This window comes from Macaca thibetana, chromosome X (genome assembly GCF_024542745.1).
Source record: "Macaca thibetana thibetana isolate TM-01 chromosome X, ASM2454274v1, whole genome shotgun sequence".
Classification (NCBI taxonomy): Eukaryota; Metazoa; Chordata; class Mammalia; order Primates; family Cercopithecidae; genus Macaca; species Macaca thibetana.
Window position 1 is genome coordinate 12,407,525 of NC_065598.1, and position 144,179 is coordinate 12,551,703.

A 144,179-nucleotide genomic window follows, 5' to 3' on the forward strand; every position below is an offset into this window, starting at 1 on the left:
GAGACTGCGTCTCAATAAATAAATAAATAGACAAATGAGGTTGGACAATAGCTTGATTTTTTTAAAACTCCAAGCCAGTTGCCCAATAATCCATTTTGCCATTGATGTGACTTTATAAACACCCATATGTGCTTTTACTTATTTCTGCTCTCTTCTCTGTTTCATTGATGCACTGGTATTATGCCATTGGAGGCAATACAGCATTATAATGCATTTACAGATATGGAAGAGAAATCCTCCCCTTTTATTTTCATTCAGAAATTATCTGGCTATCCTCACATGTGGTCTTACCCCAGTCAGACCCAACACCTCACTTTTATAACAAATATTTGGTAATGTGCCCTTTGTTATATGAAAGGAGATGATATTTGTTGATAATGTAACCCCAATCTTTGTGATAAACAAAAAGGCCCAGCTGATTTCCAAAATGCACCCCGGTTTAGAATCAGTCTGGCAAGTATCGCATGAAATCCTATTGGTATTTGATTGGGATCACACATCATTTGCAAATCAATTTAAGCAACATTTCTATTTTTACAATGTTGTGGCCTGTAGCCCCAACAACAATTATTTGTCTTCATTTATTTATGTCTTTGTGTCTGGGCAGGGTCCTGCCAGGAAACAGACGGCGTGTTAAAATGAGAAATTGATGAGTTCAGCAAAGTGACTATTTATATATTTGGACAGGATTTAAGGAAGTAAGAACGGATGATGCAGCACTTCAGAGGGGAGTCTTTCCGACCTCAAGCTGAAGGAGAAGGAACAATTACTGGAATTCAGGGAGGAGAGCATCACCGAACAAGAGCTTCATTAGAGGATTGCAGCCAACACAGGGCCAGGCGGAGGGAGCCAGAGGGAGGCAGCTCTGCTCTCCTTCCTCCTGCCCTTCAGTTTCCAACCACCGCCTCCCATTGGCCAAACCCAACCAGAAGTCAGTGAGCAAGGGGCTACTGATGAAGCACATATAGCTCAGCCTCCAGGGACACAGAACAGGATAAAAGGCTGGGACAGTGGGTCTGGTGGGGGCAAAGAGAAAGCTTGCATCTGCCAGGTGAAGCATTATAGTCCCCATCCTCCCCCCACCACCTTAGTTCTTGTGCATTTCCCATCAGTTTTCTTCCAAAGCATTTCAGATTTCACTGATTTGAATGGAATCTCTTCTTCTATTACCAATTTGGATCAGTAATTATTTATGTATGAGAAAACTATTGATTTTTACAGATCATTTGCATAGCAGAGTGGTTTAATAAGGAGACATTTGGTTTTTACTGCCTGCGTGGGTATAACTTGCTATGTGACTTGAGGCAAATCCAATATTTCTTCTGTTATGAATTCCAGTATTTGTAAAAAATGGGTAATAAGATCTCTATGTTATATAGTTTTAGTATTTAATGAGATAATACATATAAAGTCATAACAGTGTCTGGCTCATAACAAACCCTCAATAAATGTCATTTATTACTGTATCTGGTTTTTGAGCTGCTCTATCGCACCATTGACTTTTCAGCCCAGTATATGTTAACCCTGATCATTATCCTCAGATGTCCCCATGCCACACTCTACATCATCCAAATTCTCTCCATGTGGACTATGTAGATTAAAGAACTTTAAACATAACTACCGTATTTTGGCTCTACCTACAAAATGTCCAATAATCAGTTAAGAAGGGAACAATTCTCTTGGGGCCCACACTGTGAGAAGCGAATGCAGCTGAACTTTTTTAAAGGAAAATGAATGAACCAACTGGTAGCTTTGCCAGTGCTTAAAAACCAGCATCCTCTCCAGCTGGGTCTAAGACAGGATAAGGTAAATTTAGATATGTCTGCAATATATCTATAGAACAGTGGTTCTCAATCTGAGGTGTTTTTGCCCCTTAGGGGATAGTTTGCAATGTCTAGAGACATCTGTGATTCTCACAACTGGAAGGGGGCAGTGCTATTGGCATCTAGTGGGTATAGAGCAAGGATGCTACCAAACATCCTACGGTGCAACAGAGAATTATCTGGTCAAAAATGTAAATAGTGCTGAGGGCGAGAAACCCTGCTATAAAAATGAAAGAAGTTTGGTCTATAGGGTTGTTTGGATTTAGACAAGACATTGCCCCAGTAGTGGTGGTAGAAATAAGAGGAACCCGGTGCTTTTGCAAAGCCCATATCTGGGGTGGCTTAAATAATCTCTCCTCTCCCCGCCCCCCGACCTGATCTTTGTAGTTGGAAACTCCAGGGCTGGCTGCCTGGAGTCTTTGTGACTCTATACTTCCTGCCACCCATCACTTCATCTCAGAAGACTCGAGATTAGGATCACTCCATACCATCAAGAAAGGTATTTTAAACATTGGAACACATATAGATAATTTAAGTAGGTAGATGTATGTGCTGTTATAAGGAAGTGGGGAGGAGAGGAGAGGGAACTGAAATCATATGCACAAAATTTTTTTTAGAATATAAATAAAAAATGTGGTAGTCTAAAATGTCAATTCTTCAAAGATAAAGTTAGACTTTTAGTAACGTTAGAAATGGTTTTCTGGAATATGTCTCCAGTCTACCTAACTTCGAGGAAGTAAATACTGTAAATAGATGTTTCAAGTGCATTTTAAAGCAATGATCGCAGCATGTCTTTAAGCTACAGTATTTTGCTGTCTTTGAAATGTAAAGTTTGATATCTTCTCTTTCTCTTAGTTGATGCTATTGGGTCCATCTCAAGCTGATCTTGGCACCTCTCATGCTCTGCTCTCTTCAACCAGACCTCTACATTCCATTCTGGAAGAAGACTAAAAATGGTAAGAACAGCTCAGAGAACCTTAAAAAGTGTTATCTGTAATCTTTGTGGAAACAACTGAAACCAGCTGGCAAGAGCAATGTTGAAGAATCTGTACTTAGGTTATTTGCTGGGGGAAAGTGCTTCCTGATATTTCATAATTGGCATTAATGAAGGGGGCATTTCACAATTTCAGATTAATCAATGCTTGCTCTGTCCAACTTCCTACAAGAATTAAATATGTGCTGTGGGGAGGAGCAGCAGATGTTTGAATTGGGGGCATGGTTTCTATGGATCTCATTTCTTCAGCTTACATTTTTGGCTTTAAAGCCATAACAAATCACTGAATTACTGAAGTTACTTTGTGCTTTTTCCAGCATATGGTGTTGTCTGAATGACTGTGTGGATGAAAGTGTGTAGACAGGCTCATAGCAATAAAATACGGGAAATCCCCGGGCTTGAGTGCTGTCAAAGAAAACTAAATTCGAACAGTAGATAAAGATACTCTCAGGACTATTGCAATCGGTGGAAAGAGACCTCAGTATAGAAAGGGGCTCAATTCTGAATACAGCCAAAGACCAGTAAAGATTTCTGGCCAAGGAGTAGAGTGTGGGTCAGTGGATGGAAAATTACTAAGAGGAAACATCAAGGGTAAAAGGGATTCTGGCTAAACCGACCTGACAGGATTCTTGCTGAAGACAGGCCAGGGTGATCAGACCTCACCTGGGGATGGTGGGGGATGAGGAATTTGATCAGATATTGAGGGTGATCACATACCAAGAGGAGTGGATTATCAATAAAATGACTTAGCAGGATTTCTGCTTAAACTGGGCAATGCAAAGATGGACATGAAGCCCAAAGGCTGAAGCTTAGGGGTGTAGTGGAGCCTGATTAAGTTGAATTAAGGAGAGTCTGTCAGCGCTGGCTCTTCCAGTCACTAGTTGAGGGGTCTTGTGCCTGTCATCAAAGTCCTCTGAAACTCAATTTCTCTGACTACAAAATAGGCATTAGAATCCCTCCCCAGTTGCCTTCCAGGGCCACTGTGAGGCTCAAATAATAGACTATTTTTCAAGTCATTTGCAAGTGGTATGATGCAAGTATGAGTTATTAGGTATGCCAAAACTTACTCGGAAAAAGATATCAATGGCCTTTTTCTGAAATTATTTTGTCACTTAAATCAGACACATTGTAGATCTGAATGTTGGCTCCTAGGCTCATTTTGTGTCAAAGATCTAATGAAGCATTAACCATGGGGCTACTGTTACAAAGGAAACAACTGCTTATGGTTTCATTTCCTAGAAACCCAGATGTCTATTTTAATGCAAACCTATGCCCACATCTGTCTTTGCCCTTTGAGGGGTGGCATAATGGGAATGATAGTAATACAGAGAGCCCACATTTCTTGATCACTCAAGTATCATGCTGAGGGCTAGATACACATGATTCTATTTTGGTCTCAAAGTAGCCCTATGAGGTAGAAATAAAGAAACTGGGGCTTTGAGAGGTTAAGGAGCTTGGGTGGCTCTGAAAGCTGTGCTGAAGACTCTTCTGTTCTTCCTAGACCAAGCCCAGCACACACACAATAAAGGTGAGGCTGGATATGATGGCTTCCTACTCAAGTACAAAGGGGAAATAGTATATCTCTTCTAAGAAAAGACATGAAAATAATTTTCAATATAAGAAATTCAAAAGGCAAAAAAGCACAGGAAAAATATTCAACTGTATTGAGTCATATGTCAGATCCTTTGATCTAAAGATTACACTTTTAGGAACTCTTCTTAAAGAAGCGACCATGAGACTGGATAAAGAAAATGTGGTACACATACACCATGGAATACTATGCAGCCATAAAAAGGAATGAGATCCTGTCCTTTGCAGGGACATTGATGAAGCTGGAAACCATTATCCTCAGCAAACTAACACAGAAACAGAAAACCAAACATTGCATGTTCTCACTTATAAGCGGGAGCCAAACAATGAGAATACATGGACACAGGGAGGGGAGTAACACTGAGGCCTGTTGGGGGAGGGTGGGGCAGGAGAGAGCATTAGGGAAAAAAGCTAATGCATGCTGGGCTTAATACCTAGGTGATGGGTTGATCTGTGCAGCAAACCACCATGACACACGTTTACCTATGTAACAAACCAGCACATCCTGCACATGTACCCCAGAACTTAAAACAAACAAACAATAAAATAATTAAAAAAAAAAAAGAAGTGATCATGTACATGGGAAACTATTTACGAAGATAGTCTGTGCAACCAGGCAAAAAAAAAAAAAAAAAAATCTCATGTCCCATGTTGGGAAGGGGTGAATTAATTGTAGTACACTCATTAAATGGAATATTATGTAATCATCAAATCATGTTTTTAAAAATAATACTGAATGACCTAAGAAAGCACTCATGGTATAATGTTAAATTAAAAAAGCAAACTACAAATTGATAAGTGCCATGTATTCCTGATGTTTTTACTTACCTGCTAGACAAATACTAGATGCTTACTAAATGTTGGATAATCTGTGATGATGGTTTACATAAACACATGTGTTGCATATTCTAATTTCACTCAACATCCCTACTTTATAACCATTTTACAGTTAGCAAATCAGAGGTTCATGAGGCCAAGTGATTTATGAAAGAGAGCTCTTACATGACAGAACAAGGATTTAAAACCAAATTTTTGTATTGACAAAGCCTTGGATATTACTACAATGCTTCTCACCATATGAAATAGATGCAGGGATGGGAAATTACTATCAGAAGGGAACATCTCCCAAAATGTCAATAGTAGTTCAGCAAATTTAAAAGTAAAAACATTATTCTGCTCTTAACCTATAGGAAATTTCTTTATGGCTAAAAAAACAGTTATTAAATAATCTATTTATTAAATTAATACAATCTGATTATTTAAAAATTTGGAATGCTGTACTAAAATTAAAAATCATAATTACAGATTAACCAGCCAGTACCTTTGCACTCCAAGAATAAATAATGTATATCCCCGAAACTCACCAAAGTTTAGGGCTGGGGTTGGCAAACTATAGCCCATGGGCTATATCCTACCTGCTGTACAGCTCATGAGCTAAGATTGTTTTGTTTTTTAAATTGTTTTTAAAAGACTGAAAAATATCAAAGCAAAGTTACTATTTTGTGACATGTAAAAGTTATATTCAATTCAAGTTTCAGTGTTTACAAATAGCTTTATTGTTTGAATATTTGTTTACGTATTGTTGATAAGTGCTTTTGCACTACGATGGGAAACTATTCAAGGAGTTGAGTAGTGTGACAGAGACCCCGATGGCCTGCAAAGCTTAAACCATTTGCTAACTGGCCCTTTACAGAAAAAGTATGTCAGTCTGTGGCTTACAGAAAACAAGAGGATAAGGTATAAGGTCAAATAAGTTGGAGAGTCCTATGGTCTTTGGTGACTGTTGTGATGCATAATAGCTGTTGAGTTCCTAATTTATGTAAGACAACTTTATATCCTTTTATTCTTTTAATTTGAAAACTAAGTCTGTTGGGCTAAAATGATAGGAAGCAAATGATAATTCTCTCCTTTTTTTAAAAAAAGCAAGTGGTTTACATCTTAGTACTTAAATGTTTTGGTGACATAATGAAACTGATATTCATGGCATTTGTACTTTACAGAGATTAAACTAAAATTAACAATATTTCAAAATTCACAAATAGGGGATATTTGTTAATAAATCTATTTGGGAAATTCCTAGCAGAGGCTCTGTCTATAAAATGAATAGCGTTTCAGCAGCTTCTCTTATTCACAGTGCTTGGTTATTCTCTAGGGAGACATACACAACACATCTCTAGTTACCAAACAGTTCAGTGTGATATAAACATGGCAAAAAGTCAATGAATTTGAGGGCAAGGGTTTCCAGCAATCGCCCCCCCACTGCTTACTTCTTCCGTGCCCTTTCTCAGTTTTCTTCAGCCAGGCAGCCATCCCCTCTGGTTTCTCCCAGACCCCGGCTGCAGGCTCCCAGCCATCACAGAAAGCCCCTCGCTCACACATTTTGGCTCAAGCAACTCTTTCTCTTAGAAATGCAGATCCCAACATTTCCTTTTAAACTCAGGCAACTTGGCTTTTTCCTGCCCTGTGATCTTGAAAGTTGCTTGGAGGAACAGCTGAGTGTATGGGGCTGTGGTCCTCTCAGGGCTGGCATGTTGTAGCCCAGGGGGTGCCCAGGGACCTTTCTGACTGGTTGGTTAGTTGGGTAAAAGAGTGAAGTCAGGAGAGCAGCAAATCCTTCTTAACTTACTATAAAAACGCAAGTGTTCCCCAGGCCTCAAATGGTCTCATATGAAGATAAATTTCCTTTTGCCAAGAATTCTGCTGAAAATAATCTATCGTAGCCAGATAACAGCTATGCAAAGAATATATAATAGACTGTTAGGGGCATGTATGCCGATTCATACAGAAAGGTGAGGGTTTCTTTTGCTGGGGTGTGGTGGGTGGGGGAATTCCTTATTGCAATCATACTCTACTTCTCCATCCAGAAAACTCTCCAACCCTCTTGGGGGACTCTCTATTTTCTACTCTTTCTCCCCCTTATGTACCTACCTAGACCATCTGCTCCCATATGTCCTGCCTGACTCCTGCTCCAGTTACCTATCACTGCATAAGAGATCACCTCAAAATGCAATGGTTTCAAACAACAACAATCATATACTGCTTTCTGTCATGGGTCCAGGAGTTGACTGGACTCACTAGGCAGCTCTCCCACAGGGTCTCTCTTGAGGTGGCAATTAGGCGGTGACTGCGACTAGAGTCACCTGAAGACTCACTCTCCAGATCTGATGCCTGGGCTGGGAGACGCAACAGCTAGGTGCCGGAGCAGCTTCAGCTCCTCAGGTGTCTCTGTCTCCATGTGGTCTCCCTGATATGGTGGTTGTTGTATAGCCAGGCGTCTTACAAGGGTGATGACTCAGGACTCCAAAGCAAGTGGGGGAGAGGAAGGGAGAGAGGGAGAAACAGAGAGAGAGAGAGAGAGTGTGTGTGTGCCAGTACGCGCAAGGTGAAATCTGTATTGCCTGTGAACTACCCACCATGTCTTTGGTCCTCTTGACAGGAAACCTCCTAGAAATGTTTGCTGTCTCTAATCCCTCTCTTTACATTCTTCCAAGAACTTTGAAGTCATATTTTATTTAGCTACGCCTTCAAAACATATCTGGTGTTCGGCCGGTTCTTGCCCCTCCAGCACTGCCACCTGGGACTTCTGCTTGAATGACTGTAATAGCCTCTCGACTAGTCTCCCTGCTTTCACCCTTGCCCCTCACTGTCTATTCTCAACACAGCAGCCAGCAGCATCCTTCTCAAATGTAAGTCAGACCAACTGACTATCAGCTCAAAAATTTGCAATGCATCTGCATTCTACCCAGAGCAGAGACCACCTTCCATGGAATGGTAGAGAAAGCCCAACATGCTTGGGGACACTCCCTCTCTGACTTCATCTCCTATTGTTCTCCTACTCCCCCAGCTTCAGCAATATTGGCCTCGTTGCCATTTTTGTGAATATTCCAGCATGTTTTCACCTTGGGGCCTTTGCTCTAGGCTAATTCATCTGTCTGGAATGCATTTCCCCTAGATGTCTATATGGATGACTTTCTCCTTTCCTTGAGGTCTTTGTTTAGATATCAACTTCTTAATGATGCCTATCCAAGCCGCCCTATTTATCATCACATTCCTACTCCACATTCCTGATCCTTTTCACTCTGCCCTGTTTTCTTTTTCAGTAACACTTATCACTTGACATGCAATATCACTTCTGACAGTTATATATTGTTGTGCTTATTATTTAGAGAACATAAGCTACAGATGAGTGGAAATCTTTTCTATTTTGTCTGCTGATGTCCCAAACACCTAGAAGAGTACCTGGCATGTTGCAGACATCAATAAGTACTTGTTGAATTTTTCCTTTTTCACAATTTCCTTCTACATTGTTATGATGAGGTTTTATTTCCTCTGTAATTTGATTTTAAAAGTTTTAATTAAAAAATATATTCTTGGCCGGGCGCGGTGGCTCAAGCCTGTAATCCCAGCACTTTGGGAGGCCGAGACGGGCGGATCAGGAGGTCAGGAGATCGAGACCATCCTGGCTAACACGGTGAAACCCCGTCTCTACTAAAAAAATACAAAAAACTAGCCGGGCGAGGTGGCGGGCGCCTGTAGTCCCAGCTACTCGGGAGGCTGAGGCAGGAGAATGGCGGGAACCCGGGAGGCGGAGCTTGCAGTGAGCTGAGATCCGGCCACAGCACTCCAGCCTGGGCGACAGAGCGAGACTCTGTCTCAAAAAAAAAAAAAAAAAAATATATATATATATATATATATTCTTATGTTAAAAAGTCAAAGAGTAGAGAAGGGTATAACATAAAAATAGAAGTCCCTGTGTCCCCAGGGAAGGTCCCTTCATACCACTGCCCAGAAGAAATTGCTGTTAAAGGTTTCTTGTGTATTCTTTCCTACTTTTCTCTCCAAATACAAATATATGCATATATATTTATAATAAAGGCATTATATGCTATATGTTATTTCAATGCTGCTTTTAAAATCCCCTTTAGTTTTTGTAACTTAATAGTAGATCATGCATAGCTTTTTATGTCAATACCCACAGCTCTACCACATTCTTTTTAAGGGACATTTGATATTTTACTATTGGTAACTTCCCATTTTTAACCATTCTCTCAAATCAATGGATTGTCATGTAATTCTTCCCATTCTTAGTATTTCAGAGAGCTGAATCAAACTAATACAATAGTTTTATATAAAGACATATAAGGCCAGGCATAGTGGCTCTTGCCTGTAATCCCAGCACTTTGGGAGGCCGAGGCAAGCAGACCACCTGAAGTCAGGAGTTCGAGACCAGCCTGGCCAACATGGTGAAACCCTGTCTCTGCTAAAAATACAAAAATTAGCTGGGAGTGGTGGCGGGTGTCTGTAATCCCAGATATTCAGAAGGCTGAGGCAGGAGAATCACTTGAACCAGGTAGGCCGAGATTGCAGTGATCCAAGATCCGGCCAGTGTACTCCAGTCTGGGCAACAGAGTGAGACTCTGTCCAAAATAAATAAATAAATAAATAATAAATAAATAAATAAGACATATAATGCTTACTTTAAAGAAAAACAAAACATGTACTAGTTGTTTTTTTCCTCCCTCTGTGGAATTCTTAGAAGGTTTATGGTGGTTTGAAGTTTTGCATGGACCATTTTGAAACAGTAGCAGCCTGAGGTTCCGGGGGTTATGAAGACTCCCAGCTGAGGACAGACCCTGGCAGATAAGTTTCAGGGGGCTCTACACCAACCATTAGAGCCATAGAATAAGCACAATAGAAAAGGACCATTAAGGTCAGTTAGCTAAACTCCAGTGTTTGTAGATGAGAAAGTCAAGGTTCAGGATAATTCAGTTGGTAGCCCTGTAGCAGACAGAGAGACTGAAAACAAATCTGACTTTCAGTTCATATGGTACTAACCCCGAAAATAAATAAACACGAGGAGAAATCAGACTAATCCCAGTCTTCTAACTTGTCGCAAGACACAAACCGCTTACCTTCACTTCCTCATTTTTGCTATCTAATAGTTCCCAGTTATACACATGTCCTTCTCACTCCTCTGATTGCAACCAGACATCTCTTGCAAGTTTACAAAGTTTTGAAGATAAAAATGCTATTTGGAAAGCGTGAAGTTAAAAACAGCTTGATAAATTTTTTTCCTGTTAGTAATCAGATTTCTACAACTGTAAACATTATGGTAGGAATCTAATACAGATCTAAAATCAGTAAAATTCAATCTTGAATCTGGTCTTCAGTCTTGCCATCAAAATAGTGCATCCAGGTGGATAGGTTTTGCCACCTTGAAGAGTTGTTTATTCAAACTTTTGTTTGAAGAGTGGGAAAGCAGTGTCACCTTTAGGCTTGATTTAGCCCTTGCCCCACAATATATTGTTTTTTCTCACCATAGATTTCCCTGACAGCAGAGAGAGAGTTCTGTACTCAAGAGATACACACAACTTCTGATGATAGAGCAGCAGATGTATTTGGTTCCTAATTGAGCAGCAATGGTGTTTGACTCATCATGATTTCCCTACTTTATCTAGCACAGTACCTTGCACAGAGTAGATTCTCAATAATGTTTGTTGAATGACTGTGTGAGCATATAATTCATTATGGAGGTAAAGCTCAATGTGCCTTTAAATTTCTAAATTTACAAACTGCCCTAACGTAACATTGCTGGATAATATGGTTTGGCTGTGTCCCCACCCAAATCTCACCTTGAATTGTAGCTCCCATAATCCCCACATGTCATGGGAGGGACCTGGTGGGAGGTAATTGAATCATGGGGGCAGGTTTTTCCCATGCTGTTCTCATGATAGTGGATAAATCTCATGAGATCTGATGGTTTAATAAAGGGCAGTTCCCCTGCCCACGCTCTCTTGCCTGACGCCATGTAAGACATACCTTTGTTCCTCCTTTACCTTCCACCATGATTGTGAGGCCTCCTCAGTCATGTGGAACTGTGAGTCCATTACATCTCTTTTTCTTTATAAATTACCCAAACTCGGATATGTCTTTATTAGTAGCATGAGAACAGACTAATACAATGGACATTGGATGCAATTCATTAAGAAAAATCTTAAAAATATCTTTCTTTTTTCTCCCTCAAGTTGGTCCCACTCAAAACATAAATACGCCTTTTTTGGGCGGGGGAGACAGAGTCTTGCTCTGTCACCCAGGCTGGAGTGCAGTGGTGTGATCTCAGCTCACTGCAACCTCTGCCTCCCGAGTTCAAGCAATTCTCCTGCCTCAGCCTCCCGGGTAGCTGGGATTACAGGTGCAAGCCACCATGCCCGGCTAATTTTGTATTTTTAGTAGAAATGGGGTTTCACAATGTTGGCCATGCTGGTCTCAAACTCCTGACCTCAGGTGATCCTCCTGCCTTGGCCTCCCAAAGTGCTGGGATTTCACGTGTGAGCCAGTATGCCCAGCCACCATTTTTTAATACTTGCAAATTTTTCTTATAAAAACAAACCAATTTATCTATCTCCCAAAACCCCTAAGTGGCACAAAATAGAAGCATTAGAGTACCAAGAATCCTTGAACTGAAAAGGAAATTAATCAAAATGCAGACACACATTATACCAAGTGCATTTGCTGTAACTGTGTGAGGCAACTTGAATAGAATTGGTCAACAATGAGTCTGAATCTTGGTTTGAAATTGCCTGTCTGATCTCTGCTTCCACATCAATAAAATGAGAATATTTGTATGGCCTTTCAACTTCAGTATGAGGGATCAATGATGTAATATAAACAAGTCTGCCTTAGAACCTGGCACACCATAAGTAATAAAAGGCAGCCATTATTTTAAAAAACACACAAATCATGGTCTGATGGCTGTTCAATATAAATTCTATATTTTCCATTTTAACTAAAGAGATGATATATTGAGAAAATAGAAACACCTGTGTGTATAAAATCACCCATTCCCATTTTTATAATAATTAGTTTGCTAATTGAGCATCCAAATTTACCCAGCGTATTTGCATGTGTAATTAGCTATGATTCATTACCAAAGTCAGGCCTATATCATGGTACACTATGCTATTTTACAAATCAAATTACTAAAAGATGTGTGTCTTTAGGCAATCATTACAAAGAAAAAAAAAACCCCAAAGCAAAATAAAATAAGATAGATTACTTGTATCAGATGGAAAAACAGACTTGGCTTGTTGCTGAACCCTTAAATCTCAAAATAACGATAGTTGAAGCTAAGGTTCCAGCTTAAGTCTGAAGCAGGTCCTTTCCAATGGCTTGAAAGGAGAAATTTCTACACTGAAGGAAATTTCCATTGGAATAAAGGAATATTTCACACTTTTAAGTCATCTTCTCTAGATGATCTTTTAGGTATACTTTCTCTTTAAATAAATCTAGAAATGCTTTGTTCATTTGTTTAGAATTAACTCCGTTCACAAGTTTAACACAGCCTAAGGGTTGGTCTAGACCAGAGGTTTGCCAGCTATGACCTGTGGGCTAAATCTGTCCCATCACCTGTTTTTTTTTTTCAACCTGTGAGCTAAGAATGGGTTTTACTACTCTAATAAATAGTGAGTTCATTTTTTTCCCTCACCTGCTTGATCAGAGCCCAACTTTCTCATTGCAGTTAATCTTCCTTCTGGCATGGATCTTGGAATGCAAACTTGCTGGTATCTCCGAGTTCCAGATTTCCTGTGCAGCCGGTGTGGAGAGCCAAAAGATGTTTTGTTTGGCATAAAGCATTCCAAGGGTCAGTGAGCTTGGGCTCAACTATTGAGCATAGGACAAGGGCAGCCCCATCCTGACTGTGTCTCTTCCTACAAGAGACAAATGAGCTCTGTGCTTTCACTGGGGTTTCAGGTTCAAAGGGACAGAGCGTCTGAGAAAAAGGATTATGAAAGAGTCCATCTGCAGCTCCACTTTCCGTGCCCTTCCAATGATACCATCCTCGTTTCTTCTGTGGGATGCTCCCCACTTCAATCCTTCCTTCAGAGGCCCCAAACCCTCCTGGTCTCTCCTTGTCACCTAGTGAAAATCTGATCTTCAGGGAAAAAGCCTTACTATTTATACTAGTATAATGTGAGTCTTCTATGGGATTTTAAGAAAGTTCAAAGCCTTGGTTTACTCAGCAAATATTTAGCTTGCACTCACTATGTGGTGGGCATCCTAATGATGGAGTACATGTAAAGACAAACAAGGCTTCTGGACCTCAAAGTGTTCTCCATCTATAGGGACAATGACTGAGTTGACATCTCGAGAAGTAGAATAGCAGAGTGGCTAAGAGTGCCAGCTCTGTCTCAATCACCTAGGTCTCACCTCAGCATTCATTTCACTTTCCTCATTGTAAATGAGCATATCTCTTAGAATTGGGATAAGCATTAAATAATATAGACTTGGAATGAATTTGCTTAGAATTAATTCCATGCACAAGTTTATCACAGCCTAAGGTTTGGTCTAGACCAGGGGTCTGCCAAGTATGACCCATGGGCTAAATCTGTTCCACTACCTGTTGTTGTTGTTGTTGTTGTTGTTGTTGTTGTTGTTGTTGTTGAATGACCTGTGAGCTAAGAACAGGTTTTACTATTCTAATTAGTTACATTCTAAATGGTTATTTAAGTACCTCTATAATATCCTCAATTTTGCCTAAAATATTTACCATCTGGCCCTTTACAGAATAAGTTTGCTGACTTATTGGTCTGGACCAATGCTATCTAATAAAACTTCTTGCAATGATGAAAATGTCCTCTATCTGTACCCTTGAATACAGCAGCCACTAGCCTAATGTGGCTTTTTGAGCCTTTGAAATATAGTTATGTGACTAAGAGATTGAATTTTAATTAATTTAAATTTAAGGATCCACATGTGACTATGACATTAGAGTAGTTCTAGACAGTCTGAAGTCTAAAGACTCTATGCTTTGTCAGTGCTCCCCTCTCTCAATTGAATCAACTACCCTGAGGCTGCATGAGTCAAGGGGAAGGCCACACTCTTCAATCAAATTTTTTGCCCTGGACTGGCTTTCACTGTCTACTAGAAAATGCTTAATGGGAAGTGCTTAGAAAATGCCCATGGGCACACACTTAATTCATCTAAGTTGCTACTTTGTCTGTATCCATTAAATCTGCTTTATTTTGGGGTAAACTACAGTAGAAGTTGGCTTTTTCCACCCTGCAAAGCCTTAAAATTCAGGATATCTTACTCAACTTAAAGTGTAGAGTTGCAGCCAGGGCAAAACTGTATTTCCTTCTAGCCGTGCTTGCGGACTGGCTAACTTCAGTCCTATTTCATTTCTTTTGTAAGACTGCTAAAAACAGTAAGAAGCCACCAACACACATCATCATTATGAATATTGCCAAATCATTTCCCCTAAGAGTAAAGTCACAGTTGGCATGTGTTCTGCCTTCCAAGATAGCATAGGTGACAGTTTTATCAGATACCTTGCGATGGCATAACATGGGCCACCCAGCTTTCCAGCCTCTGATATCTGAGTCTTGCTAATAGCCTAATGACATCCGCATCCCATATTTTAGGTTCACTCATGGACAGTAACTTATTTCCAAATTCTATACTGGTTAAAATTAGGTTTGCATTTGTGCAATAGAAAATCCAATTGACATTGGCTTAGCATAACAATATTTTTATTTCTCATAAACTCTTGGCAGTCAGCAGTTCCAAGCCATTATTTCTGCTCTGCTCTCTGAGGTCATATAAGGAAGGATCTGGATGCTCTGGGTCATCTACCTGGTTGCTGTACCATCCCTAGCTCATTTTTCTCATGTGCATTGCCCAAGATGGCTGGCTACAACATCCATATTACAAGAAGCCAGGTCGAAGTAGACAGGAGAAAGGGGAACAGCCCCACCATTTAAGGACATGTCCCAGAAATTGTACACCTCACTTCCATCCAAATTTCATTGGGTGTCACTTAGTCATATAGCCACACTTACCTGCAAGTGTGTCTGGGAGATATAATTATTTTTCAGAGTGATATATGCCCAACTACAAATGGAGGTTCTGTCATTATGAGATGAGAGAAAGGCAGAAAACATGTTGAGATATGTGTAGCAATCTTTGGACTCTATGGAGAGAAAAAAGAATTGAGAGTATCAAAATTCAGGCTCAAAACCAAAATTAAGGACCAAAAAATATCAATAACTATCACCTGGAATAAGAACAACATACAGTTCAGCTACACATATACAAGTGGCAGCATCTTGTCTGGAAGGAACTAATGGTCTTTCTGCATTGTATTTTAGACGTGTATTTTTTTTTTCTCCCTTCCACAGGATTTTGAGCTCCTTAAGGGCAGAGACTTTGCATCTCCTGTTCCTAGTAGGTATCCAATATGTATCTGTCAAATGAAAGAATGAATATGAGTCAGTAGAATTCTAACATGTATTATAAACTTTTTTCACAAGATAGTTGGAACAATTACTAGCTAAGGAATTGTTGGGGCACTGTCTGGTCCAGATCCACTGGCTAGGTCCTTAGTGTGTCCCATATTGTTGTTTCTGTGTCCATCATTCTTTTGCAGGGAATCTTCTACTGGGCACAGAACCTGCCTCAGAGGGGCATATGGGTAATGAACTACCAAGAGAGGACTAGAACCCAGTTCTTCCAACCCTCCATCCAGAGTGCTTTTCACAACCTCACATGTAATAAGTGCAGTAGGGGTGAGAGGAGGGAGTGATTACTTCTGTCTGGTTTGATCCCAGAAGGTTTTTTGAAGAAAGTGTTTTTGAATGAGACATTATAAAAACAGAGCTTCTTAAACCTTTTCCCCCAAGAAATCCCTGGGCAGATAGAAGAGACAGAAATCTGACCTGTGCTTGGTCTGGGGGTATAGACTGAAGGAAACTACTCCAAGGAGAATTTTTTTTTCATTTTTCTTTACTTCACGATTCATTTATGCAGGCATTCATTCTTTCATTCATGTATCTAACAAACATAACAAAGTCCTAATTAAGTGCCAGGCATTGTTTTACATGAGACCACAAAAGGCTGTACCCTCTTGCAGCTTACATTCTTGTACAGAATATACATCATACGAATAAGCAACATAAATCATCAAGATAATTTCTGACTGCGGTAAGGGCTATGACTGAAATCAAACAGGGTAGTCAATTACAGAGTGCATATACCTCTCTGTGCCTCAGTTGACTCATCTGTAAAATGGAGATAATAATAGAGGTCTAGGCTAGGTGCGGTGGCTCATGCCTGTAATCCCAGCACTTTGGGAGGCCGAGGTGGGTGGTTCACTTGAGGTCAGGTGTTCCAGACCAGCCTAACCAACATGGTGAAACCCCGTCTCTACTAAAAATACAAAAATTAGCCAGACGTGGTGGCACGTACCTGCAATCCCAGCTACTTGGGAGGCTGAGACAGGAGAATCGCTTGAACTCGGGAGGTGGAGGTTGCAATGAACCATGATCATGCCATTGCACTCCAGCCTGGGCAATAAGAGTGAAACTCAGTCTCTAATAATAATAATAATAATAATAATAATGATAATAGTCTATAATTCCAAAACTCTAAACCAAAAGCTTTGTCCTAACTCAGTTGATTGCAAACATAATATGATCTGAATGCATTTGAGGGTAGATCTTGACCTGAACTGAATTTTTTCTTTATTCTTTTTAACAAAGAATAAATGAGTTTTTTTTTTTTAAATAATTCCACTTAGAGTGGACAATCTTATGTGTCACTGTGGAAATTTTGTGTGTTTCATTATGGAATGCTGCCCCAGGACTCAATAGGTATTACATAATCTAGGGTACATGTAGCATATTACCTTCTAAAATTTGAAAAATTCTGAATTCCAAAACACATGTAGCACCAAAGTTTTTGGATAAGGGATTGAAGACCTGTGGTATCCATTACTGTGAGGATTAAATGAATTAATATATGGAAAACACTTAAAATGATGCCTGGCATATGGTAAGTGCTACCTAAGTTAACTACTATTACTATTATTATCACTATTCTTACATGGGAAGGTATTTAGATAAGTTGGTCAGGGAAAGCCTCTCTGAGGATGTGTCACTTGAATAGGCAACTAAGGGGTGGTAATGACCGGGCTGTGGGAAAAGGAGGAGAAAGATGATTTCAGGAAGAGGAAACAGCAAGTGCCAAGACTGTGGTGGTTACAAGGCTGGCTTGAATGCAGAACAGAAAACAGACCAGATGGCTGATATGTGGTAAAGGAGGGGAAGGATGACTCAAGGTCAGAGAGGTAGGCTGAAGTCAGAACACCCTTGATATAAGCAGTGGTAAAGACTTTGGATTTCATTTAAAGTGTAATAGGAAGACATTGTAGTAGATCTGATTCAGGTTTATAAAGAACACTCTGATGCTGTTTGATGAATGAATTGTAGAGGAGAAGGGGGAGCAGAGAGAACAATTGGGAGTCTAGCATAGTGGTCCAGATGAGACCTAATGACTAATTGGAGTTGGGAGGTGGTAATAGTCAAAGAGAAAAGTGGACAGGTGCGAGAAAAAAGTTTAGAAATAAGTGGTGGTGGGGGGGAAGGTTTTCTGATTAATTTGCATTCTAATTTATAATATGTCAGTGTGTAGAGACTAAAAATTTCACAGTCATTATCTCAGGTGTGTTAAGGCCAGTGGTGTGCTGGACCCTACTTGAAATTGGCCATGGAGGGAATATTTACCACTATAGAAACTGACAAATGCTACAAATCAAGACAACAAATCAGGGAAAGCTGATTGTTAAGCATTTATCATCACACCACTGGTGAAGGTGACTTTATTTTTCTACAACTAAACTTCCTTCATTTTACAGCCTCCATTTTCCCTGATCACGAAAACACTCAAACTAGGCACATCCTGGGAAATGTGGTATGAGGACTATTGTCTCAATCACTTCATGTTTTCAACTCAACTCAGCGATCCTCCCACTTCTTCCCAGGGTCTCATTTAGGTACATGAGAATGGGATGGGAAGAGGGACCTGGTTCATGATTGTCACTTATCCATGTTGGCCCCCTCTGAAGTACAACTCCCCTCTCTGCTTTACAGTATCACTCTGGGCAGCATTACCAATTGCCTCCTAATAGTGGGATCTATGAACCCATTATGTCTTTGGACAAAAGCATAGCAGGGGTTGGGTCCAGGGCCTGGGATCCTATAACTATACAAATATTATTATCAGGGACTATAAAATCCTATTATGAGGGACGATAGCCATCCCCCTATCTTGACTCAACCCCTCCTCCCTGAGTAGTGAACATTTTTCCTAAATCTCTGAGAAAGACTGGTGCTCTAGAAAGATGTACCATATTTATTTAAGGGCTTCCTGTACCCACTGGCATATTGCCATATATTCTGAGGTATCTGAGTGCTCCTTTTGAGAAACATAGCCTTAAAGGATAATTAGAATTCTGGTGGGTGAAAATGGTAAGGAAGAGGACTTCAAACAGAGGGACTTGCAAGTCAGGGAACTTGGGTGTATCGACTAGTGAGGCTAGTAGAGGAGTTCAATCAGGTAAGCCAGACAAGTAGACAGGGGACAAATTATGGAAGACTTTGGATGCCATGATAAAAAGCTTCAGCTCATACTGTAAAAAATAAAATAAAATAAAATAAGAAGTTCGGGTGCAGTGCCTCATGACTGTAATTTCAGCACTTTGGGAGGCTGAGGTGGGAGGATCACTTGAGCCTGGGAAACAATTTCAAGGAGTTCAGAGCAAGAAACTGATTGATTAAGGTTTGGGAAGCTTGATAGATAGGGTGGACTGGGAAAGTGAGAGAGGAGGCTTTGGAGTAGACCAAGGGTAGAGGGATCTCAGTTGATATTATGTCAGCTAAAACCACACACCAAGGAGGATGTTAAGAACAATGAAGGAGGTCAACTGGACTCTCAATGGTTTTAATGATGGGGAGGAAAAGATAGGGTGGTGAGAAGAAGAAGAGACAATTTTGTACATCTAACTCCAACAAACTTTAGACATGAAAAAGCCCTTCTGAGCCATCTTGCATTGGAGGAAAAAAATTGCTTATTTACCTCCAATTAGAGGAATTAAGGGAAGTAGGCTTTTTTTGTTTTTCTTTTGAGACAGAGTCTTGCTCTGTCACCCTGGCTGGGGTACAGTGGTGTGATCACGGCTCACTGCAACCTCAAACTCTTGGGCTTAAGAGGTCCTCCCAACTCAGCCTCCTGAGTAGCTGAACTACAGGTGTGTGCCACCATGCCCAGCTAATTTTTTTTTTTTTTTCTGTAGAGAGAGGGTCTCACGCTTTGTTGCCCAGGCTAGTCTTGAACTCTGGCTTCAAGCGATCCACCTGCTTTGTCCTCCCAAAGCGTTGGTATTAGAGGCATGAGCCACCACATCTGGTGGAAGTAGGCATTTGGTTTCTTAGATATCAACATGATTGGTTGATTCAGTCACTTGGGAAGATAAAAGCATTAACTGAGCTAGATCCCTATGGTAGAGACACAGGCTGGACCACTCCATGTGTAAGTACTAAACTAAAACCAGTGTTCTGGAGTAGACGTTGCTAGAAATCCTGAAACTTGAGAGCAAGTCCACGGTTAAAGTATTCTGTAAGGCAGAGTCAGTTGAAGGTAATAAGGTGATTATTAAAGTTCTTCTGCACTTCCCATATTCCCTTTTAGGGCCTTTCTCCCTAGGGTCCCAGTGTCTGTCATGCTAAACCTGGATGCACAAGAACCACCTTTATGGGTAGGTTCCCATATGTCGCAGTTTGCCTGACAGACTTGGTTTATGCCTATAGTCTTGGTGTAATTATTAACAGCCCCACTTCACTCTTATAAGTATACTAATGGATCAATTATATGGTTCCTCTGATTATGCATCACCCAGTCAGTGCCCTGACTCTATTACTGTCTCCTCTCCAAATTTATGTAATGTAAACTCAATGTGTAGGGAAAATGCTCATCCTAAAATCCCCTTGGAGGGGATAATTTGCAAGATTATTTCCAAAAACAATCCAAGATGAGAGCCAGATTATAGAATGTCAGTGCCAGAATGGCATGAATCTATGTTTTATAATCAAATGCCACTTACTAGTTGGGTAACCTTGGGCCAATCAGTTAATATTGCTGAGTGATGTCTTCATTTGTAAAATGGGAATCTTAGAATATTCTGAGACTCAAATATTTTGAAAGACTCAAGTAATGTGTACCTGGGCAGGTTTAGCGGGTCAACATCAATTGCACTGAAGTCTTCATGTGTTATTTTTCCTGGGTGTATCCATATTCTAACATTTCTTCACCTTCCAAATTTCAGACTTTGGCAGTGAATCGATGGCTCTGTCATTTTAGTGTTCCATGTAACAACGAATAGGAAAATGCTGCTTCTACCATCTTGAAAGCTATTTTGCTAAAAAGCTAAGATGCTAAAAGCTAACTATGTAACTAAATAATTGCAAATCTCAGTAATTGACAAATACAGTCATGGGGTTGGGGCTACTGTTTAGACAGTTGGAAACAAGGCCTGAATTATTTGTTTTTAAAATGTTGCAAAAGAGAGGCAGCAAATGGGAAATTTTAATTCTGATTCTTCGTATGTTTTAGAGCAATGATTTGTTCTTTCTTATACTTTCAGATGTTTCCAGTGTGGACACTGAAGAGACAAATTCTTATCCTTTTTAACATAATCCTAATTTCCAAACTCCTTGGGGCTAGATGGTTTCCTAAAACTCTGCCCTGTGATGTCACTCTGGATGTTTCAAAGAACCATGTGATCGTGGACTGCACAGACAAGCATTTGACAGAAATTCCTGGAGGTATTCCCACCAACACTACGAACCTCACCCTCACCATTAACCACATACCAGACATCTCCCCAGCGTCCTTTCACAGACTGGTCCATCTGGTAGAGATCGATTTCAGATGCAACTGTGTACCTATTCGATTGGGGTCAAAAAGCAACATGTGCCCCAGGAGGCTGCAGATTAAACCCAGAAGCTTTAGTGGACTCACTTATTTAAAATCCCTTTACCTGGATGGAAACCAGCTTCTAGAGATACCGCAGGGCCTTCCACCCAGCTTACAGCTTCTCAGCCTTGAGGCCAACAACATCTTTTCCATCAGAAAAGAGAATCTAACAGAACTGGCCAACATAGAAATACTCTACCTGGGCCAAAACTGTTATTATCGAAATCCTTGTTATGTTTCATATTCAATAGAAAAAGATGCCTTCCTAAACTTGACAAAGTTAAAAGTGCTCTCCCTGAAAGATAACAATGTCACAACCGTCCCTACTGTTTTGCCATCTACTTTAACAGAACTATATCTCTACAACAACATGATTGCAGAAATCCAAGAAGATGATTTTAATAACCTCAACCAATTACAAATTCTTGACCTAAGTGGAAATTGCCCTCGTTGTTATAATGCCCCATTTCCTTGTACGCCATGTAAAAATAATTCTCCCCTACAGATCCCTGTAAATGCTTTTGATGCGCTGACAGAATTAAAAGTTTTACGTCTACACAGTAACTCTCTTCAGCATGTGCCCCCAAGATGGTTTAAGAACATCAACAATCTCCAGGAACTAGATCTGTCCCAAAACTTCTTGGCCAAAGAAATTGGGGATGCCAAATTTCTGCATTTTCTCCCCAACCTCATCCAATTGGATCTGTCTTTCAATTTTGAACTTCAGGTCTATCGTGCATCTATGAATCTATCACAAGCATTTTCTTCACTGAAAAGCCTGAAAATTCTGCGGATCAGAGGATATGTCTTCAAAGAGCTGAAAAGCTTTAACCTCTCTCCATTACATAATCTTCAAAATCTTGAAGTTCTTGATCTTGGTACTAACTTTATAAAAATTGCTAACCTCAGCATGTTTAAACAATTTAAAAGATTGAAAGTCATAGATCTTTCAGTGAATAAAATATCACCTTCAGGAGATTCAAGTGAAGTTGGCTTCTGCTCAAATGCCAGAACTTCTGTAGAAAGTTATGAACCCCAGGTCCTGGAACAATTATATTATTTCAGATATGATAAGTATGCAAGGAGTTGCAGGTTCAAAAACAAAGAGGCTTCTTTCACGTCTGTTAATGAAAGCTGCTACAAGTATGGGCAGACCTTGGATCTAAGTAAAAATAGTATATTTTTTATCAAGTCCTCTGATTTTCAGCATCTTTCTTTCCTCAAATGCCTGAATTTGTCAGGAAATCTCATTAGCCAAACTCTTAATGGCAGTGAATTCCAACCTTTAGCAGAGCTGAGATATTTGGACTTCTCCAACAACCGGCTTGATTTACTCCATTCAACAGCATTTGAAGAGCTTCGCAAATTGGAAGTTCTGGATATAAGCAGTAATAGCCATTATTTTCAATCAGAAGGAATTACTCATATGCTAAACTTTACCAAGAACCTAAAGGTTCTGCAGAAACTGATGATGAACGACAATGACATCTCTTCCTCCACCAGCAGGACCATGGAGAGTGAGTCTCTTAGAACTCTGGAATTCAGAGGAAATCACTTAGATGTTTTATGGAGAGATGGTGATAACAGATACTTACAATTATTCAAGAATCTGCTAAAATTAGAGGAATTAGACATCTCTAAAAATTCCCTAAGTTTCTTGCCTTCTGGAGTTTTTGATGGTATGCCTCCAAATCTAAAGAATCTCTCTTTGGCCAAAAATGGGCTCAAATCTTTCATTTGGGAAAAACTCCGTTATCTAAAGAACCTGGAAACTTTGGACCTCAGCCACAACCAACTGACGACTGTCCCTGAGAGATTATCCAACTGTTCCAGAAGCCTCAAGAATCTGATTCTTAAGAATAATCAAATCAGGAGTCTGACGAAGTATTTTCTACAAGATGCCTTCCAGTTGCGATATCTGGATCTCAGCTCAAATAAAATCCAGATGATCCAAAAGACCAGCTTCCCAGAAAATGTCCTCAACAATCTGAAGATGTTGCTTTTGCATCATAATCGGTTTTTGTGCACCTGTGATGCTGTGTGGTTTGTCTGGTGGGTTAACCATACGGAGGTGACTATTCCTTACCTGGCCACAGACGTGACTTGCGTGGGGCCAGGAGCACACAAGGGCCAGAGTGTGATCTCCCTGGATCTGTATACCTGTGAGTTAGATCTGACTAACCTGATTCTGTTCTCACTTTCCATATCTGTATCTCTCTTTCTCATGGTGATGATGACAGCAAGTCACCTCTATTTCTGGGATGTGTGGTATATTTACCATTTCTGTAAGGCCAAGATAAAGGGGTATCAGCGTCTAATATCACCAGACTGTTGCTATGATGCTTTCATTGTGTATGACACTAAAGACCTAGCTGTGACAGAGTGGGTTTTGGCTGAGCTGGTGGCCAAACTGGAAGACCCAAGAGAGAAACATTTTAATTTATGTCTCGAGGAAAGGGACTGGTTACCAGGGCAGCCAGTTCTGGAAAACCTTTCCCAGAGCATACAGCTTAGCAAAAAGACAGTGTTTGTGATGACAGACAAGTATGCAAAGACCGAAAATTTTAAGATAGCATTTTACTTGTCCCATCAGAGGCTCATGGATGAAAAAGTTGATGTGATTATCTTGATATTTCTTGAGAAGCCCTTTCAGAAGTCCAAGTTCCTCCAGCTCCGGAAAAGACTCTGTGGGAGTTCTGTCCTTGAGTGGCCAACAAACCCGCAGGCTCACCCATACTTCTGGCAGTGTCTAAAGAACGCCCTGGCCACAGACAATCACGTGGCCTATAGTCAGGTGTTCAAGGAAATGGTCTAGCCCTTCTTTGCAAAACACGACTGCCTAGCTTACCAAGGAGATGCCTGGTGGTTTAAATTGTTTTCATGTATGTCACACCAAAAGCGTGTTTTGAAATTCTTCAAGAAATGAGATTGCCCATATTTCGGGGGAGTCACCAACATCTGTCACAGGAGTTGGAAAGATGGAATTTATATAATGCATTGAGTCTTCTTTCCTATGTCTCTGTGTCTCTATTTGCACTTGAGTCTCTCCCCTCAGCTCTTGTATAAAATACTGTTGGGAAAGGAGTGCCAAGTAAAAAACACAGGGCTCTGATGCTCCTGTAATTGTGATGATTAAATATACACACAATCATGACATTGAGAAGAACTGCATTTCTACCCTTAAAAAGTACTGGTATATACAGAAATAGGGTTTAAAAAAAGCTCAAGCTCTGTCTATATGAGACCAAAATGTACTAGAGTTAGTTTAGTGAAATAAAAACCCAGTCAACTGGCTGGGCACGGTGGCTCATGCTTGTAATCCCAGCACTTTGGGAGGCCGAGGCGGGTGGATCACGAGATCAGGAGTTCAAGACCAGTCTGGCCAACACGGTGAAACCCTGTCTCTGCTAAAAATACAAAAATTAGCTGCGCGTGGTGGCAGGTGCCTATAATCCCAGCTACTTGGGAGGCTGAGGCAGGAGAATTGCTTGAACCTGGGAGGCGGAGGTGGCAGTGAGCCAAGATTGTGCCACTGCACTCCAGCCTGGGCGACAGAGCTAGACTCTGTCTCAAAAAACAAACAAACAAACAAAACCCAGTCAACTTCTTAACCAATTGCTTCTGTGTCATCCAGGGCCCCGTTCTGTGCAGATCGAGTGTGGGCACCACACAGGTGGTTGCTGCTTCAGTGCTTCCTGCTCTTTTCCCTTGGGCCTGCTCCTGGCTTCCATAGGGAAACAGTGAGAAAGAAAGACACATCCTTACCATAAACGGATATGGTCCACCTACAAATGGAAAAATATTTAAATGATCTGCCTTTATACAAAGTGATATTCTCTACCTTTGATAATTTACCTGCTTAAATGTTTTTATCTGCACTGCAAAGTACTGTATCCAAAGTAAAATTTCCTCATCCAATATCTTTCAAACTGTTTTGTTAACTAATGCCATATATTTGTAAATACCTGCACGCTTGATACAGCAATGTTAGATGGTTTTGACGGTAAGCCCTAAAGGAGGACTCCGAGAGTGTGTATTTATCTATACTTTTATCAGAGATGACAATTATTTGAATGCCAATTATATGGATTCCTTTCATTTTTTGCTGGGGGATGGGAGAAGAAACCAAAGTTTATAGACCTTCACATTGAGAAAGCTTCAGTTTTGAACTTCAACTATCAGATTCAAAAACAACAGAAAACAACAGAAAGAACCAAGACATTCTTAAGACACATGTACTTTCAACTGGGTATAAATTCATGAGTTCAAAGATTGAAACCTGACCAATTTGCTTTATTTCATGGAAGAAGTGATCTACAATGGTGTTTGTGCCATTTGGAAAACAGCGTGCATGTGTTCAAGCCTTTGATTGAAGACATCATATTTTCCTCATATGTGGCAGTGCCAAAGGCTTTACTTTACCTGTGAGTACACACTAAATGAATTATTTCCAAAGGACATTTAATCAGTAAGGGTCACAAATTCCCAAATTAATCTCTGGAATAAATAGAGAGGTAATTGAATTGCTGGAGTCAACTGTTTCACAACTTCTGTAAGCTTTATTGTGTTTCATAGTTTCTGTTCTTCTTCCGTGAGAACAAGGATAATGGCATTAAAAAATCAGCTTTTCGCCATTATAAATTGTCTTCTATTGAAACACATAAATACCTAAAATCACTTGAAGACAACTTAAACACTTTCTGAAATGGATCAAGAGGAAGGGAAAATGAAAATAATGCAACTCAGAAACCACAGAGTATTTTGACATGAGGTTAAGTACGGTGGTTTGTTATAGGAAAATAACAGCACACTAACAGATGGTTTTTATCAGAATTCTTTGGTAATCTTGACATGTCATACTTTTAACTTTCTGAGGGCCCTCAGTGCAGCTTTGTAGGACTGGAGCTGTTCATAGATGGTCCCCACAAAGCTCTGAATGTGGGGCTTCTCTGCTGACTGGCCTCTGGTTGGTTCCACCCCAGAAGGGACTCTCAGATTTTCCATGAATTCTGCTTCCACCATCAAGTGTTGGTTCAAGCCCCTTTCAACCTTGACTTGGCCAGGGAGTGTCCTTTCTCTTCAGATAGATACTACACCTTAGCAAGACTTGGTATTTTTAGAATCCAAGCCAAGAGAGGCACTTGGCAGGGCAAATGTTATGGATGAGAAAAAGGCAAAACATGTATCTGCAGTTTGTAGAGGAGAGAGAGGATGAGTCTGATTGTAGCCCCGACCCTGAGTCAGGATCTCTCGGCCCCATTTGCAGGTCTACTTCCAGCTCCATCTGTCTGGACACTCTTTTAGGTCCAGATCATCTCTTACATGTGACCAAGGAATATAGAGTATGCAAGGGGATGTGGCGACCTGAGAGTGTGGGTAACTTGTGCCCATCTCCAAGGAAGCTGTGATGGGGATAGCAAGGACACACACTCTTCTTATTTATAATGCCTTTCCACCTCCCATAAGATATGCTTTTTATTTACTTCCTGCTTCTCATCCTAACTCGGGTGAACAAGAGGACCAGGTTGTACATCCTGCTAGTTATTTATGGCCCAATTTTAACATGGGGGTGGAGTTGAGGTTGGAATTGTTCCTCCGCCTCTGCTGCACATGCTCAGTAAGCAGGAACACTATTCATGGGAAAGGCTTAGTCACAGATAGTGGGAGCACATCCCTCCTTGGAGCTTCAGGTCGCTGTGCTCTAGAAGCAGTTAGTTATAGCACATGCTGCTCCTGGCATCTACTGGAAGGTGAAGCCCTTGACCCTAAGAAACACTGGGAATGATTTGTACCCTCCAAAGTCCAATAGCTATGTGGGAGGGAAACGATCAAAGAACGTGATTGAGGGGACTCAAACAGAGATGTGCTTCAGACAACACCAAGACAAAGATTAATCCATTTCACCAAGTTAACAATATACTGAAGGCAAACAAGAGAACAACCCACCTGCCAACCAACGCTATGAAGAAGGAGGGTTAAAAAGAAAATAAGTCCCAGACTCATAAGATGGTGTGGAAAGGGCCCTGGTAACATAGGGGCCACCCACGCCAGTGAGAATGAAATCACAATAGGTCAGTTTCACACTGTTTCAGGTTTTTCTTTTTCTTCTTCTTCTTTCCTTCCTTTCTTCTTTTGCCTCCCCCTCCCTCTCAGTTTCCTTTTTGGCTCTAGACACCCACGGCAAGTGTCAAGCAATGTACAAGAATGAAAAGAAGACAGCCGTTGTTGCAGGTGGATGCTTCTGTTTGGAAGGTGTGGTTTTGTGTGCACTTTTGGTTGGAAACCTATGTCTCTCTCACACACATGTCCCCCACCTGCTTCAGTGAGCATGATCTTCTAAAATTGGCTCCGTGGAATCTTCCCTAGGTGACACTGACTGGACTCTCTGCCACATTCAAATTCACTCTTTCTACTTATCTCAACTTTCAAGCACTAATTCAGTCTTTAAGATTCCCCTAATCTCAGGTTGTAATTCATTTCTAACATGTTTGTCATGACGTCAGTGGTTGCATGTCTTCATATGTTTATCACTGCCCCCTCTTGGGGATTTATATTAATTAAACGTTTTGGAAAAGCTCAGACTTAAAATGACTGAGAGGGTTCTCGTTACAGTGTCTCACACTGAACACTCACTAAAAATAGTCTGGTAAAATCCAGAAGGAAATGGGAAGTCCTGGGGACCTCATGACAGTTTTCAGACATCCCTAGAGCAAAGATGAGCCAGACAGCGGCTCCCACAGACAGAAAATGGCTCTCAATATTCTTCTGGCCAGTGGCAACTACTGAGGCTAAGACTAGACAGAGACGGCTAACTAGGAAGCCATATTGCTCTTGTATGACACATGGCTGCTTTACTTCTCACTGGCCAAGACAACACCGTGAGGCATAGATTCCAGGGGATTTCATAACAGTGAATTGCATGAGTTGACTTGAGCAAAAGAAGTTTGTAGTAACATATCCATGAACCCATATCTGAGGCCCATTGTCCAGGTGGACCACACTGCTGAGAAGATTGTTTGGGCTGTTTTGGGAGCCAGAACTAGGTTGTTGTCCTGCTATCACCCCGGGATGGTGGTAACATCCCTGCACCAGGTCCAGATGGAGGCCCACCAAACAGAACTTAGTAACAGGTGACATGCATTAAATAAAACAGTTTATAACTCCCATCTCTCTTCTGGGCCTACATTTCTCATGATTGATTTCTTTGCCTTTGGATTGAGGCATCGTAACTAAAATTCCCAGTTAATTTACAAACTTTCAAGGGTTGTTTTAACACATCATTCCTGCCCTTTAACACATCACTCCTGTCCATTAACACATCGTGATGGATTAATCTGTGAGATGATCAACTCTCCAGAACAGGCCACCGAAGAAAACAGAACACAAGAAGCATGTTCTGAATGGAGAAGATGCATTTTAAAGTAATCACAACTTTGGCTCCTACTCATGAGGGCAGGCCCACAAAGGGAATGACAGGCAAGGAGGGAGTGAGGAGGATCTTAGGAAGAAGGGTTCAAGATGAAGTCACTGGTATCCCGACAATGTCATTGAGTAAGGGGTGGAAGGGAAGGAGGAAGGGGGTCACATCTATTAAGCAGAAAATGCAAATTAAATGCTTCATTTATTCCCTTGAATGTTCACATCACCTCTGTGAGGCTAGTATTAGCAGCTCCGTCTTAAAGATGATGGGTTAACTCAGAGATAAAGGTAAGATCAGAGAGGTAAAGTCAACTGCTCAATCTCTGGGACCCAGAAGTCCGCATCCCTGCAATACTTTTGAAGCAACTGGCTTGCAGAGCAGTTTGGGAAGCACCACATCTTCCTTTGGGACACCAGGGACTGTTATTACAGGGATCACTTTAGCAAGGAAAGCCCAGAGCCCCCAGCTGTGCTCAGTTTCCCTCCTTTTGTGTATAAACTTTGGTGCTCTCAGCCTGCTTCCCGGGAGTGGAGCTGCACTTAAACTCAAATTGCTTCCCACTGGGCACTGTTTTTGGACAGATGTAATTTAACTATATAGGACTGGCAGTTCTGTTTAGGGCCCAAAGGTGAAGACAATTTGAACAAGAACACTAGGGCAGAATTAGATAGACAGGAGCAAGTGGTTAAAGGAATTGAAGTCCCGTAAGTCCTGATAGAGTTGCTGATTACATTTGTGGGTAAAAGGATGTCTTTACCGTAATTTCCCTAACATCTTACAGATAGACGCTGTGGTTTTACTTATATGGTGCCAAGCGCCACCTAGTGGGGTAGGAAATCCCTCCTGGATGCTGATATTCTGCTTCTGAGACCCTTACATGGGCTTCCAAAGGGGGATGTAGGAAGAAAATGTAAGAACAGATATAGTCATGTTTTTAAAAGTATGTCTGTGGCTATTTTTATCATATACCCAGTGTATTAATATAGAAATATGTAGGACTGTGTGTTAAATGTTTACTGATGTGAGGGCAGTTTAAAAATAAGTTGAAGGCCAAAAATAAAAAATAAAAATGAAAATGAAAAATAAGTTGAAGGCCACAGACTAGTGAATATTTGTTTCTGTCATTTATTTCCATTGCTTTTGCTTTAAGTCTCAAAATGGGGCCAGTCATGAATTTCCTTTTGCCGGTGCACATGTAGATGTATAGCCTTGAGTTAACTGGGTGACCGATCCTCCTTTTGCTACATTTCCATTTTTTATAGACTGTGGCCCCCATTTTAAAACTGTATTTGAGTATCAGTATCTTTCTTGCACATTCTAGCTGAACATTCTCTCTCTCTCATATTTCCAAGCAATCCAAACGCTAACCATTCCCTTCTGTCACCACCCCCCACCCTATAAACGGCATTTTGAAGCCTGCAGTAACTTGACAGTTTGAGGGTTTAGGTCATTTTCATCCTATTTGCCTACTTGACTGTCAGTTCATGAAGACAGTTGCTGAACGGGCATGATGGTTGGGTGTTTCATGCCCATTAATTAAGTCAAAGATGATGGAGTGCTTACTTGCTAAGATATATATACACGTACATACCTACCTATATATTCTGTATACACACATATATAGCTGTCCATATATATATGCAAGCATGTATACATTTGTGTGTATTAGAATTACTGATAATTAGAATTACAGAATTACTGATGGCCATGTTTTGCATAGATTAATTGTAAACCTAAGATAAGCCATAGAAAGTACTCAGCACAGGGTCTGACATCTATCAAACACTCCATAAACAATAACTTTTTAAATTCTTTTTATTACTTTGGATATCTAATCAATCATATAATCTCTCTCTCTCTCTTTTTTTTTTTTTTTTTTTTTTTTGAGTGCAATGGCACAATCTCAGCTCACTACAACCTCCACCTCCGAGTCCAAGAGATTCTCCTGCCTCAGCCTCCCCAGTAGCTGGGACTACAGGCATGCACCACCACACCTGGCTAATTTTTGTATTTTTAGTAGAGATGGGGTTTTGCCACATTGGCCAGGCTGTTCTCGAACTCCCGACCTCAGGTGATCCGCCTGCCTCAGCCTCCCAAAGTGCTGGGATTACAGGCGTGAGCCACTGCGCCTGGCTAATCAATTACATAATCTCAAGAGGCTAATACAGTGAAAATCTTTAACATTTTTCTTTTAGTATACAGTATCTGTGAAATTTGTTGCTACTTATCACTTATCCTGTACATAAAGTTTATGTTCAACATTTCATGTACTACATTCATACATTATTTAACAATTTTTTAATTTAAAGGGTGACACTCAAGTTATTGCTCTTCCATTTGTTACATATTCTCAATCAAAACTCCTGTTTTCTCTAGATTTAAATTCATCAAAGTTTCCAGAAATGTCCCAGATTCCCAGAGGTCATCTCTGTAGGCTTTTTTAAATACAAGTTTTCATTTTCCATAACCTTCTCTCTACCATAAGAACGCTGACCACTTCCTGCTTGTAGCTTATCCGAGGAAAGTCCCTTTTAGTTGATCCAAGTTCCCAGATTTCCCCAATTCTGCTTTTTCCTGTGATCCCACAAGAAGCTCCACAAGTATGAAGTAGCGCCAAATGTTAACTTACATAAAACCCTGCGAATGTACTTGCAAGCATCAGCATTGAGTTCTTCCTCTTCCTACCCACCCCCTACTCCTGATTTCCCCCGACTCTGGGTATAACTGGTGTTCTCCATGGTCACATGTGAGTTTAAATTCTTCCAGATGTTTTCATAAAACTTCATTTTAAAAGCCATGTTGAAGGAGACAATAGCAGAGTTTGTACACAAAGGTATGAAGTGGTTTCTTCTGAGAATGGGCCCGGCAGGGCTTACCTGCCTATAAGCGGCACTGGTCTCCAAAGTTGTGCCAAGTCTAACCTTTGTGAAATTCACCTGGGAATTTAGAATTCCACTTGGAATGCTTGATGCTTGGGTGTTTCACGCCTGTTAGTTAAGTCAAAGACATTGGGGTGCTTACTTGCTGAGATATATATACGCACGTACACATCCACATATATATTCTGTATACCCACATATATACCTGTCCATATATGTTTGTGTGTATATGCATGCATATACATGCAAGCGTGTATATATTTGTGTGTGTGTGTTAGAATTACTGATAAGCTCATAGCCATGTTTTGTATAGATTAGTTATAAACCTAAAGTGTTCAGAATTGTTGAGGCTTGAGGCAGCTAGTTACTCACACCCTCTCCAGCTGAGCAATTCACACTGCAGACAGTGTGGCTGAGAGTGAGCAGGTGCATGAATTCCATAGGCCATAGCTTGGACTTGCAATCTTGCAACTCTCCAGTGCCTCCACTCAATCACAGGTAGCAAAGGAGAAGCAAGCCATCAATCCAGAACAAAGGATTCCTGTCACAGAGAGCTCACCTTAGGGCAGCAGAAACAAAGAGAGGGTGCACTCCGCCTATAGGCAGGCTGTCCTGACAGAACAAGAGCCAGGAGACTTGAGGCAGCAGCAGCAGGGACAGTTTCCCCACTGTCACCAATCCCACAAGTCGCTCTGTCTCTCGTGAGAAGCATAGCAAAGAGTAAAGAGGAAGAGGGACAAGTCCCCACCCTTCCGTATTTCAGGGGTTGATTTCGAAATGTAGGGAGAAGAGAAAAGTTCCTCTAAAGTACCATCCTGAAGCAACAATAAATGAATAAATTCTCAACCAGGTTGTCTACACTGAGATGCCAAGTCTGTAAAACATGGTGCTGTGCTTGGACTCATGACATGAAAAAGACTCTTTCCTGCAGGACAGAGACCAAAGCTTACAGGTTTCCCCTCATTATGAATCTACTGTACAGAAGATAGACAAAGTCCCTACCTTCATGGGGCTAAAGATAAAATTTCCAAGACTTGGCTGGGTGCGGTGGCTCACGCCTGTAATCCCAGCACTTTGGGAGGCTGAGGCAGGTGGATCACCTAAGGTCACGAGTTCGAGGCCAGCCTGGCCAATATGGTGAAACCCCCCCCCCAAAAATACAAAACATTAGCCAGACATGGTGGCTCATGCCTGTAGTCCCAGCTACTCGGGAGGCTGAGGCACGAGAATCACTTGAACCCGGGAGATGGAGGTTGCAGTGAGCCGAGATTGTGCCACTCGGCTCTTGTGCACTCTTGTACACTCCAGCCTGGGCGACAGAGCAAGACTTCATCTCAAAAAAAAAAAAAAAAGAATTTCCAAGACTCATTATTATTGATTGGGTTCTACAATTTCCCCTAGGCATTTCTGAAATGGTATAGAATATAGCTATGAAATTTGTATTCTGCATCACATAGATGTAATATTCAGAAACTGTTGATTGCATTCATCCATCCATCCATCCATCCATCCATCCATTCATTCAGTCAGTCAATAAATATTTATGGTGTGCCCACCATGGGCCTGGCATGATGCTTAGGGTGAGAAGATGCTGGTGAGCCAAAATAGAAATAGTCCCTGTTCTCCTGGAGCTTATTCAGAAATCCATTAATCAGATTATTGCGCTGAAGGAGATTCAAGTGTGATGAAGGAAAGGAAGAGTTTTCTATAAGAGTGTATAATTCTCATGTGATGACTTGGAAAAGGGAGCGAAACCAGGGAGCAGGAGGGGCAGGCTGCCCTGAGGAAGGCCACCCAAGGTGAGATGTGAAAAATGAGTTAATTGAACCAGGCAACACTGAAAGATGACCATATTTGGGGGCAGGAGACAAAGAGTGTGTCTTAGTCGTATGGCATTTGGGAGCCTTCGAATCACCAAGTGGATAGAGATGCTGAGTCAGTAGGTGTCCATAGTCTACGGAGCTCAAATAATAGAACTGAGCTGGAAAGATGCAGTTGAACGCTCTTGTGGCAATGGGACAAATGGACACCTTGGGCAGGGTCTTGCTACTCAAACCATGGTCCCTGGACCAGCAACATGGACATCCCCTGGGAGTTCATTAGACATGCAGACTCTCAGGCTCCACCTCAGACCTGCTAAATCAGGCACTCAGGCAGAAGATGACCCTGTCCCATCAATGACAAGGTTTACAACCACAGAGATTTTCAGGGTGAGGATAACACCACGTTATCCCAGCAGTGAGTATATATTTATTCTGAGACAGTCTCAGTGATTTATTTATTTATTTTTTGAAGACGGTGTCTCACTCTGTCGCCTAGGTTGGACTGCAGTTGTGAGGTCTCGGCTCACTGCAGCCTTTGCCTCCTGAGGACAAGCAATCCTCCACCTCAGCCTCTTGAGTAGCTGGGACTACAGCCGTGTGCCCCTACACTTGGCTAGTTGTTTTACTTTTTTCGTAGAGACAAGGTCCAGGCTGGCCTCAAACTCCTGGGCTCAAGCAATCCTTTTTCATCTTGGCTTCCCAAAGTGTTAGGATTACAGGTGTGAGCCTCTACACCTGGCCAGTCCTAGTCATTTAGGTATCAACTCCTCCACCTGTTACAGTGGCCCTTAACTTTGCCTGCACCTTCCAATTACCTGGGCGGCTTTTAAAAAAGACTACGTCTGGGTTCTACCATAAAGATTGTGATTTAATTGGTTTGGGCTACAGACTGAGCTTTGGGATTTTAAAGCTGGAGGGCGATTCCAACATACTGGCAAAGTTAAGAACCATTGCTTCAGAATCATTGCTTGATTGCAACAGATCCTCAAGCATTAGCAGGCATCAAAATCACCTGAGGGGCTTGTTAAACCAGATTGCTGGGCCCTACTTCTGAGCTTCTGATTCAGTAGGTATGGAGCTGGAACCCGAGATTTTGCATCTCTTACAAGCTGGGCCCAAGTGATGCTGGTCTTGCTCTACTGAGCGGTTGTCAAACTTGACTGACTAATAGAGTCACATATGGGTGCCTGGGCCTTATGCTAGAGCCCCTGGATTAACAGATCTGAAGGCAAAGTCCTGAGATCTATGTATTAAATAAAAACCCACCCAGATGATCCTGATGTAGATGACCTAAAGATGAACTTTTGCAAAACCCTGCTCTAGACACAATTTATATTTATAACCTTAAGCACTGAGATGACACTGGGAATGCCATCTCTTCTCTTTTCCTTCATCCCCATTCAAGCTGATCCTAAACTCTGTACGCATTGCCTCAGGGGGGCATGTGCAGGGGAAGCAAGCTAGTTGGCTTTTGTCTTCTACAGGAAGGCCTAAAGGCCTTAGGGGATCACAGAAGAGCCCATGGAACAAAGCAACTCTAAGGCATCAACCAGGTGTCCAGGAAGGGAAGGAACAGGGCTGCTTCTCTGCCCCTTCTGGAGAAAGATGTGAAAAGGGAAGGGGAGGAAGGTAATATTAATAGATCAGGGGAGGTCTGTCAGACCTGAGAAAAGTGGGACCCTGCCAACTCTATGTGAGAAATGATCAATCTTCCACAGAGTTGGGATGAAGGAATTGAATTAAAAAAATCAATTGTGTACTCCGCTTCCACACACCCCACTCTGGTTTGCCACTACATCAGACTCAGAAGCTGTACCCAATCCTGGGAGTCAAGGATTCCTGTGAAAGGAAAATATCTTGGGCCCCCAACATCACTAAGCTAAAAAGTCAAGCTGGAAACTGCTCAGGCCAAACCTAGCTCTCATTCTATTCAAAGTCATCCCTCTGCTCACTGAGATAGATGCATATTCTGATTGTCTCCTTTGGAAAGGCTAATCAGAAACTCAAAGAATGCAACCGTTTGTTTTTCACCTACCTGTGACCTGGAAGCCCCCTCCCTGCTTCGAGTCGTCCCCCCCCTTTCTGGAAGAACCAATGTACTTCTTACATATATTGACTGATGTCTCATGTCTCCCAAAAATGTGTAAAACCACGCTGTGCCCCAATCACCCTGGGCACAAGTTGTCAGAACTTCTTGAGCTGTGTCACAAGCACGCATCCTTAACTTTGTCAAATTAAACTTTCTAAGTTAACTGAGACCTGTCTCAAATTTTCGGGGTTCACACTCCCCACTCCTCTGAGGGTCTGAGTTGATCTTCTGGAGAGTCAGGCAGGATGAAAGCTCAGAGACAGACACAGCATGGAGTCATAAAAAACAAACATCTCTGCACATTTCAGTGGGTGGACTAAGTCACAGCAGATACATCAGACATATGTTTAACTATTTGAACATTTTTCACCTGGGTATATTTCTTGCATAATTGTATTTGTTTTGTTTTCAAAATTTAACTCAGTAAGTAGATTTAGAAGATATATTGGGAATCCTGAGCTTGATTTTATACGATTCATCAATTATAAAATTGATCCCTCCCTAGCATAGAACATAGTTAAAATCCTCTGTCCCAAAATGGGACGAGCAAAAGATCGTTTCATGGTGTTTCCTTTTCTTACATCTTAAGCACTTTGGTGCCTATAGGGCAAACTATGCATCAAAGTTGTTTTTATTTAGAAACTTGGATTTCCTTAACTGAAGATGCTCAAAAGCCTGCCGGGCGCCGTGGCACACGCCTGTAATCCCAGCACTTTGAGGGGGCCAAGGCGGGCGGATCACGAGGTCAGGAAATCCGGAGCACGGTGAAACCCGTCCCTACTAAAAATACAAAAAAAAAAAAAAAAAGAAAATTAGCCGGCCACGGTGGCAGGCGCCTGTAGTCCCCAGCTACTCGGGAGGCTGGGGCAGGAGAATGGCGTAAACCCGGGAGGCGGAGCTTGCGGTGAGCCGAGATTGCGCCACTGCACACTCTGTCTCAAAAAAAAAAAACCAAAAAACAAACAAAAAACCTGAAGCAAACCTTTTAGACATATGCACATTTCATAAACTTAATCTCAGCACTTTGGGAGGCTGAGGCAGGAGAATCGCTTGAGCCCAGGAGTTTGAGATCAGCCTGGGCAACATAGCAAGACCCCGTCTCTACAAAAAATAAAAACTTAGCTGGGCATGGTGGCGTGTGCCAGTAGTCTCAGCTATTTGGGAAGCTGAGGCAGGAAGGTCACTTGAGCTAAGAAGTTTGAGGCTGCAGTGAGTCGTGACTGCACCACTGCACTCCAGCCCGGGTGAAAGAGCGACACCCTGTTTAAAATATAAAATAAAATAAAATAAAATGACAAAATAAAATAAAATAATACAATTTTATACTGTACGTTGCCACACAAAAATTAGTACCTACCTGTTTGATCAGGAAGTCCGAGATATTGGGTGGTGGGCGCCATCTTGTGGCAGCATGGTTATTAACATCTTAGCCATTGGCCGGATCTTCAAGTCATTGCTGACTCGTGAAGGCGTTTCTGAAGTCCCTGAAAAAAGGTGCGGGTGCAGAAAGGAAGAAACGAAAATGCCTTTCTCGAATGCTAAAAGCACTGATTCTGGTGATACGAAGACTTGCAAAAGAGAACTAGAAAAAAAAAGGAAATAAAACATATTGGGGGGGAAGGGCAGAGGGGTCCTGAGACTGTGAGGAATCAAATGACGATCCCGTGGAGAAGTAGCCTATATAACAGGAATGGCCCTTCTCAAATCTTCTCCACGCCAAGCCTTGGGCCTCAAATCTAGCAAGTTGTTCTTGTGCTTTTCAAACAGCCCTCATATATTTGAATCAAGTGTCCCCAAAACCTTCCCACATATTTTCAGCATTTGGTATTGATCCCTCTACCAGATGCTCTGTCCCCAGCAAACAGCCTTGCCTCCTATATCTGTCCACCAATGGATGTGTCCTCAAATTCTGTCCTCTCTACATCAAACATGTTTTATGTCACCGACCTCATCATCATCTCACAAAACCCAGATTCTTTCCTCACAGAGCCTATCTGCATTCGTTCTCATTCCAAGGAGAGGTGACCCTTCCCTTCCTAAATTGCAAGCCCACTCACTACTGTCCCTGGTTCATTCACTTTCCCTACTTGGGAAAGTGGCTCCAGGAGGTTGACTCTGTCCGTTGCACACGTGATCACTCTTCTCCATCCTGCTGGTTTTTCCTCCTCACCTGAACACACTCCTTTTAAAATTATCTTCCCTCCAAAGATGTTTGTTGCAGCATTGTTTGTTATTTCAAAACATTAGGACAAGCATAAATGCCAATCAATAGGGGATTCGTTAAGTAAAATGCTACATGCATAACCATCTATAGAGCATAGCCATTTAAAAAAAAAAGAACAAGACAGATCTGCATATTCAAACCAGAATGCTAGCTGGAAAAAAAAGATGCAGAATAGCATGTATCGTGTGAACTAAGTTTTCAAAAAGAATTCTGTATGCCATTATATATCAGTATATACGTAGGAAAAATTTTGAAGAACATATACCAAACCATTAATAATGGTTAACTCTGAGGAGTGGAATTTGGAGAGCGTTCATCTGATGTGTTCTACGTTCCTTTATTTGGATGTTTAGGACCATGTAATAATATTATAATCAGAAAAAATTTATATACAAAAGAAACTTCCCTTAATTCTATCCATTCGTCCTCTGTGTTTCCCTTTAATTTTCCCAACATCCATCCATCCATCCATCCCCATCCATTTTCACCAACATCCATGTGTGACACCAGGCTGGATGGATAGAACAGCCCTTGGGCTCAAAAGGTGTACAGCCTGGTAGAGAATGTAACACGGAGCCACCAAAATGTCATCCAGCAGAGGAAGTGGCAAGTACGACAGAGCTTTCCGTTCAGATCCAAGCTTTGCTGTTGAATTTGGGTAAATGACTGAGCCTTCATGAGCCTGTTTCCTCCTCTGAAAATGGGGATTATAGTAACAAGCAGAGAGAATGGGAGTGGTGGGTGGGTAGAGCCTTAAGTAAGTGCTGGTGCAGAGGACTCCATCCCATCTGGGCCACACACCATCAGGAGGGACATGGGGACCTGAGGACAAAGAAGACAAGCAGCCCATATCCGCCAGCAGGACCTGGCAAAGTGGGCATGACACCAACAAGTTGCATCCCAGAGATGCCCACAAAGCGCTCAGGATTTGCAAAGCTAAGGTCAAGCGGAAGCAGGAGCAGACAGTTTCAGGAAGCACCTGTGCCTATCTCACCTGTGTCTTCCCTGGCCAGGGAATGGCAGCCACTTAAAGGGGCCAAAGGAAGCCACAGTGTGGCTCCCAAACGCGGACGCACAGTAGCTGTCCTCTCAGGAACTCTGCACCCCCATTTAAAACCAGGATCACATGAGATTTGTGTAAAGGAAGCCTCTTGTGCATTTCTTCATCCAAATCGTTGACTTAAAAGTTTCTTCCACATAAGTCCTTTCACTTTAGCTTTTTATATATTTAGCATCGATTTCACAACAAACAACTGATTCCAGGCACTTGGTGTTTTCCCAGACCTTGAGCTTTTTCCAGGGTTGCACGTTATTTTCATATGTGGTACTTCGAAGTGGCCCCAGTGTGGGAAAGCCATTTGCCGCCTTATGAATTGTCTGGTCATCACTGACTTGAGAGGAAAGGGCTGTGTCCAGGGCTGGGGAAGGCCCCAAGAGTGGTTCTTCAGGCCTGCTGTTGCCAACAGTCCAGGAATGTGTGAAGTCTGTAACAACAAGCGTAGTAATAATAATTCTAGCTCTACTAGTTGAACACTGACTTTGTGCCAGCTACTTTTCTAAGAGTTCCACAATATGAGCAATTTAATCCTCGAAGCCAGCATCTGAAAAAGATACTAGTATTCTTATCCCAATTTGACAGACGAGAAAACTAAGGCTCAGAGAGGCTTATCTGCTGGTGATTTGTGTGTCTGGGAAGTGCACGTTGTCTGGCAGGCTTGCCTGGCAGAAGCGGTTCATGACAGGTCTTCTCCATTTTGGAATCAAGATCTGTGTCAGCATGGATGGCAAGGGGAAGAGCAAGGAAAGACTGGTCTAGGAGATGCCCAGGAGCTTTCAGCCGCACAGTGTAAGGTGGGGAGAGCAGACCTGGCCACCAAGGACCAGTTTCTGGGCTTGGGCAGAAGCCAATCATCTGGCTACTTTACAAGCAGATGGAACTTCTGCTTCTCAGTAACCTTCCTGCCCTGGTGTCAATTCCATTTTCATTTTCATCTTTTAAGGTACTGGCTGTATGGAGAAAACTGAAGGCTTATTTGGTATAAGTAAGTTACTCATTTTTATGAGTTTGCTTGATGTAGATACTAGACTGTATGTGTGTATATATACATATAAACATGCATATGTACATAAAAAATATGTCATATATACATTTTATATATACACACACACACATATATATATATATATGCATGCTTTATAAGGTCAATTGACTGGTCTACAATTGGCTGACACTTGGTGGCCTAGAAGCCAGAGTATGTGAGTCCCCCTTTTCTAGAAAGCTGACAAACTCTCCAGTTCTGAGGATCCTTGCTCAGTCAACCGCTGGAAGTCATTTTTAATTCTTTTTTTTTTTTTTTTTTTGAGACAAAGTCTCATTCTGTCACCCAAGCTAGAGTGCAGTGGCACTATCATGGCCCACTGCAATCTCTGCCTCCCAGGCTCGGGCGATCCTCCTCCCTCAGCCACCTGAGTAACTGGGACTACAGGTGCACACCACCATGCTTGGCTAATTTTTGTATTTTTTTAGAGACAAGGTTTTGCCATGTTGCCCAGGTTGGTCTCAAACCCCTGAGCACAAGTCATCCTCCTGCCTCGGCCTCCACAAAGTGCTGGAATTACAGGTGTGAGCCACTGCACTCGGTCCATTCTTACTTACTTTCTTTACTTTATTTCCGAGCAAATGTTTGGAGGGAAACCAAAAGACTGGGATGCGGCCAGCCGAGGTCTTTGGGTTCACAATCACAAACGTTTTTGGTTTGCCCACAAAGGCCCAGGCTGCACACTCTGATGTCATAGGAATCACTTCTCAAACCGTGCACCAGGTCTTGAATTCCCTTAGGGTGTGATCTTTAGAGGTCCATCTAGGCATACCCACCCAAGCCATTCTTTGACTGCTGACAGGCCTTCCTTCATAACAAGGTGTTCCACAGTCCATTTATATATGGATGTCATCTCTGCCCACTCTGCTGCCAATTTGGTTTTCTCCCACTCCTGGGGTGTAAGGCAAGATGAAACATATCACATCCCATTCTAAACTTTATTCTTGTGGCCAGGGGTCAGCAAACTTTTTCAGTAAAGGGCCATATCACAAATATCTTAGGCTTTACAGGCCAAGAAGCAAATTTGGAATATTATGTAGGTACTTATAGAGTAAAATAAAAATTTCCACAATTATTTAATTGATGAAACTCAAAATGTAATAATAATAATCGAAGGCAGGTTTTTTTGTAGCATAGGTTTAATAATGAGAAGAATGGAATCATTTTTGGAGGTGATAACATTCTGCTTAGTTGGAATTTAAAGTTAGTGTTCTTTATCATCAAATCCATTGCCAATGTTCATCTAAAAATATTTTCACTTCTGGGCCGGATTTGGTTCAAAGGCTGCAGTTTGCTGACCTCTGCTCTAGGTTAAACCTTTTGAGGCCCTTGCTCTGCGAGCATAAAATTGAATCCATTTATCAGACTAAATCAGGAAGATTAAATTTTCCAGCCTCATGAATGCTCAGCCATTGACTCACTCGTTCATACAATGAACACTCATTTAGCTTATACTATACGCCAGGTGCTGGGGGAGGCATGGGGCACCCAGGAGAAAGATGCTCGCTTTGCGGCCACTGCCTGGTGGGAGGGAGACCCACACCTACTGGTGCTATCTCAGAAACATGTGGAACAAAGATGAAGCAGTGTTCACGTTATTCGCCTACATCTGTGAATTATACAAGGAAGATGAGCTTGAGAAATCCTAAGTTCAGTACAAATTTATGGTAACTTTTTTAAAAAAAGAATACACTGAAGTTTTCTTAGTGAATGGAATAATGTTCCCTTTTTCTCCCCTGTACACACAAATACACAAAAACTAAAAAAAATACACTGTATGTGTCTCATTTGGGTTGTATTTACATCATTTTATAAACAACTTTTTCCTGCAACTTCAGCTTCAAAGTTTTAAAGCACAGTCAATTAATGATTTGGCAACAGCTAAGCAATCACAAGTTCCCTTCTTTTCATGTAAACTTCTGTAAAACACATGCGCTAGGTTCTGCTGATGGTAAATAGACCCACATCAGGAAGTTAGCCATTTTCTCTTCTCGGCCACCTCCTGCATAGAGGGTACCATCCTGCACTGCTGCAAGTTACGGAATGAAAAATTAGAACAACAGAAACACGGTAAGCCACTTCTATTTCTTTAGCAAAGCTTTCCAATAGAACATGGGATTTCTGACCCAGAAATCTGGGTTGGTGGCAAATAGTGTGAGCCAAGAAAGTAATAAATGGGCAAATAAGGATAAAAATTAAAGATCAAAACAACTGTAAATGCAGGTAAAGCGGCTTTTGCTGTGATCTTTAATTTGTGCATATGTTAGTATAAAAGAACTAGAGAGTAAATTTTGAAAATCAAATGCAGTGATGATCTTACTAATGTGAACAGGAAAATAAAGAAAATTCCAAGTTAGAAATTGAACTGGAAATATTACTTACCCGCCCCACCAGAGACAATATCCTCTTCCAGAACAACAGGTTGGAGGAGAAGGTGAGGGAAATATTTTTCCTTTGCTATTTCTGTAGGAAAGGACAAACTCTCTTCCTTCACATACATAGGTCAATTGCTAAAGCCTAGTGAAGCCTGAGCTTAATCTACTGTTGAAGGCTTACAATTCAACATTAATTGCTACTTTTCTTGGTCAGAGTTTTAAAGAATTAGGTTGGTGCAAAAAACCGTGATTACTTTTGCACCAACTTAATAACATGCTACAATTTCTGTAGTTATTATTTTACACTGTCTAGATATAGCAGGTGGTCCGTTTTTGTTATTGTCAAGAACTGTCAGACTAAAAACAAACTTTACACTTGTTTTTAAATGATACGTTTTCTAGAAAATTCAATGAGGTTTAAGAGTAATTGAAAAGTCTGATTTCAAGAGTCTCATCCAAAATTACCATATATTTTCCCCCAAAGTCCTTGGAGTTAATTTTGACAATTTAATGTACACTTAAGTCTTTTGACGTTAATGTTTTGTTTTGTTTTGTTTTGAGATGGAGTCTCGCTCTGTCACCCAGACTGGAGTGCAGTGGTGAGATCTCGGCTCACTGCAATCTCCACCTCCCAGGTTCAGGTGATTCTCATGCCTCAGTCTCCCAAGTAGCTGGGATTACAGGTGTGTGTCACCAAGTCCAGCTAATTTTTGTATTTTTAGTAGAGACCGGGTTTCGCCATGTAGGCCAGGATGGTCTCGAACTCTTGACCTCAGATGATCCGCCTGCCTCGGCCTCCCAAAGTGTTGGGATTACAGGCATGAGCCACCGTGCCCAGCCTGAAGTTAATTTTTATACCCACCTAATGTTCATTATGGATCTTGAAGGTAAATTAATTCTGCACTAAAATTTTATGATGCTTTACAAAATGACTGTAGGTGGCCCATATGCAATTGGGTCAACTGGGCCAATGACACATATGGGATTGCAGTTGAAATTATCCAATTTCTACTTGATATTTGTAAGCTACTGCGATAGCCAGTATAATTGTATTATAAGAAAGTGGTAAATAGTCAGGGCCCGGTGGCTCACTGCTATAATCCCAGCACTTTGGGAGACCGAGGTGGGCGGATCACTTAGGTAGAAACCAGCCCGGTCAACATGGCAAAACCTTGTCTCTACTAAAAAATACAAAAATTAGCCATGTGTGGTGGTGCGCACCTGTAGTCTCAGGGACTCAGGAGGCTGAGGCAGGAGAATTGCTTGAACCCAGGAGGTGGAGGTTGCAGTGAGCAAAGATTGTGCCACTGCACTCCAGCCTGGGCAACAGAGTGAGACTCTGTTTCAAAACAACAACAACAACAACAACAAAACCAAAAAAACAAAAACACAAACCTGGTAAATAGAGTAATAATAAAATCAAATTAAACTTGCAAAAATGGCCACTTTGCTCCCACTGTTGGCCAATGGAGGTCAAGGACCTGGCTGACCTGCCTAAAGGCAGAGGTTGTTAGCCTTGGCAATGGACTCAAATCAGAGGGGGAGCTTTCAAAACTCCTGCTGCCCAGACTGAACCCCAGATCAATGAAACCAAAATCTCTGGATATGGGGCTTGGCATTTGTAGCTTTTAGAATTCCTAAGTATCTCTACTGTGCAGCCAAAGTTAAGAATCAGTGCCTTAGAGCATCAACAGTTGTTTGGTCTTTCTTAAAAAGCACAGTCCCTTTTTTTAGGTGGCTAGAAATGCTCCAGTAAAAGCTGAAATGTATTTTGATTTGGTTTGATTTTAGAAAGCAAAATAGAAGTTCTAAGTATGCTTTCTCTGAGAAACTGAGACTTTAGATAAGGGTGAAGGCAGTTGATGGAGTTCATTCTCCTCCTTCAGTCACTGCTTCTCATCTTTTCATTATAATAACCTAAGAACCTCAGAGTTTATGAAAGAGAGAGCAGTCTTATGGAAGACCCCAGACTTACAGAATATTAGGGCGTGTTTCACAGGGAAGGATGTCATTTCCCAAGCTTAGTCTTTGAAACTAACCATGGACATTGTTGAACATTAATGTTGGACATCATTTGTAAGTGCATCTTAGTGTCACCTCCAGGATCCATTGGGGGGAACGTCATTCCAATGGAACATCTCTGAGTTCAACTGGGTTATTAAATGGAGTTGAAGGATTTGTTATTTTTAAATTAGTAGCCCCAATTTATGACTATTCAAGACCATAGGACAAGCCTGCCCAACCCTCAGCCCACAGGCTGCATATGGCCAAGGACAGCTTTGAATGCAGCCCAAGACAAATTCATAAACTTTCTTAAAATATTATGCGATTGTTTTTTAGCCCATCAGCTATTGTTAGTGTTAGTGTGTTTTATGTGTGGCCCAAGACAATTCTTCTTCTTCCAGTGTGGCCCAGAGAAGCCGAAAGATTGGACACCCTGCTATAAGACATAGTAATTTAAATGCATAACCTGTGGTTCTGGATTGGCATTAGCAGATACAGGCTGTGTTGATTTTGCAGACAGTTACAAAGAGCTGCTAGTTGGTGTGTATGTCTAAAATCAGTAGATTTCCTGTGGTTCTAAGGAATGACAGAGAATCTGGAAGTTCTCTGTGGTAGCCTGCTCAGTGCAGAAAGGGAACATGGAAAATCTGCCACTAGCATTTGAGTCTTGGAGGTTCCACATAGGGCTGTCAGGTCTCTGCTGATCATTGAAACCAGATCATGGCCAACTAGCCCCTTGGTTTCAGCCCTCCTAATTCATTAACTACTCAGGTAAATCTAGGGTCACTTTCAACTCTACCACCTACCATCTGAGTGACCTTGAAGACATTCATCTCTCTGAGCCTCAGGTCCCATGTCTGTAAAGCAGGGGCCTCATGGACTTCATTTATTTATTTATTTATTTTTGAGGATTAAACAAATGTTCCCTACGCTATTTCCCAGCATCCAATAACACGATTTTTCATATTTTTGTGTATGTTAAGTCAGGACCCATCTCATTACTGATAAGTGTACTTAATGTGGTCATGTTTTCTTTTGTCTTCCAAAGTTGTTAGTGAATCCATTGAATTTGGCATGGGTAAAATAAAGTATCTATTATTAATTGTAAATTTCATCTAAAGTGACAAATCCTACCTGCATAACCATTTCTTAATTTCCTTTCATCCTGTATCAGTGGTCAACATTGTTAACTGCAAATGAATCAGAATCCATTAAAAATTAGAATTATTTCCAATCTGGCAAAAATTCAACTCTGGTTGAATCCAAACACTGTGCTGAAGCAGCTAAGTAATTCAGTTGAGGAGATTAATTACACGTTATAATCAATAGGTTCTCTTGACACTTCAGTGTTAGGGAACATCAGCAGGACCCATCCCAGGAGACCTTGAAGGAAGCCTTTGAAAGGGAGAATGAAGGAGTCATCTTTGCAAAATAGCTCCTGCAGCCTGGGAAAGGAGTCTAAAAAGGTAAAAAGCTGTTAATTCCAGGAAGGCAGCTTTAGGCCCCTCCCAGACCACCTGCACTGCACACTACGTGGGATTTATTCTAGCCTCACATGGCAGCATCCCTACCTTTGTGCCCATACATCTGGTCTCCGCCCTGGCTGCAGCCCTCCCCTTCAGGCAAATTCTGGGTGTGGCCTGTCTGCTCATTGCAATTCCCAGGGAATGAGTTTTCCGTGAAGGCAGACTTTCTGAGCTGTTCTTCAAACTGCGCTGGTCTTTTAAAAATGTGTTTAGTGGCCATCAGCATCCAATTTCAGAAGAAAGATTTGGGTGAGGACTGAGAGAGTTGTTGTTGTGCTGTCTGTTTCCTTCAGAATCTGCAGAAGAAAATTGGCAGGTCATGTACTGTGGACCTAACCAAAGAACAGATGATGTACAGAAAGCAGAAAAACTGTTGTGAAATTGCTTCCTCAGTAGCAATAGCTGTATTTGGCAGGGAGAGGAGAAGTTGGGCAGACTTTTTTTTCTTTTTTTCTTTTTCATGATTCATATGTTTTCTTTAAAGAAGTGGGTTTTGCTTTTCTCTGGGTGCTCCAAGACAACCCCAGTGAAAGATCTGGACCACAAAGACCCAGTCATCCTCATCATCAGGGTGTTCATTGCAGCAAGCTCAAGGGCATGCCAGGCAAAGGGCTTTTTTCTGGCAGCATGAACTTGTCTCAGCAGAGGGTTTCACAGAACGACTGTCATTTACCTGTTCTCTACTCTTACTTGATTCGTTTCCCAGGACTGCTGAAACAAAGTACCACAAACTTGGTGGATCAAAACAGCAGAAATATATTCTCTCACAGTTCTGGAAACCACAAGTCAGAAACCAATGTGTTGTTGGCAGAGTTGGTTCCTTCTTAAGGGGTTAGAGGGAAAATCTGTTTCATGCCCCTCTCCCAACTTCTGGTGGTAGCCAGCAACCCATGATGTTCTCTGGCTTGCTGCTGCATCTCTCTAGCCTTCACCTCTCTCCTCATGCGGGTGGCCTTCTTTCCCGTGTGTCTATTTCCAAATTCCCCTTTTCTTATAAAGAGACCAGTTATTGGATCAGGGCCCACCTTAATTCAGTAGGATTCCATTTTACCTTGATGACATCGGCAAAGTTCAAATAAGGTTGTATTCACAGGTACCAGGGGTTAGAACTTCAAATTATCTATTACGGGCACAATTCAACCTAAACACTCCCCTTTTTTGATTCTCTATTCTTCCACTTCTGCTCAATCCAGGTTCTTCACTTTATCAGCTCCCAATCTAATACTTATCTTATTTCTAGTAAGCACCCTCTTCCTTATCTTAACTGGTCCCTGGGGCCTGGCCTGAGCCCCATTATACCATCAGCTGTTGACATCAAGGGTGGACTTCTCTTTCAGCACAGAAGGCACAGGGCTGTAGGCTTCAGCCTTCTCTGCTTTTCTCTGCCCCATCTACTGTTCATCCACCTGCTTTCCATTTTCCTAAACTTTGTAGACAATTCTTGTCAACTGTTGTCTTCTCCTACACTTTCTTTGATCTTATAGGATTCTATTATTTTACTATTGCTTTCATGGGAGCACCCAACTGTTAGGTTCAACCAACAGAAGTTGGTTGTGCTCTCTCGCTCTCTCTTTCTTTCTGTCTCTCTCTTTCTCTCTATTTGCATAGTGGTATTTTTTTTTCTCTATTTTATTTGCAGAGTTGCCATTTCTCTAAGTTATTGTAGAGTTGCTGTTTCTCTATTCTATTTGCATATTTCTCTTCTACCAAGCTGGATTATTTCTATTGATTGGTTCTGCTGTAATGAGGGTGACTTCTCCTTAGTACCTTTCTCACTTCATCTGGGACCAGATGCCCTTTGATATCTTTTTGGAGCCACAACTTTTGGTAGTCACAGGCATGGGTGTGGCTGAAAGGAAGAACTTGGCTCAGAAGGTACAGCTCTTGCTGGGCCTTTGGTCTCTGCTCTGTCTTCTGAGATCAGTGGCTGCTAGGACCTGGGGTTCCCCCATGCCAGGTATGGTTACACAGCACTCCTATGGACTTGAGCAGAGCACCCTGTAAGGTGAGCATTAGTATTCCATTCAAACTCTGTGCAGTCCCACACGGAATATAGAAGGTGGAGCAATGAAGTTCTCCCCAACTTCTCTGCAAGCAACCTGTTCACCATTTCTTGCCCTTCCCATTGATGTACTTTTCAAAATCAGATTATTTGGAATTTGTCAACTCATGTTTCTTACTTTAGTACTTTTTTGGGAGGACAGCATTAGAAACTTCAAGCTCTTAACTAAAAAATGTCTTTTGGAATCTTCTGGCCATTTCCATGGCCCATAATTTGCTTTTAAGCTGCTTTAGACTCCCGGAGGCTATTTTCATCCAGAAAGAACAGAGCAGAGCTCAAAAGACTCCAGTTTTTGGTCTCTAGCAGCCTCTAGAGGATTTTCCCCTCAATTGCTCTCTGCCCCGTATGAAATAGAGTTGGATTTGAAACAGGATGTTGAGGCCTTACCTCCAGGCTAGTGAGGCCACACAAGATGGATCCTGCCCTCTGGACCCGCCCAAGTGTCCACCTAAACATGAGTTACCTAACAACAATGTTTTGTTTAGCACGTAAAGGGAATGGTCTGGAATCTGGCCTTGCCCTGACGTATTCTCCTTGGACCTTTTTAAAAAAATAATTTGTGTTAATCTGTAGTTAAAAATTGTAATAAGGACCTGACAAACACTACCTCAGTCAGATGATCAAGGTACACATAAACAGTGAAAGTCATGTTGATAGCATGCACCCTTCATATGATATGGCTAGAATGGCCCTGGACTTCCGTGATCTTCCTCCCCTAGACCCATCGGCTCGGTATCATCATGACAAAAGCATTAGACAAGTCCCCGTTGAGAAACATTCTACGTAACCATTTCCCTTCCCAGTTATATTTTTCTCCACAGTACTTTCCACTGTCTAATACTCTATCTTTCAAAATGGGCAAGTATTTTAATCTGGTTTGTTCATCGTTTTATCTGCAACTCAAATACAGTTCTTGAAATAAAATACCTGCCTAATAAATATTTAATGAATGAATGAATATAGAACTGCCTTATCCATTTAATTGCCACATGGTATTCCATTGTGTGAACATAACATCATTTATTTACCCAGACTACTACTCATAGGCATTTAGATTATTTCCAGTCTTTTGCTATTGCTAACAGCCCTTGCAGTGAACATCGCTGTATATAAACATTTGCATATATGAGGGTGTGTCTTTAGGATCTACTTTTAGAATTGAAATTGCTGACTCCAAGTATATGTTTCCAATTGTGATAGATATTACACATTACCCTACATCTTAGAGGTGGTGTTAATTTAGACTCCTACCAGCAAAATTTAAGAGTATTTGTTTCCCCATATCCTCAACTGCATAACAGAATAAGTGAAAAATGGTATGACGGTGTAATTTTTGAGTGAGGTTGAGTGTCTTTTCGTATGCTTTAAGAGCAATTTATGTTTCCTTTTTATGTGAACTGTCTGTTAATATATTTTTTCAATTTTTCTATTGGGTTATTTGTCTTTTCATTAATGCATATACCTATTACATATTTATACCAAGTATGTATTAAATACTAACACATTGATGAAACAGAGCAGAAAGCCTAGAAATAGATCCAAATAGCAGAAGAGTTAGTATGTGATACAGGAAGCTTATCAAATCAGTGAGCAAAAGATCATCCAATTAATAACGTTAGGGTAAATGGGTCTCCATTTAGAAAAAAATAATGTGGGTCTACACCTCACATTTCATACCTAAACAATTCCAGTGGGATAAGAAAATGAAATCATAAAAAATTACTAGGAAAAAGATGAGAAAATTGTTCCTAAAACTGAAGTGTGGAAGATCCTTTATGCCTTACACTGCCCTGAGTGATCTCATTCACACCCATGGCTTCAATTGTCATGACTTCCAAATTCATTCCTCTGTCAGAACTCTCCTCTGAGCTTCAGACCCACATGCTCAGCTGCCTACTGGACATCTCTACTTGAATATTACAAACTCAACTCAAAAGCAACCTGTTAAACTTAATTAATAGTAGCCCTCCCCCAAACAATCTTCCTTCTCAGTGAATGACACTCATCCATCCAGGTGCACAGACCAGGAACCTAGAAGTCACTCTGAAGTCACCCTCTCCCTCACAACCTCTACCTCCCTTAATTCATCCATTGCTATGTCTCTCAAATGTACCTCCTAAATATCTCTTGAATGCATTTTTTTCTATCTCTATTGCCACTACCCTAGTTCAAACTCCCATCATCTTATGACTGAAGTTCTGTGCCCTCTTGCCAGTGACCACTACAGAATCAATATAAGCATGGTGCCATCCTGCTTAAAAACCTTCAAAGGCTCGCATCACTTCTCAGATGAAGATCAAAATCCATTCTTGGGGATAGGGGACTTGGAGAGATGTTGGTCATAGGACACAAAATTTCAGTTAGGCAGGAGGAAAAAGTTCTATTGAAGAGCTCTATTGTGCAATATGGTGACTATAGTTAATAACAACATATTATACACTTGAAAATCACTAAGAGAGTCCATTTTAAGTGTTTTCACCACCAAAAAATGATAAATATATGAGGTAATGCATATGTGAATTAGCTTGACTGAGCCATTCCACATGTATACATATTTCAAAACATCATGTTGTACATCATAAATGCATACACTTTTTAGTTGTCAATTTAATTAATATTTTTAAAACCCACTCTGGTCTTTTTTTTCCTTTTTTGGAGATGGGTGGTCTCTGTCCCCCATGCTAGAGTGCAGTGCACGATCATGGCTCACTGCAGCCTCCACCTCCCAGGCTCAGGCGATCCTCCAGCCTCAGCCTCCCAAGTAGCTGGGACCACAAGCATGCACCACCATGCCCCACTATTTGTTTTTGTATTTTTTGTAGAGATGGGATCTTGCCACATGACCCAGTCTGGTCTCTAACTCCTGAGCTCCAGTGATCCACCCGCCTCAGCTTTCCAAACTGCTGGGATTACAGGCGTGAGCCACTGTGCCTGGCCCACTCCGGTTTTTACACAAGTCCCTGGCTTTCTCTCAGTCTCTTAAACTTATGTTCTCAGTAAGATGAGGACTGAAAAATGTCCACTGAACTTGGTGACATGGAGATACTGAGAATCTCAACGACATCTCCATTAGCCACTTCCTCTGTGCCATTCCAGTCCTCTGGGCCCTACTGTGGCAAGCAGTCGTACCATGGCAAACATGAAAGCTGATGTGCCTTGTCTCAGACCCACACCACGTCTCTCTGGATTCCTGTCCCAGGGCTTCTCTGGAGGCACAGCCTGGGAAACTCACGGGAATAGACACAGGGCCTTTGCACATGCTGCTCCCTTTTCCTGAAAAATTCCATTGACACCTTCGTTGTGCCTTACACATGCCTACTCAACCTTAGGATTGCAGTTCAGGTTTCACTTCTTTTTTTTCTTTTTTTCTTTTTCTTTTTCTTTTTTTTTTTTTTGAGACGGAGTTTCACTCTTGTTGCCCAGGCTGGAGTGCAATGGTGCGATCTTGGCTCACCACAACCTCTGCCTCCTGGGTTCAAGCGATTCTCCTGCCTCAGCCTCCTGAGTAGCTGGGATTACAGGCATGCGCCACCACGCCCAGCTAATTTTGTATTTTTAGTAGAGACAGTGTTTCTCCATGTTGGCCAGGCTGGTCTCGAACTCCCGACCTCAGGTGATCGGCCCACCTCGGCCTAGGTTTCACTTCTTTATGGAAATCTTCCCCAGTTGCCATGACTAGGCCAAAGTCCCCTCTTGTTAGGCTCTTACAGTGCCATGCACTTCTTTTTCATCACAGTGGAAACCTTGTAATGCGTTTAAGTCATATCTGTTGTACCCATGAGACTAGGAGCCAATTCATATATTGTGAGTGTAATCAAATAGACTCCCCAGGTCACCCACTAGCTAATCAAGGCAGGGATGAGTCCGGAAGTGACTTTGAAATCTAGCAATGTTGGGACTTGGAAATCACACAGGCTGAGATCTGCTCAGGTGCCTGAGCAAATATAGCATTGCCTGCGGTGTCTCCCACAAAGTGCCTCGCATGTCTGAGCCCCATTGCCCCTCCTTTTGGTGTGCCTGTGTCTTCCAGTACAGATGTGAAGCCTGGAGACCCATGGCTGCCTCTGCAGGAGCTCCATGTTTTCAAGCCATAAATCATCTTAGAATCCATAGCATCTAGATATATTAGTTTTCTATTATTGCAGAACAAATCGCTCCCAAATGTAGAGGCTTCAAAGAATACCCATTCATTGGCCTAAATTTCTGTGAGTTAGAATCTGGGCAGGTTTGCCTGAGTTCTCCACTCCAAGCCTCACAAAGCCAAGCTGGGCTCTCATCTGGAGGCTCTGAGTAAAAAATTGTTTCCAGGTTCATCCAGATTGTCAGGTGATTTCAGTTCCTTGCAGTTGTTGTTCGACTCACCACCCCACCACCACCCCGAAAACCTCATTTCCTTGCTAGCTGCCTGCAGAGAGCCACTCTCAGCTTCCGCAGGCGCCGGCATTCCTTGTTGTGGGGCTCCTGCATCCTCAAGCCAGAAATACTGCATCCAATTCTTCTCATGCGTCTTACCCCTCTGACTTTTCCTTCTGCCGCTAACCAGAAAAAACGTTCCATCTTCAAACGCTCGTATGGTTAGATTAAGCCCATCCAGATAAATTCCCATGTGCCATATAATATAATGTCATCACAGCAGTAACACCCAGGACAAAATTCATGGGGGCCATCTTAAAATTCTGCCTACCACACCAGGTATAGTAGAGCCTTGTTTTAGAGCAAGTTAAACATTAAGCAGCAACAACACAATAGTGTTGCATTTGAAAATAACTGCTAGCAACTGAACATGTCTGGGAGTTCTGCTCCACTTTAATTTCCATCTCAAAAGGAGCTGGCTTTTCCTTGGCTGTTACAAAGGGAAATAATTATTGACCCTCAGAATAATCAGTGTCCACATAAAAATCTTTTATAACATAATGAAGGTGTGACATATAAAGGTGTTAGCTCACCGGCCCTAAATTTTAGGAGTATTTTTAAAAAGGCACTTATGGCTGGGTGCAGTGGCTCAAGCCTGTCATCCCAGTACTTTGGGAAGCTGAGGTGGGTGGATCACGAGGTCAGGAGTTCAAGACCAGCCTGGCCAAGATGGTGAAACCCCATCTCTACTAAAAAAAAAAAAAATACAAAAAATTAGCCAGGTGTGGTGGCATGCACCTGTAATTCCAGCTACTCCGGAGGCTGAGGCAGAGAATTGCTTAAATCTGGAGGGACGGAGGTTGCAGTGAGCCGAGATCGTGCCACTGTACTCCAGCCTGGGTGACAGAGCGAGACTCCGTCGCAAAAAAAAAAAAAAAAAAAAAAAAAAAAGGCACTTATCTGGTTTAACCCGTAATAAAGACATGAGTTGGGCTTTAGCAAAAAATCTAGGCTGGTTTCTGTGTTCAGTGAAATAAGATTTTTGAGAGTTCTGTTAATTACTACCCTTAATCAAACCAATCACATTAATCTGTTTATTGCATTGTATGGTTACCAAAAGTGACATATTCAGCCCTCTGTTTATTAAGAAACAGTAACAGAAAGTGAGGCACTCTCCTGTGTTACTGAGGGTGCATAAAAATATAAAGCACCATGTGTCTTCCCTAGAGAAGTTTCCAAATTAGCAAGCAAATAGCTATTAATGCTAATGTTTGTGTGATAAGGAACATATGAGTAGTAGTTATTCCACAAACAATTTTTTGAGTGCTGTTTACATTTGAGGCACTGTTCAGGCACAAGGATTTCAAAAGGAGATTGTGTAGCATGATGGCTTAGTTGTTAAAACTATGATTTTGGAATCAGATTGGCTCAAGTCCCCGTGCTACAACATACCATCCTTCAGAAAGGTACTTAAGTCTGTTTGTTTTTTCATCTGCAAAATATAAATAATAATAGGACCTACTGCACTGTGTTCCTGTGAGCATTAATGCGGGTGATCAAATGTTTATGAAGCACTTAGCACAATACCTGACATTTTGCTTGTTATTATTATCAACATAAGGTGCCCGCTTTCCAGTCATGCAAGAAGAAAACATAATATATGTCACCATAGAAGTATAGAATAATTGTGGGAAATACCAGTAAGAGAGATACAGTTGTATAAATAAGGTAAAGATGACTGCCTTGAAAATCTAGGATGATACCGTATTAGAAGTGCATCTGAACTCTCCATGGGGGCTGGCCAAAGTTTCATCAAGTGTCATGTCAGTAGGTTGATGCTATCAATATATAGCTTGCTAAGCTATAGACTTACTATAAACCATAGCTGTGGTCCAGCTTAGACACATTATGGTGGTGGAGTATCTTGATTAATGGCCTCTGCAGAAGCTTCCCAGGTCTTCTCATCATCATAATCTCAGAGAGCTTCATCTTCAACTTCCTTTTTTTGTTGTTTTTGAGACAGGGTCTCACTCTGTCATCCAGGATGGAGTGCAGTGGCACAATCATGACTCACTGCAGCCTCAACCTCAGGGGCTCAAGCCATCCTCCCACTTCAGCCTCCTGAGTAGTTGGGACTACAGGCATGCACCACTATGCCCGGCTAATTTTTAAAATTTTTGTAGAGACAGGGTCTCCCTATGTTGCCCAGTCTGGTCTCAAACTCCTGGGCTCAAATCATCTTTCCACCTCGGCCTCCCAAAATGTTGGGATTACAGGTGTGAGCCACCACACCCAGCCCATCTTCAACTTCTTTTAGCACCATGAAGCTGAACATAGTAAAAAGTAAAATCATTCTCGACCTAATCTGATGCAATTTATTTAATTGTTAAGTGAATGCACACATCAAAACTCATACAAGTATGGTGTAGCACTGCTAATTTATTTACAAAACACCTGGCAAATACCGTTACTCTAATACTGTGCTTCTGCTTTTGATTTTCCTTAGGAAAACATGTTCCTTCAGTCGTCAATGCTGACTTGCCTTTTCCTGCTAATACCTGGTTCCTGTGAGTTATGCCCTGAAGAAAATTTTTCTAGAAGCTATCCTTGTGAAGAGAAAAAGCAAAATAACTGTGTTATTGCAGAGTGCAGCAATCGTCGACTACGGGAAGTTCCCCAAACGGTGGGCAAATATGTGACAGAACTAGACTTGTCTGATAATTTCATCACACACATAACGAATGAATCATTTCAAGGGCTGCAAAATCTCACTAAAATAAATCTAAACCACAACCCCAATGTACAGCACCAGAACGGAAATCCTGGCATGCAATCAAATGGCTTGAATATCACAGACGGGGCATTCCTCAACCTAAAAAACCTAAGGGAGTTACTGCTTGAAGACAACCAGTTACCCCAAATACCCTCTGGTTTGCCAGAGTCTTTGACAGAACTGAGTCTAATTCAAAACAATATATACAACATAACTAAAGAGGGCATTTCAAGACTTATAAACTTGAAATATCTCTATTTGGCCTGGAACTGCTATTTTAACAAAGTTTGTGAGAAAACTAACATAGAAGATGGGGTATTTGAAACACTGACAAATTTGGAGTTGCTATCACTATCTTTCAATTCTCTTTCACATGTGCCACCCAAACTGCCAAGTTCCCTACGCAAACTTTTTCTGAGCAACACCCAGATCAAATACATTGGTGAAGAAGATTTCAAGGGTTTGATAAATTTAACATTACTAGATTTAAGCGGGAATTGTCCGAGGTGCTTCAATGCCCCATTTCCATGCGTGCCTTGTGATGGGGGTGCTTCAATTAATATAGATCGTTTTGCTTTTCAAAACTTGACCCAACTTCAATACCTAAACCTCTCTAGCACTTCCCTCAGGAAGATTAATGCTGCCTGGTTTAAAAATATGCCTCATCTGAAGGTGCTGGATCTTGAATTCAACTATTTAGTGGGAGAAATCGCCTCTGGGGAATTTTTAACGATGCTGCCCCGCTTAGAAATACTTGACTTGTCTTTTAACTATATAAAGGGGAGTTATCCACAGCATATTAATATTTCCAAAAACTTCTCTAAACTTTTGTCTCTACGGGCATTGCATTTAAGAGGTTATGTGTTCCAGGAACTCAGAAAAGACGATTTCCAGCCCCTGATGCAGCTTCCAAACTTATCAACTATCAACTTGGGTATTAATTTTATTAAGCAAATCGATTTCAACCTTTTCCAAAATTTCCCCAACCTGGAAATCATTTACTTGTCAGAAAACAGAATATCACCGTTGGTAAAAGATACCAGGCAGAGTTATGCAAATAGTTCCTCTTTTCAACGTCATATCCTGAAACGTCGCTCAACAGATTTTGAGTTTGACCCACATTCGAACTTTTATCATTTCACCCGTCCTTTAATAAAGCCACAATGTGCTGCTTATGGAAAAGCCTTAGATTTAAGCCTCAACAATATTTTCTTCATTGGGCCAAACCAATTTGAAAATCTTCCTGACATTGCCTGTTTAAATCTGTCTGCAAATAGCAATGCTCAAGTGTTAAGTGGAACTGAATTTTCAGCCATTCCTCATGTCAAATATTTGGATTTGACAAACAATAGACTAGATTTCGATAATGCTAGTGCTCTTACTGAATTGTCCGACTTGGAAGTTCTAGATCTCAGCTATAATTCACACTATTTCAGAATAGCAGGGGTAACACATCATCTAGAATTTATTCAAAATTTTACAAATCTAAAAGTTTTAAACTTGAGCCACAACAACATTTATACTTTAACAGATAAGTATAATCTGGAAAGCAAGTCCCTGGTAGAATTAGTTTTCAGTGGCAATCGCCTTGACATTTTGTGGAATGATGATGATAACAGGTATATCTCCATTTTCAAAGGTCTCACGAATCTGACAAAGCTGGATTTATCCCTTAATAAGCTCAAGCATATCCCAAATGAAGCATTCCTTAATTTGCCAGCGAGTCTCACTGAACTACATATAAATGATAATATGTTAAAGTTTTTTAACTGGACATTACTCCAGCAGTTTCCTCATCTCCAGTTGCTTGACTTACGTGGAAACAAACTATTCTTTTTAACTGATAGCCTATCTGACTTTACATCTTCCCTTCAGACACTGCTGCTGAGTCATAACAGGATTTCCCACCTACCCTCTGGCTTTCTTTCTGAAGTCAGTAGTCTGATGCGCCTCGATTTAAGTTCCAACCTGCTAAAAACGATCAACAAATCCACACTTGAAACTAAGACCACCACCAATTTATGTGTTTTGGAACTACACGGAAACCCCTTCGAATGCACCTGTGACATTGGAGATTTCCGAAGATGGATGGATGAACATCTGAACGTCACAATTCCCAGACTGGTAGATGTCATTTGTGCCAGTCCTGGGGATCAAAGAGGGAAGAGTATTGTGAGTCTGGAGCTAACAACTTGTGTTTCAGATGTCACTGCAGTGATATTATTTTTCTTCACCTTCTTTATCACCACCATGGTTATGTTGACTGCCCTGGCTCACCATTTGTTTTACTGGGATGTTTGGTTTATATATAATGTGTGTTTAGCTAAGGTAAAAGGCTACAGGTCTCTTTCCACATCCCAAACTTTCTATGATGCTTACATTTCTTATGACACCAAAGATGCCTCTGTTACTGACTGGGTGATAAATGAGCTGCGCTACCACCTTGAAGAGAGCCAAGACAAAAACGTTCTCCTTTGTCTAGAGGAGAGGGATTGGGACCCGGGATTGGCCATCATCGACAACCTCATGCAGAGCATCAACCAAAGCAAGAAAACAGTATTTGTTTTAACCAAAAAATATGCAAAAAGCTGGAACTTTAAAACAGCTTTTTACTTGGCTTTGCAGAGGCTAATGGATGAGAACATGGATGTGATTATATTTATCCTGCTGGAGCCTGTGTTACAGCATTCTCAGTATTTGAGGCTACGACAGCGGATCTGTAAGAGCTCCATCCTCCAGTGGCCTGACAATCCGAAGGCAGAAGGCTTGTTTTGGCAAACTCTGAGAAATGTGGTCTTAACTGAAAATGATTCACGGTATAACAATATGTATGTTGATTCCATTAAGCAATACTAACTGACATTAAGTCATGGTTTTGCGCCATAATAAAGATGCAAAGGAATGACATTTCTGTCTATATGGCTATGTACCAAATTACCCCAAAACTTAGTGGTTTAAAACAACACATTTGCTAGCCCACAGTTTTTGAGGGTCAGGAGTCCAGGCACAGTGTAACTGGGTCCTCTGCTCAGGGTGTCTCAGAGGTTGCAATGTAGGTGTTCACCAGAGACATAGGCATCTCATGTGGTTGCTTTCTGGATTCAATTCCTCCTGGGCTATTGGCCAAAGGCTATACTCATGTGAGCCATGTGAACCTCTCCCACAAGGCAGCTTACTTCATCAGAGCTAGCAAAAAAGAGAGGTTGCTAGCAAGATGAAGTAACAATCTTGTAATTGAATCAAAAAAGCGATATCCCATCACTTCGGCCATATTCTATTTGTTAGAAGTAAACCACAGGTCCTGCCAGCTCCATGGGAGTGACCAACTCAGTCCAGGGAAAACAACTGAAGACCAAGACGGTGAGCTCTGATTGCCTCAGTTGGTCATCAACTATTTTCCCTTGACTGCTGTCCTGGGATGGCCTGCTATCTTGATCATAGATTGTGAATATCAGGAGGCAGGGATCACTGTGAACCATCTTAGCAGTTGACCTAATACACCTTCTTTTCAATATCTAAGAACTTTTGCCACTGTGACTAATGGTCCTAATATTAAGCTGCTGTTTAGATTTATCGTATATCTATGGCTACATGGTTATATTATGCTGCGGTTGCATTCGGTTTTATTTACAGTTGCTTTTAAAAATATTTGCTATAACATTTGACTTCTAAGGTTTAGATGCCATTTAAGAACTGAGATGGATAGCTTTTAAAGCATCTTTTACTTCTTAACCATTTTTTAAAAGTATGCAGCTAAATTTGAAGCTTTTGGTCTATATTGTTAATTGCCATAGCTGTAAATCTTAAAATGAATGAATAAAAATGTTTCATTTTATAAGAGGAGTGTATAATAAATATATGATAGAGAAATTGGTCTTTAATATTAAAAGAAATTGCCATATACACTGAATTTTTTGAGAACTCTTTTTAAAAAACTATTTGGTAGAAATCAAAGGGGAAGAAGTTTTCATGAAGCTTTTACATTAAGATACTTATTAATAGAGAAATTCTATCTTGATTCCCTACTCAGAAGACATAAATTCTATCTTGATTCCCTACTCAGAAGACATAAAGTCAGAATGCCTGGCTGTTGGTAGCCTTTGTGCAATTCCCCCAAATGAAACAACTTTGGCAACCCTTTCCACTTCTACTGATCCCTTGGTTCCTCTGCATCAGTCCATAGCATCCTCTATCCAGTATGAATCTTGAGATATCTAATGAAATTTACCCAAGAATAACTAGAAATTATCCGAGCATAAGAAAAGGAAGTCCCTTGGCTGGGTGTGGTGGCTCGTGCCTGTAATCCCAGCACTTTGGGAGGCTGAGGCGGGTGGATCATGAGGTCAGGAGATCGAGACAATTCTGGCTAACACGGTGAAACCCCATCTCTACTAAAAATACAAAAACTTAGCCGGGCATGGTGGTGGGTGCCTGTAGTCCCAGCTACTCGGGAGGCTGAGGCAGGAGAATGGGGTGAACCGGGAGGCGGAGCTTGCAGCAAGCCGAGATTGCACCACTACACTCCAGCCTGGGCGACAGAGCGAGACTCCGTCTCAAAAAAAAGAAAAGAAAAGAAAGAAAAGGAAGTCCCTTCAGAATGAAAAGAAGAGAAACCTCCAAGGTACCATCTTACCTTTTTAGTTAAATCTTACAGCATGAGTTACCTTTTAATACATGCTTCTAATAAACTGACCAAAATAATGTGTCATAGTGTTATTTAATATGGACAAAATGGAAAACAGTGCAAATTTGCCAAGGACAATTTAATTTTGTCACATTGCATCCTGTTTTGTGACCATGATGAGTTTATACAAAGATGTTTATGCTTGTGGTTGTTGAGGTATAGGGACAAATATCTAAAAGCAAGATCAGAATGGTGTGGTATCTCACACCTATAATCCTTGCATTAAAATCTACCTCAATTGTAGGACTACCAGTTGAACCACATGCTTCCCACTGTCCTCAGCAAAGGGCACCTTAGTTAGAGGAAAGATAGAGTCTTTCTTTGGAGGAGGAATCTATGAGGATTGAGTTTTATCAGCTACCTGGGAGTCAGACCCCGATAGATTCTCCTCCACACTCCCTGGACCTTTTCCTGCCAAGTGGAGATGCTCACTCAGAGGATATCTCCATTCTTTTGATGCAGGTCATTCATACTCAGATATTCTGCACTGTTCAAGCAATAAAAATTGAATGAGCACCTATTATGTGCACCAGTTGGCACTGTGTCAAAATGTACTTGTGGGGAGTCCTTGGATCATTGGTGACAGGTCTTCTCCTCTGCATTTTTCTCAAGACCAGGCCTCAGGGTAACATGTTTTCATGGAGTGAAAGAAGGGAAGGAAGAGTGGGCTTTGGAAAGTGGCAGCTCTGTCATAGCAGTCAGCCTCTGTGTATGCGAAGGACTTTCCAGAGGTCCCCCAAGCCTCCATGCTCCTCCTGGGATTGCCACAGTTCTTGAAACCATCCATACATTCTTCATTTCTATGTGCTAATGGAGCTGATAATTAAGTCATCAACACTTTAGTTATCATTATATAGCTGAGTATCCCTATTTTTCTAAGAGAAAGAGAATGAGTTATTTTTTAAATTATTATTTTCTTCTTTTCTCTTTCCTCCTTTTCCCCTTTTCCCCACTCCCTAGTTAGCTCTTTAAAAATGCAATTATAACCTTTATCTTCCCTTCACCATACACTCCCTACAGGGCAAGCTTATCTATGTGCTTACTTAAAAGCTCCAGAGCCAGAAATCTCTCCCACTAGGGGACTGCCTCAAGAGAGAGGAGTCAATTTACAACCTAAAGCATGCCCACAACAAAACTCTCTCCCACCTGGAGGATATCTTGAGACAATGGTCACTTTACAACTTAGTTCTGCCCGAGATGGCACCAGCTCAACCACCTGGTACATAAGACACAAAAGCAAGTTGCATAGACCTCACCTGCTCACTCCCTTCCCTGCATGCCATTCATGCCAACTCCCCCTTTAAAAGCCCCTGCTTTCTGCCCCAAAAGCAAAGTGGTACCCTTAAAGTCAAGAGCCTATACTTCCCCCTAAGCTAACTTTTGGAATAAAAGTCATTTTATTGAGAATCTCCATACATTGTTGGTGGGAATGTAAATTAGTAAACCATGATGGAGAACAGTTTGGAGGTTCCTCAAAAAACTAAAAATCAAATTACCATGTGACCTAGCAATCCCACTGCTGGGTATATATCCAAAAGAAAGGAAGTAATTATATTGAAGAGATATCTGCACTTCCATGTTTGTTGCAGCACTGTTTACAATAGCTGAGATTTGGAGCAACCTAAGTGTCCATCAACAGATGAATGGATAGAGGAAATGTGGTACACATACAAAATGGAGTACTAGTCAGCCATAAAAAGAATGATATCCTGTCATTTGCAACAACATAGATGGAACTGGAGGTCATTATGTTAAGTGAAATAAGGCAGGCACAGAAAGACAAGTATCAAATGTTCTCATTTATTTGCGGGATCTAAAAATCAAAACAATTCAACTCATGGACATAGAGAGTAGAAGGATGGTTACCAGAGGCTGGGAGGGGAAGTGGAAGCTAGGGGAGGTGGGGATGGTTAATGGATACAAAAAAATAGAAAGAATGAATTAGATCTACTATTTGATAGCACAACAGAGTGACTATAGTCAATAGTAATTGTACTTTTAAAAAATAACTAAAATAGTGTAATTGAACTGTTTGTAACTCAAAGGATAAATGTTTGAGGGGATGGATATCCCATTCTCCATGATGTGATTACCCCTTGCATGTATGAAAACATCGCGTGTATCCCCTAAATATATAAACCTACTATGTGCCCACAAAAACTAAAAATAAAATTTTGTTTAAAAAGTCACTTTCTTTATACCACATCTCACCCTTGTTAATTGGACTCTGCAAGGGGTGAACAACTGAACCTGTGATTTGGTTAAAATTAGATCCTCAGACCCCTTCTGTTGAGAAAGAATAGGTCGCAAACGTTGCAAATCTCTTTTACCTTTCTCAAGGTTCTAGCCTCTCCTATTACTGATTTAGGTAAGAATATAAAACCATCAGGCCTGGGTTACCTCAACTATCTTCTTTGATCCAAAATGTATACTTAGTGGACAAAGACTTTTTGAACAACTAATATGTGCTAAGTCTTAAGGTGGGTTCAGAAATGGCCAGGATCCATCAACTAATCAATGGATAAATAAAATGTGATCTATCCATACAATGGAATATTATTCAGCCATAAAATGTAATGAATCACTGATACTATGATGCAACATGGATGAACCTTGAAAATGTCATGCTAAGTGAAAGAAGCCAGACAAAAAAGACCATATGTTGTATGATTCCACTGATATGAAATGTTCAGAATAGGCAAATGCATAGAGACAGAGAATAGGTAAGTAGTTGCCTGAGGTAGTAGAGGGTTGAGGGATTGGGAGAAGATGGGCATGGCTATTCAGGAGTTTGGGGTTTCTTATTGAAGTTATGTAAATGTTCTAAACTTGATTGGAGTGATGATTGCACAACTCTGTGAATATACTGACAGCAATATTTCTATTCCTGGCCCTTTTTGTGGGTGGTTTTTCTAGCATTTGCTCCACCATGTCTGAAGCTCCTGGCACTTACACTATTGAAGTCTTCTCTACCAGCTTTCCCAGACCCTCTGCTTTTTTCTTGGAATTGATCAAGATTTGCCAGATCTTGTTTGGCACTGACCTCTGATTGTTGGTTTCTGTAAAGAACCCCAAACTACAGGAACTGGAATGCCTGGTCTGGTCAAAGGAGAGGATCCGGTTGATTCTGGACAAATCACTCCACCTCGCTGAGCACGATTCTTCATCTATGGAGTGGATTAAATGATCTCCAAGTTACTTTCAAATATGACAACTACTCTAGTTTCCTTGGGCTGCCACAAACTGCATGGCTTAAAAAACAAACGCTTATTGTCTCATAGTTCTGGAAGTTAAAAGTCTGAAATAAAGGTGTCTGCAGGGCCACGCTTCCTCTGAAACCTACAGAGAAAGATCCTTCTTGTCTCTTTTGGCGTCTGGTGTTTGCCAGCAATCCACAGTATTCCTTACCTTGAAGATGCAGGACTCCAGTCTCTGCCTCTGTTGTCACATGGCCATCTTCCCTCTATGTCTCTCTCCTCTTCTTAAGAACAGAAGTCATACTCGATTAAGGACCCACCCTACTCCTACTATGACCTCATCTTGACTAATCACGTCTGCAACAACCTAATTTCCAAATGAGGTCAGCTTCCGAGGTCCTGGGGGTTAAGACTTCAACATGTAATTTTGTGGGGATGCAGTTCAACTCATAACAACAACCATGGCTTTTCTTCCTTAGAAATTACTGAGAACTCCATGAAAGTTGAAAATGCCCTTGTGAATGGGAGAGTCATTTACGACTATTGGAAGAAAAAGGTAATTTTCCTGTTGGCTATTAATAAAGCTATTATAGCAATATGGCCAGGTTTCTACTGTCATTATCCTTGAACTTAAAGTCATAATAGTATCCATTATTTCCAATGAGTACAAGGGAAGGTCACATAACTGTGTTCTCTTCATTTCTGCCCTTAAATGCTTTCAGGGAAAGGGGGAATAGATAAAGTCCCAGGCCTTACTCAGCAATCGGGGCAAGATGTAGCAGTGTTTTGAACCTGAAGGACATAATTCAGGGCTTCCTGTGCCAATGACTCAAAATGGAAAATGGTCTTTATAAATGTCCCTCCAGTGTGCAAAGGGTAGAGACTAGAATTTAAAATTCATCAGATATTAATAAGAAAAACCAATGCAAACAAAAAATCTACTTATGATCATAGAACATTGCCATTGGGAAGTTGTTTATTATTTGAGCCTTTTTAAAATTTCTTTTTTGTGTGTGTGAGAAACATATTTCCAGGAGTAGAGAGAAAAGGCTCCCCTGTTTTATGTACTCAGTCTTTCCCTCCTTTGAGATTACCCCTAAACTATTTTAGGGATAGCTCCCTGGCTATCTCAGTAATGATGACCCCAGAAGTTCAGAGAAAATTAAGAGCCATGTCTGGGTTCGTGAGAAAAGCCCAAATGCAGTTGTTCAAGCCAGAAACCAGAGCCTCGCTGTTGACTCTTCCCTCTCACCCCGACATCCAACCACTCATCAAGGACTCTCCATTTGACCTCCTAAATTCTTCTCCCATCCATCCTCCATCTCAGTGTCCATCATCAACATCCCTTGTCCAAGATACCTGCATTGCTCACTAGCTTCCTGGTATCCACTCTGTTCCCTCCAATTCAGTTCCAGAAGCTAGAGTGATTCTTGTCAAAAGTGTGGCTTCTTCTGAATTAGGTTGACAATCTCAACTCCTGGACAAGACCCACAATCCCTTTGTGACCTTCCATTTGTGCACGCCTCCAGTCTCCACTCTAAGCACCCCCACCACTTGTCTTTGGTTCGTGCTAAGAACACACCAAACTCCCGTCTCAGCACCTACACACATACGACTGCCCCAAGTCACCTCTGACTCCAGACTTCACTTAGCTAATTCCTGCTCACTCTATAGGGAGAGTTAAATGTCACTGAGAGCAACTTTCTTCTAACCTCCAAATCCCACTCAAACACCCCCCTTATACTATCTTCTTAGCATTTACCACAAGTTTTGTTGGGTAAATGATAGAGAAATGAATAGTGTGGCTGCAATATGTGTCTTCCATTAGACTGTAGGCTCCAAAGATCAGGGAAGGTGAATTTTAGTCCATCACTCTGTCCCCAGTATTCATCAGCATGCCTGATATACAACAAAGACTTTCAATAAATACTTTTCAAGTGAATGAATGAACAAAGGTTCAGATTGGCTTCTCCAGCTATACCCTAGGACAGATACAGTAAGGGCAGGTCACATTGTCAAATGTCCCACTGTAGCAGTCATGCATAAGGGCAGGCCTTCTGCACCTTCCATATTTCCTTTGCCCACTCATGGTGGCAAGCATGCTGATTGTCTCTTGAGTACTACACAGCATCAACAATCTCGGATGCCATGATGCTGATTCCATGAGGCTCTGAGCCTGGGCAAGAATCATTTACATTCTTATTGAGTGTTGGGCTATTTTTCAGAGCAAGCACAGCATAGACCAAGAAGAAGGCAAAGGACATTATCATGAAATGGAAGAAGTGTGTAAATTGAGTGCAACTATGTAGAAATCATGTGATGGTCCATAAACAAATATGGGCATAACAACGAATCTGAATTCAGGCTCATGGAAGGCTGGTGTGGCTCTGTCAGCATGTGTAGTTCACTAGTTCTACGGCACCATTCAAAGCAGAATTTCCCCAAGTCAATTCCACATGTAAGTACTCCATTAAAAATGCTCCTGAGTTCAAACAGGTTTGGAAACATCTTAGTTACTACAGTATTTCTCATATGCCTTGTGATCTCCAAAAGAGAACTATACTACACTGTGTCCCAAACTTATTTGACCACAATTCCTTTTTTTTATTTTGGCAGGGCATCTCCTAGAGCTAATGTTCTCTCTCTGTCTCTCTCTTTCTCTCACTCTCTCTCTCTCTCTGGAAATGCAGATTTGAAGGCCTGAGAGAGATTTACCCAGCCTAACGAGCCCCTGAAAATGTTCCCAGGTATATGATGATAGTCACCATATTGACATGAATTGTTCTGTTTTAAAAACAGAAAAACAAACAAACAAACAAAATAACACAATAATCTAGGCCATGTCCCTTGAGGCCTTTATATCAAGATGATTAGCTTCTTGAACTGGTCCTATTAGGTCTCCAGAGAGGACATTATTGCTTCTGAACAGAGATGTGACAACAAGGCAGAATATGATTCAGAAGCAGTGAATAATAAAACTGTAAAAATGATAGATTCTTCTTTGGTATAGGGTGGAGAGGTTAATACTCATTTCTAAAGCATCATTAGCCATGTAAAGGATAATTTTAGCACTTGACATAAACTGAAAACACACATAATCCTCCCATTGAATGGGTTAACCTTGGCTGTGGCTGAATGGGCTCTCTAGGGACTTATTAGGGAATATAGTACTTTCAAAGATGTTAAATCCAGTGGAAATGACTGAAGCAATTAGTCTCTGATCTTGAGAGAATTTCCACCTTTGAATCAGCAAACCCTATCCAACCGAGGTTGAGTACTCTAGAGATGATATTGTTTATACTGGAAACCAATATGAAATGTGTGCATGTATGTATAATGTATGCATCTAGACACATGTAGAGGAGCATTCATATATAGATAGAGATGTTCATTATTGACGGCTTAGTAGATATAAAGAAGCTAAGAGAATAAAATTTAAAATAAGGAAATAAGGAAAATGAGAGCATGATGTAGTAATTTTTCTATTTCTATTTAAATGTTTTTTCCTAACATCCAGTTTGTTGTGGAGTCACTAAAAACATCACCTCATCAAAACACACACACACACACACACATACACACACAAAAGATATAACCTACCAGCAAAAAAAAAGCCTAGGACCAGACGGATTCACAGCTGAATTCTATCAGAGGTGCAAAGAAGAAAAGAGCTGGGACTCCTTCTACTGAAACTATTACAAAAAATTGAAAAGGAGGGACTCCTCCCTAACTCATTCTATGAGGCCAGCATCATCCTGATACCAAAACCTGGCAGAGATACAACAAAAAAAGAAAACTTCAGGCCAATATCCTTGATGAACATTGATGCAAAAATCCTCAACAGGCTGGGTGTGGTGGCTCATGCCTGTAATCCCAGCACTTTGGGAGGCCGAGGTGGGCGGATCACTTGAGAGCAGCAGTTTGGGACCAGCATGGCCAACATGGCAAAACCCCCCCTCTACTAAAAATACAGAAATCAGTCGGGTGTGGTGGCGCATGCCTTGTAATCTCAGCTACTTGGATGACTGAGGCATGAGAATCACTTAAACCCAGGAGATGGAGCCTGCAGTGAGCCATGATTGCACCATTGCACTCCAGCCTGGGCGACAGAGCAAGACTTTGTCTCAAAAAAAAAAAAAAAAAAAAGGCCTCAACAAAATACTGGCAAACTGAATCCAGCAGCACATCAAAAAGCTAATCCACGGCCAGGCGCAGTGGCTCAAGCCTGTAATCCCAGCACTTTGGGAGGCCGAGATGGGCGGATCACGAGGTCAGGAGATCGAGACCATCCTGGCTAATCCAGTGAAACTCCGTCTCTACTAAAAATACAAAAAACTAGCGGGGCGAGGTGGCGGGCGCCTGTAGTCCCAGATACTCAGGAGGCTGAGGCAGGAGAATGGCGTAAACCCGGGAGGCCGAGCTTGCAGTGAGCTGAGATCTGGCCACTACACTCCAGCCTGGGCGACAGAGCGAGACTCCGTCTCAAAAAAAAAAAAAAAAAAAAAAGCTAATCCACCACAATCAAGTAGGCCTCATCCCTGGGTTGCAAGGTTGGTTCAACATACTCAAATCAATAGATGTAATTCATCACACAAATAGATCTAAAGACAAAAACTACATGATTGTCTCAATAGGTACAGAAAAAGCCTTTGATAAAATTCAACATTCCTTCATGTTAAAAACTCTCAATAAACTAGGTATTGAAGGAACATACCTCGAAATAATGAGCCATATATGACAAACCCATAGCCAACACCATATCGAATGGGCAAAATCTGGAAGCATTCCCCTTGAAAACAAGAAAGACAAAACCTGCATCATTCCCTGAGAGGCATTTCTTTTCCTGGCTCAGCACATAGGCTTAAAAGAGGCCAAGAGTGAGCAGATCTGTGAGCTGTGGTTCAATGTCTGGTGGTGGGAAAGAGAAGAGAAGAAAGAATTGGGAAGGAGAGAGAAGAAACAAGGCCTTGTGAGTGGGGAAAGATGCAGGTAGGAGTCAGTCAAGGGAAGGGATTTATCTTTTGAGGCGTCTATCTCACATCAGCTTTTCTTTGAGGCAGTGATTTTCAAATTCGGCCTATATCACCTAAAGGGCTTATTAAAACACAGTCTGGGGCATGCCTGACAAGTGTGCATCTCAAGTGAGTTACCAAGTGGTGCTGATGCTGCTGACTGGGGAACACACTTTGAGAACCACTGGTCTAAGCATCCCCCAAGTGCGCCGCTCAAAATCAACAATTTCCACCTCCACCTTAGACAGCACTTTGCTCCTGTATCATGGCACTTCTTTGTTTTATCTTGGTCATAGTTAGTAGCTTGATCTCCCTCCTCTGTAAATTCTGTAGGGGACGTAGGGGACGTAGGGGACTGAAGACTGTAAATTCCTGGAAGGCAGAGACCACAGTTTACTCATGCCTGTATCCTTCAGAGCACAAAGTACAGTACATATTCGTTAGCAGTTGTTTAATCAATGTTTGTGGAATAAAATTCTAGAAAGTGATCTAATAAATATGTGTATTATGTAACTGATGCATACATTAACTTTCCAGAGATTTACATGGTTTGTTCACTAATGGCAATATCTTAAAACCAAACAAATGAATTTCTAATAATGTCCATTTAAGCAATGCACCAGATCTGTTGAGGGGATATAGTTTTGGCAAAGACGTGTTGACTGGTTCTTAAGCCACAAAGGCTGTTTTTTTCTGGCTTTCCTGCTCCTCTGACTTATCAGGAGAGCTTTGCATACCTCCCGAGCCTCCAACAGCCAGAAGTTTCAAGTTAGCCACTAATCTGAACACACGATCATCATGTTCTGATCACAAAACACGAAACATTACAAAAGGAAGGCTCATTTAATTTTCACATGTACACAGTCCAAAGATAAGGTGTGGCTCCTTATTCGCATTACTCTGTGAACCCAAATGCACATAGGGAGCCACACCAGATGGGAGTGGCTCCCTATCTGCATTATTCTGTGAACCCAAAATATCTGAGACAGGTCTCAGTCAATTTAGAAAGTTTATTTTGCCGAGGTTAAGGATACACCTATGACACAGCCTCAAGAGAGCCTGACAACATGTGCCCAAGGTGGTTTGGGTACAGCTTGGTTCTATACATTTTAGGGAGACGTGAGACATCAATCAATGTGTGTAAGATGTACGTTGGTTCAGTCCAGAAAGGCTGGACAACTTGAAGCAGGGGAGGGGGCTTCCAGGTCATAGGTAGGTAAGACACAAAAGGTTGCATTATTTTGGGTCTCTGATCAGCCTTTAACTGAATATACAATTCACACAGGAGAGGAGTTCGAGATCAGCCTGGCGAACACAGCAAAACTCCATCTCCACTGAAATACAAAAATTAGGGTGTAGTGGTGGGTGCCTGTAATACCAGCTACTCGGGAGGCTGAGGCAGTAGAATTGCTTGAACCTGGGAGGCAGAGGTTGCAGTGAGCTGGGATCGTGCCACTACACTCTAGCCTGGGCAACACAGCAAGACTCTATCTCGAAAAATATATATATATATATATATATGTAGCAATCATTTTGACTGTAAAATATAATTTCCATAAACCCTTTTATAACCTTTTATTAAGGAATGGGTTAACATTCCAAGAAAACTTGTTAATCTGACACAGGGGGCAATGTGCTGGTCTTGCATCAGTGTACCTTTGATATTAATGGTTAATTTATAGAGAAACTGAACTAATTTTATCTCTCAAAATTGGCCCTTACAATCTCTTACACCATCCTCTTCCATGGTAATCCCTGGGCCTTGAGGAGTTGAATAGTTTTAATTTCTGGCCCAGTGCCTCACAAACACAGCTTATTTTGATTGGCATCTTCTACCAGGTCTGAAGATGAGGCTTTAACTGGTGTCAGTGTTTAAGATTTAGCAGGACTTGGCGTCCTTTTAAGACCCAGGAGTCAAAGCCTTGTACCTTAATGGCACAAGGACTTTAAGAGCAAAATACAGAAAGTTACATGGATGTGATAACCTTAATTTAAAACCATTTTAAAAATCTCAGTTTTTTCTAAGCAAATCAAAAGTTAGTAACAATGACATAGGAATTATTTCGATAAAATGTAAAATTTGTTTGTTAGACCAATCACCAAAAGGCAAAAGAAAAGGCCTTCTGCAGTGCAATTGTTGTTCCCTATGGGTGTCCATTTAGATAACCTGCAAGTCAAACTAATGAAAAGGGTACGTCGATTAATTAGACATAGGAGGAGTGTTTCTTGGGTAATAAGTGAAAATTTTTGTATTCATAGAACAATTTAAAGCCAAGAGCACAGAATGTTATGTTGGAATAAAATATTTCCTTTAGACCTTTAAGATAAAAAATTTTAGCATCAGACTTCAACAGTTAGAACCTAAGGGAAAAAAATCTTACAGGAGCTGAAAATGAGTTGAAGGATAGAGTTATTATTTCAGACCTTTTGAAAAGGGAGAGAAAGCTGAAAATAGCAAGACACAAAAAAGTTGAACTTTGGGTTCAAAAAAATTAAAATATCTGGTAATTTTATTAAGACTAAACTAGGCCAGGCGCAGTGGCTCAAGCCTGTAATCCCAGCACTTTGGGAGGCCGAGACAGGTGGATCACGAGGTCAGGAGATCAAGACCATCCTGGCTAACACGGTGAAACCCTGTCTCTACTAAAAAATACAAAAAACTAGCCGGGCGAGGTGGCGGGCGCCTGTAGTCCCAGCTACTCGGGAGGCTGAGGCAGGAGAATGGCATAAACCCGGGAGGCGGAGCTTGCAGTGAGCTGAGATCCGGCCACTGCACTTCAGCCTGGGCGACAGAGCGAGACTCCGTTTCAAAAAAAAAAAAAAGACTAAACTAATACCTTAAGAAAATCCCAGGCCGGGCGTGGTGGTTCACGCCTGTAATCCTAGCACTTTGGGAAGCCCAGGTGGGTGGATCACCTGAGGTCAGGATTTCGAGACTAGCCTGGCCAATATGGTGAAACCCTGTCTCTACTAAAAATGCAAAATTAACCAGGCATGGTGGCACATGCCTGTAATCCCAGCTACTTGGGAGGCTGAGGCAGGAGAATCACTTGAACCTGGGAGGCGGAGGTTGCAGTGAGCCAAGATAGTGCCACTGCACTCCAGCCTGGGCAACAAGAGCGAAACTCCATTTCAAAAAAAACAAAAACAAAAACAAACAAACAAACAAAAACAACAAAAAAAGAAAATTCCATTGTTCTACTCAATTCTTTAGTGTATAAGTGCTCTTTAAATATTAAAGCCCAATCTCTAGAAAGTCCATCATAAATAATTTCCCTTTAATTTTCGGCAACTTGATCATAAAGACCCTTTTTTTCCATAAATTCTCTTTTTGCAAACCTTATTACAACTTACACAGGCCATTCATGATATTCATGACATGCTTGGACTTTTTGGATCGTCCTGAATATCTCTTTCTTAAACAACCAGTCATTTTATTCTAGGACAAAAATTTACCATATGATATTTTTTCTCATATAAAATTATTTTGTTTTTAACCTTTCTTGCCAAAAATACCTCTTTATATTTATAACTTTTGTTACATTGCTTTTATTTACTGGTTACCATTACTTTGTTTTATAAACAACTTTTAAATAAACTTCAAATTAGACAAAAATTATTTTCCTTTAAATAAGAACACATTTCTTTTTTTAGAAAAAATGTTTTCTTATCATTTAAAAAAATTGGAAATGACCCAGACATTCAATGAATATCTATTATTTAATTTAACTTTAGATTTTAAATTTTATAAGTTTATTTATAAGCATTTATCTCATTACATTTACCTAATTAATTTTTAAAATAGTTTACCCAGATTACTTATAAAAACTGTAATAGTTATTATTTAAAGTTATTTCCCTGTTAACCATTTTGTAACCTGTGAATTTCAGGTTTTCCTAAGTAAGAACCTTAAGGTTAGATAAATAGTTTTTTTGGTGTTTTGTTTTGTTTTGTTGCCAATAACTCAGGATTTAGCTGTTTTCATTAATTGAACAATATTAAGTGCTTTATTTATCAAATTTTACATAAATATAATTTTCCTTTGGGCTGCATTCATAGCTTTATAACCCTCAGACCAAATTTTGACATGTAGCAGAGATAAAATATAAAACCACTTTACCAATAAATCTAAACAATAATGTATGTTGACAATTCTGAAGCCATTTCTAATTCTATTTCATGAATACTTTCAAAACCAGCTTATTTATTAAAAATTTACTTAAGTCACATGCACTTGAAAAAGCATTTGGCTTAAAGTATTTTTTTCTGATAATTTGATTTTGGCTGGGTGCAGTGGCTCACATCTGTAATCCCAGCACTTTGGGAGGCCAAGGTGGGCAGATCACTTGAGGTCAGGAGTTCGAGACCAGCCTGGCCAACATGGTGAAACCCCATCTCTACTAAGAATACAAAAATTAGCCATGGTGGCACACGCCTGTAATCCCAGCTACTTGGGAGGCTGAGGCATGAGAATCACTTGAACCTAGGAGGTAGAGGTTGCAGTGAGCTGAGATTATGCCATTGCACTCCAGGCTGGGCAACAGAGCAAGACTCTGTCTCAAAGAAAAAAAAAAATTATTTGATTTAAGTGCTTTTTTTTCCCTTTAAGCCAATTAATTAGAGCTTGTTTATGTATTTTTAGTAGTGAAACATTATATATACGACACATAAATACACAGATATATTAGACACGCAGACAGACCTTATAGATTCATAAGACCTCTTCCTTTTCCTCCTATTTTAGACTTCCAATTTCTTGATGACCCATTTTATTATCGTAGGTAGTTGTCAGCTAGATAGCCCTAAATTTGCATATCAAAGGAACAGCTCTTAGGTGAAAAATCAGATATTGAAATTTATATCTCAAGGTACAGAGAGAGGGTCTGGTGGTGCTAGGAGATTAAAAACAAATGCCAAATCAAACATAAATTTATAGAAATCTATCAGGATTGTATAAGGAAACAAATTTTATTTAGATAGGTAGTTCTATTAAATAAATTTAGTATCTATCTTTTAACTGGATCTCTGAGCTCTGGGCAGAGCGTACATTGAATCCTGGGTCTCCAAAATGAGAGAATTATTATGGGGCTAGACCACATGATGCTTTTACAGCACACTTTTTTAAAAAAAAAAAAAAACAAAGACATTTCTCTAAGTGTCTAAACTATACTCTTCCTTACTTTAAACACCCAAGAGAAACCTCTGTTATAATAACTATTTTAGCAAAAAAAAAAGGAAGAGAGAGAGAAATCAGGTAATACAATAAAAAAACAAGCAGTTTAAGATCTGAGATGAACTTGTTTCTTTACGCTCTTGGTGTTCCATAAGGATAAACAGAGATTTCTCTCCAAAACGGAGTCTGGCGCTGTCTGTTTTCTTTAAGGAATCCCATGCTATTAGAAACTATATTAGTTCCCTCGTGCATCAGAGGGTGGCAAAAGAAAGTAGAGGCAGCAGAAGTAAATAGCGAAAACAGAATTCAGTCTACTGAGAAGAGAAAAAAACTTTTTCTCAAAAAACACAAGGTCCTAGGAGAGAAAAAAAACCCATAACAACCTTTTTAAATACACACACACACACACACACACACACATCATCATCATCATCATCATCATCTTGGATATTAGCTTTTAATTAAGCTGACTTTTAACCACTGAACTCCATTAATAAAAAAACAAAAACCTTTTAAATCTCATTACCATATTTTAACTAGGATAAATTGCTGATATTTCAAAAGCAACACAAATATCAAACCAGAAAGGGCTTTAGAAACCAAACCCAGACTGTCTTGCTGAAAAAAAAAGTGGGGGCAGAATCTCAGCTATGGAACTGCTACATGGGGCGACAGCCATTGCTCTTTCAGTTTGCCTTGGCTAACAAAAACTGGTCTTATTATGTAAATAAAGCCCTCAGGGTAGTCGAAATCAAGAACCTTTCTCTTATTTCCCCTTCTGCTGGACTGTTTTTCTTTCTCCCTGCTTTTTTTTTTTTTTTTTCAGTTGTGGAATTTAGCCAATTCAGAGGTCTTGTTCCCCATAATTTGGAACTTTCCTTCGGATTTGATCAAGTTGGATAGACTTGGTCAAACCCAATGAAAAAAAGGCCAAAACAACAACCCAAACAGAAACAAACAAATAAAGAACAAGAAAAAACAGCTAAGCAAAGCAAACAATCCCACAATTTTTAGGTTAGTGCAAAAGTAATTGTGCTTTTTGCCATTAAAAGTAATGCAAAACCGCAATTACTTTTGCACCAATCTAATATATGATTACCAAGCGCTCTAATGGTAAGGATAAATTAAAACCAGCTGATTGTTAATCTTAACTTTAGCCGAGACAAAATCCCAATTCAGCTACTTACCTAGGAATGGGGCTCAGGCTGAAGACTGCTCTCTACCATCTTTGAAGCAGGAAAAAACTCAAACTCACCTTCCCTGTTGGAAGTGAGCTGAAATTCCAGAAAGGATTTACCTGCACTCTTCATCCTGGAAGCAGGAAAACTTGCCTTCCTTGTTGGAAGCAAGTGAAACTCCAGAAAAGGAGTTATACAGCAAAGTAAACTTCAGATCTCAACCAAATTTGGGGAGATGAGGGATCCTCTTGGTTGGGGTGGGGTTGTCTCCCAGGCCTCAGCCAATTGTCCTACTGGCTTGAGCCATAAAGATAGCTCAAGCTGGTACCAAGCACCAATAGGAGATTTGTCAAAGGTCAGGGCTACCTCCACTCAGAATCCCTTCATGGTTACCAATTTGTGAATCCAAAATATCTGAGATAGGCCTCAGTCAATTTAGAAAGTTTATTTTGCCAAGGTTAAGGATGCACCCATGACACAGCCTCAAGAGGTCCTGGCTACATGGGCCCAAGGTGGTCTGGGCACAGCTTGGTTCTATACATTTTAGGGAAACGTGAGACATCAATCAATATGCGTAAGGTGTACATTGGTTCCGTCCAGAGAGGCAGAACAACTCGAAGCAGGGAAGGGGGCTTCCAGGTCACAGGTAGATAAGAAACATTTGTTGCATTCTTTCGGGTCTCTGATCAGCCTTTCATTGAATATACAATTCACATGGGAGAGGAGGGTAGAGGAATAGTCAGTTATGCCTGGGCTGGCTTGGTGAAACGACAGGGCAGAGAAAGCAATCAGATATGCATTTCTCTCACATGAGCCTCAGAGGGATGACTTTGAGCTCTGTCTGTCCTTTGTCCACAAGAAATTTCCTTGTGGGCAAATTGTGGGGGAGGTACGTCCTTTTTTTTTCTTTTCTTTTCTTTTCTTTTTAATCTTTGTAGCTGTCTTATTTAGGAATAAAATGGGAGGCAGGTTTGCTTGACGCAGTTCCCAGCTTGACTTCCCTTTAGCTTAGTGATTTTGGGGTCCCAAGATTTATTTTCCTTTCACAACGCCCATCTGATATATGTAAGGGGGAATTCTTTTGTGCCTACATTGTTAGTGGAATGTGGAGCCACAGCAAGGGATGGGCCCAGCTTGGATTTACCACCAGGGGGCTTGGATTCTTTCTCATGCGTCAACACCAATCACTGCCAATAGGGGGCAGCAACAATTTGCCTACAGTTTTTAGGCTTTGGTTTTAGACTCAAGGAGCTCACGGTGTGGAATCTCCATTGTTTTTTCTCTGAAACCTGGCTTCTCATCTGCCTGCAGACTCAAATCCACCTCCTGCCAATACTACAACAGCCACAGAACAAATGCATTGAAACTAAGAGAACTGGTGAGAGGCTAGATCTACTGTAAATCAGATAATAGGCTCTCATAAAAGGAGCAGTTTGGAGGAAACTAATCCTTCACAGTTTGTCTAGCAATTTCTAGGTTCAATCAATTGAGGCCTTAACCTATAAACTCAAGTGGAAATTTTTTATTGGCTCCTGGTGATGTCACTCCTGGTGAGTGTGGGAGAACTGGTTTTCTAGGTGTGGGGATTCTTTATTCTCTGAAACACCCACTAGGAAACGCCCTGAGGCCTTTTCACCTTCTGTGGTGCCAGGACCTCTCATGTAACTGGATACAATGCTTTTCCCAAACAGACTATACACAACAGAAAACTCAAAAACTAGAAACGCTAAGTGGGAATAAGGGAAATAAACTACAGGTCAGTGGTTCTTGACCTTGGCTGCACATGGAAATCACCTGGGAGTTTCAATCCTCAAGGACCAATGCCAGGGACGCCCCCCTCCCCTGCCCCCAAGATTTGGATTAACTGGTCTGCATGCAACCAGGGCAGCTGGAGTTCTGAAAGGCCCCCAGGTGGTTCCCATGTACAGCCAAGACTGAGCACCATTGTCAGACGTGCAGTCTTTGCTCCCGGGTCAATTAATTCCTCACGCCCACTAACTACAGATTTCTTATGTTTTGAGCACATTTAAAACAAAACCCAAAACTTAATAAAACAAAGTTAGTACACAGAGAAATAGGAACCTGATGAAAATGGAACATAGAGTCAAGTCAGTTTGGTTTTGTTTTAAATCTCCAACTGCCATAGTGCTAGCCTGCTATTTGCTTTGTTCACTTTTGAATGAAGTACTTGTTTGCTGACCTTCAAACACTTCCAGGTTGTCTAAGAGGAAGCCATGTGGCGACTTTTGTGTGACCTGGCAATTTGTTTACATCAAATCCCTTTTAACCCTCTGCAGTTGACAGTGGAGAATTCAGTGTTTTCATATGCTGCCTAAGCTCTAGGGTGGAAGGCTTTAAACTTGATTTAGGTCAAGTTGGCAGTGACCTAGGTGAGCCCCCAGGAAACTGCACTTCCACAGCCAAAAGGTGACCATCCACCACCTTAGGCATGACAATTACAGTTTTGAACCTGCTATTAAGTCCCGCAATTCTCTTGGTTAGTTAGAGTAATCGAACCTGTCAAGGGTAGGCAGAATCGGAGGAGTGCAGAATGGTTTTGAGGGTACAGTGGAAAAATCAGCTTCGGAGTATGACAAGCCAGCCTCAACACTCAGTCACTCTTACTAGCTGTGAGATCTTAGGTGGGTTTATCACTGGCTGTGAGCTTGACTTGCCTATCTATGCTATAAAGGAATAAAAGCCACTTCGGGTGGTTTTTCTTAAATAAATGGAATAAACCTGTCATGTGCTGGCAAATGTTTAACAACTGGTTCTCAAGGTGGTGGGGGCAGCCCTGATTTGGAGTATTTCCATAGTGTAAATACTCTCACCATGGTGGATCTCAAGACACCAATGTGACAGCTCTGAATGTGGAATTGGGAAGAGGTATGCGCCATCTGGGACAAACCATCTCCTAGTACCTACCTAGAATGCAGCAGACACTTAGGATGTTATCCCCTGCCCTTCCCCCTTAAAGGAACATCTATGCTGACAGAGACTGTTGCCATTAGTAAAGAATTTTTACAAACACTATCTCATTACATTCTCAGGTGAGATGGGCAGGGCGGGTCTTATTTCTGTGTTTTACAGACGAGAAGCCTGAGGCTCACAGAGATTGGACAAAATTGCTCAGGGGCACACAGCAAGTAATCTACAAAATGGGCATGGTAGGCAGAGTAGCAGCCCCAAAAACATGTCTGCATCCTAATCCCTGGAACCTATGAATATTTGGTTACATGGCAAAAGGGAATTTTGACTGCAGATGGAATTAATACTGCGAGTCAGCTGCCCTCCAAGTAGGGAGATCATCCTGAATTATCCGGGTGGGCCTAGTGTAATGACAAGGGCCCTTAAAGTGAAAGAGGGCAGCTCAAGAGGAGAGTCGGGGGAAATGTGACTATGCAGGACTGGTCAGAGAGATGTGACATTGTCGGCTTTGAAGATGGAGGAAGCAAGGAGTCTAGACGGCCTCTAGAAGCTGGAAAGGCAGGGAAGGAGCTTCTCCCGCAGAACCTCCAGGAAAAGACGTAGCCTGCCAGGTACCTTGATTTTGGCCCAGTGAGACTTCTGACCTCCAGAACTTTAAGATGATGAATTTGTGTTGTTTAAGCTGCTAGATCTGTGGTCCTTTGCTACCACAGAGATAGGAAACGAATCCAATGGGATTGGCAATCAGGTCTCCTCATCCCTCAAATCTTAGCTCATATTTCACCTCCTGAGGGAGCCATGTTTTTCCTGCCCTTTCTAGGCCTCTGGTTTTGCCTGAGTTCTCATAATACCTGGCTTTAGGCACTCACCAGATGGTTGTGAATCTTTGCATACCTGCTGGTCTTCTCCGTAATCCCCAAGTGGCAAGAATATTCTTTTCACTTTGCATCACTTTCCACTACCTCAGTTCCTTCCCCAAGACCACAGCATCATAACTGCATTCAGAATGTGTGAGTGTGAAAATAGATGGATGAATGAATGGGAGCTGACATTAGCAATAGTACTGCACCGCAGCACCACCAGGAATCATGATGCTGAGCTGTCACTGTTGCAGAACAATGAAAAGCATCTCCTGGTAGTATCTTGAGCTCCCTACCCGCTTCCTGCAGGAAAGACCAAGACTTCCTGTCTTCCCACTGGCTCACAGAAGTGGCCTTTTCCTCCGGAAACCAGCGTGCGTCTGTCAGCATCTTTTGTCTTTTGCGGGAAAGGGAGGATTCTGGCTCCAGACTGAAGAGGGACAGGCATGGTGTGTGGGTTCACAGAGCACCAGACTCCAGACTCTGATGCCAGCATCTTTGTCTCAGCAAAGGTCATAATTGGATTTGGGTGTTTAAGGCAGTCACTGATTTACTGTTCTCATTTTTCAAGTGTGAGAAATACTAACTGTGCTTTGTTTACTTCTAAAGGAACAAAGGCAGTATGAGCAGCCTTTCAATACTGCCACATAATACACTGAGAGCAGACATGACCACGTGCTACAAAGAGTCAGGGCTACGTAAGAAAGTTCACATCGGCGTGGGAAGTGAAAGTGAGCCACGTCACCATTTCTGTCATGTGACAGCTGTGGGCTGTGGAGCAACTCACTGAGCCTATTTCCTGGTGTGTAAGATGGGGATAATGATAGCTTCTATTCACTGACCACTTCCAAAGTGCCTGACCCTGTTCTAAGCCTTCACTGTCATCCTGATTTTATAGTTAGACAGCTTGTCAGTGTCAGAAGCAGAACTGGCTACATAGTTTGCAAGTCCAGTGCCCTGGTTCAAAAATGATGAAGAACTTCAAGATGGTGGCAGCAGAGCAATAAACCAAACCCCGAGCCCTCCTTAGTGTGGCTCCTATGTGACTGCAGAGGCTGCACACCCTGGGCAGAATTAGTATACAAGTCCTGCAGCCTGACTCCAGAACATTCCCTCTTAACATCTATGCCACAAGGGCTGTCTCCTAAGGTGGCCGTGAGGTTGGAAGTGAGACTAAGGCATTCCTGGCAGAGGGCACAGTGCAAATGACCATCTGGAAATACAGGCGTGGACAGGAAGATGAGGAAGGAATGATAAAGTCTCATGGCTAAAGTTTTGGTGAGCTGAAGGAAACAGAAGTGTGCTGGTAGGCAGTACTGGTTGCAAACTGTGCCCTCCCTGAAGGTCAACTATAAAGTGCAAGGCCCTTGTACTTTATAGGCAGCTGGTGTTGAGGAGCGCTGGAAGGTTTAGAAGCAGGGGGTGGCATGGACACAGGCAGAGAACTGCCCCTAGAGGGAAGTGTGGAGCAGAGCAGACCGGGGCCTCAGCACCCGCTAGAGGAGGCCATTACGATCATACTCGAGGGATCTCATAGTGAGAGGCTCAGGAATTAGAGAAAGGAAACAGGAAAAAGTGAAGGACTTCAAGGTAAGTAGAAATTATAACTTTGGAATACGATCTGGAAACAGGAAACTGGGGAAAAGGAAAAGCTTCTGATGCCTGCTGACCTGGCCTTTTGTTTGGGCGCCATCAGGCCCATATGGGGTGTCATCACGTACACAGACTGCCTTTGCACACATAGAAAACAGGGTACATCTCTTCAGGAAGTAGAAACTCTTTAAGCAAAAGAAATCGATTTAACTTCCTAAAAACAACAGCTGTTACTGGCTATAAACTCAGTCATTTTCTCAATTTGGGTTTTCCCCCCAAAATATTCCCTTCCAATTTTCAGAGGCATAATCAGTTCTGTGATTATGTTGCTTGCACATAATTAGATCACACAGTAATAATAATAACTATAAACTCTGGAGGAAACAGTGCAATTAAAACCAGAAAGAAAAGTCTCCCAAACCTCTCCCAGATTCTTCTCTCAAACTTGGGAGTGGGGCACCTCAAGCCCAGTGAAGGAATCAACATATTTTACCCCAAAATATATTTCTTTGACATATTTTGAGATGGCTGTTCAGAGGGCCTGCAAACAGAAGCAGCCCTGCAAAGCTGTCTCATGTGGCGAAGATTTGCATCTGCAGAGAAAAACTACATTGATGCAGCCAGGCTTTCTCTGAGGCTCTCTCTTGTCCATATCTAGGAAAAACTGACTGAGAGTCTGATACCTTTAAAGGTCTGAAAGAAACATTTACCATCTATTCTGTCTGAAAGCTGCTACCTCTGAGATTTCTCCTATGTAACAAGAACGCCTTTGCCAGCCAGGCGTCCTCTTCTCCCCGTGCCATAATCTTTTTGCCAAGATCCAAGTCCTCAGTCTTTCTGTAACCTCAAGGCCTCTGTACCCCACTGTGGGAACTGGTAATCACTGTATGGTTCTCCTCCATGTGCACAATAAATTTGTATGCCTTTTCTCCAATTAATATGCCTTTTAATTTATTATTATTATTAATTTTTTCGAGGCAGAGTCTTGCTGTGTTGCCCAGGCTGGAGTGCAGTGGTGTGATCTCGGCTCACTGCAACCTCTGCCTCCCGGATGCAAGCAATTCTCCTGCCTCAGCCTCCCGAGAAGCTGGGATTACAGGTGCATGCCACCACGCCCCACTAATTTTTGTATTTTTAGTAGAGACAGGGTTTCACCATGTTGGCCAGGCTGGTCTCGAACTCCTGACCTTGTGATCTGCCTGCCTCAGCCTCCCAAAGTACTGGGATTGCAGGCATGAGCCACCATGCCTGGCCTATTATATATTTTTTAATGTTCTCTCTCAGCAGAGTCAAGAGGTTAGCTATCAGTGTGTTGGACATACTGAATATATGGGGCCTGTGCGATATCTAAGAAGAAATGACTACTAGGCTGTTGCATATGTGGTTCTTTATTTTATTTTGTTTTAGAGCCAAAGTCTCACTCTATCACTTAGACTGGAATTCAGTGGCAGGGTTTTTTTTTTTTTGACAGGGTCTTAACTGTTGTTTAGGCTGGAGTGCAGTGGCACGATCATAGCTCACTGTAACCTTGAACTCCTGGGCTCAAGCAACCCTCCCACCTCAGCCTCCTGAGTAGCTGAGATGACAGGCATGTACCACCACACCTGAATTTTTAAAAAAATCTTTTAGGCGTATACCACCACAACTAAAAATTAGGCGTGTGCCATCACACCTAGTATTTTTAAAAAACTGTTTTCCTAGAGACGGTGGTCTCATTATGTTGCCCAGGCTGGTCTTGAACTCCTGGACCCATGTGATCCTCTGGCCTCAAGTGATCCTCCAGCCTCAGCCTCCCAAAGTGCTCAGATTATACCCAGTGTGCCCAGTCTATTAATCTGCCTTTTTTGAGTTGATTTTTCAGTAAACCTTCAGAGGGCGAAGGGGAGGTTTTCCCTTGGCCCCTACACTGGATTCAAATCCTAGCTCCCACTTCCCAACAATGTGACTTTCGGCAAGTCAGGTAACCTGATTCTCTTCTGTAACGTGAGGGAACTATTCTAGCACTTACCTCAATCATACTGCATTACCTTGTTCTGAAGTTTAAATGAGAAATGCTTAGAGTAGTCTTCGGCATGCAGCAAAGCAGGCCATAAATGTCAGATATTATCATAATCTCCAGATTTTCTACAATGATTCTTGAATGACATTTAAGATCAGAAACATCTATGTAATTCGCATATTACTATCATTGTTATGTATTCTTTCTTTCCCAATGAAGAATGAAGGTACCATCCACTGACACCACAGTCACGAGGTTGGGTCAAGCCTTATGACCACCCTAGAGGCCTAGACAGAAGGGTTCAAAGGCCCTTCCTCTCCTATGGGCTAGTAATAAACAGGGTCTCTAACAGAATAGCGGAAACCTGAGTTGAACAAGTTCATGAGGGAGGGGAAGCTGACGCCCACATCAGCACTTGTTTTTGAAGAGGAGCTGTCTTGGCCCGGAGCCGTGGCTCACGCCTGTAATCCCAGTATTTTGGGAGACTGAAGTGGGAGAACTGCTTGAGCCCAAGAGTTCAGGTCTAGCCTGGGCAACATAGTGAGACCTTGTCCCTAGAAAAACTTAAAAAATTAGCCAGGCATGATGGTGTGTGCCTGTGATCCCAGCTACTCAGGAGGCTGAGGTGGGAAGATTGCTTGAGCCTAGGAGGTCGAGGCTACAGTGAGCTATGATCACACCACTGTGCTCCAGCCTGGGCAACAGAGCAAGACCCTGTCTTTAAAAAAAAAAAAAAAAAATGAAGAGGAACTCTCCAGATTAATAACAATCTCCCCAATTTTCATGATTCAGGCATTGAATCCTGCTGCCCCATATGGTTCTCACCACTGAACAAGTATCATTTACGGAGGGCCGTCGTTGCTATGTTCTGGAGATAGAGAGAGAAGTAGGACACGGGCCAACCACAGAGGAGATCCAGCCTGATGGGGAGAGAAGACAGAGAACACACAAGTGGGGCTAGACACAGTGGCTCACACCTGTAATCCCAGCACTTTGGGAGGCCGAGGCGGGTGGATCACCAGAGATCAGGAGTTCGAGACCAGCATGGCCAACATGGTGAAACCCTGTCACCACTAAAACTACAAAAATTAGCCGGGTGTGGTCCTGTAGTCCCAGCTACTCGGGAGGCTGAGGTAGAGAATCACTTGAACCTAGGAGGGAGGGGTTGCAGTGAGCTGGGATTGTGCCACTGCACTCCAGGCTGGGCAACAGAGAGAGACTCCATCTCTAAATAAATAAAAATAAAAAGAGAACACACAAGTGGCAGCAAGTGGGACAAATGTCACTGCAGAAGACCTTCCAAGGCAGGGTTGGCGGGGTGAGGACTGCATTTTGCCTCAGGGTGGCAAAGAAGCTTCACACAGTGGGCCACCATTGAAGTCTCTACAATGACAGGAAACTTTCCAGGATGTTGGTGATCTGAATCATGATGGGGAGGGTGGTTATGCGCGTGCACATGGTTGTCTAACACTCATAGAGGTACATTCAAGATGAATTTTATGTCAATTAAACCTCAGTCAGGTTGATCATAAAGAGTCCGAAATGTCGTGTTAGCACTTAGTGAGCTCTCGGGAATTCTCTGCAGAATGAGACCTCGAGGAGTACGGAGGGTGGGAGTACTGGCACTTTCTGCATCCCCAGGAGCTGGCTCCACATTGCTCCTGGCTCTGAATCCTGCTTTTGGGTGGCCATGGGGAGAAGACAGGGCTGAAGCCAGCCTCCACAGGGGAGGGTGCCCTAGCAAGGCCCCGCGGGGCCTCAGGGAGTTCAGAGGGAGGCTTGCTTTTGCTTGCTTGTCTGAACACACGCCCACCTTGAGTGAACACAGGCCCCACCTTGACTAAACATGGGCTTCTTGCTGGGCGGGCCAGCTCCGAGCCTTGCAGGCCACTTTATCATGTTGGTGGCTCCCATCTGTTCTTAGAGTCCACATCTCCACTGGGTTGAGCTCTCAGCCACCTCTGCCTAGGCTACTCTCTTCTGAAACTTTCTTCTTCCTCTGTCTCCCCTACTTCCCCTCACCCCCTCCTCACCCCTCCCATTCTCTCTCCCCTAGGGCGGAGGACCCAGCTGGGGCAGGGCTGACAGGAGCCCCTAAGAGGAGAACTTAGAGGCCTGAGACCTGCTGAGGGTGTGTGTGTGTGTGTGTGTGTGTGTGTGTGTGTGTCTCTGTTTGGGAGAATTTGGATAAAGAGGCCGGTCGCAGTGGCTCCCGCCTGTAATCCCAGCACTTTGGGAAGCTGAGGTGGGCTGATGACTTGAGGTCAGGAGTTCGAAATCAACCATGCCAAATGGTGAAACTCCATCTCTACTAAAAATACAAAAATTGGCTGGGCGTGGTGGCGTGCACCTGTAATCCCAGCTACTCGGGAGGGTGAGGCACGAGGATTGCTTGAACCTGGGAGACGGCAGTTGCAGTGTGCTGAGATCACGCCACTGTACTCCAGCCTGGGCAACAGAGTGAGACTCCGTCTCAAAAAAAAAAAAAAAGAGAGAGAGAGAGAGAGACAGCTAAAGTAGTAATGTGCCTGTGAGAGGGCCTAAGTTTGACCCCTCAGGGTAGTCTTGTCGGATAAAATACAGGATGCCCAGTTAAACTGGAATTTCACAGAAATAAAATAATTTATATGGTCTCAAATATTGCATGGCACATATTCATAGTAAAAAGCTATTTGTTATTTATCTGAAATTCCCATTTAAATTTGAGGGCATCTTCCATTTTTATTGGCTAAATCTGGCAACCCTCCCTCAGGGTGTGATGGCAGGAAGCGGGAGAGAACACAGATGTCCCCTGTTATCTCCCTGAGCCCTGCGTGGCCCTCTCAGGGAACCACAAGCCAGGGCCAAGCCCATCCAATCCTCCTGCACCAGGGGCAGCAGAAGCCATGCCACTAGTGGCAGTCACCTCGGTGAAAGTAGAGCAGGTATGTGAGGCTTTTCTGCTCTGCTTCTGTGGAAGTGATTATCCAATAACTAGTAGGAATTGGGCAGTTGGCAGACGCCTCCCATGCTATAAGGCAGGTGAGTGTGGGCACAGATGAGAGGCTGAGAGGGGAGGTAGGATGTCACCCCTGCCCTCACCAGTGTCGCCTATTTTCCCAAGCGTCGCCCAACCACTACCCATGTGGATCCTCCCTCGCAGAGCCCCCTTTCAGGGCCCCATTGGCACTTCACTCTTGAGGGAGGCCTAGGAGAAGCTAGTGGAAAGTTACTTCCACATAAACGGTCAGACAGACGGATGATGAAACCACAGGAAACCACAGCTCCTCCCCTGCCGGGGCACCAGGCCAGAAGCCAACCTGCTAGGCTTGAGGACCCTTTCTGGTCTTGCTAGAGGCTCAGAGACCCTGGGGAAGTCCCTTACTGTGTGTTTCATGTCTTCACTTATGGATGGGATGCCAGCTGCTCTCTCATACCCTCACACGGCTTTTGGGAGGCAAGGGTGAGCTAGTAGATGCAAAATAATGGCAAAATTAAGAAACCAAGTACCTGTACAAATGTACATTTTTATAGTGGTTCAATCTGGCCACACGTGCTTCTACTTAGAGAAACACCATACCTGAATTTTCAGGTGCACATACATATCATTATATGATCCTACGAGCAACTTCCCTACCTCACTGAAAATATGATTCACTTCACCAAAATGTAATGTTGTGGTCACATTCTACAAGGAAAACATCCAAAGCACAGCCACTGTAAGTGAGGATAATTCTCAACTGGGCCTATGGTGGGCTGGCTGACTACACTTGCATTCTAGAACGGGGCCTACTGCAGATTGGTCTGCAGTTAGCTTGATCTAGGGTTATGACAGCAGTCGACTTGAAAATAACTTTCCTCCTGCCCCTTTAAGAACACGAGTTCCTTCCCTTGCAGATAAGCAGGAAGTCCCCCTCCCTCTGTCTTGGTGCTTGGTGGTGCGTTTCACTTCCTTTCAAAGGTGTTTTCTTACTAAAGAAACCCCAAGCCCAGGGTCACATTCTGTTTCTTTCAAAGGCATACTCAACTGCCTGTTGTTGATTCTGTGACAAGTTTCTTGAACAAGAAAATACACACACAAAAATGTTAAATGTATAAAAGATGAAAGTAAAACATCAATAATATTTTAAATATTTAAAATATAAAAGTAATGCATGCTTCTGGTAAAAATGTAAATGGTAAAGGATTCTCCATTTCCTTTCCCCAGAGGTAAGCTCTTAAAATTCCCTTCTGGAAATGGTCTCTCTACACCTCACTTTTTTTTTTACACAGAAGGGATCAGACACTATTTATGAGGCTCTTTATTTTCCGCTTAAGAGTATTCTGGCTGGGCGCGGTGGCTCACGCCTGTAATCCCAGCACTTTGGGAGGCCGAGGTGGGTGGATCACGAGGTCAGGAGTTGGAGACCAGCCTGGCCAACATGGTGAAACCCCACCTCTACTAAATACAAAAGGTAGCCTGATGTGGTGGTGGGTGCCTGTAATCCCAGCTACTCGGGAGGCTGAGGCAGGAGAATTTTTTGAACCCGGGAGGCGGAGGTTGTAGTGAGCCGAGATCACGCCACTGCACTGCAGCCTGGGTGACAGAGCAAGGAAAAAAAAAGAGCATTGTTTGGACATCCTTCCACAGCATATCCTGAACAAATCTGCCTCAATCTTTTTCTAACAGCTGCATAGTTTTCCATTGTTTGGGTACTCTATCATGTATTTAATTAATCTCCCAATTAATATACACTTAGATTGATTGTAGCTTTTGCTCTTATCTACAGTGCTATGGGGGAAAGATCTAGATGTTTGTGCATGTGTATGTATATGTATATGTTAAGTGTGTTAGTATGGCTGTAGAATAAGAGTCCTGTCACTGGACTTAAACTAGAAATGCTGGGTTCAATTGGAAATACTGTTTTAATTGTGATAGCCACCGGTGCCTCTGAAAAGTCCCTACGAATTGACCCTTCCAACAAGAGCATATAACAGCTTTCACTTTCCTTTCCCTGCATTCTGGCCAACTGGAGCCATTACTCAACCTTTTCATTTTTGTCAGTCTGAAAGGAGCAGAGAGGTCCTCATTGTTTGATTTGCATTTGAAAGCCTACCATACAGGGGCATCTTCTCATGTTGTTCTTGGCTCAGTGAGGAGGGCCTTAGAGACCAGACTTTGGAACTAGATAGAGCTGGATACCGTCCCAGCTCAGCCACTTGCCAACTGTGATCTCTGGAGCCTCAGTTTATCCATCTGTAAAATGAGCATCCTTAGACTAAATTCATGGGGTTTACTGAGAGGGTGCAATAAAGCAATAAAAAATGTTTATCACTGGCTGGGCGCGGTGGCTCACGCCTGTAATCCCAGCACTTTGGGAGGCCAAGACGGGCAGATCACGAGGTCAGGAGATCGAGACCATCCTGGCTAACACGGTGAAACCCCGTCTCTACTAAAAAATACAAAAAACTAGCCGGGCGAGGTGGCGGGCGCCTATAGTCCCAGCTACTCGGGAGGCTGAGGCAGGAGAATGGCGTGAACCCGGGAGGCAGAGCTTGCAGTGAGCTGAGATCCGGCCACCGCACTCCAGCCTGGGTGACAGAGCGAGACTCCGTCTCAAAAAAAAAAAAAAGAATAAAAAAAAAAAAATGTTTATCACTACAAATGTTAGTGTGTTTCTCATCCAAACAAACAAAATAAATAAATATATATATATAGTCATGCATCGCTTAACAATGGGGATATGTTCTAGGCGATTTCCTCATTGTGCAAAGATCACAGAGTGTACTTACACAAACCTAGATGGTACAGCCTACTACATACCTAGGTTATATGGTACAGCCCATTGTTCCTAGGTGCCAAACCTGTACAGCATGTGACTGCACTAAATACTGTAGGCAACTGTAACACAATGCTAAGTATTTGTGTATCTAAAATTAGAAAAGGTACAGCAAAAAATACAGTATTGTTTTATGGGATCACTGATATGTCATTATGTAGTACATGACTATGTGTATGTGTGTGTGTGTGTGTGTGTATACACACATATATATGCACATACACACATAGTCTTATACTGTGTATGTATATAGATGTGTGTATATATATATAGTCTTATACTGTATATGTATATTGTGTATATATATGTGTGTTTGTGTGTACATATATATGTATCTATACATACACACGGATATATATATATACTTTTTGATTGACCTAGTCAACGGCCAATTTAACCGTTTCTGCAGCATCTGAGATCTCACCATCTCCTCACTGCTGCCCCCTGCTTGAGGGTAGAAAATGTAAATAAAATGCTGAAAAATAAAACTTAAAACTGTCATATTCAATGATTGGTCTTACTAGCTGAGCAACCTTGGCCATGGTACTTCTTTGAGCTCCAGTTTCTTTCTCTGTAAAATGGGGTGTTCACTCTACCTACCCCACAATGTCACTGGGAGAATGAAGAGGCGCTTAGGGCAGTGCCTGGCTCTGGCAAGCACTAGATAAATGATCCTTGTGGTTGTTCTACTTGTCCAGGGATCCCCTAAAGTGCTCAGGCCACTTTCCCCAGTGGGATAGGAGGAAAGTAGTCACCTCAACTAACAGAGGGTAATCTATCAAACACCTACTGGGTGCCAGGCTAGTTGAAGACCCTTTGGGCCTATAAACACCGCTGTAGGGTGTGGTGGAAGGGCATCTCCAACTCTCTGAGACACAATTAGATCCTGCCATGCTCGGCAAGCAGGTTGAGCCATCAGACCCTGTTTGCTTGCTTGCTTGCTTGCTTGCTTTCTTGCTTTTTTCTTTCTTCTTTCTTTCTCTTTCTCTCTCTTTCTCTCTCTTTCTCTCTTTCTCTCTTTCTTTCTTTCTTTCTTTCTTTCTTTCAACAGGGTCCTGCTCTGTCACCCAGGCTGGAGTGCAGTGGTGCCAAGGCTACAGCTCACTGCAGCCTTGACCTCACGTGCTCAAGCCATCCTTCCATCTCAGCCTCCTAAGTAGCTGGGACTACAGGCATGTACTAAAATGCCCAGCTAATTTTTGTATTTTTTGTAGAGACAGGGTTTTTCCATGTTGCCCAGGCTGGTCTTGAACTCCTGGGCTCAAGTGATCCTCCTGCCTCAGCCTCCCAAAGTGCTGGGATTACAGGTGTGAACAACCTTGCCCAACCCCCTCCCCCACTGTTTTTTAATCTCCTTTGTAGAGGTCATCAACAACCCCATTCACTAGTGTTCAACAAGAAAAGATCCTCTTGGGGAGCGGGAAGTTATTGTGAATCTCCTTTGTGAGAAACAAATGCCATTTTCTGAATGATTTTTGCCATGTTTTATTTTTTAAAAATTTTCTCCTTTGGAAGCAGGGTGCACTGTGTATACTGTCATGTTGCTCAGATGACAGGTAAGTTACCTGTGAATAGGCATAAGTGCTGACATTGTTTCTGGGTCCTTCAATATCACACAGAATCTCCCTTGGGGTTGTGCATGGTGAGGAGAGTAATTCACCCTCATCAAGGCTATGATTCATCCCACCATAACTGAGTTAAGGCTTTTGTGAAGACAGCTGAAATATCCACACCATGCAGGGAACCGAGACACATTAAGCAACACATCTCAAAAAATACTAGTTTTGCAGTGGAGAAACCTGGGTGGTAACTGGGTGGTAACATTAATCAATTGATCCAAGTTAACATCCCAATAACAGAACATACTAACTTCATGGGCCCCCTGCTGTGAGACACCGAGAAGCTCACAGTGTCCCTCAAGTAGCATTCCTGCCAAAAAGGCAAGCCCAAATCTACTCCTGAGGAAACATCAGTCAAACCTAAATCAAGGGAAATTCCACAAAATGAACGGCCAGTCTTCTTCAAAAATAGTGTCATGGAATACAGACAGGCTGAGAAAGTTCTAAATTAAAAGACACTAGTGGGGCACGTCAATTACATGCCATGCATGATCCTGGATTGGAACATGGACTGGAAAAAACTGTTATAAGAATGTTATTGGGCTAAAAGACAAAATTTGAATAAGGTCTGCAGATCAGATAATAGTCTTACAGCAATGTGACATTTCCTGGTACTGACAATTGTACTGTGGCTATGTTGGAGAATGACCTTATTCTTAGAAAATGCATACCTAGTATTTGTGGGTAAAAAGGTGTCATATTCACAACTGATTCTCACATGGTCTAGAAAAAAATAAGTAGGTAGATAGAAAGAAAGATAGGTAGATAGAAAGATAGATAGATAGATAGATAGATAGATAGATAGATAGATGAATATTGATAAAGCAAGTATGGCCAATTATTAACAACTGGTGAATCTGGGTTAAGGGTATACCAGAGTTCTTTACTGTCTTTTTGCAGCTTTTTTGTAAGTTTGAAATTATTCTAAAGTGAAAAATTTTAAACATTCTAGTAACTGCAACCATGGTGCATGTTACAAACTAAATAGTAAATAAGTCCTAATTAATAAAGGAAGCGAAACATTAACGTTGCAGAAATGTAAAACCAAAAACAAATGACAAAACCCTCTCCCTCTGCTGGCAGTTTTAGCATTCTTGTACACAGAATGATCATTTATTTTGTTTTGTTTTGTTTTTCAAGTTTCTCTTAGTACAAAACTTAAATCTCTTTCATTTAACATGCTTGCACAAAGTACCCAGTAGGTGCCAAGCAATGACTCACAGCAAAGCCAATTCCCAATGGCTCTTGTTCTCATTGGAAGTGAAGGCCATAATCTATATGTATGTATCCTCTCTGCCTTCAGTAGAGAAGGCAGGAATACTGGGAGGAAGGAAGAAAGTAAAAACATATTTCTTAAAATGCCTCCTGACATGTCCACTTGGACTCTACTAGGCAAATAAAATGTCCTACATCCCATCCCAGCTCCTGATCATCTATCCTAAAACCTGAGCACACCACGCCTCCCCATCCCCTGCCCAGTTAGGTCTCTCCACTTCAGTGGATGGCCACTCCATCCTTCCAGTTGCTCAGACCAAAATCTTTGCATCAGCCTGGACTCCTCGCTTTCTCTCCCCCTCCACACCCTGTTGATCAGCAAATCCTATTGGCTCTACCTTCAAAACACATCCAGCATCTGTCCACTCATCACCACTCCACTGTCCCATCCTGGTCTGTCCTCCACCTGAATTGTTGCAATGGCCTGTAAAGCAGCCTCCCTGCTCCTAGTCTAGTCTCAACCCAGCAGCCAGAGTGGCCATGGTCCCTTTCAAATCTGAATCAGGTCATGGGACTTCTGACGGCAAACTGCCAGTGGCTTCCTAACTCATGCAAAAAAGGAAGGTCAAAATTCTTAAAATGGCCTGGAAAGTTCCTCATGTTTGGCACCACCCATCCCACACTCCCATAAGGTGATTTGACTTATTTGGCCTCATGTTATACAACTCCAGGGAACACTGCTGCTCTCCTGCTTCAGCCATGCTGGCTTTTGTGTGTGGTCATGGTCCCTGTTCAGGGCCTTGGAGTTGGCTGTGACCTCTCCCTGGAGCACCTCCCCCAGGCATCTGCATGGCTCACTTCCTCTTTCCCTTGAAGTCTTGCCTCTGATGGCTTACCTGGACCCACCCCTCCTACACACTCCCTGTTCATTTCCCTTACCCTACTCTCACTTTCCATGGTCATCTTCTAGTATACTATGCACACTACTTATTTTAAAAAATATGTATTCTCTCTTTCTGGCCCGCTAGAAAGTAAACTCCTTAAGGGCAGAAGTTTTGTTTATTGAGATATCCTTGGCTCCTACAACAATGCCTGCCACACAGTAGTAATGCAATAAAAATTGGTTGAACAAATAAAGACTCTTGCAAAAATTAAGCATGGGAGATCAATGTAGTTGCATATTAAAATGATTTCTATAAAAATAAGCATGATCAGTCAAGATCTTTTTTTGTTTTTTATTTTTTTTGAGATGGAGCTTCACTCTTGTCTCCCAGGCTAGAGTGCAATGGTACAATCTCGGCTCACTGCAACCTCTGCCTCCCAGGTTCAAGCGATTCTCTCCTCCCTCAGCCTCCCAGTAGCTGGGATTACAGGCGCCTGCCACCACGCCCAGCTACTTTTTGTATTTTTAGTAGAGACAGGGTTTCGCCATATTGGCCAGGCTGGTCTCGAACTCCTGACCTGAGGTGATCCACTGCCTTGGCCTCCCAAAGTGCTGGGATTACAGGTGTGAGCCACTGCACCCGGCCCAGTCGAGATCTTTTAACAAAATTTTTAAATTGTGTCTTTCAACAAAGGTGTTTATTCTGGGTTTTGGAGTTTGCATTCAAATCTCAATTTAGTTTTGTGATTCCTGAGCTTCAGTTTCCTTCCAGCAAAACCAAAAATAGAAGGACTTGGCTTGAAGCGTTTTAACTGAGGATTAAATTAGATGATACACCTGGCACTGGTTTAATAAATGAGAGTACAAGCTTTTTCTCATTTTGTCCTTCTGTAAATCTACCCAGAGTTAAGCCAAACTTCATAGTTAAATTCTCCACTAGTCTGCAGTTAAAAGGTCCCCAGGGTCACTCACTCTTCCAACCAACTGGCTAAAAATTTAGGGATTCCCGTGACCACCCTCAGGCTCAATAATTTGCTAGAACAATTCACAGAACTCAGGGAAGTGCTATACTTACAGTTTTATTACGGTGAAAGGATACAGAGCAGAACCAGCCCAAAGGAGAAATGCACAGGGCAACGTCTGTCAGGGTTCCAAGTGCAATGCTTCTGTCATCCTTAAGGATCTGTTATCCTCCCAGCCTGAAAGTGTGACAATACTCAAGGAGTAATGTCAGTCAAGGAGGCTCACTTGAGCTTTGGTATACTGAGATTTTTATTGAGGTCTAATGAGGCCTCATACAGACATGATTGATGGAATCACTGGTCACATGGTTCATTCTCCAGCTCCCCTTTTCCCCTCCAAAGGTTGGGCTTATATCTCATGGCTCAAAGCCCCAACCCTCTAATCACATATTTGATCTTTCTGGCCTGGCCAGCCCCATTCTGAATCATCTCATTAGCATAAACTGTCCAGTGTGAGCTACCTCATTATCATAAACAATCAGGCCTGGTCCAAGGGGTCCACCATGAATAACAAAGACACTCCAATCACTCAGGAAATTCTTAGGGTTTAGAAGCTACATCTCGGGAACTAGAGATAATGGCCAACCAAATTCTTCATTACACAAAACCAAACACAGTGGTCTAGCTAAAAAGTAAGGCATGTTTGCAAACATAACCATAGAGTACAAAATATAAAATTCAGACATTAAAATACCTCCTCCTGGACACAAACTAAAATTGTGTCCCTGTCTTTGTATACATAGAAAAAATAGAAAAATTTAAGTGCAAATGTATGCTCACTCTTTGTGCCAAGGACCTTAAGTAGTAAAAACAAAAACAAAAACAAAAAGATTAGGAAGCCATTTTCATGAATGAGTAAATTTAGGTCTTTGGAAGCCACATGTATAATTTCAAATCTGAGAAATGGATGCTTGTATGACAAAAACTAACAATATACACCACCATCACCACCACTGCCACGACCAAAACAAAATCAGGTCTATTATTATTTGGTTAGCGCTGGGAACAATTCCAGTATTGGTGAACCATCCTATATTTAGGTGAAATACACACTCTGAGATGACTGAGTTTCATATATGACTGAATCTGAATTTGGCTCCTTCTCATCTTAGATATACAATCTTCCTCCTAAAGTATGGATTCTATGAAATCTAGCACCTAATATTATGCCTAAAGGATTATGAGCCCACAGTTGAACACAAGGAGTTTTGGTTTATGGTCTTAACTCTGCAAACCAACTGAATACCCTTGAACAGGTGGCTTAACTTCTCTGTGCTGAATTCCATCCTCTGCAAAATATTGATACCAATATCTAGTCCCTTTATCTGCATACAAGTACTTTAGGGATAAAATGACACAAAAGGTGAGAGAATATTTTGATGAAGTTCACAAACACTAGATAAATGAGTTGCATTACATAAGGAATTACTAAACACCAAAATGTAAGGTGACACCTATAAGCTGGTCTTTTTTTTTTTTCCCCCTAGCTGTTGTCCAATTTGTTGCTTTCTCTGAGCTGGTGCCCAAACCCTTTCGGGTAAGCTGCTGGTATAGATGGTGAGATTTGGATCAAGCAGGAGAGGTAAATGGTAAATTAAATTTCAAAAGCAGAGTTAGTTATTGGTTTATCACATTCATTGGTAGCCAAGCCATCACTTCCATTTTTTTCTCAAAAACGCTGTTGGTGACTTTCTCTAGTTTAAGAAACTGTTCCTTTAGTTTGGGGTCCACGGACACCCAAGAGATTTTTGGAGAGAATTTAGGGAACTTAGAAGGAAAAAACCCATCTTTATTTTCTTTAACCTCTAACTGAATATTAGCAATTTCTTCAAATACGCATGTAGTCAAGAAACCTCTGAAATCTTAGCAGTTCCTGTGCTTGTATCAACAAAAGAAATTACAGATTTTTTATATCTGTTAACGTTGTGTAGATATCAAACACTGATCACTATTCTGAATTTATACTGCTAGACTGTGTTCTTTAATATATAAAGAAGCACATATATTACCACATCACAATTATTAAAAACTTTTGGTAACTGTATGTAAATATAATTGTCATTTGTGATCCCAGGTTTTTTATTTTAAGCATTGACATAATTCTGAGAAAGGATCTATGAGGGGGTGGGGTGGTCCCCAACACCCTGCTGTGCAGTTAGGAACCAGGCCACACAGCAGGAAGTGAGAAGCCAGCGATCGAGCATTACCACATGACCGCCTGAGCTATGCCTCCTGTGAGATCAGGGTGGCATTAGATTTTCATAGGATCGCCAACCCTATTTCAAACTGCACATATGAGGGATCCAGGATGTGCGCTCCTTATGAGAAGCTAATGCCTAATGATCTCAGGTGGAACAGTTTCATCCTGAAACCAGCACCCTCCCGACCCTGTCCGTGGAAAGATTGTCTTCCACGAAACCGGTCTCTGGTGCCAAAAAGGTTAGGGACCACTGATCTATGGGACTTCTGGGTCAGTTTCAATTCTCCTTCATTGACCTTGGTACGTGCAAGTCAATTCTGAGGCACAAGTAAGCTGAAAGTTGCAGCCATCCCTCAGACAGGAAAAAATAACCCGGCAGAAAGGAAGAGAACAGAACTGGTGTGTGCACCTCACAGAGGCCTAGAAAACGGTGGTGGCTGCTCCAAAACACCAGCTCCAAGGGCACCAAGGCTCAGATCGAAGCATTGCAGGTGGCAAAGAGGGCAGAGCATCCTGTGTACACACTCAGACTGATCCACCAGCGAAAGGAAGGGGTTAAAGAGGAGGAGCATGGAAAACTTCCAGGACAGCCGACAAACTTAGCTGCAAAGTCAGGATAAAACAGTCCAGGAACCCCAACAAGAAACTGCTGGAGGTGATGTTGGAGACTTCCTCTCTCTCATAAAGGTCAAAGATTTCTTGGGATTGTCTGCTGTGCACAAGTGTGGCCCGGCCCTGGGTCAACAAGAATGTCCCTCGACTGGAGAGAAAATTGAGGGAGGGATGAAGAATTCCAATTCTGGCATTGGTGCCCCCAGCCCTACTGGTGCCAGCAGTCCGAGAACCTTGGTCTGGTATCCACACCTCCTCCCAGGTGCGCTGGGAATGGATAAGGGAACTAAGATGCTGTGGCCCTTAAGCTCTGCCAGTCAAATCAACCTATGATTAAGCTTTATAGTATTGTTAAGAAGCCCATTGTTTTGCTGTTTAAAATTTGTTTTCCTCTAGTTTCCTAATAAAAAGTTATTTTTTTTTCTAAATTGCCACCACTTTCTCAACTCAAGAAGAACAGGGAGTTTCCACACCTGAGAAGTATTATTAGTGGGCATGACCTGAGAGGGCATTATAGGCACAGAAAGAGCCACGTGTGTAAGGGTCTAGGAAAAGACAGTGGCACTAGAGGCACTCAGAGAATGAGAATCTTAAAAGGGCAGGACTGGCCTCAGGACTTGGGGGACACAGTACAAAATGGAAATGTGGGGTAAGAATTTCAAAATGGCAGCAGCAGTACATTAAGCCAAGCACCAGGGACTTCTGAGCGTGAGGCCCAGTGCAGCTGCACAGCTGTGCACCTGTGAAGCCAGTCCTGGAGAGGCCAAATCGTCAGGGTCAGCCAAGTAAGTGGATCTTGGCCTAAGTGAGTTTTCCCCTCAGATCTGAGCCAGTGCTCCATTACCTACACTCCATTTTCCTCACCATAAAGCTATTAACCACCTTCTGCTGATGATCTGGGAACTATATTTTATATAAAACTTTGACACCCACAGAAAAAAACACATTAAAATATACAAACACTTGTTATTTGCTAAGGCTAATTCTGCTTCACAATGGAATCAAAGGTTTGTAATTTTTAACACAGAAAGCCATTGGGAGTGTGTAATGCCTCCCCTTTCAACATGCTATTGAACCTACTAATTTTTTTTAGCCATTGTAATATGAATGACTTCTTAGAAAAATATTGAAGTAAGGCTGGGCGTGGTAGCTCACGCCTGTAATCCCAGCACTTTGGGAGTCTGAGGCGGGTGGATCACGAGGTCAGGAGATCAAGACCATCCTGGCCAACATGGTGAAACCCTGTCTCTACTAAAATACAAAAAAATTACCCAGGAGTGGTGGTGCGCACCTGTAATCCCAGCTACTCAGGAGGCTGAGGCAAGGGAATCGCTTGAACCCGGGAAGCGGAGGTTGCAGTAAGCCGAGATTGCGCCACTGCACTCCAGCCTGGTGACAGAGCAAGACTCCGTCTCAAAAAAAAAAAAAAAAAAAAAAAAAAAGAAAGAAAGAAAAACATTGAAGTAGTGAAAAGCTGAGGAAAACTACCAACGGTTCAGGATACAAATTATCTTTATTGCCAGTGCCTTGGCCATGCAGGAGGAGGAAAAAGAGCAGATTGAATTTCTGTAATGAAATACTTTGAAAATTGGGGCAGGGAAAATTTCACCGTATATAACATTATTACGATATCTGTGTTTAAATGTCTTCATGATGTAGGCTGGGTGCAGTGGCTCGCGCCTGTAATCCCAGCACTTTGGGAGGCCGAGGTGGAAGGATTGCTTGAGCCCGGGAACTTGAGACCAGCCTGGGCAACATAGAGAGAACCTGTTTCTTAAAACAAAAAAGAAAAAGAAAAAGAGAAAAAACGTCTACATGATGAAAAAGCTAGACAGTTGATTAAGACAGAATATAACTTTACCCTTATCTGGCATATGGAAAAAAGTCTTTAAAAGGCCTTAGGATTCTAGAGAAGAGTAGTGTTTAAATGAGGCGGCTTCTGAGCCAGCCAGTCTGAGTTCAAATCCTATCTTTGGCTTGCGTTGTGTTTTCTTGGGGAAGTTATTTAATCCCTCTAGGATTCCCTCATCTGCAAAATGAGGAAAATAACGGTGCCACTGTCATAGGATTGTGTGAGGATTCAAGAAATACTACATGGAAAGCTCCCCAGTATATGGAAAGCACTCAGAAAGCACTTGCTGTTATTACTGCTATGGTTACAGCCATGATTGTTACTATCATTATTCTACAACCTGGCCCCTGCCTGGCTCCCAGCGTTATTTCCTGTCACTTTCTCTCATTTTACGCAAGTGCCTGCCAAGCTAAGCTACTCATTGCCCCCTGCGTTAACTTGAAAATTCTTTGCTTCTGTATTGTTCCCTGGCTGTGTGGAGGCTGAGTAACCACTTGGAGGGGATGTTGTAGAGGAAAATTCAAGCCACAGAAGGGAAACTGGGTTGAATGAGATCCCCTTTTACATTTCTTTTGGCTGTAAAGTTTCCATTGGATCAATAAAGCAAAAAGGACAATTAGCAGCACGGCACTCTGCACTGAGCACAGGCGAGGGTGTTCTTTCACTCCTCTTTGCTTTCCTGCTACCCCCTGCTCGCCCTTCTCTTTGCACCATGTGGGGCCGTTCTGGGTGGGAGTCCTGGAGAAATATACTTCAACTAAAGATAAGGCAGAGATAGGCCTCAGTGGAAAGACTTGGTAGACAGACCTGGGCTTTTGATTAAGAGCAAATTGCTTAAATTCTCGGAGCCTCAATTTCTTTAGTAGTAAAATGGGGATATTACTACTCACTCCATAGGGTGAGAATGAAATCAGATATTGTTTAAAAGGGCTTATAACTGAGGGTACAAGATATAGCTACTCTACTAAATATCCTTTCTCTTTTCCTTTTCCTGTTATTCACGGGGGTACTTAGGCTGTGTCTTTAAGGGGATTTAGATTCCAATCAGTGGAAGGAGGGCTCCGCTGTGAGGGAGACGAGATGGAGACTGCAGGGGCCACAGGGGAACGTGGGGTGCAGGCAGGTGGGGCAGATGATAGGAGGCCCTGAAACTCAGACAAAGGGATCTGGGCTTGAGAAAGCAAGAGTTGGGAGCTCAGCTTTGTTCGTGTTCTTCTGTTCCTCCCTCCTCTTCCTTCTTCTCTTCTTCTGGTAAGTTCTTGGCACAAAATTAAATAGGTTCAAACTAATATAACTCATTTTCATGAATTCAGACTTCTAGCCAACTTCTCCACGGTTAGAAATAGCTACGACTCTATCGTAGGACCGCCTTGGAAAGCAAAATAAAACTGCATCCCCTGACACCTTTTCCGGGTTCCACCAGGCACAGGGTTGGAGGGGAACCGCCTTTCAATGTAGGCAATGTTGGCACATTTTTCATGGGGCGCTGTGGCCCGTGAGATGAGGAAGACAGGACAGGGGCAAAGTGGACTCTACTTATCTTTCACCAGAGAGCCCCAGGGCCAGAGTGCACCATACAACCCAGAGTCACCCAAGGCCTTTTTTTTGGGGGGGGAACGGGTGGGTCTCACTGGGAACAACATCTGCACCTGTTGTAGGCAGTTCCTTTGCCCCTGTATGCCTCTGTCTTTTTAATTGGTATCAAAAACTCCTACCTCAATGGTAGTTGTGCCCGGCACATACTAACAGACTTATAAATGTAACTGCCTGGGGCAGGAATGATCCTGGAACATTCTGACATCTAGAACATTAAGACTAAATGGATTTAATTATCTGAGGAGAAGAAAGCGAGGCAATTGGAGTCACAGGTTCAACACCTGAGTTCAAGTACCTCCCTCATGTAAGAAAATCAATTCATGGAAGGCTGAGGCAGAGAATGGCTTGAATCCGGGAGGTGGAGGTTGCAGTGAGCCGAGATCGCACCACTGCACTCCAGCCTGGGTGACAGAGGGAGACTCTGTCTCAAAAAAAGAAAAGAAAAGAAAATCAATTCAGTGCAGTGGGAGAACTGTTATTGAGCAACTACTATCCACCAGACACTGTGGAAAGCACAACAGCTTAGCTCCTCACACTCTTCCTGGTGATTCTCGGGTACAGACTAAGAGGATGCGGGGAGGACTTTTGTATGCTCTTGGCATATACAACAGAGTGGCTACCAGCTGATGTAACCCAATGATGGCTTTCTAAGCCTCAGTTTCCCCATCTGGAAACTTCTTATGGAAAGGCGGTGGGGAAGAAAGGAAAAAACAAATATAAAACTTCTGTTACAATGCCTGACTCTTAGAAAGTATCAACTGACAGGAGTCATCATTTTGTATTTGCTGTAGAACTACCAAAAGATCTTCTATCAACATTTTGTAAGCGAAAATAATAATATATATTCATATATATTAATTATATAGAAATAATATATAATAATATATAAATGTATAGGAGAAATAATATCAAGACACCTAAAAATTTTAATTCTAAACACAGACAATTATTTTATTATTTTTCCTCAACCTTCCATCCTAAATAATATGAATAATAACAATAGAAAGAGCTTACTAATTGTCATGCACTGTCTGAAGCATTTAATCCTCCCAACAACCCTGTGAGGTCCGTGTTGCAATGAACCCATTTTACAGATGAGAAAACTCCAGCACAGAAAGATTCATTCACATGGCCAGTCATGCAACTTTTAAGAATATTCCTTTGGTTTGCATTTCCTTGTATCTGCACCACCCTTCCCTTTCGTGTCTCTCTCTGTCTCCTGACCCGTTTGCAGGTCAATCCCAATCATGGGAACTCTTTTCCTTTAAGCAGTCATCTCTTTCTCTTCCTCTCTGTTCCCACCTGGCCTCTATCAGTGTTCCAGCACAGTGGAAGGCTGCTTGCTACTGCACTGGAAAACTTCTCCAGACATTTCCAAGTTTGCATTCGTCCATCTCCTTTGGAGAATTGCTTCAGTGAGGCCTCTTTCTGAGGAAAGGCCCTTGGGAGAAGAAGCCAGGAGAAGGTAGTGGCACTCCTTTGTCATCAGGAGACATTGGGAGGAAAGAAATGATTTTCGACAGCAGCTGGGCGAGGGGAAATGGAATCACAGAACCTGCGGAAACGGTGTCGGTACAACAGCAGCTGCCAGCTCTAAAGGCACCCTGCAAGATCTTTTCTGTGTTTCAACGATGAAGTGGACTCCCAACATGGAACAGAGGCGGGGGACTGATACCAGACAGGTGACATTCGGTGCATGCACGAACAGGTCCAGTGCCCCATTTGGAGGCCAGGAAGGCAGCCACCCAGCAGAGCATTAACTAGGGAACCAGACGGTCACCTGCCCCTGCTCACCCCCACCTCCTTCCTCCCCAGGAAAAAGGAAGTCAAGTAGATGAAGAAACGGGGAAATCCGAGCTGCTGGCAGTGGCATTCAAGGGTCTATATATAAGGTTGACTCTAATCCCCAGCGAGACAAAAGCCTGTGCCATAAAAATGATTAGCAAGGGGTTTCTAGAAACATTTCCCCAGGCCACGGAAAAGGAGAAGGAATATTTTGCACACTGCCTTGTTTCTTAGAAATAATCACAGCTAGGCCTCTTTATAACCGGGGAGTCTTTTTCCTTTCACACGCCATTTGCAGGCGCGTGCCATGGTATTTGTAACTAATTTTCAGTAGCAAGTGGGTCACTGGTATTCACAGAGTCAGGTGCCATTTTGAAAACTGCTTCCCTCTACCCGAATTTCTTATATTTCCAGATGCAGATGCACTTCAGAGATGTTCTAGTGCTGGAAACGCTCCCTTGAAAATATAATTTGATTTTTGAATTTCACCTTAAGATGTTAGAGATCATGTAACTGTCGTCTTCGGAATTCAACGCAGGCCTCCTTAGCCATCACTTTTATAATTTATGAAAATAAGGAAGAGGAAGGTAAAGAACTTCCTCATTGCCAGGCAGTAAAGTCAATGGCAGAGCTTGAGCTTGACTTATTTTGCTAAGAGGGAGGTGTTTTACCCTATAAACTCCAGACAAATTACCCTACACCCAGCAAATATTACTGTTGAGTGGTCACAAAAATTATGCTGATGAAACAATATGGATGTTACAGTGATGAAACTTTCTCTTTTAAAATCACTTAAGGGTGCTTTACGTCCCACCCAAGGCAAGAGGAACGCCAGCGAGGAAGACAAAGAGGCCCGGGGTGGGGCGCATGCCCTCCACTGGTCTGAAAGCTGAGTCACAGGAATCGTACCCCTGCAGCCGGCCAGGCTCTCCAGCGAGAGACACCGCGCCCTTGTGTGGAGATGTCCACAGTAGACAAAGGCAGTTTCGCAATAAAACAATGCCTGTCACCCTAGGTGCCACCCCGACCCTTAGTTATTATGCACTGGTCCCCAAGAGCAATTTTTGCGCTGCTGTTGCAAAAATTCATCGTAATGAAATAAACGTAAAAGGGGAAAATGTGTTATGAAGGAAGTGTTGGAGCGTGCTTTGCTCATTTATTTTTTTCGCCATGTTGTGGTTAGGGTGCACTAGTGGACCCCGGGTGGGGGTGGGGCTCCCCAAAAGCCTGGCAGGCCTCCGGATGCCGTTCCGAGACGCGGCGCGAAGGAGTTAAGCGGGCCGGCGGGTGACATCACCTCATTTACATAGGAGCGCCCATAAAGCGGCGCCCGCCGCACCCCGCCCGACAACTCGGTGGTGGCCACTGCGCAGACCAGACTTCGCTCGTTTTCGTGCGCCTCGCTCCGGTGAGCCCCAGGGCCCCTTCCTCCTTCCTCCTCCTGCCTTCCTGCCTCAGTCCCCTTCCCACGGTGCTCGCCCTTTCATCATCCGCTTCCCTGTGAAGGCATTTCCTAAAGCCGAGCCGGAGTGGTTCTCCCGGGGCAGGCTGCTTTGGGGAGCTGGGGGGGTGCGAAACACCCTAGATGCTGGGTAATGGGGTGGGAAAATCGATGATTTAAGAACAAAACCGAAAAACTGGCGTTTTGCCGTGCTGCTCGGAGGGGACCTTAAAAAATTTCTTAGTGTTTGCCCGCAAAGGTATTGTGCGTTGCCTGGGAGGCTGAGATGGGGGAGAACAGACAGGTCCTTTGTTCTGAGGTTCATCTCCCGAGCCCCGAGCCTCCTCCCAGTCTCGGACGGCTGCGCGGGCTGCATCTGTGCAGCCTGGCGGCGGTGGGGCTGTGCCATGACATTTTCACAGCCCTTCTTGCAGAGACATGTGTGCCAGGGATGCCGAATTGCCGGGAGAGCAGGCAAGACCGGCTTCGGGGCGCGCGACAGTCGCTTTGTGTGCGGGGCTGCATTGTGGCGCGGGCGAGGAAGCGGGTAGGGCGGTGGTCGGAAGCTCCAGCCGCGGCCGCCGCCTTTGTGAGAGGACGAGAAAGCCAGATCCGGCCCGCATCCTTTGCGGAGAGGCCGCGGCTAGAAAAAGGAAACGCTTTTGCTGCCTGGGTTCCATTTTAAGAATTCTTGCCGATTTTTCCCACTTGAATTCGGAAGTGGCTTTCCTATTTCCTTGTCCTAGCCAGCCTTTAATTTTAAACGCTGTAATGAACAATTCGCATTGGTCAATTTCCTTTATTCTGCAAGATTCGGCTTTGAGAGGCATCCGCCCTCTTTGGTCCCCAGCGTTTTGAAATATGGGGAGGAGGGGCGCGGGGAGTGTCGCCCCTTTTTCTGTAGAAAGAGGAAGCTCGTGAGTGTGGAACGGCAGCGGAAGGAGGGCGAGAAGGGTTTTCAGGCTGCGGGTCGCAGGGCAGAAGCGCAGTTCCCAGCCCAGAGACACTGGGGGTGGGTGGCTCTTCCTCACGCTCGCTCTTGGCTTGCTCCCTGCAGCTTTTCCTCCGCAACCATGTCTGACAAACCCGATATGGCTGAGATCGAGAAATTCGATAAGTCGAAACTGAAGAAGACAGAGACGCAAGAGAAAAATCCACTGCCTTCCAAAGAAAGTAAGCTCCGACCCACCCCCATCTTTAGAAAGGCTGGGTGGGAGCGGCCGGTGGGAGGGCGGGAGGCTGGGAGGGGCCGCGGGAAGAATTCGGGAGGGGGGAGTGCGGGGGAAGAGCCGACAGCTGATGAATGTGGCTTGCAAAGGTTAATTAAAAATGGTTTTGCAGCCAACAAACACAGGGCTTTAGTAATTTAGTTATGGAATATTTAATATGCCATATTAATATAAAAACACATTTGTCCGTTAAAATATACTTCTATTTAGTATATTCAATATACATATTTTATTCCATTATGGAATACCTTGCAGAATGTTTGATTTGAAAAGATGCTTTAAATGAAAGCCCTTTATAGTAGTCTGTACTGAATCCTTTAATCATCTCCCTCCATCTTTTTTTTTCTTTTTCTGGTCACAGCGATTGAACAGGAGAAGCAAGCAGGCGAATCGTAATGAGGCGTGCGCCGCCAATATGCACTGTACATTCCACAAGCATTGCCTTCTTATTTTACTTCTTTTAGCTGTTTAACTTTGTAAGATGCAAAGAGGTTGGATCAAGTTTAAATGACTGTGCTGCCCCTTTCACATCAAAGAACTACTGACAACGAAGGCCGCGCCTGCCTCTCCCATCTGTCTATCTGGCTGGCAGGGAAGGAAAGAACTTGCATGTTGGTGAAGGAAGAAGTGGGGTGGAAGAAGTGGGGGTGGGACGACAGTGAAATCTAGAGTAAAACCAAGCTGGCCCAAGGTGTCCTGCAGGCTGTAATGCAGTTTAATCAGAGTGCCATTTTTTTTTTGTTCAAATGATTTTAATTATCGGAATGCACAATTTTTTTAATATGCAAATAAAAAGTTTAAAAACTTAGCTGGTGTGTCTGGTCTCTGGAAGGATCGCGGATGAAACCTTTGTAAAGAGGCCTAACCTCTTGGTCCACTGGGGAGGGACAAGCATCTGGTGACTGGATAAATTCCCTTATGGTGTAGAAATGGGTTTCACCCAGGTATGCAAAATACCTTGTCTATACTAGGTGATCATTTTCTCAGGCTGATTGAATTCCTAGTATGAGTTGTATGAGAACTTTAATAAAAATATATTTGCAGTTCTTACGGGTTTTGATAAGCTGACATTGCATTTATTGCACGTGCTCAAGAAAATGAAGGTGATAATTTACAGCACAGTATCTTATTTCAGGCATCAAATTGAACTTGGTTATTTAACCAAGTGCTAGTATTAACAGACGAGTAAAAATTACATTTTTAGCAGCTGCGTTAAGGAATTTAGGACTTTTGCTTACTCATTTTCTAATGGCCGGTTTCTATATTAGAGTTCAATATTTACAGTTGCTTTAATGAATACAGTTAACCATTAGTGAACATGATTTTAAATTTATTGAGTCCTCTTAGTTTGAATAATCTTTGGATTTAAAAGATACTTATTCGATCTTTTGGGTTTAAAGGACACTAGCAGGACACAGGTGAGATTTGTACTAAGTTTAAATCCAGCAGGAATTAATTGACTCACATTTAGGTCTTTAAGTCCTTGATAACTTCTCAATCATCGGAAGTTATTTTCGCTGATGGGTAAAAGCAAAGTCCTTGGTGCGGAAAGACGGGAACAACATCAATTTTTTAAGAGTTAAAAAAGATTTGCCATTCTATAAGGTCCTTAATGGATTCCTCGGTTCTGTAGGGAAGGGTGGAGAATTTTTTTTTAAATAAGCACCAATTTTATTAAGCTGAAACAGCATTTAAGAAGGCTTTTAGTTGACTGCTCTGCAAAGCTAAATTTTACAATGCAAATGTCCAAGAAGTTAAACATTTTTCTCTCAAAACCGACTTATGAAAATACCCTCTTTGAAGCGGAGGGGTAGGGAAAATTGTTGATCACTATTAAACTGGTTGCTTTCATTTCCTTTGCTCAACACTTATTTTGAGAAATGCACAGGAAACCATTTACCTGTGGTTTAGACAATCAAGTAGACCATCAGGCTAGAAGCCTTGCTCTGCGTTGCAAGGGAAGGGGTGCGTACCCGCTGCTGCAGAGGCTGCTGCAAAACCTGAAGCGCCACAGCCCGCTCAGCTGGGTGAAGAGAGGAGTAAGCACAAAGGCTCTGGAGCCATCTCAAGATGGAGATGGGCCTGGAGCCCTGCAGTTTTCTTGCCTATAAGGAAGGGTGTGGGCACAGTGCAAATGCCCAAGGCACAAAGAGAAACCATTCCCACGTAGGTTTTTGCTGTGTGCCTTTTTCAAACAATGCAAAGACGAAAGAAGATTTTAAGAAATTAACACAGCTCCAGAGTTCCTGTTGAAGAAGGAACATTTACGAAAAGGGATGATTCATGGAATAGAAGGCCTTTCTCTCCTAAAGGGACAAAGCTAAAACATAGCAAAAAATAAAAATAAGATAAAAAATCTGGTAAAGGTTGAATTCAGGCTGCTTGACGTGTGGAATGGGGAAATTCAGAAGCTTCTTCTGCCCATATCACACTCTATACACTTAACTGCTGCACCTGGGGATGGGAGAGACTCCATTTATTTATTTTCTAAATTTTCACGGGGATTCTTTGTTTTTCCCAAGAGAGATTCTTCCCAGAAGGGCTGGGGGTATTTATGAATCAGTGTGGGGATATATGTTCCTGCTACGTAGGACTTGGGAGTCGACAGTATTTTTCACAGATACAAAGGGGACATTAGGTTTACCCTTAGAATGAGAGAATGTTGGGATTGAAGGAGACCCTATGACTGTTTCTCTTCCCCACAGGAGAAAACAGGCCAAGGTAGCTTAAGTAAGCCCTGAAGGTCACGCAGTTTAGTCTGGGATTTCTGCAAATTTTGAATTGATCAAGACAAAGCAAAAATAAAGGAAATAAAAAGAGACTAACTAAAGGACCTTTGAGATTGAGCTGGCTTCATTTTGAAATCTCGCAAATTTGTCAACCTTCACAGCCACATTTCCAGCCTTCCAGTGGTTGGAATTTTAAAGCTATTTTTATTCTTTTGGGAGAACAACACAGCTTTTGGGCTGTGTATGCAAAGATTGAGTGTGTATGGGGGGGAGGGGGGATTCAAAATCTTAACAAACCTTGAGTCTCTCGGCTGTGTAAGAGACCCATTATAGTCAGAATCAGGTATTGTCTCTTTTAAATGCACAAGGAAGGTCTGTTTATTTTCCCCCTAAAGAAGCATCTAATTCCTCAAGAGACAAAAAGAAAATATTTTTGCATTTTTTTCTAAACATATGGGGTCAATTTTGTGCTTACTAGAAAGAACAGTGCATTTTAGAGACAACATTACAGACAAAAAGTCAAAATAAAAAATCTTGAGTCTTTCTTTGTTCAAGAATGTAAACTTAAAACATTGTTTAAGAACGTTGAAAGCACTCAATGCTTCATTTACCCTAGTAGCCTTCACTAGCCTAGCAAGAAAATAAGAAAAAATACCCTCCCCACTCCACACTCCCCAAATTCTTTCTTTTAGATTACGCTTTCAAGAGTGGCTTACACTGCAATCTAAGAGAAGCAAACACACCAATTTGGGACTCAACTAGGTTTTCTCTGTATGTAATGAGAAGGGGTGAAATTACAAATGTAAGGCAGAGATGTACAACAAAGCAAGCTAGGAAGAAAATATGTTTCTAAGACCTGTATTTACCTAGTTTATATTTTCCTTGGACACTTGCATAGCATTTTATTTCTCTAATCACATTGTCGTGCTAGTACCATCTTTGCTCCTGGCTTCTGAAACTTTTGTAGGCAGGTCTGGTGCATGCTACATTCATTGTGTGCATACACCATGTACTCTTCCTTCTGTGCCCCAAAGCGCCTTGCATAGTATTAGACACATATTAGGGCTTTAATATACACTTCTCCCCTTACTTGATGGAGACTTCACTTTATTTATTTATTTATTTATTTATTTATTTATTTATTTTTGAGATGGGGTCTCACTCTGTCACCCAGGCAGGAGTGCAGTGGCGCAATCTCAGCTCACTGCAACCTCCGTCTCTCAGGCTCAAGATCTTCCTACCTCAACCTTCCGAGTATCTGAGACCACAGGCATGCGCCAGCATGCCCAGCCAATTTTCTTTTTTTTTTTCTGCCATGTTGCCCAGGCTTGTCTCAAACTCCCGAGCTCAAGCAATCCACCTGCCTCGGCCTCCCAAAGAGCTGGGATTACAGGTGTGAGCCACCATGCCCAGTCAAGACTTCATTTAACATGCTGGTTTTGGGGTCCCTTTGAACATGTGAATGTCATGTTAGACATCACAATTTTAAATATGTTTTTAAAAATATATTTAAAGAGCTTTGAACAGTAATTTGCCACTGACCTTGGTTGTGCTGAATTTTTTTTTTTTTTTTCCTGAGACGGAGTCTCGCTCTGTTGCCAGGCTGGAGTACAGTGGCACGATCTCGGCTCATTGCAACCTCCGCCTCCCAGGTTCAAGCAATTCTCCTGCCTCTGCCTCCCAGGTTCAAGCAATTCTCCTGCCTCAGCCTCCTGAGTAGCTGGGACTACAGGCGCACGCTGCCATGCAGGGCTAATTTTTTTTTTTTTTTTTTTTTTTTTTTTTTTAGTAGAGACAGGGTTTCACCATGTTGCCCAGGCTGGTCTCAAACTCCTGAGCTCAGGCAATCCACTCACCTCGGCCTCCCAAAGTGCTAGGATTACAGGCTTGAGCCACCGCGCCCGGCCAGTTGTGCTGATTTGAATCAATACTTATAGCCAACTCCATATTATGAAGCCAGAGCACTGGATCATTAGTTCACTCCACCAGTTCATGCCAGGTATTTCATTTGCCACAGAGACATGGTTGTAAATAAGAAGATGTAGTCCCTGCCCTTCTGTGCCCTCCATTAGTTACGAGATGCATTTTTCATCTGACTCCAAGTGGAAAATACTAAAATTATTCTTTTCCATTTTTAGGGTACATGATGAGTCTAAGGGCTTTGGATTTCTAAATGAGGTTTAATACCTATTCTTTGCTTTACAGTGACCATGTTTCCAAATACATCTAGAATGATTAATTCAAATCCCTCCAAAAGTTCAATGGTGAGTGAAGTTTGAAGGAAACTGACTGATTCTTCACCTTGCAATCAAATATTCTATTAGCATAGAAAGATTGGGCATGATAACTCTTGCCTGTTATTTTTTGAGAATACTTTCTGAGGAATGCCCAAAGATCTAAAAATGGACTGCATGAATAGCATTTTGTTGTTGTTGTTGTTGTTTTTTCTGGGCAGGGTCTTGCCCAGGCTGGAGTGCAGTGGCTCTATGATAGCTGCACTATAGCCTCAAACTCCTGGGCTCAAGTGATCCTCCCACCTCAGCCTCCTGAGTAGCTAGGACTACAGGCATGTGCCACCAGGCTTGGCTAATTTAAGTTTTTTTTTTTTTTTTAGTAGAGACAGAGTTTTGTTATGTTGTTCAGGCTGATCTCAAGTTCATGGCCTCAAGTGATCCCCCTGCCTCCACCTCCCAAACTGCTGGGATTACAGGTGTGAGCCACCACATCCAACCTGGATAGATAGCATTTTAAAATCTATCTTTTGCTAGGATTTTGTGGCTTAGAAGTTGAATCTCCAAAGAAATACTTCTTATTGCTAAATCCTTCCCCTTCCTCTGTTTGCCTTCTCTTTCCATTCAACCGTATGATTGTTGGGGGCTGAAATGGTTGCTCAAATTTTGAAATCCCTCAGAGAACCAAGCAAAATGATGACCACTTGTATCCATAAGCACAGCACCTGGCTGGCTGAGGGCTGGTCGCATTTGTTTAGTAGGATTCCACAGTCTGGAACTTCAATGGAGGGGGACAATAATCTATTCAAAGCAGTTGGAGCTATTCCTGTCACGTTATTGTCAAACCACAGGAATTATGCCTTTCCTCATTACCACATTGAGTGCTGTAAGTGGCTGATACCTTTGGCCACACAGAGACTTTGTGATAGCGTTTTTTTAATCTAGAAACAAAAATATTTCATAAGATTAAAAAATATATATGGAATGCCACATGGTTATTTCTACTTAAAATGATGATGGCTTGCTTGGAGGGTAGAGTCATTCTTTTTTTTTTTTTTTTTTTTGAGGCAGGGTCTCACTCTGTCACCCAGGCTGTAGTGCAAGTGCAGTGGCACGATCATGGCTCATTGCAGCCTCGACCCCCCAGGCTCAAGCAATCTTCCCACCTCAGCCTCCTGAGTAGCTGGGACCACAGGTGTGTACCACCATGCCTGGCTAATTAGAAAGAGTCATTCTTTACTCAACAAACATTTACTGAGCACCTAGTGTTTGCCTGGCTCTTTCCAAGTTGCTGGAATAGGAAGTTGAATAAGGCCCGGGCCTACTCTTGGTCTATGGGAGAGGCAAACCTGTGCAAATGAACAGCCGTATCCGACCTGAGCCAGATATCCATTCATTTATTCAACTATGATTCACCCAGCTTCCATTTTTGCCAGGTAAGACACTAAGCCAGGAGATAAACTGGAACCAGATTGTGAAGGGCCCCTGAGCCAGGCTAAGGAGTTGGAAAATTACCCTTAGGTAATTGGGAGATATTAGAAGTAAAATCATTTCATCCACATGAGGCAGTCTGTAGACCCTTGTTGTTTAGAAATGTAGCTATAGGGAAGGAGGGTGCAGAAGAGACTGTCCATACTTGTCACTGAAAAAGCATATTGACATCATCAGTGTTGCAGCAACCTCATACAAGAAGGTGCTAAATCTTACTTTTATTGGTATTTCTTGGTCCACATTTCGAAAAGATGGGCTTGTAACACCTCTATATTATGAACACTTCATGGTCATTTGGTACCAACTTTTATACTGGAGTGGAAAGAAGTTTAATCAATTTGAAATGGTTAAAATTACATTTTTGTGTGGAGATCTCTGAGGTTTGCAGTGCCTCTAAGGTTTATACATTAAAAGCTGGTCTTCAATCATGTATTAGGTTCCTGGGGCAGCTGTAACCAATTCCTACAAACTTGGGGGCTGAAAACAACAGAAATGTATGCTCTCATGTTTTGGAAGCCAGCAGCCTGATATCAAGGTGTCAGCAGAGCCAGATTCCCTCCAAAGACTCTGGGAGAGGCTCCTTCCTTGCAACTTTCAGCTTCTAGTGGCTCCAGGTATTCCTTGGTTTTTGACTGCGTCACTTCAATGTCCACTTCCATTTTCATGTGGCCTTTTCTGCGTCTGTGTCTTCTCCTCGTCTTTCTCTTATACGAGCACTTCTCATTGGATTTAGGGCCCATCTGTGTCATCCAGGATGATCTAATCTCAAGATCCTTAATTACAGCTGCAAAAAACTCTTTCCCAAGTAAGTTAGCGTTCACAGGTTCCAGGGATTTGATATGGACAGATCTTTGGTGGGGGGAGGGCTGCTATTTAACCCACTATAAATTGTCATTAGTGGGTTGTCTAGTAGAGGCACTGTAGTGCGAAGGTTGAAGTGATCAGGCGGTCAGCACTGTGGGCAGGGACATTTTACCGAATGAGTGGGTTTGTGGAAGGAGAGAGGACAACTGAAGTTTTTCGACATTAATCAGAACATTATCCAGTGATTTAAGGACCAATATGGAAAAACTTATAGGACCCGTAAGTGGGTGAAGAGAAAGGGGTATGGAAGGAAGGAAAATGAAAGGTTTGTAATTGGTTATATGTTTCCTGTGATTACAGGGATGAATAACACAGGTGGTCATAGCAGAAAACAGTTGGTGCTTCCTCAAGAGCAGTGAAAAATACCATGTGGGAAAAGAAGTATATATACTACCCTAAGTAATTAGAGAGGCCAGTCGCAAAATTTAAAAGAAAAGAGAGTAAAAAAGAATATAATCTGAATGGGTTTTTTTGAAGAAAGGATAGTAATTATATAACCCTGAACTTGTCATTTCAAACATTATTGGTAACTTGAGCTAGGAAGGTGAGAGCACCGTGAGTTCATATATGCAAACGTAAATTCTCAGAGCCATACGTGCATTCCTAAGGCATTCCCCTAAGGTTCCACTGACTTTCTCTGTATAAGCTCCGTGTTATAACAGATGTATAAATATACACGCAACATGCATCGAGAACAAACATATTGGCTTCTGATGTTTGGAACCGTCCGCCTATCAGGGCTTCTTTTCTGAAATAAATTATGAAATTTCCCAACAGGAGAGATGGATACCAAAAAGGCAATCCATTTAGGTCCTCAACCCATTCAAATAATAAATCCTTCAGATTAGAAGGAGGTAAGGTCAATTAAATCTAACATAGACATTAAGAACTATCGGCCCCAAAGAAGCTACTCCACACTTTTGACCATATTCCTTTGAAACAGGGAGGATTCATGTTCTCTCTCCTCTCCTGGAAGCTGACAGATACCTATGTATGATGTTGACATTTATGTATGTCTAGAATGCCTAAGGCATTTGGTTTGGCCAAGGCCGGTTGTGACTTGGCCCCCTGCCACCATTCTTTGTACCACAGGTGTTTCCAAGTAGGATCTCATTCGAGTTGGGAGGGTGAGTTAGGGCTTTAGACCACAGGAGCAGCTGAGGGAAAACTGTAAGGGGCCAGGCTTAGCCAAGAAAAGAAGGCTGAGAAAGATCCAAACCAGACAGATGGCTACCATTCTAACCTCTATCCCCACCCCAGCGCTACCACACTTCAGGCCACACCCTATCCAGAGTGTGGTTTTCAAACCACAGGCTGTGTCGTAGGGAATCAATTTATTGATTCTTGCCAGCATTGGAAACAAAAATTAAAAACAACAACAACAAGATAAAATAAATCACTAAAAATAAATCAAGCAAGAATTACCAGAACTCCTCAGCATGGTAAGGGTAACTATTGTTTATCAAACTTCTGTTTGAGTTATTTATGAGCGAGAGAAATGACTGATCTGTGATGTACAATGTTTCTCTCAGTGTGAGTCAGACTCACACTTGTCAAGACTTCCATCCCCCAACCTCCTGCCTGCTTATGGCCTCAATTCCTTTCTTTTCTCTGTCTAGGTTTGACTCCTAATCATTCACTTCAGATTGATTTTAAGCCCTCTCCTCCCCATGTCCGGCTGAAATCTTCCTTCATGTCCCAGTCCTGAATCCACTCCAAGAACCTGTTTGCCATCTTTTCACCCAGGCTAGTACTAACAGATAAAATGATACACTTTGCCATCCTGTCACCTCAAAATTTGTCACTTGTTCCTGGTCAGCTTCCTATTAGCTGTGCCACCCTGCAGAAACTTCATAACTTCTATGAGCTTCACTCTTCTCACCTGCCCAATGCAGAAGGGGATGGCCATGACACATGGGGTTGCTGTGAGAGTTGAAGGAAATATGTATATTGTAGGTGCTCAATATATGGTCTCCTTTATTATTGCAACAGCCTCTTAGTTCACAAATCAATGCACTATTATTACATGAAATACTTCTTACTTGACCTCTTTGTAGCCTGTGTGTGTGTGTGTGACAGGGTCTCACTCTGTCACTCAGGCTGGAGTACAGTGGTGCAATTTTGGTTCATTGCAGCCTCTCCAACTCCCGGGCTCAGGTGATCCTCCTGCCTCAGACTCCCGAGTAGCTGGGACTACAGGCGCATGCCACAATGCCTAGCTAATTTTTTCTCTGGGTAGCTGTGATGGTTATTACTGAGTGTCAACTTGATTGGATTGAAGGATGCAAAGTATTGATCCTGGGTGTGTCTGTGAGGGTGTTGTCAAAAAAGATTAACATTTGAGTCAGTGGACTGGGAAAGGCAGACCCACCCTTAATCTGGGTGGGCATCTTTAATCAGCTACCAGCATGGCTAGAATATAAAGCAGGTAGAAAAACATGAAAAGACTAGACTGGCCTGGCCTCTCAGCCTGCATCTTTCTCCCATGCTGGATGCTTCCTGCCCTCGAACATCAGACTCCAAGTTCTTCAGTTTTGGGACTTGGACTGGCTTTCCTTGCTCCTCAGCTTGCAGATGGCCTACTGTGGGACATTGTGATTGTGTGAGTTAATACTTAATAAACTCATTTCTGTCCCTCTAGAGAACCCTGACTAATACAGTAGCTTTTGACAGTGTTGACCACAGTCTACTTTCTGAAACCCTCTCCTCTCTCACCATTTTTAGTCTCTGACTTCTCTATTCCACCAATGTCTCTGATTGCCTTTTCTCTCTTACCCCATAAGTGTTGCTGCTCACTGGTTTGGATCTTTTGCTTACCTCTTTTGGTGTCTGATTTCACCCTTCAGACTAGAGGTTAGGTCTTTAGTTTCTAGATTTTTTTGGAGTTCTGAGCTTCACCTCGTCTTGTCTCTGCAACACAGAAACCCTAGATAGCTGCTCATTCCTGCTCCAACTCTTGCTTCTGTTTCAGGGCCCAGTGTCTCAGCATAGACTTAGAACATGGTGCTACTTTCTTCCTCTCCCAAGAAGTCATGTGACTCACTGTGTTAACTTTAAAAAAAAAATCGTAATTTCAAATTTACAGAAGAGTTGCAAGAATAGTTAAAAGAATTCTCTATACCCTTTACTTAGATTCACTAATTGTTAGCATTTTACCATATTTACTTTATCTCTCACCTCTTTTTTTTCTGAACCATTTTCTGAACCCTTTGAAGGTACCTCAGCTTATATTTCCTAAGAACAAGAATATTGTCTTATACAACCACAGTGCAATGATCAAATTCAGGAATTTTAACATCAGTGCTGTGATATTGTTATCTAATATAAAGTCCATATTTAAATGTTGCCAGTTGTTCCATTGTCCTTTACAGCCCTTTTCTTCCTCCTCATCTGGGATCCAATCCAGGATCATGCATCACATTGAGCTGTCATGTCTCTTTAACCTGGAACAATTCCTCAGCTGCTCTTTGTCTTTCAAGACAGTCACATTTTTGAAGAATATGAACCAAGTGGTTTGTAGAATTTCTATCATTTTGGGTTTGCCTGTTGTTTTTTTCGTGATTAGAGTCAGATAATTTGGGGTAGGAAAACTGATAAAGGATGTTGTGTCCTTCTTGGTGCCTCACATCAGGATGCACGTGCTGCTGATTTGTCCCATTCATTGATAACATGGATCACTTGTCTAGATGGTTGCCACCAGGTTTCTGCATTGTAAGGCTATCATTTTTCCCTCCGTAATTAGTAAGTAACCTGGGGGAAGATAGTTGGAGGCTCAGGCTCAAGTCTCCTGTTCTTCCTCAGACTTCCACCAAGTAGTTTTGGCACTTATTGATGATTCCTGCCTGAATTGATTATTTCTATGATGTCAGCAAAAACGGTGAATTTATGACACTATCATTTCTTTCTTTTTTTTCGAGACAGAGTTTCACTTTGTCACCCACGCTGGAGTGCAATTGCGTGATCTTGGCTCACTGCAACCTCCGCCCCTCAGGTTCAAGCAATTCTCCTGCCTCAGCCTCCCGGATAGCTGGGACTACAGTTGTATGCCACCACACCCTGCTAATTTTTGTAGTTTTAGTAGAGATGGGGTTTCACCATGTTGGCCAGGCTGGTCTTGAACTCCTGGCCTCAGGTGATCCGCCTGCATTGGCTTCCCAAAATGCTGGGATTATAGGCATGAACTACTGTGCCTGGCCCCTATCATTTCTCCTAATGTGACTTACCATTTTCTTATGTTCTAACCTGTATGTATAAACCAACAAAAATGTCATTTCAAAATTTATATGCTAACAATAATAAAAATAACAGTAGCTTCTATATGTAGGCCTATGGGCTTATCCTGCCTGACTAGACACAACATTATAGAGGTGCAATGTTGCAAGGAATATTTTCAAAGACTTTGAAAATGTGGCTGATGCAAGCTTGTGCTGTCATTTCAGTCTTTAAGAGTCAGCTTAGGGCTTGTTTGCAACTGACATTCTCATGTGTTACGACTGTGATTTTAAAAGAGAATAGAGATGCATGTATGTAAACCACATTCATGTTCAGTTCATACTAAATCTTTAACATTAATTTTGATTGACCACAAATATTATTCAGTTCTCATAATCTGGCAGAGAAATTTCTGTCATTAGTTCTGTGGAGCTACAACAAAGGCTTAAGGTGTCGAGGAATCAGGTAGAGGCAGATCCTTTTCAGGTTCCTGCTAGATAACAGATGTTTGCATTATAAAGGAAAACGAAACACAACTGGAATAATTGGGCACAGCATTCAGAACTGTCATTTCTGCAACTGCACCATAGGAAGAAGGCCTCTGCTCTTTCTCTGAGAATCAAGAGGTGGCCTCAGAATTGCGAGCTTGGCCAAGCGTGGTGGCTCACACTTGTAATCCCAGCGCTTTAGGAGGCTGAGGTGGACAGATCACCTGAGGTCAGGAGTTCGAGACCGCCTGACCAACATGGAGAAACCTTGTCTCTACTAAAAATACAAAATTAGCTGGGCATGGTGGCGCACACCTGTAATCCCAACTACTCGGGAGGCTGATGCAGGAGAATTGCTTGAACCCGGGAGGCAGAGGTTACAGTGAGTTGAGGCTGCAGCATTGCACTCCAGCCTAGGCAAAAAGAGTGAAACTCCGTCTCACAAAAAAAAAATTGCGGGATTGACTTTGGTCAGGTGCCTACGTTTCCGTAAGCCTTAAACAAACATCACCTTAAACAAATATCGCCCATTCTACTGGTCAAACACACCTTCCTAACACTAGCGTGAGAGGAGTGAAAATGTAGAGCACTTCAAGGGTGTCTGGCCCTCTTCCATTTTCTACCTGGAAAAAATATCTTCATCCACGTACTGCTGTTTGCTTATAACAATTGTGCCCTGTATTATCTGAGTCTCAAGGCCAGTGCTAACACAGCTGCATACCTGAACAATGACTCACCCCTAAAGTCATTTTCAAGACACCCTGACCATGAGTTTGTTATGGAAATAAAGAAAAAGTTTATGATTTTAGTGAGACTTGTCCTCCAAAGAGGCAGAGTCCTCAATATGTAATAACAATTAATAGAAACTTTCTCTTGTGTTTTTTTAGGGTGGAGTAGCAGATGATCTTTTAAAAGTGTTTTTAATAATTAAACTTTTTGGAACACATCCATTTATGTGGTTCAAATATCAAAAGAATATGAAAAATACATTCCCATTCGACTGATCACCCTCACTGTCTTGGGATAATGCTTTTTATTAGTTTCTTGTTTAACCTCCGATATATATGCAAAAACAAATATATAGTATAGTTTTAATGTCCCCTCCTCTTACACAGTTGGTATTATAAATCATCTTCCTAATATAATATTCTTAAACTTAACATTATTATGAATAATGCATATTTATTTATTTCAAATAAATCAAACAGTATAGAATGGACTGAAAGAGAAAGGGAAAGTTCCTCTAACTTTCAACTCATTTTCCAGAGATAGCCACTGTGAACAGTTTTATGTGAATCATTCCAGATGTTTTCTAATAATAGTGTTAGTGGTAAGAGCTGCCTGTGAAAGTTTTTGGAAAATTGAGAGCCGGTTGTTAAACGAAGTCACTATTAAATGATATAAACTTACAATAAAATAAATTATATGAAAAGTAAAGGTAATAAATGCTTAAAATGCATCACTGCCTAATTATTTTACACATTTTACTATTACTGTGCTCTTAGGGTTATTTACATCTGCTATATCTGTATGGTGGAAATACTATAAAATGCTGGCTGCAGGCATCTCTTCCCAACTCCTCTTAAGGACTTTACACCTCTACTGATGCTATGGTTTGAATGTTTGTCCCCTCTAAAATTCATGTTGAAACTTAATCCCCAGTGTGGCAGAATTGAGAGGAGGGGCCATTAAGAATTAATTGAGTCATGAGGGCCCTACCCTCAAGAATGGACTAATTCATTCACAGATTAATGAATTAATGGCTTGTGATGGGAGTGGACTGGTGGCTTTATAAGAAGAGGAAGAGAGACCTCAGCTAGCTTGCTAAGCCCCCTTGCCATGTGATGCCCTGTACCACCTTGGGACTCTGCAGAGTCCCCACTGACAAGAAGGCCCTCACCCCAGATGTAGCCCTTTGACCAAGGACCAGCCTCCATAACTGTAAGAAATAAATTCTGGCTGGGCATGGTGGCTCATGCCTGTAATCCCAGTGCTTTGGGAGGAAAAGGTGGGAGGATTACTTGAGGCTAGGAGTTGGAGAGCAGTGTAAGCAATACAGCAAGATCCCATTTCTAAAAAAAATAAAATAAAATAAAATAATTTTTTTAATTAGCTGGGCATGGTGGCATGCACCAGTGGTCCTAGCTACTCAGGAGGCTGAGCCTAGGAGTTTGAGGATGCAGTGAGCTATCATGCACCACTGCATTCCAGCCTGAGTGACAGAGAGGGACCCTGTATCTAAGGAATAATAATAGCAAATAAATAGAAAAAAAAATCCTTTTCTCTATAAATTATCCAGTTTCAAGTATTCTGTCATAAGTCACAGAAAATGGGCTAAGACAATTGCCACAAAATATAAAATATAACCCCCCAAAATGACTCAAAAATAATAAATGTAAAGGTGCAACTAAAATGCCAACACAATACTTTTAAATTTAAAGAAAATTAGCATTACAGTAAATGGCATTGCTTAGTCAGGAAAAAGCCTGGCTAACTCTCATGGATGTACAAATGCCCTTTTCCTTTTTTATTCAAATACCCAAGTAGATAAGACCTGTCTTCCCTCATCCTGGAAAACCTCCTCTTTCATTTGACAAATATTCTATGTAGATGCTCTCTCCTCTAGTAGGGAGAGATTAATCTCCCCAACATTCACACTTGAGGGCGGGCTAGATTTAGTGACTTACTGACAAAAATCTTTGTATGGAACCAGAAGGGAAAAACAGTAATATTATAGTAAAGAAACTTGGCAAACACCCCTTTAACTAACTGATGAAGACTAGTATCACAAGTGATATCATGTGGACATCATGTACCCTCCAATATGTTATGATGAGAAGGGCACTTCACCGACTCCAAAAACCCATATCCGCAGTGTACAAGAGGAAAAGTTTCCTCAATGCTCCTAGGGTTCATGGCTAGGTCTGAAATAAAACTGATAAAGACAGATTAACAGGAAAAAGCATACGCATTTACTTAATCAAAGTTTTACGTGACACAAGAGCCTTCAGAAATGAAGAGCCAAAGACCCAGGGAAAATTTTCCATTTCAGGCTTAGGTTCAACGAAGAATGGACAGCCACGTAGCAATGTGATTGGACAAAAGGGTATGATCTAATGGTAACAGACTAAGGTGGGAAACCCAGCAAGGCCTGTCTATTCCAATTAATCTTGGTCTCTCTGTGAAGCTTTCCTTCCTCCTGAGTATGGAGCAGGACCCCTCTGGAGTGAGGGTCTTATGACCTACAGTCAGACAAGGTAGGTCAGAGAATTTCTTTATGGTCAGCTCCTACACAGAAAGGGGAAGATATTGAATACTTCTAGGCTCTATGGCTTGATTTGAGGAACAGGAGTTCTAGTTTCTACGGCTTCCTTTGGGTAGAAAGAGGAACAGGAGAAAGAAGGGTGGGAGAAGGTCAGACAGAGATCTTGTTTCTGAGGCCCTGTCAATCTCCTTCAGTTCAAAGTATTCATCGTGACAAGGCACCATATTTTGGGGTATTGTGTTCTGAGCTCTGGCATCAGTCTAATGGGGAAAACATCAGGCGAACCCAAATTGAGGGACATTCTACAATATAGCTTACTGGTACTACTGAAAATTGTCAAGGTCATGAAAAGACAAAAAGAATCTCGCAGAGGAGAGAAGACCAAGGAGACATGACAACTAAATGCAATGTGCTATTCTATGAACAGCAAGAACAGAACAGAGAGAAGAAAGAAGTATTTAAAGATGATATTTAACAGAAAAACTGATGAAATTGGAATGAAGTCTTCAGTTTTGTTAACAATTTCGTACTTTTTTTTTTTTTTTGAGACAGGGTCTTACTCTGTTGCCCAGACTGTAGTATAGTGGCACAATCTTGGCTTGCCATAACCTCCGCCTCCCAGGCTTAAGCGATTCTCCTGCCTCAGCCTCCCGAGTAACTGGGACTGCAGGCATGCACCACCATGCGCAGCTAATGTTTGTACTTTTAGTAGAGACAGGGTTTCACCATGTTGGCCAGGCTGGTCTTGAACTCCTGACCTGAAACGATCCACCTTCCTCGACCTCCCAAAGTGTTGGGATTACAGGCATGAGCCAATGAGCCCAGCCAACAATTTTGTACCATTGTTAATTTCTTAGTTGTGACAAGTATACCATGCTGTAAGAGTTTAACAATGGAGAAAATGAATGAGGAATAAATGGGAACTCTGTTCTATTTACAAATTTTCTGTAAATATAATATTATTCCAAAATAAAGTTTATTTAATAAAGCTGAACAACAAAAAGATAACATCTTTTTATTGGATATCAAGTATTCAACACAAATTTGATTTTTATAATTCAATACTCCTCATGTACTGTTCTTGTGCAGACCAACCATTAACGTGGTAAAGACCTGTTTTCTATTTGTAACAGGACATGACAGGCTGTTTAGTGTATAATGCAGCTAAAATCAAGACTACAGGTTTGACAAGGGCTTGTTAATTCTGTTTGATTCCATATTCATAGTCTCAGTCCTAGCTTTGTCTAGAGAGACCTTGTACAAATGTATACTGTTTGAATCAGAGTGGGTAAATGCTCTCTGTCCTCTCCTCCCCAGCCTCCCAGAAAATAACTGAAAGCACATGTTCTCTTGAAGGAGAGCCAGCAGTGCTATCTTTTTGTATGAAGACTGCTTGATTATAATTAAAACTTTCATTTGACTATTAAAAGTAAGGAACAGCTATAAATTAAGGTAGCAATATTAAAACCTCTGGGGGTAAGTCTAAAAAGCCTCTCTGTAATTAGAGAACTACAAAACTTAAGGAACACTAATTCTTTTCGGCGTCAAGGTCTCATTTTGCCAGGAAGCTGGTATTTTGTAAATTGCAGCTCTTCCAGGGCTGAGGACAAATTTTGATTCTTGCTTATAGCTGTTGCCTGAAATTTTTTGCCCTTTATGAACTGGGCTATGAATTAGAAGACTGATTTCTTATCCTGATTGAATATGTGAGGATCTGGGTGGCCTAGGTTATGTCATGACCCCTGTAGATTAGAGTTTCCAAATTTGTCTAGTTAGATGTTGGACTATTAACCTTCTTTGGCTCTTCCAGTTCAAAAGAGTTGAAGTTTTTATTGTAATAATGAAAATAATACTTCCTAACACCACTTCTCCTTAAAAACAGAAGGCATTAGTTAACCTTGGGCAGTGGATTTGGTTAGTAATAGTTTGTATATTCTTCCCTGCACTTTACCTTTCCAAATGCATGTGTGTATATCTAAATATAAATGTGCGTGTGTGTGTGTATGTGTGTGTGTGTGTATATATATACACACATACACATACATGTGAACACATACACACATATAGTCATTTCACTTTAATATGATGAAAAATAAAATAAAAAATTGTATTTGAAACTACAATAAGGACATATACCAATAGATTTCTTATTAAGTCTTACTAAGTTAAACTAGGGTATTGTGGTCTGATGGGCCTTATCCTTCACTTTAATGAGAATTTTGCCAGGACAATCTGAAACTCTGACTTGGCCTTGAGTGCATTCCCTGTCTTTTTCCATTTGACAGTCTTAATATTTGTACTTTCTCTTTATAGATCTTACTCCTTAGTTTTTATCGCTCTTTTTTTTCTCCATTGGATTAAAACAAACAATGAGCTTTAAAAAGAACACTTCTCTTGGTAGATATCTCCAGAGAGCTTATATTTACTTTAAACTGAATTCTTGCCAGACCACCCAAGTGGATACTCCTGATTTTTCATTATCCATCAACATATTACACCATAATGGATACAATGGCATATAAATTGTGTAGCCAAGCACCAAGCAAAGCCTTGACAGTCCACTAGGACAACACAAAATTATGAGAACATTTTTCTGTTTAGTTCTAGAAAAATGGTCCACATCTTTCTCTCTTTCTTTCCTTTCTCTTCCTTTTGATGTTTGTAAAAGGCAATATTATACATATAGTAATTTAACAACTAAGAATTTGGACTCTGAGAAATGGGACTGACACCTGCCATGTTTCCCATTGGCTAAGGAGATACCTTTTCTAAGAATATGCAAACACTAGTAATCCAATCCTTTAAGTCTTTTAAAGCTACGCTTGTTTGTTTTATAACATAATGCCAGCAGGACGTTAAGGTCAGCCATATCAGAGATTAAATTGTACATTTGCACTCAAAGCAATAGATGAGGACATGGAAAAACCAGACATATGAGTTTGTCCATGATTATCTTAAGTTGGCAGTGATCTGAATATGGCTGGGTCACTTGATTATCTTGGTTGATTGCCACCAAACATATTTAAGGATTCTGCCATCACATGGGTCATTTTTCGTAATACTGACTTGTGTATATTAAAGAGTATAAAGGAGCCAGGCCTGATAGTGCATGCCTGTAGTCTTAGCTGCTTGGGAGGCTGAGGTAGGAGGATTGCTTGAGTCCAGGAGATTGAGACCAGCCTAGGTAACATATTGAAGCCCTGTCTCTAAAACAAAATTAATTAATTAAATTATTAAAAAATAGTATAAAGGACTCTGGTAATTTCAATAGACTACCCGGATCTTCAGTTGTAAGAACCACAAGGCATATTTCAGTTTCTTGAGTTTATTGTGCAGAATGAAATGCACATAGGCTGGGCGCGGTGGCTCACGCCTGTAATCCCAGCACTTTGGGAGGCCGAGGCGGGCGGATCGCGAGGTCAGCAGATGGAGACCAAGGTGAAACCCCGTCTCTACTAAAAGTACAAAAAATTAGCCGGGCGCGGTGGCGGGCGCCTGTAGTCCCAGCTATTCAGGAGGCTGAGGCAGGAGAATGGGGTGAACCCGGGAGGCGGAGCTTGCAGTGAGCCAAGATCACGCCACTGCACTCCAGCCTGGGTGACAGAGCGAGACTCCCTCTCAAAAAAAAAAAAAAAAAAAAAAAAAAAGAGAAATGCACATGTAAAACCAGTTCCATTAGCAAAAGTCAAATCAGTCTCCTCTTTGAAGATGTAGCATGGTTTGTGGACTTGATCATTATAAGGGCATCTTTTACTAATTTAATACATATCTATATAACTACTGCTACTTTTGTATCCATAACATTTTTTATTCTATAAAGAGAAATACCTTCTACAATGATTAAGTGATTAACTCTGATAGCATCTCATTATAAACCAGTAGTCAGCAGTCTCTGGCACAAGAGCACAAAACGGTTAGCTACCTGTTTTTCTACAACCTGAGAGCTGAGAATAGTATCTACATTTTTAAATGACTGGAAAACAAATGAAAAGAAGAATACTATTTCTTGGCATGTAGAAATTATATAACATTCTCCTACCATTTGACCCAGCAATCCCATTATTTGGTATATGCCCAAAGGAATATAAATCATTCTATTATAAAGACACATTCATGCATATGTTCACTGCAGCACTATTCACAATAGCAAAAATGTGGAATAACCTAAATGTCCATCAATGGTAGACTGGATAAAGAAAACTTGGTACATATACACCATGGAATACTATGCAGCCATAGAAAAGAATGAGATCATGGCCTTTGTAGGGACATAGATGGAGCTGGAAGCCATTATCCTTAGCAAACTAATGCAGTAACAAAAAACCAAGTACCATGTGTTCTCACTTATAAGTGGGAGCTAAATGATGAGAACACATGGACACATAGAGGGGAGCAACACACACTGGGGCCTATGGAAGGGTGGAGAATGGGAGGAGGGAGAGGATCTGGAAAAATCATTATTGGGTACTAGATTAATACCTGGGTGACAAAATAATCTCTAAGACAAACCCCCGAGACACAAGTTCATCTATATCCTGCCCATGTAGCCCTGAACTTAAAAGTTAAAAACTAAAAAGCATATGAAGTTCTCATTTTAGCATCCATAAGTAAAGCTTTCTTGGCCCACAGCTGTACTCATTCATTTACAGTTTATCTACGGCTGCTTCCCTCTTAAAATGGCAGAGTTGAGTAGCTGCCTCTAAACAGAAAAGATTTACTATATAGCCCACTTCAGAAAGTTTGCTGCCTGCCTGGTATCAACAAAGTGGTTTTCGGAAGGAACCCTGAGGCATAGCATGGAATGTGTAGATACGTAAAAATTACCACAATGGACTGACATGGATTTACGAACCTAACTTCTCACAGGATGTAATTCCTAGTGGAACACCTTACATGAGCAGAAAAAACAAAAATCTGGAGGAAAAAAAACAAAGATGGAAAACCTGAACTTTGTGAACGTTTGGAGAGTAGAGCATGAAGACCGAAGGCATATTGTACATATTGCCAAGATGCGCCCTTTCTGCCATAGCACACTTTCCTTCTTAAAGTGGAGCTGGGCAGTCCGGAGGTAAAGACTAAGCCTGTGCTGATTGACTGATGTATGATGGACATATAACTGTGATTCTGGTCTGAGTAGGAAGTGATGAGAATGGCCTTTGAATGTCTAGTATCTGAAAGCAAACATACATTAGGGGTCCCGTGAGAAGGCTGAGTATGTATTCCTACATCAATGACCCCTTAGAAATACTACGGTCAGGCTTTCAAAAAGCCTACATCCACCTTTTATTTTATAGATACTTTCGTCCATTTGGAAGGGGATAACTAAGATTTAAGTTTCAATACTTGTTGTGACGCCTCCATCAGGGAAGAGATTGTCAGTAGCAGAGGAGGGATGTGGCTAAGAACAACGGTCATCATTTATCATTTCCAGAGTGTGTGTGTATGTTGTGTGTGTCTCATGTTTTATTTTGGGATATTCTCTTGGTATGGTAGTTCATGTGTATAATTTATAAATACATAATACATGTTGGTATATATTTGTGTATTCACACTTTTTATGGATACTTCTATTTGTGTTATCAAACAGTTTACATGTGTCTTGGCTTAATTTTCTATTCCTGCATAACAAATTATCACACATTTAGGGGATTCAAAAAACACATTTGTTATTTCATTGTTTCTTTCATTAGAAGTCTGGAAATGGCTTAGCTGGATCCTTAGCTCAGGGTCGCACATGGCTGAAATCAAGGTGTCAGCCTGGGCTGGATTCTTATCTGGAAGCTTGGGGTCATCTTCCAAGCTCAAGTGGTTGTTGGCAGAATTATTTTTCTTGAAGTTGTACAACTCATGATGACTTGAATCTTCATGGTCAGCAGGAGAGAGTCTCTACGATTCAGAGAAGGCCTAAGCCCTCTTTCAAAGAATGTCCAACTGATTAAGTCAGGCCCACCCTGGATAATTTTCCATTTGATTCCTTAAAGTTGACTGATTTGGGACCTTAATCACATTTGCAAAACTCCTTCAATTTTTCCATAAAATGTAACATAATCAGGGAGTGACATCGATCACCTTTGTCAAATAACATAACCTAAGAATCATGGTGTAACACCACAGGGCTGAGATTATAGGCACCTGCTTAGCTAGACAAGAGTCAGAGAAATCCAACTTTAGATCTTAGCTCTCCCACTTTCTAGCCATGTGATTGCATAAGTGACTTAACCTCTCCATGCCTCAGTACTTTCAACTGTAAACTAGAGATCATTCTAGCGACATGCTAGCATTCTAACACCTACCAGATTGGGCTGGCTTTGAAATTAAGATTATACTTACAAGAGGTCAACACTGTGACCGACAAATAGCAAGTGGTCAATAGGCATTAGATATTTCATTAGATATTCATTTTCATGCATACATATATTTTACTCATAAAACAGAAAAATAGTATGAACAGGAATACATGTCACTGTGTCTCCAAGAAAGCAAGACAAAAAAGGCGAAATTAGAATGCAAATTGTCTGATTTCACATTACTTTTGTGGTGAGAACAAGCTAGTTCAATAAATGAAACTTTAACACCAAGTGAGATACTGTAAAAGCATGTGTATTCAATAACTCTCAGTTGAATTTAAATCTGGACAGAAGTACTTGCTTCTAAATTGTTAGTGGATTCATTGACTTGATTATTTTCCTAGGCTCAATTCATTTGCTTAACCAAATTATTCCTTTCCCTTTAGTGTTACCCACAGAAGTATTTTCACACAACAAACATTAGTTTGGCCAGGTGGCCCCTCCCTTATTCCCCACTCTAAGATAAAGTCTGTTAATATGAAACCAATAAAGTCAACGTGGAAGGACACTTGCCAAAGATCTTGATAAAGTGCTGTGTAGCAAATGGACAAATATGAATAACATATCCAGGACCTGCAGTTTCTGTACTAAAAAGGAGTTCTGATCCACCTCCTAGTTTCAAGTTAAAAGCCTGCAGTAAGCTGTTTTTCTATGAAAGGGTGGAGGAAACAACAAACACAAACCCCCCAAACAAGAATCCCTCCCCAAAACACCACTCTAAATTTGCTCATGTCCTTGGAAGTAAAAAGAAACAATTTCCCCTGATTACAGATTTCCTGATATGCAGAGAATGTACAACCCCAAGTTGCCTCGTGCTCACAACAATGGGGCAGACAGAATGCACACAGAGCAGGCTTTTGTCCTCTTGGTTATTGTCATCTTATTCCCCAGAATGGCTTCTTGCCTGGTGATGGGCAGAGGGCCTGATTGCTGAGAAACTCTCTTCAGAGGGACTGGTGTGTGGCTGTGGGTGGCGTTTGGGGACACTGGGAAAGGAAAATTCCTGGGAGCAGGGGCTGTACAGTAGCTGCAGTAACTCAGTTGCCCTGGAATTCCTGAAAAGGCTGGGGCTTTGGGCTCTCTTCTATTTCTGTCAGAGTGAATAAAAGAGCTAGTTATTCTAAAGCTTTATGGAAAAGGCAAGATAAAGAGGGGGGAGAAAGGGTGAGAGAGAGAACTGCATCAACATACAGCAACATTCTGAGTCTCATTGTCAAGTATTGGCAAACTATCCTAAGTGACAGATCCAGATGTGGCTCAATTTCTCATAGAAATTTTTTTAGAGGGCAGTAGGAACCAAGAGACTACAGGGTGGGTAGATCATATCTGGCCTTGCCTTAGGATCCCTGTATATAATCTATTTTTATCATTAAATAATAATAGAAAATAGAATCGTAGAGGCAACCATCCAGAAGTTTCCAAACATCCAGGTATTTGACATTATGGAAATAATATAGATACAGACTTTCTGGGTTTTACATGGGCTTGTTATCTATCCTAATTTTTATTTATTTGTTTATTTATATGTATTTACATTGAGAGGGTGGGATAGGTGGACCATGAACCGACTTAATTCATTCAACACTCATTTATGAAGCATCTATTGTGTGTAGGATACTGTGAATGTCACAAAAATGAAACACAGAGGGCCTCTGGCTTTATTTGCAATCCTATCCCAGAGACTATAAAGGTTGGAAGAAGCATCGTTCAAAGCCATATTGACATCCATCAGCATCACTCAGCTTCTGGAAAAGTGGGTCAGAAATACTCAATGAGTTACCCAATTCTCGAAGAGAACAAGAGTGAGATAGAATTCGTTGGTAATTCAATAGATTTCGTTAACTCAATTTCCAGTTTACCAACAGCCAAACCAAAGGCTTCGAAAAGGAGTAAGTCAGCTCTCTGACCGACTCTGATCTTTTCTGTGCCTATTGGAGGAAAAAACAACCAGCCCAACTGCTCTTAGGAAGGAAAACTGCAACCCGTCAGTCAGATGCAGATTTCACCTCTGAACCAACTGTTTGGTTTCACCTACACACTTCCTGCCGGGTGCTTTGCTCATTCAACGTTCAACAGCTGTATCTTTCCCAATTCAATTCATCTCACTTTCTTTTTGGTCATCAGTGGCAAAACAGTATAAAATACCTTTATTACTATCTTATGCTCAGCGTTATACCCAAGATTTATCTTTTTATTTTTATTTTTATTTTTTTTTTTTTTTTTTGAGACGGAGTCTCGCTCTGTCGCCCAGGCTGGAGTGCAGTGGCCGGATCTCAGCTCACTGCAAGCTCCGCCTCCGGGGTTCCCGCCATTCTCCTGCCTCAGCCTCCCAAGTAGCTGGGACTACAGGCGCCCACCACCTCGCCCGGCTAGTTTTTTTGTAGTTTTAGTAGAGACGGGGTTTCACTGTGTTCGCCAGGATGGTCTCGATCTCCTGACCTCGTGATCCACCCGTCTCGGCCTCCCAAAGTGCTGGGATTACAGGCTTGAGCCACCGCGCCCGGCTGCAAGATTTATCTTTTTAAAAGCCAAGAGACCATTGCATTTATCAAAAGGAAAGGAGTAGTGGATGCCACTGGGGGCTCATACTGCCAGTGGATATTGTGAATTACATTAAGAAGATCTGAGAGCAAATGTCTTGTGATATCAACTTCTCATATTTGATTACCACTATTTCATAAGTGCCTTTTATTTTCCTTCTAAACATTTGTGGCATTTTTTTTTTTAAGCAACAGCCAACCTAATATATATTATTTGTGCCAGGTACAATATTATTGCTAAGAAGACACTACATGCGTGTTCTGGTGCAATTTTAGTCTTATATTTCTGAGTTGTTGGAGCCATTTAAGTAGCTTGCCCATGGGGGGAATCCTTAAAACAGCTCTGAATACCTTAGAGAGGTACATTTTAAGTAAGGCTGCATCATCATTTCGGCTATGAAAGTCCCTGGGATGTGCGGGAAAGGATGTTAAATCAAAACCCTCACATTATTTAAATGTTTTCATGAAAGGTATAATCAAGTGTGCCTCTTGATTCTATTTGAAGATGTGCCAAGCAGCAGGGGCCCTCTTGACAAAAGCGGCCAGGAAGTGACTCTCTACTCCCCAGCGACAGCATTTTCAAATTGCTCTTTTCTGCTCAATAAAGGCTAAAAAGGAAGTGAAACTTTTTGTCATATTCTGCACTGCTGATTTTTTCCAGACAGAGCAGAAATGCCTGCCTGTATATCCCTCTAAGGACTGGCTAAGAAAGGGTGGAAAATAGCAGGCAAGAAATGTTATCTGTTTGAGTGTCTGTTCTTTGGTTTGGCTATGAAGTAAAACCCAAAAATGACATTGAATTTGGCATTTGAAACTGCAGTGCCATTGTTGCTTTGGGACTGGCTTAACAAGCCCATAATATTCTAGAAGCATGTGCGCGTCTCAGGAGCAGACTCAGCCATTTCTCAAATATGAAGAGGGCTGGGCCATGCAGTCCTGTTTCCTCTTCCTGATCTTTGTAGCAGTTACAAGCTGAACAGAAACATGCAAATAAAAATCGAGAACCCTAAAGAGTAAGAAAATCATTTCCAGAAAGACTGATAATAAATTTCAAGACATCAACTCAAATATCACTGATTTAAGTGCATTTGTTCCAGCTCTTTTATAGAATGTGAGGTTAAATCCACAAACTTGTTATTAGAGTTCTCCCTGTACTAATTCCCAAATGTGATTCTTTTTAAAAGAAAAATAAAATACAATGATTTTTTAAAATCTCATCTAGAATGAGAAAACATAAAGTGCTTTTGGCTTTCCTTTCCCTGATTTTGAAGGGTTTTTTTTTTCCTTTTTCCTTTACTTCCCTACTTTAAAGATGTTTAAATTTAAGCCAGGTGTGAGCTCTGAGAGAGATCAAAGCTGCATTTTATTTACCTTTGTATCTCAGACAACCAGGAATGGTAGCGGTAGTATTTGTGGAATGAGTCTTCTCCTGACTTATCCTGAAGGGATGCATCTTCTACTTAGGATAATGTTAGATTTGAATTTTACAAGATCCTAAGTCTGTCGCCCAGGCTGCAGTGCAGTGGTACAATCATGGCTCATTGCAGCCTTGACATCCCAGGCTCAAGTGATCCTCCTACCTCAGCCTCCCAGGTAGCTGGGACTACACATGTGCACCATCATGCTCGGCTAATTTTCACATTTTTTGTAGAGAAGAGGTCTCACTACGTTGCTCAGACTGATCTGGAACTCCTGGCTTCAAGTGACCCTCTCACCTCAGCCTCCCAAAGCCCTGGGATTACAGGTATGAGCCACTGCACCCCACCATTATAGTTATTTTAGAGTATACTCCTACATATATATATATATAGCTAAGTGTAAAACAACCTCACGCAGGTCCTTCAGGAGGTACCCAGAAGAAGGCATTGTTATCATAGGAGATTATAGCTCCATGCCTGTTACTTCCCCTGAAAAGCTTTCAGTAGGACAAGCTGTGGAGGTGGAAGACAGTGAAACTGACAATCCTGACCCTGTGTAGGCCTAGGCTAATGTCTGTGTTTGTCTAAAAACACACACAAAAATAAAATAAAAAGTTTGAAAATAGAAAAATGTTTACAGAATAAGGATATAAAGAAACAAAACATTTCTGTACTGCTGTACAATGTGTATTTTAAGCTGTTATTACAAAAGAGTCAAAAAGCCAAAAAAAATTCAAAGGTGTGTAAAGTAAAAGCATTACAGTAAGCTAAGGTTAACTTATTATTGAAGAAAGAAAAATATTTTAATATAAATTTAATGTAGCCTAAGTGTACAGTGTTTATAAATGCTACTGTAGTACACAGTCATGCCCTGTGCCTTCACATTCACTCACCACTCACTGACTCACCCAAAGCAACTTCCAGTTTTGCAAGCTCCATTTGTGGTAAGTGCCCTGTACAGGTGAACCATTTTTTTATCTTTTATACCATATATTTACTATACTTTTTCTATGTTTAGATATACAAATACTCACCATTGTATTACAATTGCCTACAGTATTCAGTACAGGAACATGCTGTACAGGTTTGTAGCCTAGGAGCAATAGGTTATACTATCTAGCCTAGGAGTGCAGGAGGCTATACCAACTAGGTGTGTGTAAGTACCTCTATAATCGAACAATGATGAAATCACCTAACGATGCATTGCTCAGAACATAGCCCCGTTGTTAAGTGATGTGTGAGTATACTTATACTATTGGGATTACATTTGGGAGAAGTTTAGAAGATTGTACATCACTAAGGTCTTCCTTTCTCTTTTTTTATGAGTTGGAAGATGTATTGAAAAAATCTGCCTTCAGCTGCTATAGTGGTGAGGTGGCGGTAGTTCTCTCTTACTTCCTGTTAATCATTTGCATTTCTATGGCCTATTATAACAAAACATTTCAAAGAACCTCATAAACGTGAGGATTGATTCAATTAAACTATACTTCTGGTCTCTGGGATGAATATGACAATGTTTTGCTCATCTCAGAACTGGAAAATTAAGGCCCAGAAGTTGTAAAGGTATTTCTCATTCCAAATTCTGTATATCTATATATATATATATAATATGAATAAATAATTCAATAGAGTTGGGAAAAATCATATTTTTTTCCCCTTTGAACTGGAAACAAAAACCCTTTGTACAGATTTTGATGATTCTTACTTCCTCCAAACCTTAGCTTTATTCATATGTTCTGCAAACTAAGCCACCATTATGAAACCAACTGAAACTGTGATCAGAGGATGCCATAAATAAATTAGCTGAAGAATTGAAAATCCTCCTGGTCAGGGATTAAGCCTTTTGTGATCTTTCTCCTCTATGAAAATCCCTTAATCTCTCCTCCTCTGAATTTTCCATTTATATTGCTTATATCAATGGTTCTTAATTTTTAAAACGTGACCCCCTTCTTACACTCTGAATTTTTATGTCCTCCAAAAAGGTATCATAATTACTTTTTAGAAATTAAAAATGTATTGAATAGGAAAGCTAAGGAACGGCATTCATGTAATTTTTTTTTTCCTTTTCTTTTGAGGCAGAGTCTTGCTCTGTTGCCCAGGCTGGAGTACAGTGTTGCGATCTCAGCTCACTGCAATCTCTGTCCCCCGAGTTCAAGTGGTTCTCCTGCCTCAGCCTTCTGAGTATCTGGGATTATAGGCACCTGCCACCACGCCCAACTGATTTTTGTATTTTTATTAGAGACAGGGTTTCACCATGTTGGCCAGGATAGCCTCAAACTCTTGATCTTAAGTGATCCACCCGCCTCGGCCTCCCAAAGTGCTGGGATTACAGGCATGAGCCATCATGCCTGGCTGGGAAAAATACATTTTTGATACTGAATATCTTAGTCCCTGTTATAACTCTGTAAGCCCCGGGGAGTCTGAGATGCACAAGCAAAAATCTCTGGCTGATTTCAGTCAGCCATTTGGGGGCTTATTTGCTTTGTTTTCTAAATGCTTCTCAACATTTAGTTTGAGAGGATAGAAATTAGGCCATTTTTTTCATCTCTTATAGGACTGGCCACACAGTAGTGCTTCAGAAACTAGTTGCTCATTTATTGCTTGGTCCATTCTCTTGATTTTCTTTTGCCTGGGAGGAGACACTGCATTGACCTTTCAACCAAATATTTGGGTGTTGCAATTTTTTTTTTTTTTGAGACAGAGTCTCGCTCTATTGCCCAGGCTGGAGTGCAGTGGCGCGATCTCGGCTCACCACAATCTCCGCCTGCCGGGTTCAAGCAATTCTCCTGCCTCAGCCTCCCGAGTAGCTGGGACTACAGGCGTACGCCACTATGCCCGACTAATTTTTTGTATTATTAGTAGAGTCGGGGTTTCACCATGCTGGCCAGGCTGGTCTTGAACTCCTGACCTTGTGATCCACCTGCCTTGGCCTCCCAAAATGCTGGGATTACAGGCATGAGCCACTGCGCCCGGCCGCAGGATGTGGCAATATTTTAAATATATTTTAGTATAAATTGAAGGGCCTCTGATGTCCATCTAGTAAGAATCTGGCCACATATTCGTAGACCGTTTCAATCTTTGCAGACTTTGCCGACTTTGTCCTTTGAAGCTTGCTTTGCTTTCTCTTTTCACTCCTTTGTAGCATCCTTGAGTTCTCTGCTGCTCCAGAAAGGAACATTATGGCCTCTTGACTGGATGGATAAAGGGTCCAGCCCTGACCCATTGGCTGCTAGAAAGGCCAGGGGCAAAAAGATGACCCCATTAATCACCTTTTCCACCTGTACTTCAGTCTTACTTACAAATTGTTTTTTTCTCATGTCTTTTCATCATAGTCTTTATCTTGTCAACAATTTATCATAAAAATTGCTGAAAAGGATCTATTAATTCTCAGCACAGAGGCTGTCCTTTGGATTTCTTTGTGACTATTGCTTTGGTCTTACATGTGGCTGATATCAGCTTGTTTTGAAAATCCTAACACTAGTCCACATTTTCACCTAGTAAAGTCACTGATGCCTTCTTCATGGCCAGTTACAAGGAGCTTTTTCATCTAATTCATGATGACCCAGGAACCTTACCTCCATGACAAAAATTTTCCTGGTAACTCAGCTTCCCTACCTCATCTCTACTTCAGTTCTTTAGGTTGTCAGATGTTGAAGATAAATCACTTTAACTGTGGTTGCATAGAATTGGTGGGGAATCACATGAGTTTCTTCATGTAAAAACGATCAAGAACTCTGCTTTGGGTCTAGATCCTGGTTTATGCTGCCTTCTTGAAAACTAAGTGAAGATGCAGGGACTTACTGTTAGCTCCTCTCTCTTTCTCTCTTTCTCTTTCTCTCTTTCTCTTTCTTTCTTTCTTTCTTTCTTTCTTTTTCTTTCTTTCTTTCTTTCTTTCTTTCTTTCTTCTTTCTTTCTTTCTTTCTTTCTTTCATTGCATGATTCTCTGACTTTGCTAGGAGTTGTAGATCCAAGTTCAAACATGCATTGGTAACTACACCCAAATGCAGTCAAGATACAAGGGTCTACATGTGATACAGGGTCTAGTTAGCCATGTGACTTTGGACAGGTCATTCTCTCTGGCTTTGATTTTCTCATTTGTAAAATGATGTATTAAATTCAGGCAAAAGTAATTGCAGTTTTTGCCATTAAAAGTAATGAATTTGGTTCTTCCTAATAATTGAATTAGGTTCTTTCCAGGCCCTTTTCTGGTTCTTTCCATTTCTAAAGGTCTATGATGAATAGGCCAGCCATGTCATCATGGGTTCCAGCACAGCACCCTAGAGCCCCAGTCCTCATTCCTGGCAGGCACGCACATCTCCAAATAGGGTTCCTTAGTTTTTAAAGAAGGGAAAATGGTTAAGGAGAACTGAAAGCCACATACTTTCAGTTCTGACTTTGTGAGTTTTGAATTTAAATGCTTTCTCATATGAAACAGTGAGTGGGCAGAAGCATTCTACAAAAAGAGAGCCCTGAAGTTAGATGAGCAATGAGCAATCCCTTTCTGTTGGCAACTCTCTTTTGAAACAAAATGTCTCGCCGCTCTAAGTTAAACTGCCGAAAGAAAGAAAGAAAGAAAGAAAGAAAGAAAGAAAGAAAGAAAGAAAGAAAGAAAGAAAGAAAGAAAGAAAGAAAGAAAGAAAGAAAAGACAGACAGACTAAGGGTAAGGAGAAAAGAAAAAAGAAAAAGAGAGAGAACCCACCACCCTGTGCGAGCAGCACAGTTGAACAAAGGGAAATAGAAGGTAGGGGCATGTGAATCCACGTGGCCCTTTGCCAACCCACTTGCCTCTCATGCTGCCACATTTGCATATATCAGGGTAATTTCTGGGATGGAGGTTTTTACTGAGCCCTTGTTGGCACAGAGATTTTCTCCTGGTCTCAAGACGTTCACAAAAAGCTAGTACTGAGAGGAAAAACCTGCTGGGACTTACATGTAATAGCATCTTGGAAGCAGCTCTATAAGATGACTAACATTTCAGCTGGACATGAGACAACTTGGCGCCAGAAATGGTGGATGATGGCGCACCACCACTGTTTCATACAGCCCACTATCGAAGCAAGGGGGTCTGAGCACATTGCCTGCAAATAATATGTTTGCAACTTTTCAATTCATTTGAGTCCTGACTAAAAAAAAGCGTGCCAGGCAAATGATCATCTGAATGACTTTTCAGAAGGTTTTGTGCTGCTAGCCCCTAAATGATATGTGAAAACAAATCAGGGAGTTGCGGCCATCTGAAATGTAGCTTGAGAAGGTAAGAGAAGATGGAGAGACATGCTAAGGGTTTAAGTAGGAGGAACCAATGAGGAAAAGCATATGACACTATTACAGTGGAATTTTGCCTTTTTTGGCCATTCCTGTGTTTCCACAGTTGTAACCACTTGTTTCAAGCTATTCCTCTGATTTTTTTTTCTTTTTTTTGCATCTTATAAAAGTGAGGAGTCTATAAAAGACAACATTTTGTAGGCCTGCAGCCTTTGTATCTAGCTTTTGGAAATAAGTTGTTACTTATCTGCCTATGAATGCCTTCACCCAGCTTTCCTCAAATTTTTGGGGGGATGAGGAAAAATTAGTTTCCTTTTAAAATATGGAACCCCTGGAGAACATTTATTTCTCAGAGAATGATAAACAAGGAAAGGGGATGTGATGCATACAGCACATTTAAAAATATTTTCAGGCTGGATGCAGTGGCTCATGAAGCTTGCATTTTAGTGCAAAAAAAAAAAAAAAAAAAAACCAAATATATAATATGGCAAGTGTATTGGTAAGCATTTTAGAGAAAAGTGAAATAGGATAAAAGGATTAGAGAAGAAATGGGAGGGTGGAGGGTCCATGCTATGTTGTAGGTCATGATTGTAAAGATCATTAAGTCTAGTCTCCATTCTCCCTCTGTGCAGATGAAAAAACTGAGGCACTAAAGAAGGAGATGACTGCTCAGGGTCCCCCAGCTGGCTAGGGGACCACTGGGAATGAAACCCAGCTCTCCTGACCCAAGACAAGCCCTCTTTTCTCCCATCTCGACACTCACACTTGGAAATGGGTTGCTGCAGTAGGAATTTGAAGTCTAGCATTTTTTCCCTTTGCAATCAATTGATACTGATTTTCTTATGAGTACAAAATGAATTGTCCAACACCATTCACATATCAGCTTGTGGCAGCAGTAATAGTCACTAACATTTAGAAAGGGGTGGCATGGAAGTCGCCTAGAGTTGACTCCCCGCTGTGTGGTCAGTTCATGAGCATCTGCCCTATGCTCAGCACCTTTCACACTGATGTGACAAATTCAGGATGCATCTCCAACTTTAATATGTACCTGAGTCACTTGGGAATCTCGTTAAAGTGCGGATTCTGATTCAAGAGGTCTAGGTGGGAACTGAGGCTCTAATAAGCTCCCAGGTGATGCTGAGGTTGCCAGTTCACAGACCACATTTTGGGTATCGAAAGTCTATGTACCTCTGCTAGTTTGCTGAATGCAACTGAGAAAGAAACCTCAGGGTTAACGCTTGCATTTTTCTTTCTTCATTTCTCCATTGTCCTACTCCCCTCCCTTGGAAGGCTCCAGCTTAGAAAAAGAAAACATTATGAAATAGTAGTGCCAAACCTGAATTACAACGTTAGGCATGTAATTATCTGGGCAAAAGCCAGATGTCTCAGACTAGGGGTTAGTACAGCTTGTGCCAGGGCTGGGTAAAGTTCCTAGATTGAAGAGACAGTCGAGACTACCTGACATATGCAAGAGAAAAGGTGTACCTGTGCCTGAAACTCTGGGAGGTGAGAAGTGGACAAGGGTTACTGCTGCATAAATAACTGAGGAAGCTTCTCCTTCCCCACCAGATTGCAAACTGAGATGTCTGCTTGTTAATCTTGGCCACAGGGGTGACTCGGTCTGTGTCTGCAAATGAAAGCTTTCATCCTTGGCTGTGAAATAAAAATAGCAAATAGCATGTGGCATGCAGGGGCTTTTCCTCTATAAGGAGCTGTCACTGTCCACTGTTTAAAGCCTCTGCTTCAGCCGTCTTCAAGGAAGGAGGGCTGTGAATTTGTGGGGGCAGATTGCAGAGCCAGTTCAGAGACAGCAGAGATACTCCAGGGAAAACCTCCCTTCTCTTGCTGTTTACATTTGCACATACTTACCAGCTTGCCAGAACTTCTTGGTGTCAACAACCTTGACTGACACTGCGTCATGTGAATGTATCTCCTGGGGACTCAGAAGATAGCTCAGGAGGAAAAGGCAAAGACCTCACACTGTGATCTGACTGAGCTTAGGAGAACTGGGCTCCCCAGATCTTTTTGCAAACTCAGTTTCTTCTCAGAGGAAAATGGTAACAGTGATAATAAGAAAAAAATAAAACCGTATCTCTAAAGTGGACAAAGGCTATAACAGTTACCATTACTCTTCTGGAGGCAAAACCAGTTCCAGTGGGCCTAGGGCTCTGCAGCTATGCAGGGCTTCTTTACAACTGAAGACTTTAGACCATTTGGTTTGTATTCAGTAGCACCAGGTGGAAGATGTGAGGACGGGATGGTGAATGGGAGGTAGATATCTGATTTTAGATTTCTAGGCATTTGCCAAAATATTCCTTCTCCAGTCAAGACTTGTTGCCATCGGGAAAAATGGTCAGTCACCTTCTAACAGTTGTGATCTTCCTAAATGCGCTCAGCAAAGGCAAATGGAATGTTCTGGATTACCAACCAATGGCCCAGAAGGTTGTATATCACACTGGGAATTGTTGCTGGTCTCTTTTGTTCAGAGGTAGAACACTCTCATCAGTTACTAGAAAGATTTCCCACCACCCAGATAAGCCATCAACCATCTAAGGGAAAGAAAGATCAGCCAATATCAGCTCTAGCCAGATAATAACCTCCTGGTCTTGGAGACGGGAATAGGGAAGGCAAACGCCCTCTTCTTCAACAAGTCTCAGAGCTTACTGTAGTGTCTCAAGGATAAGGCTCCTATGACCCAAGAGCTGCTGGGCAACCTGTGTGTGTCTCAGCAGAGTCGAGGGTTTTGGGGACTGCCTGGGGCAACCCAGCTGTCACCGGCTGGCCCAGGGTTTCTGTATGCGGTGGTGATCTTGGCTTGGCAAACACCAAGGGAGATTCCAGGAAAACAAAGAAAAAAAAATCCTTTTCACTTTTAATTCAAATGGCCCTTATTGCTGCCACTTTGAATGGCTAAGACATTTGTACCTTTTTTTTTTTTCTTGAGACGGTGTCTCACTCTGTCGCCCAGGCTGGAGTGCAGTGGTGCGTTCTTGGCTCACTGCAAACTCAGCTCACTGCAAACTCCGTTCATGTCATTCTCCTGCCTCAGGCTCCCCAGCAGCTGAGACTACAGGTGCCTGCCACCACGCCCGGCTAATTTTTTTGTATTTTTTGTAGAGATGGGGTTTTACCATGTTAGCCAGGATGGTCTCGATCTCCTGACCTCGTGACCCACCTGCCTCAGTCTCCCAAAGTGTTGAGATTACGGGCGTGAGCCACCGAGCCCAGCCGGCGACATTTGTACTTTTTAGTGGCCTCCACTTCCAGATGTGGAGTATGTAAGTGGATGCCCACTGATGGGGCCACTCTGTAGCTCTCCGGAGTGAGCCAACCCCAGGATATAGGAGGAGCAGGGAGGGGCAGAGAAAAGCTTAGTTCATTTTTCTTATTGTACGACTCATCTTAAAACACTGCAATTTCTTTGAAGCAAAATAGCAAGCCTTTTTTGTTTGAGTAAACATTTTACTTTGGGATAATTTTAAATTCGCAGAAAAGTTGTAAAGATAGTACAAAGAATTGCCATACACCCAGCTTCTGCCAATGGTAACATCTTACATTTCCACCGTACATTTGTCAAAACTAAGAAACTGACACGGGTGCAATACTATTACCTAAACTCCAGACTTAATTTCAGTTTTGCCAGTTTTCTATTTAATGTGCTTTTTCTATTCCAAGAGACAATCCAGGGGACCATATTGCATTGAATAACATGCTCTTTTCTAACAAATCTCTGCTTGAGCTAATCTCGCTGATCTTTTAACCAACCTTATTGAGCACCCGTTCTATACAGGGCCCTGGCTAAACCAAGCGGGAGGGATAAATAAGTCCTGACATAGTACGTTATCTACTTGGAAAGGCTGATGCATAAATACCACTGTGAGATGCATATAATCAGAGTGGTTTGCAAACAGTGCCCCAAGATTGTGGAGGACAGGCATAGTTCTCTCCACCTGGGGCCTCACTGGGGCCACAGTTACTATGAGTCCAGGAGAATCAGAAGTGCATTTCTAGGTAGGGAAGTGGGCTGGAGAGGGAAATCTGGGAAAGTGATACAGAGTTCCACCCAATTTGACTTTGATAGGAAAGGGAAAGTACTGCAGGGTAGTGAGCTGACTATTTAAGATGTGGATGCTTAGAATTAGGAAATGTCCTGGTTTCTAAAAACAATGAAGAGAAGTACTCTAATACTGGGGAAATTGTGTGAGCGTGTTAGTTGGGGGGCTTTTCAACTGGGGCTCATTAGGAAGAAACCCCACCGATCCTTCTTTCACTATGTGGCAGCTAGTTGAACTATTCGATTTTACAGCAAAGAACTCACAAAAAGAGTGCCTTTGTTCCCAGATTGAAAACACAAGAAAATACCCAAAACTTGAATCATGCCAGTATCCAGGTAGAAAATCATTCATATCATTTGCCGGTTATTAATTTTGTTGGTGGCGATCATCTATGCTCTTTCCTCACCCTAGGGGTACTGACCCTCATTGTAGGAGAGGCTTGACTTGTAGAGCGAGGACCCATTTCCCCCACCCAAGCCAAACAGCTGCAGGGAAATGGAGCAGTTTGACACCAGTCACAGCTCTGTCCTAGGAGAAGATCGTGATGTGGCCTGGGGACGGAGACTGAACACAAAGCTCAAAGCAGTGCTCTCTAAAAGCAGGGTGTCCCTTGATGTCTGAAGAAATGACAATGTTGACCTATAGGCTTCCAGGTAGGGTTCCAAAAATGTACTCTCAGGGTCCATCTTCCATACTCAAAGCTTAACTTCAGTTCCCCCACAAGGATTTGCTTTCTCAACACAAAGAAGGCCAAAATGTAGGATCCATGCTTTTCTAATGTGGTCTTCTACAAAATTCTCAATGGGCCCACACTCCCCAGCAATCCCAGACTTATGATTCCATATTCCAGCTGTTTAGCTCAAGGGCTCACAAGGCAGGTGGGTTTCACTTAAAGACAAAAGAAGAGGACAAGAGTCCTGGGGGTAGCACCCCACAGGTGAGGGCTGGCAGTTGAGAAGGCAGGAGAAAGTGTCACTTTCATGACTGATGGGGATCCAGTGTGACTTCAATAGCTGAATGAGGCCGGGTGCGGTGGCTCACGCCTGTAACCCCAACCCTTTGGGAGGCCAAGGCATGAGGATCATTTGAGCCCAGGAATTCAAAACCAGCCTGGGCAATGTAGTGAGACTTCGTCTTTACAAAAAATAATGATAATAATAATAATAACTCAAGTGAGCCTTCATCTTTCTGAGCCTCAGATTTTCCATCTATAGATGAGAATCTTATCACCTGCCCTGCCTATCTTGCAAGGTTCTAGTAAGAATTCGAAAAACAAATGAATGCAGAATAAATTGCCTGGTATAATAATACTTAATAAAGGACAGCTATCGTTCATATTACTTCATGTATCCTAAAAAAAGTTCTTTCTTGCAATTGAATTCCTAGTAAATATGAGAGTCTCCTTGCAGTAAAGAAGAGAACAAACTTTATGCTACTAGAAAAAATATGTGGCTATTTGCCTACTGTGGTGGTGAGAATTATCACTCTCCAATTCAGGATGGGGTCCATGTCCTGTACATCACATGGGAAAGGGGAATTTAGGTGGCAGATGGAATTAAGGTTGCTAAGCAGATTACTTTAAAATAGGGTGACTGTCCTGAAGTTTTAGGGTGGACCTAATGTAATCACAAGAGTCCTTAAAAGTGAAAAAGGAAGATGGGACTATGCAAGGGAGGACCAGCGGGATGGCAGCCTGAGAAGGACTTGGCCGGGCACTGCTGGCTTTGAAGATAAAGGGAGGGAGTCCTAAGCCAAGGAACGTAGAAACCTCTAGAAGCTGGAGAAGGTGAGGAAATGGATTCTCACCAACAGCCCGCAGACAGGAATGCAGTCCCACCGACACCTTGTTCTTAGTCCAGTGAGATTCATGTCAGACTTGTGATCTACAAAACTGTAAGATAAAAAACATGTGTGGGCCGGGCGTGGTGGCTCATGCCTGTAATCTCAGCACTTTGGGAGGCCAAGGTGGGCGTATCACCAGAGGTCAGGAGTTCAAGACCAGCCTGACCAACACGGTGAAACCCTGTCTCTACTAAAAATGCAAATTAGCCAGGCATGGTGGCGCATGCTTGTAATCCCAGCTTCTTGGGAGGCTGAGGCAGGAGAATTGCTTGAACCTGGAAGGCAGAGGTTGCAGTGAGCCGAGATCACGCCACTGTACTCCAGCCTGGGCAACAAGAGCGAAACTCCATCTCAAAAGAAAACAAAACAACAACAACAACAAAAAACAACAAAAAAAACCATGTGTGGTCATGGACACAAACAAGGGAACAATAGACAGTGGGGCCTACTTGAGAGTGGAGGGTAGCGGGGAGTGAGGATTGAAAAACTACCTATGGCTACTAAGGTGATTACGTGAGTGACAAAATAATCTGCATACCAAACCCCTGCAACATGTGGTTTATCTATAGGACAAACCTGCACGTGTATCCCTGAACCTAAAATAAAAGTTTAAAAAATGTGTGTGTTGTTTTAAGCCACTTCGTTTGTGATAATTGGTTACAGCAGCAATAGAAAACAGACATACCTGTCAATAGAAATTCTGGAGTAATGGCACATTCTTGGATGTAGGAATGAAATGTTATTAGCTGCATAGTTTTTCAGAAACTCCTTTACTCCTCTTCTCATGAATGTATAGTCACAGATGAATTAGTATTTTTCCCCCCATTTATCTGGCATGGATTGTAGTTTCTGAACTAAAGCAGATATTTACAGTGCTCTTCTTACACCTCTGACTATGTTTGCAGAAACTTACATACAAAATACTGTTGCCTGATTCAGGCTGCCTGGTTTGGTTTTGAACAGGGTGTGTCAAGGTACATTCAAAGGGAAATTCCGACTCAAGGGCAAAGTGATGTTGATAGAGTCCAACTCAAAATATTTAGAGAAAAAGATGGGTATAGTCAGACAGTGGGCTTTCTTCCCTGTGTTTTCAAGGTTTTCCTGAGAACAACAGACATATCGTGACTTTCCCCTTAGCTTACTATTAACATGAAGCGAGAGGTCAATGACACTGTCTGGCTCCTTAAAAGAGCTAAGAGAAGGGGAGAAAAATCCAAATTCCCAGGTAAACATCTGTAAAAGGATTTGGAACTGAGGATAAGGAAGTTTCGAGGCTTACTGAAAGGGAAAGGAAGGCAGCGTTATTTACTGGCCACGGATCGTACTTCCTGTTGTGAAGCTCAGCACCGTTTCATAACAACTGGGGGCTGCTGTCTCTTGTGCTGTAATGAGGAAGCAGCGTTCTTGGTTCCTCCATATTACACAAATGAGTGACCTCTACTGCACAGTGAAATTGGTATAGGGAGAAGAATGGGACGCTTGCCCCTGTAAGCACGATAAAGCTTTTTTTAAAAAAATTGCAGGAATATCTTTTCATAGATAATGTGATTGAATATGTCACATGTCCTTTACCCCTCTGTAGGTTCTTGACTTGTCTGGAGATTAAAACAGCTTAAAGAGATAAGTACTCACCAGGGACTGCCCCTTAGCATGCATTTGTTGTCACTACACAGCCAGGGGCTACAAAAGCCAGCATAGTCCTTTAAAAAAGGAATTCCGTTCGTGTCTTTCTTATTATACAACTTTTCTACAAACACCACGAAAACTTTTTGCAGCAAATTTGCCTGGAAGGTTGGCCAGGGAATTGGGAAACAACATTTTTACCTTGACAGGAGGCATGCTAACTTGCCCTTATCCTTCTACAGATAAGTCATACTGTGGCTAGGTTCACACATGTGAGATACAGTGAAAAATTGAAGAGACTTCTTGGATGTCTCAATGGATAAATACTCAAAAATCTAGATTTTTTTGGCAAAAAGGTCTTTCAGGTTAGCAGACAGAGGTTGGGTTTCCTTATCACACCGTGAGAGTTCAAATTCAGATTGGGCTATTTACAAACTGTGTGGCTTTGACTAAGTTAATTAACGTCTCTGTGCCTCAGTGTTTTCAACTTTAACAGAGAGAGTAGTAATACATATGCCATATTCTTGGTGTGAGAATTAAGTAAGGCAACATATGAAGCCCACAGAACAGTGCCTGATACTATAAAATACTCCATCAATGTTAACTATTTTGATTAGACAGAATGGATGTAAATTCGTGATCGAGGAATAGAAGGTACAGAAACAGGTGACTCATCAAAGGGAAGGAATGCTTGAAAGCCCAGGAAACACTGCCCACCCGCATGTATGCTATCATTTGCACCCGGCATTCAGGGTTCTCCTGAATGAAGAAGCTTCTCTTCCTGCCTTCTTCTCTCCTTGCCTAGTTCCCCATGACAATCCTTCTGGTAGTGTCTGCACCAGCCACACAGGGCTCCAGGGCTTTCCTATCTTCTTCCCCTCAGTCTCACACATTCACAAGGTTTTTGTTTTTTTAAAAAAAAAATTATTGGAAGCGACTTTAGATATCTTGCTTGTGTTATAACTTTAAAAAATCTGGACCAGAAACGTTGCATAGTTTTACAAACTTATTCCATTTTGCACTTGGGAAATATAGACTAAATCCCATGTTTTCAATTTCCTTACCACTATGCCATACTAAATATTGGGGATTCTACTCTTCTAGCAGTGCAAATCTGTGCTACTCCATTCATTCCCTGTCATTGCTTAAGCTTCCAGGTTTGGTTTCTTATCTCTCTGTTAGATTCTAAGCATTCCAGGGCAGGGATCAAATGTAAGCTTTGTATTCTCAAAGGTATCTCAAGTTCAAATCTCAAGTCTTTGACACTGGTGAGAATCTTCAGTAAATATCTATTGACTTTTGCATTGCTTCAGTGATTAAATGGCTATAAAAGGCAGATTGCTTCCCTCCTACTGAAGGCACTGTGGATAGGTGCACCCATATCGAATGGCCCCTCACTATTGTGAGTGCTGGCTGTTTTCATCACAGTAGGTGGCATTCTGGGCTCTTCCCCCAGGCATGGGTTCTCTCTCAATGCCATGATCTTAGCATTCTGCTCGTGGACCACACTGGAAGTGAAACTACACACTTATTTCTCATGGTGGGACACAGTGTACAAGGAAGTAAAAAAAAAAAAAAAAAAAAGGAAAAAGAGAACAGACCTACTTTGTTCCCCTTAATCTCAGGTTTGGTGAATTACTGATTTGGGGCAGGCTTTAGAGGCTGGTAAATGACATGACATTTCCTCCTTTGTGGCCACTGAGTTCCTTTTGCAGGGGGATGGAAGACAGTTTCAAAGTTTAAACTTTGATCATCTTACCTGGGAAATGTAAGAAAGGCAGGATCTTCACCTGTTATGATGGAGTACACGGCCCAGGCAGGGGACACTGCAGGGACTTGTGGTGGCAACTAGCACATTATCTTCTTGCGTCTTCATTTCTTCTGGATGAAGTTCATGCTGAAGACTTCTTAGGAAATCCATTCATTAAGGGGAAGGTATTCCATTGCCTCACTTAGTTGTATATTATCCTGGCCTTTCACAGCCTGGATTAAACTCTGAGGCCTTCTCTCTAATGCAAGCTCATGGTAGGATAGAATATCACTCTCGTCAGGCCATTCATATTGACTAGTCTTTGACATACTCCGGATACTCTGGAAATACTGCTCTGCAGTTCTCAGCATTTTAAAGGGGGAAAACCATGGTTAAAACAAACTAAATATGGCCTAAGAAGAACTCTATACTTCTATATTTGAGTCCTTGTGGACGAACTATAGCCTAGCTTAATAGGTAGACAAAATTGAAAACCTAACTTAGTAGTATGCACCTGTAACAATAGCTAAGTCTTGGCCAATCCCAGCGGCCATACTTCAACTATTCATACACCGCTGAGTGTTCAAACCGTGTCCAAGTAAGGCATACACCGAGCTGTAACCAGCCCAGCCATTCTGTACCTCATTTCCCATTTCTGTATGTAATTTCCCCCTTTTTTTTGTCTATAAATCTTCTTCCATCACGTGGCTGTACTGGAGTCTCTGTGAATCTGCTATGATTCTGGGGGCCACCGGATTCGGGAATTGTTCATTGCTCAATTAAACTCCTTTACATTTAATTTGGCTAAAGTTTTTCTTTTATCACCATTGGCAGGCCTCCTTGGAACACCTATCTCCTACCATTCATTGCCTTTCATGGACTAAGTCAGGTACCACTTTCTGTCTCAGCCTAGAAAAAGTATTTCCTCCCCAACCTTAGAGAGAGGAGGCTAGATGAGATGGCAAGTACCTTCCAGTCCCAACATCCTAAGCATTTCCTTTCTCTTGGTGTGAAGTGATATAGGGAAAAGAAAGTGGGAGTTGGAGTCAAATCTGGATTCCAATGGCAGTATTCCTGCTTCCTGGCTGTATAGAGTTATGTGAGTCCACTTCTTCAAGGCTCAATTTTCTCGTCTCTAAAATGGGAATAATGATACTAGTCTCAAAGTGCTGTTGGGAGCACTACTGAGGTCCTGCTTGCAAAGCATCTAGTACAATGCCTGGCCCACAGTAAGCACTGAATGCATTTAGCTATTATTATTATTAATAGAACTGTGTAAATAACATTAGTATCTTTGATGGGACTAAAAAACAAAACAAAAAAAGAACTGGTCAGGTGAATCCTC

The 144,179-nt window shown here is 41.8% G+C and overlaps 3 protein-coding genes and 1 long non-coding RNA gene across 5 annotated transcripts; 3 read left to right on the forward strand and 1 right to left on the reverse strand.

The window, feature by feature from the left end:
* The first annotated feature begins 2,137 nt into the window (after nucleotides 1–2,137).
* On the forward strand, nucleotides 2,138–27,792 carry TLR7 (toll like receptor 7). Of its 2 annotated transcripts, XM_050777259.1 has the most exons (3): nucleotides 2,138–2,322; nucleotides 2,679–2,779; nucleotides 20,882–27,792. In XM_050777259.1, the coding sequence occupies exons 2-3, from the start codon at nucleotides 2,777–2,779 to the stop codon at nucleotides 24,026–24,028; spliced, it is 3,150 nt and encodes a 1,049-aa protein (XP_050633216.1). In that variant the 5' UTR covers nucleotides 2,138–2,322; nucleotides 2,679–2,776; the 3' UTR covers nucleotides 24,029–27,792. The 2 variants fall into 2 exon arrangements, with proteins under 2 accessions (XP_050633216.1, XP_050633217.1); XM_050777260.1 differs by lacking the exons at nucleotides 2,138–2,322; nucleotides 2,679–2,779 and adding an exon at nucleotides 15,478–15,630.
* Nucleotides 27,793–37,966: 10,174 nt separating this feature from the next.
* Nucleotides 37,967–43,508, reverse strand: LOC126946675 (uncharacterized). Its single transcript, XR_007722736.1, has 3 exons — nucleotides 43,344–43,508; nucleotides 41,295–41,356; nucleotides 37,967–39,132 (listed from the first exon to the last, which is right to left on the reverse strand). It is a non-coding gene; the product is annotated as an uncharacterized LOC126946675 (long non-coding RNA).
* TLR8 (toll like receptor 8) lies at nucleotides 41,724–58,675 on the forward strand. Its single transcript, XM_050777261.1, has 2 exons — nucleotides 41,724–41,817; nucleotides 54,574–58,675. Exon 2 carries the CDS (start codon nucleotides 54,580–54,582, stop codon nucleotides 57,694–57,696), a length of 3,117 nt encoding a protein of 1,038 aa, XP_050633218.1. The 5' UTR covers nucleotides 41,724–41,817; nucleotides 54,574–54,579; the 3' UTR covers nucleotides 57,697–58,675.
* A 42,625-nt stretch (nucleotides 58,676–101,300) lies between these two features.
* On the forward strand, nucleotides 101,301–103,524 carry TMSB4X (thymosin beta 4 X-linked). The gene is made up of 3 exons (XM_050777283.1): nucleotides 101,301–101,454; nucleotides 102,545–102,660; nucleotides 103,078–103,524. The coding sequence occupies exons 2-3, from the start codon at nucleotides 102,561–102,563 to the stop codon at nucleotides 103,110–103,112; spliced, it is 135 nt and encodes a 44-aa protein (XP_050633240.1). The 5' UTR covers nucleotides 101,301–101,454; nucleotides 102,545–102,560; the 3' UTR covers nucleotides 103,113–103,524.
* Nucleotides 103,525–144,179: the final 40,655 nt, after the last annotated feature.

Bases quoted from the DNA above. Each gene is read 5' to 3' on its own strand.
- TMSB4X (XM_050777283.1), top strand. From the start codon at position 102,561: ATGTCTGACAAACCCGATATGGCTGAGATCGAGAAATTCGATAAGTCG. The intron at 102,661-103,077 runs GTAAGCTCCGAC...TTCTGGTCACAG, and splicing joins TCCACTGCCTTCCAAAGAAA to CGATTGAACAGGAGAAGCAA.
- TLR8 (XM_050777261.1), top strand. From the start codon at position 54,580: ATGTTCCTTCAGTCGTCAATGCTGACTTGCCTTTTCCTGCTAATACCT.